We start from the raw sequence: 112,989 nt of genomic DNA, 5'->3' as shown, positions 1-112,989 counted from the left end.
GTACAAAACAACAATGTACCTGCGTTTTACTTTGCGATTCATCATCATGTACTGTAACTAACCTGTCCTCACACGTGTAGGTGAAGATTGCATAGCTACATACAAAATGCATATCTGCACATAAAACAAGCTCACATTGTGGTGCAGCCTTTTGATTTAAGTGAGCTGCCACTTGTGAGCAATAGATGCAACCAGAATACATTTGATTTTTATTTTTATGGGCTTACTAGGCAGAAAGTTGTTTTTTTATTGAAGTAAACTTTTTTTTTTATTTTTTTATTGAGTGGTGCTGAAATCGAAAAAAACGTAAAAACCGTTAAAATTTTACTAAACCCACAACAGTAAAATCAGTCTGTATATGCAGTAAAGCATGCTTGTTATACTCACTGTGGAACCTAAGGGGTTAATCCTTTGCATTGTGTATAAAGGCTGTTTGATCCTGTCTCTCTGATCCTCCTCTTCTTCCACTGTCTCCAAAAAACAACCTGATATTTACAGAGCCAGGGGACAGGCTGTACACGCTCAGTTTGGTGTGTATTGCTAGAGAGTTTTTTTTTTTCTTGGGAGAGTGCATGTGATCAGCACAGGGCCAATCAACACTGTCCAGACAGAGGATCAGGGGAGAATGAAAACTCCTCCCACAAGCTTTACTAGGAACTGATAGAAGTCACAAAGCTGCTACCTGTATTTATTGCTAATGAGAAAAGGTATTTATCAGTTTATATTTACTAAAAAAATTGTATTTCCATGTTCTGTGTACTGTGACCAGATATAGTGAATGCAGGATCTAGGTTTAGTAACACTTTAAGTGAACAAAAAACGTGCATGTGAACACACAATAGAAAGTGCACTTACAAGAGATGTATTTTTTTTGTTGATAAATACTTACCTAGGTGGATGCAGCATCATTCCAATGCTTCATCTGTCCCCCACTGGCTCTAACACTGAGAAGCGAGCAATCAAACACCACCAATCACTCGATTCTCAGAGCTCCCTGAGCGGAGAGCTGGGGACTGTCAGTCACCGGCTCTCTGCTCTGTCCCCCTCACTGGAGTGCTGGACTGTGGAGGGGCGGTAGAGGCCGACTCTAGCTCTCAGCGGCTTGCTGAGAGCCTAAACCGGGTGCCGGTCCAGGCATGTCGATGGATCCAGGACCAAATAGTTGCGATCCTTGCCAAACCTGTGATGACAACCAGCTTCAGCCAGCTGTCTGCTGAAAAAGGGTCACAGGAGTGAAAAATTATCTGCACTCCTGTAATCCACAGGGGAAGTACAGCCAAATAATGTAAGGGCAGAACTGAAGAGGAAAAGGGGATTAAAGAAGGTGTGTGTGTGTGGAAACCAACCGGCCCTTAGTTTGCTATACTTACCCACCAGTCTGCTGAAAAACCAAATAAACCTGTCTAACACAATAGGTTAAAAACAGGGGTTTAGTTAACACACATTTGAAAACGCATGTATAAGCTGCAGGCCACGCCAAAGCACCCTGTGTATCCTGCAGTCCTAAACACTACCTAACACTACTCAAACTGAGTGTCTACTGAGTGTCTCCAACATGGGAGCACATGAATGCTAATGGATGGATGGGAAACAGGTGAGCTTGGAGGTGGCCCAATCCTCCCCCAACCTGCTCCCAGCCATGACTGGTATTGAAAAACGAATGGCTATGTGAAAACCATAGGGTGCAAACTAAAAAATGACCAGCTGAGAGACACACACCCCCATCGCAGTAATATAGATGGTAAAGGCAAATTGGGACTTTAGATGAAACACCAGCCTGTAAAGCGAGCGTCTCCATCCCTGGCAACATGGAGAATTTGGGCAGTTTTGGGACTTTATATGAGACACCTGCGAGCACTGCTCAGCGTCTCCATCGGTGTATATAACAGAACTGAAGAGAAAAAGGGCATTAAAGAAGGTGTGTGTGTGTAGAAACCAACCTGCCCTTAGTTTGCTATACTTACCCACCAGTCTGCTGACAAACCAAATAAACCTGTCTAACACAATAGGTTAAAAACAGGGGTTTAGTTAACACACATTTGCAAACGCATGTATAAACTGCAGGCCACTCCAAGGCAACCTGTGTATCCTGCAGTCCTAAACACTACCTAACACTACTCAAACTGAGTGTCTACTGAGTGTCTCCAACATGGGAGTACATGAATGCTAATGAATGGATGGGAAACAGGTGAGCTTGGAGGTGGCCCAATCCTCCCCCAAGGTAAGGGCATGCTTTGTTCATCCCCCAAAAGGGTTGGACCTCTCCCTGATCCCCTAGGGCGCAAGGCTCCTGACAGGGACATAGGGTATGGCATTGTCCGTGTAGCCAGAAGGCCTGGCAGACCCCTCTCCTCATGGCCAGCCGAAGCCGACCCCGAGTACTAGATCGATGGGGCTATTTCGAAGAGAGACCTCCCCAGGGTCAGGGGAGGAAGAAACCTGAAGGCCACACATTCTCCCCCTAGATGTCAGGGCAGGCCTGAGTACTCACACCCTTCATCCTTGTGAGAAAAAAAAAAACACAAATACAGTAAGTGAAAGGTGACAAAATGTGAGGAGAAAAATAAATAAGTAATCATTCAATGTGCACTGGCCAGGCCCTGAGGGCTAGTACCAAAAGGTCATTTTAGGCAAATGAAACTATTGCGGTCTACCAAAGTAATTTTTAAATAGAAAAGGGGGATGATTGGATGACTTTTTGGTTGTTTGTGTCCCATTAGGGATAATCCCTCTCACTTCCTGTTCTAGAGACACAATAGGAAGTGAGGAGATTCCTGCAAAGTGAGTAGACACTTGTCATCGGAACAAGTGTCCCTATTAGAAGCATTCCCATCACCGAAATTTAGTCTTTGCTGCTTCCTCTCCCAATGACAAAGATCACCAGGGCGAATAGAGAAGATGAATCTCCCAAGCACAGAGGTTCTTATCTTTCTTTGAAAATGGATACAATTTGGGTCAGCTTGGCCCAGACAAACTAAAGTGGTACAAAACCTGAAGTTAGGCTTTAATCCTCCACTCTTCATGCTGTACTCTCAGATCTTGCTGCTAAGGGCACACCAAACACTTACATTGCAAGCACCAAGCGGAGCTCCTATAGAGTTGTCTGCTGTATATAAAGCGCAATCAGAGTAATGTTGGTGCTGTGTAACCTGCAGCATCAGATATAGAAAGTATACAGCGTATACAGCGCTGTGTTCTGGCAGAGCTCAGCCTGACTGTTTTGTTCTGGTAGCAGATGGGAAGCCCCAATATTGATCCTTTAATCTGGCAGTGTTTGGTGGAGTCCTGCCCCCCCCCCCCCCAATCTATAGACAGGTATAGTTTTTTTTTTTTTTTTTTTTGGTCCTTTCTGACCCTTGTACAAAAAAAAAAAAAAATGTATACAATTTAATCTGGCTAATGCTCCTCATTCTGTAAAATTACTGTACAGTACGATCACTGAACATTTTTGACACTGAAAGGCTTGTTACATCTTATATCCTATTCCTTTCTCCACACCCAATTATCCTGAGAAAAGCATCGATCTCATCGAGTGTAAAACTTTTGCAGTGATCATTGATTGTAAAGCTATTTTCAAAACTCAGCATTGCATGCAGCTCCATCTCTTCCAATGGTCTTCTAATAATCACCTGCTGATTTTCTGAAATAAATACCATGTCAATCCTCCTACACAAAGCTAAGTGACGAGGACTCAGTGGGGTGTAACCATTTCTGTCCCTTGATTGGTGTAGCCCTAGGGGTTCCCCCTTGCCACATGATTCTATGACAGCAGGTGTTTCCTATATGTCATTAAAAATAGAAAGGCTTTAAGAAGATAACCTATTGTATACATTCAGTCATTTACTCTGTGTTGTACTGCTTTCATAGGTTTGAGGTTTTTAGATTGAGAGAAGTGGAATAGCAGGTGTCATCAACGCTTCGCTGAAACCACCAAAGGCTGCTACACAGCATCTTATAACCTAAACATGATGAGGAAAGTGAAGAATTTGGGCCAGTCTCACACTGAAAGTTTCAGTGTGGATCGGAGTCACTCTCGAAACTTTTCAGTATTATAATAATTAAAAAATGTTCACAGGCCAAAAAAAAAAAAAAAACAGTTTCTTAACCACTTAAAGCGGTTGTAAACCACTGCACTTTCATTTTCTTTTTTTACTAACCTGCAAGGCAAAGCATAATGTGCTAGTATGCATCGCATACTAGCACATTATGTTAAACTTACCTGAAAATAAAGCGTTCCAGTAATGCGATGTCATCACTGGGGGGCAGCATCCATCTATACCTGGTCTTCCTTCTGGGTTCGCGGCTCTGGCTCTGTGACTGGTCGGAGCTGCGATGACGTCAGTCACAGCACACTGTTCTGAAGAAATGGGCACGGGCGGCCTTCACAGAGCATGCGCCAGTAACGTAACTGACTGCTAGGTCAGGAAATATCTTCTAAATGGTGCATGTTTAGGAGATGTATACACTACCTATAGGTAAGTCTTAGGCTCCATTCACAGCTAAGCGTATTGTTTTCAGGCATTTTTTCCGGCTTTTTTTCCAGCCGTTTTTGCAGGTGTTTGAAGGCAGGCATTGACATCTAACAAAAACGCTCTCAATTATCCAAGTGCAAATAACTCCCCACTCTGTGGAGACTTAAATATAAGTGAACAAACAAATACCAATAAAGGTTCAGTGCTGTAAACATAAATAGAGGCCTATATCAAGAAGAAATGACGTAAACCAAAATCTTCCAAAAACTTTCAACACCTCTGATTAAAGTGCATGTGCTAAGATATAAATAAAATACAAAGACTATATATCATAAATATATACATGAAGTATTCAAAAAATTATGGCACCACTAGGGGGCTTACTAAAGTGCATTGATACAAAAAAAAAGGGGGGGGGGGGGGTTTCTTGCGAAGTGGTGGGTAAATCTGTGCAGTCAAAAAATAAAAAGTCCAGATCTAAATAAACATTTGCAATATAGATGAGAGGAGTGGTATTAGTCCCAAAAAGAATGTTGATCGCTGTATCATACAAAAGATGGAAACCAGGGCCACCACGAGTGCTCAGGGGGTATGAGAAAACTCACCAGACGGTGTGGATCCTCTCTTGCCTTATGGCAAAGGGATCACAAAGGCTCAGGTGGTGTTAGGAACCTGTCAGGAAGGCTCTAGCAGAGGATGAGTTAAAACTCACAGGCTATTCCGGCTCCACCCCTCTCATCAAGAAAGAGCACTATTTAAGCTGGATCAGCACACAGGTTCAGGAGCTGTCTTGTCTTCAGTTCCTGAACCTGTGACCTGTTTGATGCTGATTTCCTGTTGACCTTTTGGCTTGTTCCTGACTCCGCTCGTCTGCTGCCCGTCCTGACTCCGGCTTGTTTGACCATTCTCTCGGATCTCCCTTGTCTGTTTACCCGCCTTCGGACCTTGATCGGTTCTCCCTTGGTGGGGCGACCCTGAGGACCGCGACCTGGTATCCACACGCAGCGAAGTCCATCCTCACCACCAGAGGCTCTGGCGAAAACCAGTGGATACTTAGACTCCGCACCTCAGGCTAGCCTGTGTCACTTACCTTGGGGGTTCCGTCCAAGCTCCGCCCTCTAGCGGACATCGGGGCCTATCTCTGTCGTCAGGTTACCACCAGCACCCTAACAGTACAAGACAGCCATGTCGGAACCTGCAAGAGAGGCTTCACCGTTAGAGGAGATCTGCCAACACCTAGCAGCCCTGTTTCAAGCCGTGAGGATGCTTCAGGATGGCTATACACAGTTAGAGGGACGATCGCGCTCTGTAACCTCCCGGCAGAATCCACTGCGCCATCTGCTCCCTCCTCCGCTGCCGCAGCCGCAGGACCAGCCTCCAGCCCCACAGTAGTGATGCTGCCACCGGAACCTCGGGTCCCTACCCCTGAAAAATATTCCGGAGATCGGGGTAAATTCCGAGCATTTCGCAATGCCTGCCAGCTATACTTCTCCCACCAAGGTGGGGTTTGTTATTTCATTGCTACTATGCGGACCCCAGTCCTGGGCCCATCGGCTCCTTGAAGAGGGTAGCCCCCATTTGAACTCTCTATTGTCATTTTTTGAGGCTATGGCCCAACTCTATGATGATCCACAGCTATCTTCCACCGCAGAAGCTGCGCTACACGTTCTCCAGCAGGGGCGCAGACCCGTAGAAGACTATGTCACGGACTTCCGTCGCCTGAGTTCCGACACTTCCTGGAACGAGGCTGCACTCCGGTACCAGTTCCGTCTAGGCTTGTCTGAAGCACTGAAGGACGAATTGGCCCGGGTGGGCATCCCTGACGCACTAGAGGATTTGATCTCCCAGGCCATTCAAATCGACCGTCGGCTCCGAGAACGCCGGGCGGAACAATCAACGCAGCAGTTTCGGCCAGCCTGGATGTTGCCACGAGTAGCACCTCCTGTACACTTCCCTTCCGCTGGGGCAGTCTCTCCCAGCCCTGCTCCCGCCGGAGCCATGCCTGATGCTCCTGAACCCACGCAACTTGGGGTCATGCGGCCTGTCTTGTCTCCGGAGGAGAGACGTCGCCGCCAGCTGGGTAATCTTTGCCTGTATTGCGGAGAAGCTGGCCATTATGCGCGCTTCTGCCTAGCGAAACACCATAAGTCTTTGCCAGTTTCACCCTCCAGTTGTGTGGCATCAGTTGCCTCTACCTCCCACTTAGCCTTTCCTGTGTCTTTCCAGCTCCCAGAAGGACCCGTCCAGGTTACAGCAATCATTGACTCGGGAGCCTGCAGTTGTTTCATTGACCGTTCCTTTGCGGGGCAGCAAGGCATACCTCTCCAGACTAAGACCCAGGACCTCACTATCTTCCTGGCCGATGGCTCCCACATCAAGTCTGGACCCGTGACCCAAGAAACCCTTCCTCTTCCAATGGTCTCTCCATCTGGCCATAAGGAATTGATACGTTTGGATGTCATCGCATCTCCCTTATTTCCCATTATCCTGGGATTGCCATGGTTGCAGGCACACAACCTGCAAATCAACTGGATCACAGGAGCCATCCAGTTCCAGTCTCCTTACTGCAGGAACTCCTGTCTACCCGCTCCATCCAAGTCCCCCCAAACTCTGTTCTGTCTCGAATCTGAGCCTGATTTACGTTCTGTTGTACCCAAGGCCTATCCCGACTTCCTGGATGTTTTCAGTAAGCGGGGAGCTGAGACCCTACCTCCTCACCGTTCATATGATTGCCCCATCGACTTGCTCCCGGGAGCCGAGATCCCATTTGGCCAAATTTACCCACTATCTGAACGTGAGCTGGACGTTTTAAAGGACTATGTGGACGAAAGTCTGAAGAAGGGGTTTATCCGTCCTTCCACCTTTCCGGCAGGGGCAGGTATCTTTTTTGTAGAAAAGAAGGATCACTCCCTTCGACCTTGTATCGATTACAGAGACTTGAATAAAGTTACCATTAAGAACCGCTACCCTCTCCCTCTGGTTCCTGAGCTCTTTCAGCGGCTCAGATCTGCTGTCCTGTTCACTAAGTTGGATCTCCGCGGGGCCTACAACTTAGTCCGTATTCGAGAAGGCGATGAGTGGAAGACAGCTTTTCGTACCAGGTTCGGGCATTTCGAATATCTTGTGATGCCTTTTGGCCTCTGCAACGCCCCAGCTATGTTCCAACACTTTGTGAACGATATTTTCCGGGATTGGCTGGATATCTTTGTCATAGTTTACCTAGATGACATCCTAATCTTCTCTACATCCCTGGAGCAACATCGCGAGCATGTTCGAAATGTCCTCGGCCGCCTCCGTCAGCATGGTCTCTATGTTAAGGCCGAGAAGTGTGAATTCGAGCGGAGCAGCATCCCGTTTCTGGGGTTAATAATTTCTACAGAGGGTATAGAGATGGATCCCCAGAAAGTCTCTGCCATCCTGGATTGGCCACCTCCATCTGACAAAAAGGGAATGCAGCGATTTGTTGGCTTCGCCAACTTCTATAGAAAGTTCATTAAGGGTTTCTATCATATCATCACTCCCATTACTCAGCTCACCAAGAAGAGTGTTCGCTTTCAATGGACCCCCGAAGCCCAGTCCGCCTTCTTGGTCCTTAAGAAGCTCTTCACGTCAGCCCCTGTGATGAGTCACCCGGATCCCACCTTACCCTACCTCCTCGAGGTTGACGCTTCTGAAGTTGCTGTCGGGGCAGTCCTCTCCCAAAGACAGGGAACCAAGGACTTGATACACCCGATAGCCTTCTTTTCCCGGAAACTCTCCTCGGCAGAGAGGAATTATGATGTTGGGGACCGGAACTTCTGGCGATCAAAGCCACACTTGAAGAGTGGCGGTATTTGCTTGAGGGGGCTGTACACTCTATTCTTATTTTTACGGATCACAAAAACCTTGAGTATCTGAGATCTGCAAAACGTTTGAGACCCCGTCAGGCACGGTGGGCACTTTTTTTTTCAAGGTTTTCATTTCATATCACCTATCGGCCTGGGTCTAAAAATGTTAAACCGGATGCCCTATCCTGGATGTTTGATAGCCCAAAGGAAACTTCAGTACCTGACACCATCCTATCCGAAAAGAACTTCCTACTTTTATTCACAAATCTGAAAGCCTGTCTTGAGCAAGCCTCTGCCCACATTCCTGGTCCACCCGGAATACCCGTGGTGCACAAGAATGGCTTGTTATGGGTTAAAGACAAGATCTTCGTCCCGGAAGAGGTCAGAACAGCAATTCTGGCTGCCTGTCATGATCACCCTCTGGCCGGTCATTTTGGCATCCATAGAACCCTTGACCTCCTGCAGCGTTCTTTTTGGTGGCCTGACATGGAAGAGAGCTGCAGGAGTTATGTACTCTCCTGTACCACCTGTTCCCGGTGTAAAACCGCCAGAAGTAAGGCGTGGGGCCTTCTCAGACCTCTTCCCATCCCTGATCGGCCCTGGCAAACAATTGCCATGGATTTCATCGTGGAACTTCCACCTTCTGTGGTGTAGATCGACTCTCTAAAATGGCCCATTTTTTGCCCCTCAAGGGTACTCCCTCTGCAAGGGAAACTGCAGAGATCTTCATTAGGGAGATCATAAGACTCCATGGGAGTTGTCTATGTCCTCAGCCTACCACCCACAGACCAACGGACAAACTGAGAGGACAAACCAAACCCTGGAGCAGTACCTGCGGTGCTTTACCACCTTTGTCCAGGACGACTGGGTAGCCCTGTTACCATTTGCAGAATTCTCCTACAACAATTCCAAGCACTCTGTTACTGGCCAATCTCCCTTCTTCGCTAATTACGGATTTCATCCCTCCTTCTTACCAGATATTCCTTGTGAATCCGGAGTTCCTGCAGTCCAAGACACAGTCAACTTCTTTTCCCGGAATAATAACCTTCTGCGGGAGTCCTTAGCCAAGGCCCAAACTGCGTCCAAAAGGATCTTCGACAAGAGAAAGAAGGGAGAGTTGATTCTTCAACCTGACGATCGGGTCTGGCTTTCCACGGCTAATCTCAGCCTGGCCTGCCCGTCCAAGAAACTGGCTCCCAGATTTATTGGTCCATTTCCAGTTAAAAGGAAACTCAATGATGTGTCCTATGAACTATCCCTACCTGATACCCTTCGGATCCATCCCATATTTCATGTTTCCTTACTGAAGCCTGTGATCCCCGATAACTTCCTGTAACGCTCTGGGGTTTGATTTAGTGAACTGGATTTGCAGCTGCAGAATTTCCACTCAGTAGTCTTGTAGAGATGTGTTGAATCACCTTATCCAACTCTCCTGACTCATCATAGTGGCTCAGCCAACTTCAGTATGCACATACACAAACACTCAGATAAGATGTTGCTGGAGTGATAGATATCTATGCAATAGTATTGAGGTGATATACTGAAGGAATAGGCTTGAGTAGTAATAGCAATTAATGATAGGCACTCAGGTAGTAATGTTGCAGGAGCGATAGCAGATGGTGATAGATAGTATGCAGGAGGGTTAGCAATCATGTACAAGTAACAGGTGGTAGGGGATACCAGATGAAGTGTACAGGAGATGCTAAGTTAATGCAAGGCTATAAGTTACAGGTGGTAGTAGGCTCAAGAGCTAGCAATCTAGGTAACGATGCAGGTGATAGATATTGTAGTGCATATATCCTAGAGTTTAGCAACAGTTCTTAATATGCAAGAATAGATAGCATGTGACTTGATAGGAAGGGATCCCCTGCGGGGTACTTATCACTAGCTGGTAAGCGAGGTAAAGGATCAGGTAGCGAGGTAAAGGATCAGGTAGCGAGGCTCCGGTCAATCCAGGTATAGGAAGATAGCTGGAGGATTCAGGAGCGTCAGACAGGGATGTATAACGAGCGGTTGCACGAACACCTTGTGAGTGCACAGCGTTGGTTGAAATAGCCGCTCAGAGCGGTGCCTAGTGATGACGTCATCAGATGTTAAAGAGACATGCAGCTATATGCGTTCCACCTACCTGAATGGTGGAACGCAATGCGGAAGTAAGAGGCTAGAAAGGTACTGAAAGTACCAGGATCTTACACTTCCCTGGTAGAAGTTCAGGTACCCCAGAACCTGTGATCGTGGATGGAGATGTGGAGCATGAGGTTGAGGCTGTGGTGGACTGTCGAAAGAGAGGCAACCAGCTACAGTTTCTCATCAAATGGAAGGGTTATGGTCCGGAAGAAAACTCCTGGGAGCCTGAACGGAACGTCCATGCTGCGGACCTAATCCAAGCATTTTTTCGTGCTCATCCACAAAAAAGGAGCTTGTTGGGCACCCGGAGGTTGCCCTTAAGGGGGGGGGCAATGTTAGGAACCTGTCAGGAAGGCTCTAGCAGAGGATGAGTTAAAACTCACAGACTATTCCGGCTCCACCCTTCTCATCAAGAAAGAGCACTATTTAAGCTGGATCAGCACACAGGTTCAGTGCTGTCTTGTCTTCAGCTCCTGACCTTGATCGGTTCTCCCTTGGTGGGGCAACCCTGAGGACCGCGACCTGGGATCCACACACAGCGAAGTCCATCCTCACCACCAGAGGCTCTGGCGAAAACCGGTGGATACTTAGACTCCGCACCTCAGGCTAGCCTGTGTCACTTACCTTGGGGGTTCCGTCCAAGCTCCGCCCTCTAGCGGACATCGGGGCCTATCTCTGTCATCAGGTTACCACCAGCACCCTAACAGGTGGTCCCCGTGACCAATTACGGAATACTCTTGGGTACGTCCTCACTCTTCTCCTTCTTCTCATGCTCCAGGTAAGCCAGTATAGGTTTAGATGTGGATGTAAATGGTAAAAGGGGTCCAAATAGTGAATTCTGTAAAAAGAAGCTCTTTATTATATTAAAAGTACAAGCAATAAAAAGTATCTCCTAAGCATCAGAACGGGGCACTAAGTTCAGATTGCAGTGCAGACCCACAGACTGTTATAAAACAGTATCCTGGGGACATAGGCAGGGAACAGCGCGCAAGCGTCATGGGTTAAATAGGGACGTATTTTAGAGACGTTGCAGAGGTTCAACGTCTAGGGTTACCCCTAGCACCCTGCCATGGGTGGAAGGACTGATATTTGTGCCATTGATCTTGACAGAGTAGTCAGAGGAAGGAACGTGTGGGGGAGGAAATATTATGAGCTCGGTTTTAGATAGATTCAGTTTGAGGAACTGGTGTGGCATCCAGACTGATATGTCTGTTAGTAAATCAGTGATGCGTGAGGAATTGAATGAACGCTGTTTTTTTTTCGTTTTTTTTTTGTCTGTATTGCCAGGAGCCGACAATACATTACAGCCGCGAGCAAGTTTAAATTAAATTTTTTCCTTTAGAAATGTCAGTATTGCTGCAGCAGGCTCCATACATCGTTCAGATGCGCCACTTTGCAAGCACATTAAGGGGACCCCCCCAGGCACGATATTTAAAGGCATTTTTCATTTTATTGTTTCATTTTAAGCATTAATAAAATCACTGCTCCCGTAAAAACTATTGTTTTAAAAAAAAAACAAAATTTGCATTGATACATGCCCCCCAGGACAGTACCAAGGTCCCCATACAATTTGTATGGCAATAACTTGCATATAAGCCCTTAAAATGAGGACTTGATTTTTCATGTTCGTGTCCCATAGACTTTAATAGAGTTTGCATGTTCGCTAGAACTTTTTCCCTGTTCAAGATGTTCTGGTGCGAACTGAACAGGGGGTTGTTCGGCCCATCACTACTTGCAGATATACATGTCTCATCAGCAAGTAGTTATACTAATTTCATGGCTGCAGATGAAACCGATCACTATTATGGTACTGTGAAGGGCCGCCCCCTCCCTTTGCTGCCCATGGTGGTTCCCAGGCTCGCCTGTTCCTCTAGGAAGCCCAGAACCACCACAGTAAATGACCAGAGTTGCTAAACACAGAGATGATGGAGGATCATTCCCTGATCTCCTCTGTGACTAATGAAGACAGAAGCAACAATGATTCTGTCACTTCCAGTTTCAGAGCTGTCATTCCCTAACAACTAGATCAATCATGATCTGCACCTGATTAGCTGCATTGGGGGGCAGAAGAGACGAGATGGTCTCCATAAAGAGTGCCTCCCACCTGCCCAAAGCTATCACATAGGGAACCCTTTGGCCCCCTTGTAATAGCAATAAAGTTACTGCACATGAAAAAAAAATTAAAAGGTGTAAAAAAATACATTTTAATAAAATAAATACTTTTTTTTCTTTAAATGTGAAAGCACCCCAGTCCCCCTCCAAAACGCATGAGCATACACGCAAAAACATGCATAGGTCCAGCACACATATGTAAACAGCAATTACACCATACATGTGAGCTATCACCACAAACATCAGAGTGAGAGAAATAATTTTATTGCCATCATTTATGATTAACTCTACACTGATAACCTGTAAGAGCTTTTAAATTGTCACCTATAAAAAAATATAGGTATAATAGTTTGTTGCCATTTTACTAGTGTGCACAATTTTTATTCTTAACATATTTTGCATCTATTTACTTGACATGACCCCATCTTTTAAATTTTAAAAAAATAGGTATTATATTGTGTTTGTGTGTACTTAAATATACTTTATTGTGTTTTGTCCCAAAAATATGTGTTTGATAAACGGCTGTGCAAAGATCATGTGACAATAAAATTGTAAAGGCCACCATTTTTTTCTCCAGGGTCTCCACTTATAGAAAATATGTACTTTTTGGGGGGTTTAAATTAATGTCCAGCAAAAAATGCTAATTTTAATATGTGTGCGTAAAATTCAAAACTTGTCCTGGTAGACAAGGGGTCAGTGGCGGCTGGTGTATTGGGCCCCCCCCCCCCCCATCCATTTTTTTTTTTTAGCAATGTGACTAGAGCCAGAGGCTCTTACAGGCTAAAAAAAAGGGTGGGCTCGGGGCGCAGAGCAGTGCGCCCCAAGCCCACCCACTTGTGTGACAATAGCGAATGAATATTCGCTATTGTCACATGAATCCGCCTCCTTGCCAATCAGGAAGCAGTTCCTTAGACCTGTTTTCTGATTGGCTGAAAGTAGAAGCCATGCCAATGAGCATGGGGGAGGAGACGCTTCTACTGAGGGGGAAGAACCCGAAGCTGCCGCCGCTGAGGTTGACTGAGCCATGGGGGGGGGTCGGGGGTCCGGGGTCCGTGGTCCTGGTGTGCGGCCTGCTGGGGGCCAGGGGGGTGTATGGTGCAGTCTGTCTGCCCATGGAGCACCAGCCGCTACTGCAAGGGGTAAACAGTAACTCCACATTTGCATAGATAAAAACATTCCCCTCTGAATGATCTATGTACATTGCAAGGATTTTAGCAGACGTTTGACGCAGATTCCTTTTGTTAGTCTGAAGAAATAGCTGTTTGTTTGTCTGTGTCCATATGCAGAGAAAATGAATAGGAGTGACTTTATAAATATCAATCAACAGGTACACTTGCAGTGTTCTAATGAGGAAAGTGTCAGTCTGAATCTCTTTAGATGTGAGTTATCTTTAAGAGTATCTCCCCAAAAACATATTTTCGTTGCAGGGGAGAGTCAGAGTTTCACAACTTTGCAGTGCTGTTTCACAGACTTGTGTAAACTTCATTTCCAGCATCATGTCACAAAGTTCACTACCATGTCACACAGGATGAATCATTTGTTTTAATATCAGACACAAGATATCACAGAAGATACATTGCAGTTGGGCTTTGTTAAAATGTTGTCAATCATTTCAAATTTCACTGATTCAGATATAGGCCTGGTTCACATTAGTGCAATGACTTTTGAATGCAATTTGAGGAGTGATTGTGCAGTGCAGATGCTGTGCGGTGTTTGTGCAATTTTTGTGGCCGGGGAACTAATACTACTACTACTCAGCAAAAAAGGCAACAAAATCACACAGAAAATGCATGTACATGCGTTTTTCATACGTTTCCATTCAAGTTTTTGGGACACCAAATCGCATTGCATCACACCAAAGTAGCAAAGGACCTTTCACCAAACTCGCATCACACTAGTACTGCATTAACCACTTAAGCCCCGGAAGATTTTACCCCCTTCCTGACCAGGGTTTTTTTGCGATTTTTTACTGCGTGACTTTAACGAACAATTGCACGGTCGTGCGATGCTGTACCTAAACGAATTTGACGTCCTTTTTTTCCCACAAACAGAGCTTTTTTTTGGTGGTATTTGATCACCTGTGCGATTTTTTGATCATGCGCTATAAACAAAAAAATAGCGACAATTTTGCAAAAATAACAATATTTTTCACTTTTTTTTTTATATGAAATTCCCCTCCAAAAAAATGTAAAAATCAAAATTTTTTTACATTTTTGGCCAATTTGTTTTATGCTACATATGTTTGGTAAAAAAAAAATCGCAAAAATCGTATTTTGATTGGTTTGCGCAAAAGTTATCGCGTTTACTAACAAAGGGAAAGATTTTTGTCATTTTTGGTGTTTTTTTTTTTTAACGAGTAATGGCAGCGATCTGTGATTTTTTTTGCGGTACTGCGACATTGCGGCGGACAGATCGGACCCTTGACTGACATTTTTGACACTTTTGGGGGTACCAGTGACATTACTGCAGTAATCAGTGCTATACATATGCACTGTTACTGTAAAAATGACACTGGCAGGGAAGGGGTTAACTGTATTGGAGAGGGAGGGGTTAAGTGTGTCCTAGGGGCGTGCTTCTAACTGATGGGACATGTCTCCTATTGTAAAAACAGAGATCTACGGTTCTACATAGTAGAACCGTCTGATCTCCATTTTTAAACAGGGGAGAATGACAGGCGGCTTGTTTACATAAGCCGCCCGCCTTTCTCCCGCTCTACCGACGATCGTAGTGCGACCGGCGGACATCGGGTCTGCCGGTCACACGCCCGGACTCCTCTGTGAACGAGCCGAGGCGGGCTCGCGCTCGCCCGCTATTGGCTCAAAACCCGGTGACAGGCTAGCGACGTAGATCTACGTCACTCTGCCTGGCCGGGGCTGACTGCCGCAGTAAATATACTGTGCGCAGTCGGCAAGCGGTTAATACATTTCCATTTAAGTTTTTGGGACACCAAATCACACTGCATCGCACCAAAGTAGCAAAGGACCCTTCCCCAAACTCGCATCACATTAGTACTGCATTAATATGAACCGCCACCGTTGAAAACAATGGTATCATGCAATTCTGTGTAACTCAAGTTCCATCAGAAATTTAATTTGTGTAAGCCAGGCCTTACTGGTCTATGCACCAGACAAAGTGGAAAAGATGGGAAAACTTTAAAAATTTAGCTAATTAAAAAAAGTAGAACAGTAAAATTAAGGCAACAATCTGACATAATTGAACATCACACATGTAAAATATAAGAATATGGCACTGAAAGCCTTGAAAAATAGATTTTACATTGCGCATTAGCTACAAAGGCCAATTACTTGTGTAGCGCTACCCCCACAGGAGCTGCTTGGTAGATTGGGCTCTCTGTTCTTCTGCCTCGATTCTGAGAGCAGCCTCAGCCCCATTGACACACAAGGTAAAGCAAATGGATACTGCACTGGGAGCACAAATATAGATACCCTGCACACAACTAAGGTTCAGTATTAAAAAGCAACAGACTGGTTAGTGGTAAATGAACCCAATATATTGACACAGATTGCAATAAATCATAGTATCCACATAAATTAGTCTGACGGAGCGGAGCAGTCCCCTAGGTCTTTAACATGGATCCTAGGCCTAGAGTCCCAGAGTCTGTGTGTCTTGAGGAGATGTGAACTTGAATCCAAAGTAACATTACTCCAAGGGTCCTCCCCCCCCCCCCCCCAACATACACCCCACAAAGAGCAGTGTTCCTTCACAAGCCAGGGCCCATATTCAGTAGGCAAGAGGCTAGCCTGAAGTCCCCTCCAAAAGCCCCTGTCCTGAGTAAGTTTGTCACACTAATGTTTTTGCTAATATGCCGGAAGAAGAACCAGGGGCTCATTCTCCCTTCTTCATTGCCAGGGCACTTTCTGATGGGGCTAGTGGTTTCCTTCAGCACACTTAGTACATAATGTGGCTCAAAATGCACAGTCTAATATGGTGCAGGAGGCACAGCCTTCTGGTGCTTTACAAGGGACACAAGCCATTGGTGCTTTACGGGATACACAGTTTTCTGGTGCTTTTTAGGACGCACAGTCTATAAATGCCCTATCTGGTGCTCAAATTCCTGATGCATTACAATCTATACAATTAGTTTGCTGGCAGACAGGTGCTCAGCATTTTGGTGGTTTTCAATGTCCTCAAAATAAAGTTCATATTGTTGCTACTCCACCTGCTGGTGTTTTACAGGTATTGCAGTCACAGTCTATTGTTTTTTTTTCCCAGAAAATCATATTGTTAATTTGTTACATCAAGCGATCTCTGGTGACGAACAAAAAATTGGTCCAGTTTGGAATGCTTTTAGAACTCAAGGAAATGTTTTATACCAGCAAATAGACCATTGCATACTACAAAAATTCAGACTCATAATCTCACTCCTATTTAGCCTAAGACTAATGCCTCGTACACACGCATCGATAGTTGGCCGTGAATTTTCGGCCAACGTCCGATCGGCTGATTTTCGGCTTGTTAGTATGATGCTTTCGACAAGCGACTCTGACTTTTCGGGCGAATAAAATCTGGTGTGCAGGCTATAAAATTTTTGTTTCCCGTCAACACAACGGCCGATTTTCCGTCAGTCAGTACAGATTTCGACAGACAAAAATCTGATGAGCAAGACTGGGCATGCTCAGAGAAGAAAAAACACACGGAAAGTAAACCAGCACATGACATCAATTCTGAAGTTGGTTTTTGTTGGCCGAGAAAATTTGTGTGCAGTCTAGAGCACATTTCAACCAACACAACAACACTGGACAAAAGACAGCCGATCGGTCGGCCGATAATCGTTGCGTGTGTACGAGGCATAAGTCCATTATTTCTGAGTCTTGTATGAAAAAAGCCCTCCCCTGTGAGATCTCACCTTTGGGCTTCCATTTATCTCCCTCAGTGAAATAAAACATTTGGAAAGAAGAATTTGTTGACATGTCGTCCCTGCTAACCTCCACTAAGGAATTTCTTTCCAAATTAGATAAGAAAGGTGAAGATCATTCAGAGAAGAATAGGAGAGCTATCCCTGCCAGTGTCATTATTTCAGTAACAGGGCATATTTTTAGCACTGATTACTGTAGTAATGTCACTGGTCCCCCCAAAAGTGTCAAAAACGTCAGTTAGGTGTCCAATCTGTCCTCCACAATGTCGCAGTCCCGCTAAAAAAACGCTGATCGCCGCCATTACTAGTAAAAATAAAAAAAATAAAAAAATTACATAAATCTTTCCACTAGTTTGTAGACGCGATAACTTTTGCGCAAACCAATCAAAATACGCTTATTGGGATTTTTTTTTACCAAAAATATGTAGCAGAATACAAATTGGCCTAAAATGATGAAAAAAATTAGATTTTTTAAAAAAATGTTTGGGAATGTTATATAGCAAAAAGTGAAAAATATTGGTTTTTTTTTTTTTTTTTCAGAATTGTCGCTGTTTTTTTGTTTATAGCACAAAAAATAAAAATTGCACAGGTGATCAAATACCACCAAAAGAAATCTCTATTTGTGGGGAAAAAAGGAAATACATTTTATTTGGGTACAGTGTCGCACGACTGTGCAATTGTCTGTTAAGGTAACGCAGTGCCGAATCTCAAAAAATGGCCTGGTCATTAAGGGGGAAAATCTTCCGGTCTAGAAGTGGTTAATGGAATAAAACCTTTCAGTCCAGAAGTGGTTAATAAGCCACAGAACCTGTGTAATTAATATGTGTTTGGGTTTAAAGGGATAATGTAGAAATCCTAGCCCACACACACCTTGCTTGTGGACTCATTTGCCTATACTAAAATGCATGGTAACTAGGTAGCATGCGTTTTGGTGCCGCACGATTTTTAAAAAAGGCTTTTTAGTGCATAGGACAGCACATAGAAATGAATGTGCTGCACAGAAACACACACATTTTGTCATAGCTGCAAAGGTGTGAATGAAGCTTGGGGTTACTTTACAATTGAAGTAGCCCTTTTGACAGTGGGATCGCTTTTCAGAGGGCATAGGTATGCTATGGTTTGATCCACCAAAGGATAAAGGGATCACAGGCTTGTGGGGTCTGTGTGACCCACCTGTATCCGGTCCCTGTGTTCTCCGGAGGTGAGAGGCTGGAGAGTTATCCCCCTGGGGTCCTATGTTTGCATACAGGCTAATGCTGGCCCGTCTGGGTCCCGTGTTGAGGTGAGAGGCTAATCTACCTGGTGGAGGGATTTGACACATATGGTGTTTGATATAATTTCTCACGGGATTACGTTTCCTTTACCAACACTGTGGACATTTGAGCACGGCATCATTTGGACTGTTTTGATGGACACTCAATATTATTAATTTGTGTATGTCTGGCGCATCTCTTTTTCTATATTAATTTACTTGATTCTGAGGTGTGGACACGATTGTAGTGTATGCTGCCGGTCCATATTATTTATGCACATTTTTTCATTTCTTTTTCAATGCCCACATTGCACTATATATAATTTACAGCACTGTTATTATTTGCATTGTATGTTGTATTATTACTACACGGCTTGCACTGATAGTTTTTGTTTTATAATTTTGAGGCTTTGGTTACCTTCTTTTGATGAAGCTTTAGTTCTGCTTAAGTGCTTTGGAAGAAACTCATTGATGGCCAAGACTGACATCAAGTCAGCATTTCGGTTACTATCTGTCCACCCCCAGAGCTTTAGTTCGCTGGGTTTTTATTTTAATTGCCAATTTTACTATGACAAATGTATGCCAATAGGATTTTCTCTATCTTGTTTTTACAAGGCCTTTTCTTCATTTCTCCAATGGGTGTTGTCCATGTCTTATTCATCTGCTGGATACATCCATCACCTAGATTTTCTTTTTATCCATCCAGCTTCTTCTTCTACTTGTTCTGATGCTCTGTCATCTTTTTTTAAAATCTGTGAAGATTTCGGTATTCCCCTGGCACAAGATAAAACATTTTTTCCTTCTACCAACATAGAGTTTCTGGGTATTGAAATTGACTCAGATATTATGGAATTCAGATCACCACTCTCTAAATTGTCCAAAATCAGGGCAGTAATATCCTCATTCTTATCTAAATGTAGAGCCCTGCTAATGAAAGTCCAAGCTTTACTTGGTTTATTTGCTTTTACCGCCAGAGTTATCCCTATAGCTAGGATTTTATCCCGCAGATTTTCCCTGGCAATAAAGGGTTTAAAGCAGAGTTCCGGCCACAAAAAAAATTTTCAATAAACATACCCCCGGGACAGTCAGGGCTAGTACATTCCACAATGGCTAGCCTTTGATCTGTCCCGGTTCGCACTTACCTGCAAGAAGAAATACTCACTTTTAAAATTTCTTCTCCAGCGTTGCCATCTCTGTTGTGGGCAGCTGAAGCCAGCGCGATCCTCTTCTGTGTCCTCTTCCGCGTCTTCTTCTCCCAGAATGCGCCTTCACCGGCCCCTCTCGTCACTTCCGGTGTGGCGCCGCATTCCTCCACAGCTTCTGGGCATGCCCAGAAGCTGTTTAGCAAGGAATGCAGCGTCGCACCGGAAGTGACGAGCGGGGCCGGTGCCGTCGCATTGATTCCTGGGAGCGATGACGTTCAGCTCCCAGGAATCATTGCAAACCGGAAGTGACGGAGCGGGCCGCGGCCGTCGAGGGAGGAAGTGGAAGACAGGTGAGTATTTCTTTCTACAATTACAAGGTAAGTAAAAAAAAATATCCTAACTATCCAATTCTGTTTAAGGTGGGGAAAAGCAAGCGGATGGCCACAAAATCGGTTATGTCGATTTTGTGGCCGGAACTCGGCTTTAAACAACCCCTATTCTCATGTTACTATTTCTAAGGCTATTAAAGAGGATTTAAAAGTCTGGAACAAGTTCTTGATTGGTTTTAATGGTTTGACTGTCTGGCAGCAAGAATTCACAGAAGACTTCGATCTGTGTCTCTTCACTGATGCTTCAGGTTCCATAGGCTTTGGGGCCTTTCTGTCTGGCCACTGGTGTGCAGAAAAAATGGCATCCATCCTGGAAAATTCCAGAAATTCTGGGGAACTTCGTTCTTTTAGAGTTGTTTCCAGTGGTGGTATCAGTAGTTATTTGGTGTGAGACTTTCCAAAACAAAAGAGTTATTATTCACACGGATAATAAAGGTGTTCTCTTCGCTGTTAGTTGTCTGTCCTCTAGGTCAGAATTTGTGGTTAAATTGCTTCATTTTCTAGTCCTGCAGTGCATGAAGTTTGATATATGGATTAAAGCTAAGCATTTACCACGTGTAAATAATGTGATTGCAGACTACCTCTCTCATTTTTAGTCTTCCAGATTCCAAGAATTGGCGCCAGAAGTAGATGTTGTGGGAGCCCGATACCTGGATTTCCTCTGGGGCTTGATTTGGGATTCATCACTGCTAATCTGAAGAACTCTGTCTTAAATAAAACATGGGAGGAATATCTCCAGGCCTGATATAAATGGTTACAGTCTACAGTGTTCAAGTGTCAATGCATATATAGCTCTGTCCTTTGCTTCTTTTTTAATGCCCTCCAAGCTGAGTGCTACATCTATTCATAAAATATTGGCTGGTGTGTCCTTTCTAAAATTCTTCAACCTTCCTTCTTTATTGACCTTCCTTCTTTTTTCAGGTTAGACAGGTCTTGAAAGGATTTAAGCATTTCCGCTTGGCTAAAGATGGTCGGAGACCTATTACCATTGATCTTTTAGTCAAATTGTTTTCCGCCTTGGAACATGTATGTTTTTCCCCCTATGAAATTTTGTTATTTAGGGCAGTTTTTTCTGTGGCCTTTTTCGGTGCCCTAAGAGTTGGTGAGTTTTCTGCCCATAACAAGTCCTCCAATTCTTTCTTGTTGGACAGCGATGTCTCAGTTTTAAATGACTCAGTATCTATTCAGATCCGCAGATCAAAAACTGATCAGTCTGGTAGGGGTCGCATAATCTCACTGCATAGGACTGTCCAGGCTGAGTTGTGTCCTGTTCAGAACATTTCAAATTTTCTGTCTATTAGACCATTTTTTTCTGGTTCTTTTTTCATTCATTTTGACTTATCTTCTATGACTAGACATTAATTTCCTTCCGTCCTAGCTTCCTGTTTCAAGCATCTTAGTCTTTCTGGCTTCCACTTTTCCTCCCACTCTTTTAGGATTAAGGCCGCCACCCTGCCAAGTTCTATAGGTTTCTTCCAGAGTTGTATAAAGTACTCGAAACCCATACTTGAGTAAAAGTACAAGTGCTCAATCAAAAAGTGACTTGAGTAGAAGTGGAAGTGCTCGATGAAAAAGTGACTTGAGTAGAAGTACTAAAGTATTCAACATTTTTTGTACTTAAGTATTGCAAGTAGTTTTTTTTTCCATTTTGCTACTCAAATACTGAAAGTAAAAGTACCAGTAGTTTTGAAAAAAAATGCTACTCAAGTACTGAAAGTAAAAGTACAAGTACTGTGTTATGGAGTTATTAAAGAAAGAAGTCAAAAGTTTGAACATCATATTGTTTTTTTATTATTTCAAATGCAGCTTTTATTTATACATACAGTAGCATTTATTTTCATATGCGCTGATAATACACATGTTTTGAGCTTCATGAAACCTGCCATCTACTGTTCTGGCAGTGGTCATTTTTATAATAGTAACGAGTAACTATGCAGCACAAAAAAAAATATTGGAGTAGAAGTATTGAAATCATCGAAAAAATGTAGTGAAGTAAAAGTGGAAGTAGGAGAAAAAAATTCTACTCTAGGAAAGTACAGATACCGCCTTTCGGTACTTAAGTACAGTAGTGAAGTAGTTCTACTTAGTTACTATACATCTCTGGTTTCTTCCCTGAAGAAGATATGAGGTTGGGACGGTGGTGTAGCAGTATATTTAGGAGCTATGTTCATCCTGATTAGCTATCAATTAATTCTCTTTTTCAGATGCTCCTAAATTCTTGGAGACTTTGGGCTTGTGTGCTAATAAGATTCAAATTTTCTGGAAAGGTACTAGGGGTTTAAGATGGAAGAACTTGAGACAGGAGCTGATTCATTTATCTGCAAGTTTGCCCAGCCCTGATTAAAATAATAATTCATGCTGGGGCCAATGACATTGGTAAGGTAAAAACTTTGGATCTTCTCTTTGAAATAGGAAGCAAGCCTTATCTTCCTTTAGAGTCCTGTTTCCGTATACCTCCATTGTCTTCTCTGAGATGGTTCCCATATTAATTTGGTCCCTTTCAGGTAAATTGTTCTATTTGGACAAAATTCGAAGACGTCTAAATAGTACAATTCATAACTTTATGGTTGCCTCCAATGGCTTTTCCTATCGTCACATTGACATGGAAGGTTTCATTCCAGGTCTTTATAGGTCAGATTCAGTACATTTGTCTAATATAGGCTTAGACATTTTTAATTTAAGTTTACAGAATAATATAGAACTGGCCACGGTTTGTGGGGGGCCTCAGCCAGCTGTTGCACACCTGGCATCGGCAGGTGGGGTTGATCTTCTAGTCTAAAGTCTGGAAGGACATGGTTATTGAGATCTGATATTTGATCAGTCTGTTGAGTCTAGCTCTCATGCTGAGAGCTTGATTTTCAGTATTTAAATGGTTAATTTTGGGTAACCCCTTAAATAAACACAGTGGTCATATTATGCCATTAAAATATATTATGGTGTCTGTTTCTTTGTTTACATTGATGCTTTGCGCTGTCTCGTGTATGGTCCCCGGCATTACCCAGGGTCCTGCATGGGACAGTAAAAAGGGTGGATTTAGCTACTTGCTCTTCTCCTTCTTTTTCAGGTTCCTATTGGAGAAATCTCCCCCAGCAACAAGCTGCTAATTGGGCTATTTTGGCGGTTTGGTTTTCGCGCTGTACGCCCATCTATAAAAGCCGGACTCTGCCTCATGCTGTAGCTGCCTGAAGAGGACCATGACCGTGCTCCCCCCCCCTCTTTTCTTGTTAATTGTTCGTAATGTCAAGGTGTTACTTAGAGGGGGCTGGTCTTCCAGTCTAAAGTCTTGAAGGACATGGTTATCGAGATCTGATATTTGATCAGTCTGTTGAGTTTAAATTTTGAGGTCATGCTGAGAGCTAGATTTTGATTATTTAAATTGTTAATTTTGGGTAATCCCCTAAATAAACACCATGGCCATATTATGCCATGAAAATATATTTTGGTGTTTCTTTATTTACATTGCTACTTTGTGCTTTCCCATGCATTAAGATAAAAAAAAACTTTACAACCACTTTAATGATACTTGGACAATATATGAGTGCTATAGGACCTTGAAGCAGCATCTTCTATAGCTAAGGTATTTCAGGGATTCCATTACCTTTTCTGTAGCAGAATTTACTTGAAGTCCACTTTTATTTTATCTATGGTGTATTTGCCAAAGGCTATTATTTCCTCACAATATACAGTATTTCCCTATTTAATGATTCATGCAGTGGTATTAGACACAGCAGCAGGTGAAGATACTGCTATAGTTCAAAGGTAAGCACACCTTTGCAATAAAAATAAGCATCTGGTCAGAGATGTATAGTAACTAAGTAGAACTACTTCACTACTGTACTTAAGTACCGAAAGTCGGTATCTGTACTTTCCTAGAGTAGAATTTTTTTCTCCTACTTCCACTTTTACTTCACAACATTTTTTCAATGATTTCAATACTTCTACTCCAATATTTTTTTTTTTGTGTTGCATAGTTACTCGTTACTATTATAAAAATGACCACTGCCAGAACAGTAGATGGCAGGTTTCATGAAGCTCAAAACCTGTGTATTATCAGCGCATACGAAAATAAATGCTACTGTATGTATAAATAAAAGCTGCATTTGAAATAATAAAAAACAATATGATGTTCAAACTTTTGACTTCTTTCTTTAATAACTACATAACACAGTACTTGTACTTTTACTTTCAGTACTTGAGTAGCAATTTTTTTTTCAAAACTACTGGTACTTTTACTTTCAGTACTTGAGTAGCAAATTTTTTTAAAAAAATTACTTGCAATACTTAAGTACAAAAAATGTTGAATACTTTAGTACTTCTACTCAAGTCCCTTTTTGATCGAGCACTTGTACTTTTACTGAAGTATGGGTTTCGAGTACTTTATACAACTCTGCATCTGGTCAATCCGAATTCCTCAACTCCAGGACACAACAAATGTTGATTTTATTACAGCACATGCTTTCATTCAGTGGCAGATTTATGAGGGGGAAAAACGGGCAATTGCCCCAGGCACCCCTGCCATAGGGGGCCCCTGACTTATATATAAAAAAATTAAATTTATTTTCCTTCAAGACTTCAGTAGTGCATTTGTTAAGGATATTGCCCAGTTTGCAGCCTTTGCCAAGCTCCAGTCATGTCTCACTCCATCACAGCATTTACTTCTATTACAGGATGAAGGGTTTGCTGATACCCTTGCTGATGTTATTGTAGCTCTTAGAATATATTTGAACAGGATGGTCACTAGTTGTTCATGAGAAAGGTAATTCAACAAATTGGCACTGATAAAGAATTATCTGAGAACCACAATGACCCATGAAAGAGTAGGTGCTCTGTGCATATACTACCCTGTTTCCCCGAAATTAAGACATCCCCCGAAAATAAGACCTACTTACAGTTTTGCCTCTCGCTGAAATATAAGGCATCCCCCCGAAAATAAGATCTCCCCGATAATAAGGCCTCCCCCGAACATAAGGTCTCCCCGATAATAAGGCCCCCCGAAGCTACCGTAACTCTGGACCGTAGGGGCGGGCGCCACCGCGCAGCTCACTGTTGGCCGCAGGGCAGCCGGAGCAGACAGGAAGTGCAAGGTCTATTTTAATCAGAGAGCCCGCGCCGCTGCCAGGACAAGCTGTCGCCTGCTGCACGCTCTGCCCTGACGGAGTCTGGCTGACTCACAATTAGACAGTGAGTCGTGCGAAGCAGGAGTCGGGCACATTGTGTGGACACACAGGGGTGACTGAGGTAGGGGGGAAATGTCTGATAAAGGGGTAAGGGGGATGTCTGGTGAAGGTGTAAACTGGCACAGGGGTGGGGGGAGTGGGATCACTTAAAATGACACAGGAGGATCAGAGGGGGCAATCAAAATGACACAGGAGGATCAGAAGGGGAGGGGAAATCAAAATGACACAGGAGGATCAGAAGGAGAGGGGGATCAAAATGACACAGGATGTAATTTGCTGGTTTGTGATGACAACTACTACTGTACCGTATACAGGTAATAAATTTCCTTTTTTTTTTGTTCAACAATAAATGTGTACCGTATTCTTCTGCATGGAAAAATAAGACATCCCCTGAAAATAAGACCTAGTGCATCTTTGGGAGCAAAAATTAATATAAGACACTGTCTTATTTTCGGGGAAACAGGGTAGCTGTCCCCAAGATGATACAGTTTGATGACTAAAGCAGCCCACAGGTTATGCGATTTTCTTTCCTTCCATCGCGGGTCAAAGGAAAGAAAATCGCTTGATTCCCCCATCAATATAGTCAGAATTGATGGGGGAATGTTTCCTGCAGCGCTATTGTGTTGTGCTGAGGTGGGGGGAGGGGGGGCGTAGGGTGCCTTCCTGGCCAGCAGAATACAATGATTACTGTTAGCAGCTATAGCTGCCGGCAGTAATTGCGTGTAAAAAATCCAACAGAATGAATGTACACAAGTCAATTGATGGATGGATACAACCAGCCTGGCCATAGATGGATTAAATCTTGATTGGTCCCTGCTGAAGTAAAAGATTTTGCAGATGCTAAGTACAGGAAGAAAAACCTTTACATTTATTTACAATATATAACCTGTGTAATGTGTAATCTTGCAATCAATAAAATTGAGAAAAAATCAGATAAATGTCTTCTTCTAACTTATATTTTCTCTATCGTCCATCGATAGACACAGCCTCATCCCCATGAGCTGAGTGGGTTATGCTGCCACCTGCAGGAGTAGTGTAGGCAGTACGTTAGTACAAAACTTTTAACCTATACACGCCCATGGGGCTGTCACTCCAGACATAACCTCCACTGCCACAGCCCAGCACATCAGTTTGTTTCTGCCTAGAGAAGGAGTAGGACCTAAGTTTCCTGCTGGGACTCCGATCTCAGTTTTTTTATTCTTTTCAGAATATTTATTTTTTTTTCTCTTTACTCACTTGCTAGCTAGTGTTCAGGGAAGAATTTTCCTGGTGATCTACAAGCAACGATGCCGGCTGGGGCTTCGCACTGGATAATCTAGATCCTTATGGTCCCCCCAGTCTGGCCTACGAGCGTGAGCAGGTTATATTCCCGACTCGGGCCTAGCCACGACAGTGCCCCCTTTTCCGGATGGGGGACGAGCCTGCGAGCGGATGCCTCGCTAGGACGCGATGACCTGGAATGCCCTGAGTCGTAGCGCACCCCTCTGCTGGCAGCACCCCCACTTTGGGTGGGAGGCAGTCTGCCCAGAGTGGAGCCTACCCGGTCCATGGTATGATGAGTAAATGTGTCCCCCTTGCCCCTGCTGGCCTTGGGGGGGGGGGTGTGGGCCTTCTCCTGGGTATAATGGGATTTTTGTCTCCCAAGAGATCCCCCTGGCCTGCCCGGTGCCCGGTCTGTGTGTCCTAACCCCCCCCCCTTCCTTGTCCCTGCGGTGGCTGTGTGTCTGGAGCACCTGGCGCCCTGGGGGGGGGGGGGGGTTACATTGTACCTTGGGCTTGCTGGTCCCTGTTGTGGTTCCTGAGGCCTTCATGTGTTGGTTTCTGACTGCATGGCTCGCGTGGGCGCCGCCATCTTAAGTGTGGGCAATGTAAATTTTTCCCCATAGACTTCTATGGGGCAGCCATTTTCCCTGAGGCTTCCTATTGATATGTATGGGCATACATCTTTGTGTAGTCCCTGTGCCATGCTGAACAGCGTGACCTTCCCCAGGCGACATCACTTCCTGTGCTTTTGTTTCTTGCTGCTAGCCAAGGTCACTTCCTGCCCTCTCTCCATGCTGCTGGAAGAATCAGGAGGACGGTGGTACAATACATGGGGTCCCTGCAGGCATATTCCAGCACATTCTTCTGTCAGTTTCATTTAAAGGGGTTCCCTGCAGACCGCTGAGCATAACGGACTCCGCCGGGCGGTGCGCCTGTGTGAAAGGAGCCTTACTCTGTATTCTGGGTGGTGGGTTCTCTTTAACGACTTGCCGACCTCCCCACACAGATTTACTGTGGTAGGGTGACTCGGCTGCGCATAATCACGTAAATCCACATGATTATGTGCACGTGGTTTTGGGACAGACCATGAGAGGAGCAGGCTCGATCTGCGCCGACCTCCTGCGATCTTCAGCTAAACTGACAGGAGAGCTGTCTGGTATGTAAACAATGCAAGACGGCTCTCCTGTCAGAGAGACAGGGAAAGATCGTGTGATTCAGCCGAATCACCGATTTCTCTCTGCCTCTGTTAAATCCATCCCCCCCACAGTTAATAAGCACAAATTGGGAACACATTTAACCCCTTGATCACCCCCAGTGTTAACACCTTCCCTGCCAGCGTCATTTATACAGTAACAGTGAATATTATTTAGCACTGATCACTGTATTAATGTCACTGGTCCCCAAAAAGTGTCATGAAGTGTTAGATTTGTTCGCCGCAATGTCGCAGTCACAATAAAAATCGCTGATTGCCACCATTACTAATAAAAAAAATAAAAAGACAAAAAGTCCATAAATCTATTCCTTAGTTTGTAAACGCTATAACTTTTGCGCAAAGCAATTTTTATACGCTTTTTGGGATTTTTTTTTTACCAAAAATATGTAGCAGAACACAAATTGGCCTAAACTGATAAAAACATTAGATTTTTAAAAAAATTTTATTGGGAATGTTTTATAGCAGAAAGTAGAAAATATTGGTGTTTTTTCAAAATGGACTCTCTTTTTTTGTTTATAGCGCAAAAACGAAAAACTGCAAAGGTGATCAATTACCACCAAAAGATAGCTCTATTTGTGGGAAAAAAAGGACATCAATTGTATTTGGGTACGGCGTCGCATGACCACGCAATTGTCAGTTAAAGCAATGCAGTGCCGGATCGCAAAAAATGGCCTGGTCATTAAGAGGGTAAAACCTTCCGGGGCTGAAGTGGTTAAAGTGTTACTAAACCCACAACAGTAAAATCAGTCTGTATATACAGTAAAGCATGCTTGTTATACTCACTGTGGAAGCTAAGGAGTTAATTTTGCGCATTGTGTAAAAGGGCTGTTTGATCCAGTCTTCCCTGATCCTCCCCTTCTTCCACAGTCCCCAATCCATCTGCTGATAGAACAGAGCCCTAGGAGGCACTCTGCACATGCTCAGTCTGGTGTTTTTTTTTTTCTCTTGGGAGGGTGCATGTGATTGGTACAGGGCCAATCACCACTGTCCAGACAGAGAGTCAGGGGTCCTGCAGCCTCACAGGACAATCAGAAGACAATGAAAACTCCTCCTCCTTACCAGACACTGATAAAAGTCACAAGACTGCCATATACTGCTGATGAGAAAAGGTATTTAGCAGTTTATATTTTCTAAAATAATTGCATGTCAATGTTCTGTGTATTGTGGGAGACCAGTAATAGCGAATGCAGGGTCCAGGGTTTAGTAATACTTTAATTCTACTTCTTTAAATGCCCCTTTTAATTTTCTAAAATGGTTTATTCTCCCATTAGTTGCTGATTTGTTATTATCCATTTTGTCATCATCATGCAGCCGTATCATACAGTGACTTGTTTTCTTTAGATTTTCTGCACAATTTCTAGAAAGGAATATACAGCCTACCAAATTAACTCTGGGTTATTTAATTTGCTCACACCCAGTTTCTGGGAAAATTATTAATCAGGTTGAACCTAAACAGAATAAGTAAATAGATTTACTTCTAGCCAGCTGCATATGGATTTAAAAAACTGGAGGAACTTGCTGTTGGTCAGGCATGACTGCTCTCCTCTGACTTCAGTTGAGATAAGAGCAACCAACTGTGGTTCCCAGATAAACAGTGTAACAAAAAGGTTCACAGCATCTAACACAATGTCCAATAGAAAACTACTAAAAGTATAACTAAAGGCAAGGTTTTTTTTTTTTCTGTGGGGATGGATTAAGTCATTAGGTTTTTAATTGTCGCCTGTCCCCCTGTTAGGGAGATTCACCCTCACTATTTGTCCTGCTTACCATTATCATTGAAAGTGAAAATAAAAGAAAATCTAAATTTTTAAACTGTGCCTACAAAAGTAATAGAGGGAAAATCTTTCAATGGGGACAGTAGCTCTGGTGACCTGGGGGTCTCCAAGGGATTCACTTCATTTGCAAGGACTTTCTCTCACTTCCTGTTATGGGACAGGAAGTGGAAGTAAATCTCCCCAATGGGACACAAATGGCAAAAAAGAAAAAAAAAACTGACAGGTGTTATAACCCTTCTTTACTCCATCCAAAATAGAACAAAAATGTTAGTTAAAAAGTTCTACTTTCAAGGAAACTTATTTTGGTTTATTTAAATTACTTTTTTTCAGTATGATTAAGGCCCCTTTCACACAGGGCCAGATTAACATAGGGGCTATTGGAGCTGCAGCTCCAGGCCCCTACCTTAATATAGGCCCCGGGTTGGCCATATTCACTGTTACCTCTCTTCTGTCACTTGTAAACACAGAAGTCTGGCTTCTATGCTCGCTTCCCCAGGCAGCTCCCTCAGAACCTCCCCACACAGCACGAAGGCCGGACAAGGAGGGACAGTTGCCGATGCATGGATGTGTTTATTGGCTTCAGAGACAGCATCCTATGTTGAATTAGGCATGCATGGCTGCACCCTTCCTCCTCTGGGTGCATGCCAAGGCACGGCCCTTAAGGCCCTTCAAAATCCTCAGCACCAAGCCCATGATGCTCTTAATCCGGCCCTGCTTTCACACATTCCGGTCTGTCGGCGGACTCCGTTTATCTCAGCGGGGGATCGATCCGCCGATTCTCCGCTGAGCAGGCGGATGGCAACTGTGTCTCCGCGCTGTATGCGGAGACAGAGCTGTCAGGTACCGCTGTTCTCTATGGGGGAATTGGATGGGAAAGGACCGTCTGTCTGTTTTTCCATCCGATCCCATCCGCTGGATGGATGGAAAATAGGGTTTCCATCCATCCAGATTTGACGGATCGGATGTCAGCGGACATGTCTCCGCTGACATCCGATGCCCCATAGAGATGCATGGGGCATCCGTTCAGGTCCGCCAAAAAAACGGACAGGCGGATCTGAACGGCCCGCCTGTGTGAAAGGGGCCTAAGATTTTAAAATATATTTGTTTTAGTTAGATAAACAGTGAATGTTGTATGTGAATGTTTTTTATTTTCACTTTCAGCCAGTTGATGGAGCTACAGATAATTTTTTTGTATGTTTCCCAGGCTACCCCTAACTGCTTTGCTGGGAAAAAATTCTGTTGCATACATGGCTCAGTAGCTTAACCACCTCTCGATCGATCATTGTAGTAAAATGGCTGTTCAAGAGTACTCTTGTTCTATGTGGATGTTTTCAAACATCAATCTGTTTACATTGGTCATTGGACAGCAGTGATCAGATATAGGCTATGGGTACAGAGCCAATCAAAGGGGCTCTGTGCAATGTGATCACTTTGAAGCCAGTCAAAGCGATCACAAATGTAAACAGGAGTATTGTAACCTGATAGAAGGTGCTAAAGAGAGAAGGTCTAAAGCAGAGGAAGTCTTCATTCAAAGGGAGGCTTTTTAAAGTGCCAACACCGACCACTGATGGGTGTGGAGGGTCTAAAGTGCCACTGACCACCAATAATTCTCAGATTGTTTTGGGAGATTTAAACTGATTTGGGTTTATGCATGACATCTAATCATTGCACACAATTTCATCCTCCAGGGAGCTTTCTTCAAATGATAAGGTAAGACTTAAACTTGGCTCCAAGGGGTGACTTTTAGAGGCTAAGTGCACTTTAACCACCTCAAAACCCGCATGTTTCTTCATTCCATAAAATTGCGACAAAAAAATGAGATCACCTCATTTTCTGGGGTGTTTGTACTGTCCTGGCATTTTGGTTTGATATTTTATATATCAGAAAATAAAATAAACAGTTTTATAATTGTTTACTTTTTTTTCTTTTATATAGCAAAAAATAAATATTGTACCGCCAAACGAAGGCTCTTTCTGTCTAAAAAAAGAATATTAAATTAATTTGGATACAATGTTACACAACTGAATTTTTGTTAGTTGAACAATCCCAGAACTGAAAAATGGCCTGGGTAGGAAGGGGGTGTAATATCTTTGTATTAAGGTGGTTAATATGAACCTGTACCCAGACTCTGCACAAGAAAGTTTTTATATATTCTCAACAAGCACCAAAAACCACTGTAGTATAATTCCTCACTCACTTGAGTCAATTCTGACAGGTTTTCCTGACACCAAGATAAAAATGGTGACAGGGGAGGGAGCTCCAGCTGATTGACAGCCTCAGCTCTGTTTCTGTGAGCTGTGTGGAGGGGAGTGTGTCCCTACTTTACAGAGCTGAGAGATCTTGTGTAAATTCTGAACTTTAAATGGATGTAGGGGAAAGACAGTTGTAGATAAACAGATGCAACTTATGTAGCATTTGTTTCATCTCTGTGTAGCACTGCCCCTGTAAGGACTGCCAGATTTCACTTTACAGGTCTCCCTGAGTTACCAGCATACATTAATGACAGTTTCAAGTTCTTACTTTCTCCGTCCTTGGCTCGCTCCAATAATCATGTGGTATTGGTTGTTGTTTTTGTTTTATTTTAAATAGGGGGATATGAGAAGGAATTATTGGGATACTCCAATCTGAGCTATAGACAATGTTTGAGGACTCATATCTTTCGATACAGTCAGGCTGTTGATTCACCCTGCCACTAAAATGACTTGGTGAACTGACAATTATCTTCAGGACATTCTCACCAGCATCCTCTTTCTTCTCCACTGCTGGCACCCGTCCATTGACTATTCTACACTTAGAGGTGGCCCCCATCAGGTCAGGCTCCTTGACACGAGTCCCTATACTCATGATACTGTGGTTCCAGGGTCTCCCGTGTCTCCCCTCTCAGTCAACTCTCCTGGACCTCTGGGTTCAGCTCCTCTCATCCATTCCTCAGGCCCACAGGACAACCTCCTGCGACTGCATGGCCATGGGCATCCGCAAATGCCCCCCCCCCCTAGAATCTCAAGTTCCCCTTTCAAGTGGTTGTTAATCCACTTTATACCATCCTGTCTGGTCTGTTTAATAATCCTGTTTGCCCCTGTGTCTGTGTTTTAAAAAAATAAGCCGTTCTTTAGAAGTTTTCAGAGGGCTGAGCGCCGCTCACATGACCCCTTCGCTCTCTCCTCTCTCTTAGACAGCTGCCTGCAGCAGACGGGGCAGAGGATTCCTCACTGATTTCAGTTGGGAGGGGAGGGGGAGAGGAGGAGAGAGGCGGTGGGTCTCAGCGCTCTGAAAATGTGTAAAGAATGGCTTATTTTTATAAAAGACAGACACAGGGGCACACAGGATGATGGAGGCACATAAACTGACCACAGTGTCAGGGCTCAGCCGCCATTGTATACCGTGTTCAGTTTACAGAGGGGAGGACATAGCCAGGCAGGATCAGCCAGGTATTTTAGGTTATACGTGGGAGGGGGGGGCAAATTCTGCGGATGCCCATGTACATGGCACCTCTTCAGAGGAGGAGGCAGCCGACCCCTCCCTCCGGGACTCTGCTCCCCAGCCAAAGACCCTGCAGCACATGTGCTTCTGGCTTTTATACAATATCGCAGAATGCACCGTGGCGACCTGGCCTCTGCCAATCACCAGGACTGTATCAAAGGCTATGCACTCATTCGTAGGGTTTCCTTCCACTGTCCAACATGCCTCCCTATTGGACCAGAGTGAAACACTCTGCACACCGAGCAGACCTCACTAAAAGATCCTGCTCCTTGATAGGCAGAAAGCAATATAGATTTACCTGCAACCCCTCTGGTAAGCAGACAGAGCTCAAAACTATACTTTCTCTCTAGCACCTACCTAGGAGGGCGCTACATCTGTGTATCACCTGAGGCCAGTCATTTCATTGGCTATATGTGAGGGTTTGCAACCACTTTAAAGTACAAGCAGCTAACAAGGTCAGCAATGGCTTGTATTAAGGCTCTTTTTAACGCTTGTTAAGAATGCTGAAAACGTAGGGCCAAAGCTCTTAACCTGTAGGTTGAAGGAGTGGACTTCGTTCTGCTCTGTGCTTGCAGATCTCATTATCAGTTGAAATTTAAATGCGCGCATTGTCTGTCCTAACAAAGGGTTAAAGATCTTAAGGCTTAGGTGGTACATTGTATGTACAGTATCTCACAAAAGTAGTCATTTCTAAAGTGTTGTCACCTGAAAAGATATAATCAAATATTTACAAAAATGTAAGGGGTGTACTCACTTTTGTGAGATACTGTATATACACTTTAAAACAATTGGCCCTCAGTATGTGCCCTAGCTGCACATTGCAAGCTATTTTTGAACAATACAAGCTGTGTAAAGAGTCCTGTGCTTAAACCTGCTCCAAACAAACAACTAGATGGGAAAGAAATATATATTTTTAATTATTTTTAGGTATGAATGACTGGGAACACATAACAAACATATAATGGGAGTTTTGTGTATAGAAAGGAGGCCTATGAAGATAGAGCAGGCTGAAATCTGATGAGGTTCCTTGGCTTTTCTATACTCCCACTGCAAAATGCAGACTTGAGTAGGCAAATATTCCCATGGCATTTTTACAAGCAAGTGCCATGTTTTCTCTGCAGTTGTACTGTAATGGGCGCGCTTCTCAAAACAACCGATAGACAGCTGAATAATCAAAAATAGAAAACCTCAAAAATTATAACACATTAGCCTAACCTTTCTCAAACCTTTTACCGCAGAGGAACCCTTGAAATAATTTGGAAAGCAAAAGCTCTGTTGGATAATGATTAATGAACGGATGTCATCGATCTTAAACGATAAAATGACAATGTTTGAGAAAATAAGGGAACCATGGGTCTGATACCTAATTGGTGATCCTCGATCTATAACCGGTTGACTGAGTTCCAGGACTGTGGGAAGCGGAGTGCAAGGTCCTGTTCAATTACCCCCTCTTAATCTTTACCCTTTTTTTCTTCTCTATTCTAAATTTCTGATGTCATCTTTTTCAGGTCTTCTTGATTGTCCTGAATAAACTTTAATAAGGAGGTATTCTCTTAAATAATAAATACAGTTTACTAAGAGATGAGGGGGGTGTCTCTCTCCTCCTTGAGGGGGGGTCCCCTTTAGATGCTAAAAACGAAAACGCACCTAAAAGGGGGTTATCGCGTTTACACACTTTTACATGCGTTTGAAATGCCGGTAAACTACAGTCCTAAATGCAATTTTTCTGCTTTCGATAAACACCAATAACCTCAACTGCCTCTAAATGACTTAGTGTACATGGACACATAAGATAACAGAGGAGAGTTCAGGGGCTACTTATAAAAAAAATGCCCAACTGCTCCTAAATGTGAGTTTAGCATCTACAGTGTACACGAGGCCTTGGGCAGCTCGTTTAAAACGAACGCACTGTAAAAAACCTCAACACACAAAAATGTAGTGTACATTGCCTTTTCACATTAGTGCGATGCGGGAATCCTGCGAATGAACTGCGGGTTCCCGCATCGCACCCGACTCGCAGGCAGTTCACACTGCCATATGCAAACTGCTGGGAGTGTCAATACAAAGGTAATAACACCCCAAGATCAGTTTGCATATTGCAGTGCGAACTGTCAGTTCGCACAGGAATCAGATCGCATGGGCAGTGCCAGGACAAGGTCATCCAGTGCCCAGGGCAAAGATGTCAAACTGCGCTCCCCTCCTCCATTCATGTTGTGCAAGCTCAGAGGATCCTATGCCCAGTAGTCGCTCGCTTGTCAACATCACTGCCGCTGTCCCTACTCCTGTCAGCCTTGTAACAGAAGGAAGGCGCCCCCATCCCTACAGTAAACCATTGTGCCCAGGGCACCCGTCCACCCCTTGTCCCACCCAAGCGATCCGATTCAGGTGTGGACCAAAAAAAGTGTCCTGCAGGAGTTTGGTCCGAATGCGATGGGAATTCAGCCATATAATCGGTATAGCTGAATTTGCATCTCACAGACATTGCATGTGATTTGTACAGCAGTGCGGTGTGAATCACATGCAATATCTGGCATCCCTACAGTGTGAACCGGCTCTTAACCACTTGCCGACTGCCTAACGCCGATCTACGTCGGCAGTCAGCCCCTCACAGGCAAAGTGACGTAGGGCTACGCCACTAGCTTGTGAGGGTCTAGGGAGCGAGCGCGCGCCCCCGGAGGCGCGCTCCCGCTCCCGCATGGTCACGGACCCCCCCGCGCGTGTGACCGGCGGACCCGATGTCCGCCGGCCACTCTGCGATCGGCGGGGGAGAGGGAGAAAGTCAGGCGGCTTGTGTAAACAAGCCATCTGTCATTCTCCTCGCTGTAAAAACACTGATCACACGGATCTACTATGTAGATCCGTTGATCAGTGTCCTTACAGCTCAAGCCACAGCCAATCACAGTAGAAAGCACGCCCCTAGGGACACACACAGCCCCTCCCTCCCAAATAAAGTTAACCCCTTCACTACCAGTGTATTTTTACAGTAACAGTGCATATATATAGCACTGATTACTGTAGAAATGTCACTGGTAACTCCAAAAGTGTCAAAAATGTCAGTCAAGGGTCCGATCTGTCCACCGCAATGTCGCAATACCGCAAAAAAAATCGCAGATCGCCGCCATTACGCGTTAAAAAAAAAACAACAAAAATGACAAAAATCTTTCCCTTTGTTAGTAAACGCGATAACTTTTGCGCAAACCAATCAAAATACGCTTTTTGCGATTTTTTTTACCAAACATAGGTAGCATAAAACAAATTGACCGAAAATGTTAAAAAATGTTGATTTTTACATTTTTTTGGGGGGGAATTTCATATAAAAAAATGTGAAAAATATTGCTATTTTTGCAAAATTGACGCTCTTTTTTTGTTTATAGCGCGTGATCAAAAAATCGCACAGGTGATCAAATATCACCAAAAGAAAGCTCTGTTTGTGGGGAAAAAAGGACGCCAAATTTGTTTAGGTACAGCGTCACACGACCGCGCAATTGTCCGTTAAAGTCACGCAGTGCCGAATCGCAAAATACCCCCTGGTCAGGAAGGGGGTAAAATCTTCCGGGGCTTAAGTGGTTAAACCACAGTTCCATAGTGCAATCACTTCCCTTGAAAGTGGCTGGAGAGAACTTAAAAAAAAAAAAAATCACGCCCTGTGTAAGTGAACGATGGAATACTAATTAATTAATTGATAGGAGACAGGTTTAGCCTGTTCAGCTGGGTGACGTGTTTCTTATGGACTCAGCGTGGCTGTGGTTGCCCAGGAGAGAAGGAAGTGATTACTGGCTGCTGCTGGAGCTCCAGGTAATTTGGATGTGTGTGATAGGGAATAATTGATAGCAGATTTGTAACTAACTGAACATTTCTATGATTGGAAGTTTGAATAAGTAAGGAGCTGAAAAGTCTGTTAATGTAACTCATTCACTGAGGGACTGACACACTTAGTTGCATTCGCTGTTTATAGGTAGGTTTAAGAGCTGGTTCACACTGCCACGACCATAAGTTGCCCCATGTCGGAGCGACTTTTTACCGCGACTTGTGAATTATTTTGCGCGACTTATATGACAGACGACTTTGTATTTGGCCAATCAGAATATGATGTGTTGTGACCTAATTCCCCTTTTCTGTGTTTTTTTTTCTCATTTCCTCAGTGTCCACCAGTGCCACGTATCAGTGTCCACCAGTGCCACGTATCAGTGCCACGAATCAGTGTCCACAAGTGCCATTCACACAGACCAAGCAGGGAAAATGGTGTGTGTGTGTGTGTGTGTATATATATATATATATATATATATATATATATATATATATATATATATATATATATATATATACCATTACTTACATACATGTATACCAAATAGGCATTGCTGCAATGTGGGGAATGCCTGGCTAATCTTTCTTCTTCCTGGAAAGTCTGATCACAAGTCGCTTCAATTAAGATATAAGGATCCGACTTGGAGGCGACTCCCATTAAAGTCTATTGATACAAGTCGTCTCAAAGTAGTACAGGACCCTTTTCTGAAGTCGGAGCAACTTCAGTAGTGCCAATTAAGACGGCTCTCATTCATTTACATTGCATTTGTTATGACAAGCGACTTGAGGGCACACAAGTCACCTGACAAGTCGTGCTAGTGTGAATGAATGGAGTCTTAATTATATTTCTTTTAGTTATTTACAGATACCAATGAAAGCATTTTTTTATCGGCCTCTTTCACACTTGTGTGACTTGTCCTGTGACTTGGGACTGCAAAGTTGCATGACAAGTCGTACTCCATGATTTCCAAAGCGTACCGTTCATATCTGTACAACTTCCATGTAGTCCCTGCACTACTTTGGGCTGGTTTTAATGCGTTGGTCCCTAGATCTAGGTATTGCTTAAAGTCCAGTCAAAATTGTGTGGCTTTTAAGTCGCATAAGTGTGAAAGGGGTCATAAAACAAACCAGTATTCTCTTTCAAATGAATACTCCTCATTTGAGTATAAAGCAATCTGCTCCTCCCAGCACAATAGAGCTGTGGCTAGAAGTTTTAAGAATGACACAAATCTTAATTTTTCACAAAGTCTGCTTTGTGTTTTTAGATGTTACTATAGTATACTGAAGTATAACTCCAAGCATTTCATAGGTGTGTGTGTGTGCAGCCTATTGCATTAGGGCGTGCACCCCAAAGCTCAAACACGCATGCCTCTCTCTCCAGCCTCAGCTGCACTGGACAGTTAATGAATGGGAAGTGCTCTGTGCTGAATGGCTTCCTGTTCATTCACAAACTGAAGCATAGTAAACACAGTTTACTATTCTTCAGTTATGAATTAACACCGTAAGTGTGTTCATTTGGAAATGGAAAGCGCAGGTAAATTACACACTCTCCATTCTGAAACATCCCCCACAGCAACCTGGGGGGAATCCAGCATCACGGGTGGGGGAAGCCTGGGCAGTAGGAGGAATCCACACGTATTGATTGGGGTGTGCCCAGGCACACCCCCTGTGCACACCTATGGTCAAAGGCTTTTATTGACCCTTACATGACGTTTATGTAAAGAGTCAATATTTGCAGTGTTGACTCTTCTTTTTCAAGACCTCTGCAATTCGCCCTGACATGATGCTGTCAATCAACTTCTACGCCACCTCATGACAAATAGTAGCCCATTCTTGCATAATTAATGCTTGCAATTTCTGTGGTGTTTTTTATTTTATTTTTTTTGTTTTTCTTTACGTGTTTTTGATGCATTTTGGGTTTTTGGCAGGTCTCTGTTGTCTTGCAGGAGAAATGATCAAAAACGCAGCAGAAATGCATAAAAAAATTCAAGCGCTGCATTTTTTTTTTTTTCCCATTGAAGTCTATAGAATCAAATGTAACCTGCTGTGGGGGGGAAAAAAAAGTCCATGACCCTTTTCAAAAAACACACAGATGTGAACAGGACCCATAGGAAGCCATGTTAAATGGACTGCAGTGTATTTCTGCACTGAATAATGCATAGGTCTGAACCAGGCCTTTAATGGTACCTGTTCACAATGCAACTCTCTAACTGCTACATCTGCAGGGCAGCATGTTCCGTTAAAAGCAACTAACCTACTGTCCAGGTCACCGAAAAAATAAAGAAAAGGGCCTACAAAAAAAGAAAACTAATGCAGCCATCACCAGGGCTGGTGCTAGACTTATTTTACGCCCTAAGCAAGACCAGCTATTTGCACCCCCCCCCCCCCAAAAAAAGGGAAGGGGTTAAAAACTCCTCTCATACCTAGTAACCCTGATCTTATGGTTCCTCCATATTATGCTGTCATACCCTGCTGCTAGAACAACAACACATAGCTGGGGTGAGAGCGACACTGTGTGGAACAAAATTAGAAAAAAAAAAAAAAAAAAAAAAGTTTATTTATTTTTTTAAAATGATTTACATTGTCCCTGATTAACAGGGACAGTATAAATTACCCGGGACAGGCTCCTATTTGCCGGGATTGTCCCGGGAAAAATGGGACAGTTGGCAGGTATGCTCCATGTAACACCCAGAATCCCCTGTTCTGGGGACACTCACTGGAGGGTATGAAGAGAGTGGCCCGCACTCTGCCCTCCCTCACAGTGATCCTGCCGATTCCTTCTCCCAGGACGCTCCTCTCCTGGACCACAGTGCTCACCACAGCTCCAACCGGCTCCTGGTGGAGGGAAAAGCAGCAGTCAGAGAGCTCTGCATGTCCTTCATCACCAACCTCCTCAGACCATTCCAGTGCCTCGTCGCCTCTGCCCCAGTAAAGGTTCCGCCCTACAGTGCTGAGCTCTGGCTCAGGTTCAGCTTTCTTCTGCTCCCTGCTTAATACCGACCCAGGAAAATGAACGGCTGCCCACCAACTTAGTGCAGAGAGTCTCTTCCTGCCTGGGGCTAAGGCCGCTCAGCTCCAGCCAGAGGATCATCATGCAGGCACCACTCTGGTGGGCTCCCTTCTTGCCTCTTGGGGCCTCTCCAACAGTGGTGGAAAGCCAGGACCTGGTAGTTCCGCCACTGCCCAAGAGACCTGGCATCTTCCTCTGTCCCTTCTTCCTCCCCCACCACCACCCCTCCCATCAGCTCGCAATAATCATTCATGATGGAGAGAGAGTGCCGACTCGTGGCTGCGCCCCTAAGTGGCAATGTGCCCTAGGCAGCTGCCTAGTTTGCCTTGTGGAAGCACCGGCCCTGGCCATCGCATCTAAGAATTGGTAAGCTGCACTATAATTTTCACTTTTGGGTTTAATAATGCTTAAAGCTGAGCTCAGAGGACAAAAACACTTCTCCTTGTAGTTGGTCCCCCCTCCTTACTGCAAGCGGTAGAAGGGGGTACCACTGGTCCTCTTGTAGGGGGCCCAGGCACACAGGGGGGCCCAGACAGCAGGGGGATCAGTGGGACGGGAGGACATTTACAGCATAATACATCATCTCTCCCTGGGCGGGGGGGTTGCTGTCAAGTAGAATGTACAGCTCCCCATGATTTCTGACAGCAGCCCTGCCTAAGGTGATGTACTTGCCTTATCCGTTGCTCCCACAGGCTGTCCCCTGAATCAGCCAGTGTAACACACACACCCCACCCTTCCTTGCCATGTTACTCTGTAGAGAGCAAATCCAGATTTTTAGGCTTTTACCAGAAAGCAGAGGGAGAGAGAATCTTTCTTTGGGGACACTTGTTTCAGGGATATCGCAGGAAGTGAAATCCCCAATGAGACCCAGATGTAAAGAATCCAAAAAGGATTTTATTCAACCAATCTGTACTTGGAAATGGGATGGGGAAACTATTTTAGCTTTAGATAACACTGGGATTGATTTATTAAAACTGGAGAGTGTAAAATCTGGTGCAGCTGTGCATGGTAGCCAATCTGCTTCTAACTTCAGCTTGTTTATGTGTTGTGAATTTTTGTTAACTAATGAGAATGCTTTTTCCTTTTAGTGGCAATATGAGGGAATGTGCTTCCTGGTAATTGAGTTTAGCAAACAAAGCTGATTTTACACCTCTGTTTGCAGCTGCAGCACCAACTGTCTTCATTGTGGGTAAGCCTATGGCAGGTAACCTATATAAACTGCAGCTTGTAACCATAGGATGGTAAGCTGCCATGTGCTTGCCCACAAGTTGAAACAGTATTTGTAGCTGCTCACTTTTTTTTTTTTTTATTTTTTTTTTTTTTGACTGAAGAAACGATTTAAGCTTTTTATGTCAACAGCATTCTAGATGTACTGTTGCATTTTTTTAATTTTGAATAATTCAGTTTACCACTAGATGGCAGTGTGGTTCTTTCTGATGATTCTGACCTAAATACATTTTCAGTAATTTACTGTATAGATGGGCTTCTCAACTGTGCAGAAAAATGCAGTGTATGAAAATAAACTGCAGACAAATGACGTGTTTGAAAAAGAAAAATGGCCACACAAAAAAAACCTGCACTTGAGTATGCACAAATTACAATATTTTATCGCTTCTAAAAATGATACAGAATGTAATGTGTTTTTTTTTTTTTTTTTTTTGTTTCAAAAATGGAGATGTTTTCTGTTCTCACTAGTGCGATGAGCAGCTGTCATACAACAGTCACATGCTAACCTATAACTACTAAGGCCCCTTTCACATGGGCTTTCCGATCAGGTCCGCCTGTAAAAAAAAAAAAACTTTGACAGGCGGACCTGATCGGATGCTCCATGCAGCCCTATGGAGCAGCAGGTGTCAGCAGCAGTGACCTGTCCGCTGGCACCTGTTGCTATCCGACCCGGATGGGATGGAAACCCTATTTTCCATCCGTCTGGAGCAGGGATCCTCAATTACGGCCCTCCAGCTGTTGCGGAACTACACATCCCATGAGGCATTGTAAAACTCTGACATGCCCAGACATGACTAGGTATGATGGGAATTGTGGTTCCTGAACAACTGGAGGGCCATAGTTTGAAGACCCCCCCCCCCCCCCCTGGTCTGGAGGATCTAATGAAAATGGACAGGCGGTCCATTTTCATCCGATCTGACAGCTCTGTCTCTGCTGTCAGATGGAAACAGACAAGCGGTCTGTTTTTTTTTATCTCATAGCCTCATAGAGCATAGCGGGATGGGTTTGTGTCTGCTCTGGATACTGGAGCAGACAGACTGGTCATCTGCCTGCTGAGGAGGGAACCCCTGCTGAGCATGTGGATGCCCATTACATGGACTTCCTGTGTGAAACCAGCCTTGGAGCACTTACACTCTGGATGAAGGAGCACAGGGGGCACCTTTTGAACTGCAGCATGGTCAGTCTGGGGAGAGGGGAGTGTTGGATGTACTAGCAGATTTACTGTAGATACACTAACAAATTGAACCCCCCCCCCCCCCAAAAAAAGTTATATTGTTCCTCGCTTGCCTAATTTTTCAAGTTTTGAAAAGTTAGTCTGCTGCTAAAAGAAAAAGGGGGGGGGGGTGTAGTTCCACTCTGTCTGCCAGGTAATTCGGCTCCCAGCAGGTGTACATAAAAGTAGGTCAGTGGCCTAAAGGTACCAATTGACAAGATAAGGAACCTCCATTCTCTGAGCTTCCACACTAGTAGAGAAGACCTTCTCACAGGAGGGAGCCCTGGTTGGGGACTACACAGCAAGGGAGTGCTAGGAAGAAGGCCCAGGATGACTGAGGGGTCCCTAAAGACATCTTCATGAAACTCTAGGGGCAATCTAAAGCCCTGTACACACTATGAGAAAATCGGAAGAAAATTTCCATGCGAGGCACAATTGTTAGATTTTCGTATACTATTTGGCAGCTTTTGACATCGGATTCCAACTTTGCAAACAAAATATTTCAGAGACCAACTCCATAATGTTTCTCATGTGATTTTTGTTTTATTGTGTTCTGTTTTCGTATGAGAAATATCAGATATGAAAACCTGCGTATGATCAGAAACCACATATAGCAAAAAGCCTTTGACGTATGAGAATTTTTGTACATTCTTTCTATTCTCAGTTCTGACTTGTTGTGAAACTTCGAGAAAAACCAGCTGATTGTTTGCCCAATTTTTTTTTTTTTTTTTAGTGTGTACCCTGCTCAAGGTTCCATTCACACCTATGCAGTTTGCTTTTGGGAGTTTCTGCAGTGCTTTTTGTGGGTGTTTTTGCCACGATTCTTTTTTTTTTTTTTTTTTTTTTTGTTGGGGTGGGGGCAAATTGTGTTGGGCAGGTTATAAAAATGCACTACATGCTTTCCTGCAGCTTCTCCTCCATTGCAGTCTATTGAACCAAAAAAAAGCACACTTTTGCGTTAAGTCCATGACCCTTTCCAAAAACGCAGAGGCGCAAAAATGCATTGATGTGAATGTGTTCCATAGGAACCCATGTTGAAAATATCGTTCTGCGTTTCTGAAAAAAAAAAAAAAACTCCATTGGAGTCAATAATTCCTGATGGATTTTCAATAACCTAAAATAACTGAAAAAAACCAACAGGGAGTGAAAAGACCTTTTGCAATGACTGGGGTGGGGTGTTTGGGGTTGGAACTCTGCAGCTTAGTTCCTAAACCATTTAGGCCCCTTTCACACGGGCTTTCCGATCAGATCCACCTGTCAGTTTTTCAGGCAGGCCTGATGGAATGCTCAATGCACCCCCTAGGGAGCAGCAGATGTCAGCGGTGACATCTCCGCTGACACCCGCTGCTATCCGATCCGACTCGGTCCGTGAAATCCAGACAGATGGTAACCCTATTTTCCATCCGTCTGAAGGATCAGATTGGATAAGAAAGACAGGCGGTCTGTTTTCATCCGATCTCCCATAGAGGGGAGCAGGACTCTGGTAGGTCTGTCTCAGCACAGTGAGTGGAGATGAACCTGCCATCCACCTGCTCAGCGGATGGATCCCCGCTGAGCAAAATGGAGTCCGCCGGGCGAAAGCCAATGTGAAAGGACTCTTGGTGCCGGTTCACACTAGTGCGCTGCGGGAACCCTGCAAATCCCCTGTGGATTCCCACCCACATTGCACCCAACTCGCAGCCAGTTCACACTGCCATATGTGAACTGCTGGGAGTGTCAATACTAAGTTAATGACCCCTCCCCATTAGTTCGCATATCGCAGTGCAATCAATTCGGACAGGAATTGGATTGCATAAGTGTGAACACCCATGCGATCTGATTCTGGTGCGGACCAAAAAAGGGTCCTGTGCGATGTTGTCCAAATGCAATGCGAATTCAGCCATACAATCTGCACATCAAATGCGATGCAATATCTGATATTGCTATAATGTGAACCGGCACTTAATGTAATGAGTTATTTCCAGCATCTACCCAAAAAAGTGGAAACCTTTTCTGGATAGTCTTTAAAGCATCTAAATATAATGCAGCTTACCAGTCCTTAGATCCGGTGGCTGCATTTTAGATTTTTTTTTTTTTTTTCCCCCCTTTACCTGGTGACCTTGCCAGTAACACTCTGTCCTACGGTGTTGACAACTCTAACTGACTAGAAAAAAGATAATATAATAACCCCAAGCTACTACATATGCACAATAAAACTCTAAAAAGAAAAAAACTTTTTTCTTAATCAAAAGCAGCTGCCACCTTAATTTGTTATCACTACACCTGTATATAGCAAATAATAGTGAAGCGCTTTCAACTTAATTGCTCATAAAGTGACGTGCAAAAAATAATTAAAAATCTAATATATGCATCAATCAAATATTAAATCCATATAATAAACATACGTGTTGAATCACATATGTAGCACCTTCCTAGGTAGGTGCTAGTCTAGGTGTATATCGTCTTTTGATTTCTCTGCTTAACCGGGAGACAGCCAGGAAAATCTAGGAGCTGTCTGCTTAACCGTTTGCCTTCCAGCCACCGTAGTCTTACTGCAGTGGGTTGGCTCTGTCCTGCAAAACATGACTGTACGTCACTTCGCAGGACCACTAGTGGGCCACAGGTAGAGCCAATCAGCGGGTCTGGCGGCCGCGATTGCCTCTGGGCACCCGCGATGGCTCCTAGTGGAAACAGAACCGCCGTCTGCCATTGTAAACACAGCAGGCTGCTGTTCAGTCAGTAATGAACACAGCAATCCTGTGTTCCTCTTATTTAGAAACACAGGTCTCTGTGTTTATTCAGTGAATACAACCCCCACAGTGTTAGAAAAGCACCCCCTAGGGACACATTTATTCTTTTGTTTGCCCCTGGTGTTAACCCCTTCCCTGCCAGTGTGATTTGTCCAGTAACAGTAAATATTTAGCATTTTTTACCAAAAAGTGTAAAAAAAAAAAAAATCAGTTCGGTGTCCGATCTGTCCGCCACAATGTCGCAGTCCCGCTGAAAAAAAAAACAGATCGCTGCTATTACTAGTACAATAAATAAAATTTACAAATCCTTCCCCTAGTTTGTAGATGTGCTAACGTTTGCGCAAACCAATCAATATACATTTTTTTGGGATTTGTTTTACCAGAAATATGTAGCCGAATACATATTGGCCTAAAATGATAAAAATTAGATTTTTATTTTTTTTTTTTTTTTTTCATTGGGAATGTTGCATGGCAGAAAGTACTTTTTTTTAAATTTATTTTTGTTTATTTTAGATTTGTCGCTCTTAAGCCCCGTTCACATAGCGACGCTATTTCCGGGGGCGACCTCCGAGGTTGCGGCGCGCTGCTCGCCCCACGACCTCGGAGCGGCCAGCACGGACTTCATAACATTGAAGTCTATGACGGTCGCTCCGGGTCGCCCCAAAGAAGCTCCGGACCCTTTTTCTAAGTCGGAGCGACTTGTGTCGCTCCTATTAGAACGGGTCCGCAGCTTCCCTATGGAAGGCGACCTGTGAGGCGACCAGGTCGCCTCACAGGTCGCCCCAGTGTGAACGGGGACTCAAAATTTTTTTTCTTTTCTGTATAGCGCAAAAAATAAAAAACGCAGAGGTGATCAAATACCACCAAAAGAGAGCTTTATTTGTGGGAAAAAAAGAACCTCAATTTATTTGGGTACAGCGTCAAACGACAACGCAATTGTCAGTTAAAGTAACACAGTGCCATACCGCAAAAAATGACCTGGTCATTAAGGGGGTAAAACCTTCCAGTCCAGAAGTGGTTAATAGAGAGCTGTGATTGTTAGAACCTACCCAGTGTACTCTGATGCTGCTCATCCTGGCTTATGTTTCACACTGCTCCAATGGTGACATCGGGAGGAAACGATGCAGGGGAGATCTGTTACGCCCTGCCCAATAGGCATGGGAGGGTCCCCGATGCATGCTGGGTGACTGTACTTGCAGTATATCTAAGGTGCACATGTCCTTGGGGTTGCCAGCTCTATCCCTTCAAACTAGGACACACAATAATTACACAGGTTCTGTGCCTGATTAAGGTGGTAATTTAAACTTGGTGCCTTATGTGCATTATATTAGCATCAGAACCTGTGTAATTAATGTGTCCTGGTTTAAAGGGATGAGGTGGCAAACCTAATGTGGCTCCTGGTCTTTGGCTGCAAAGCGGGGTCCAGGTAGGGAAAGGGCTGTCGCCTCTCCCCAGCACAGGCTGCCATGCAGCCTCAGGTGGTCGACCTGTGGGCCAGAAACGGAGATGCTGAAACCCATGAAATCTTTCGAGGGAGGATGTCCAATGATCTTGCAGACAGGGCCTTGTGAATACAGACTTCCCACAAGGATCCTAGAGTCTGTTGCTGTTAGAACCCCCTCTTGCTGCTGGAAAGGCAGCAGGCTGGGCGTAAGCTAGAGGGGCTACTGGTTAGTGTTTTGAAGATGCAGAGTTCATTGAGTCTGCTGCTAACACAAGCAGGGCAGCCATCAGAAATTTTGGGGCCCCTTACACCGCTTTAGGCCTGGGCCCCTCCAGGCCTGACCACCAACATTTTGCAGGACTTCTTCACATGCAAGTGCTGTATGGTTCAGCAGAAGAGCTGCTATTCAGTTCCGCTAAGTGAGGCCAAATGAGAGTTGTCCTCGCTCACTTGGAGTAATCCACTAATCCCTTTTCCTATTAAGTTCTCCAAATCCCCCTAGACCAGAGATTCACAAACTACGGCCCTGCAGTTGTTCAGGAACTACAATTCCCATCAGGCCTAGTCATGTGGGTGATTCAGTTTTACAATGCCTCATGGGATGTGTAGTTCTGCAACAGCTGCAGGGCCGTAGTTTGGGAATCCCTGCCCTAGACTGTGTCAGCTGACACGTGCCTGGCATCTGAGCCGACAAGATCTGCTGAAAACAGACGTATGGTGATACGTTCACCATCTGTCCAGCGGGTCGGGACTGATGAAAAGGACCGCCTGTCTGTTTTCATCCAATCTCCCCATAGCGGGACTCTTTGACAGGTCCGTCTCTGCATATTGAGTAGAGACGGACCTATTCCCTGCCTGCTCAGCAGGGATCAACAGTGAGATTCCCCACTGACCAAGCAGAGTCTGTCCAAAATGGATCTGTCCCGTGTGAAAGGGGCCTCAGGGAGGAGGAGACTGACAATATTTTAGGATTTTAGCTCAGAAAAGAGGCTATAAGGACTCCAGACTTCTGCAGGCATTTTCTGTACTTGCAGAAAATGCAATCAAAAACAAATGCAGCTGCTGTATTTGGGAACTAGTAAGCGGCAATATATTGACTTTTTCTGTTTGGTTTATGTAGCACTGCTCCCTAGGGAGCCGGTGAGAATTACACATTCATGGGTCCCCTGGGTTACCATTAGCTACTGATAGCAGATACAGGACATTAAGGCCCCTTTCACTCATGCTGTCTGTTTGTCCGTTTTTCATCCATCCGTTGACGGATGAAAAACGGACATCAATGCATCTGTAAAAACGGATGATCTTCCATTAACATCCGTTTTCATCTGCTTCCATCAATGTCCGTTTTTTTTTTGAACGGATGAATGCCCTATTTTTCATCCGTCAAAAAAACTGATCGGACGAAAAATGGATGACAACGGATGAAAAACAGATAACTGATGCAAAACGGGTGAAAAACTGATGGAAAACTGATGCATTTTGATGTGATTGAACTGTGTGAAAGGGGCCTTACAGTTCTTTGCTCAGACAATGAACAGTCCAGGGGATTTGTTTTTTTTTGTATTTTATTTTAGAACTTGGATGGGAGAAGGGATGAGTGGGATACTCCCAACTTGAACTATGCACAATTCCCAAGGACAACTGAATGTGGCAAGGCCGCTGCTTCACCTTACCATGAAAGTGACGATAAAGAATATGGATTCGCACTTTAATTACTCTTCAGGGTCTAACTTGGCACCCCCTTTCTCACTGACTGTGTGTGCTGTCCTCCTGGAGTGGTCCCTGTCCTGGGCAGACCCCTGGCAAACTCCCTGGTACTCACGGACACGGTTTTTCCTCAGGTCACTCTGCCACTTGCTCCATTGTTAGTATCCACAGGACCTCTTGGCTCAGCACCACACTTCTGGTCCACAAGGCCAACCGCCTGTGACCACCTTCCTCGGCAGCAGGAGGGGAGACAGCCATCACCCTCATGAGACCTGGCTTCCTGCCCGAAGACCCCCTGTCACATGTGCCCCTGGCCTTTATAACATATCCCAGGATGCACCTCTGTTTGTGCCAACCCACTGGGATAGTTACAAAAGCCTGTGTCACTGGCTGGGTTTCCTCTACTGTCCAACAGGCTCCCCTATTCAATACAGTGGGGACACTCCCTCAGACCAGATGAATCACTCATGGACACATGTAACAGGCCTAACTGTAAATCCTGCTCCCTGATAAGCAGGAAGCACATAACTTTAGCCTGCAATTCTGCTGATAAGCAGCCAGAATAAAAACTATGCTACCTATCTAGCACCTGACTAGGAGGGTGCTACATCTAGATATACTCTAATTTGCTACCTGTTGCTAGGATTTATTGTGCACCTATCCAACACACTGAAGTAAATGGGAGTGCCTTTATCTAAATGTGTTCTTGTCTCTGTACACAGTGAATCAGATACACTGTTGGCAGCAGAGCAGCTTGTGACGGCTCCTCGCCATAGTTCTCGGATATCCTAGTGACAGTGTTGGTTTATACACTTTCTGTATAAAGTATCCGTCTGTTTGCTAATGAAAGGTCCCAGGGCAGTAGCCTTTGGCCTACTGTGCTAGTCCCATCAGGTCTCCTGGCTGTGTGTGTACACTCTGCACTTGTCCAAACACATTTAAATGCAGCTAGGATTAGAGGGGGAAGGGATGTTTAAAGGAAGCCCTGTTTAATTTGAAAGGGTATCGGAAACAAGACCATCATTACACCAGGTTGTAGCAAGTGCCAGTATTGTTACTAATAGGCAGATTATCCTTGTGCTTTGCTATCTCTATGCAAACGTTTTAAAGCCTAACTTCATGTTTCTGCTGCTTTTTAAAACTTCGTTTTGGGCCAAGCTAGCACAAAAACTATTTCCTTTTAATCCTGAATCGCACAGGGACGCAGCCCACATTTGTGCTACTCGTGCGATTTGCAGCCCATTAGAATGGTCTGAAATTGCACCAGATCATCCAAAAAGTAGTGCATGCTCTACATTTCAAAAAGCGCAGCGCACCAAATTGTATGGTACTACAACACTATGCAATATGGTGCAGGTTAGCAATCTGCATTTGGTATGTCGTTAAGACACCTGCAGCAGATTGCACATAGGGTTGCCACCTCATCCCTTTAAGGCCCCTTTCACACTTGCAGACCGTTCAGATCCGCCTGTCAGTTTTTCAGGCGGATCTAAACGGATGCCCCATGCATCTCTATAAGGCATTGTATGTCAGCAGAGACATATCCACTGACATCCGATCCCTTCCGTCAAATCCGGACGGATGGAAACCCTATTTTCCATCCATCTGGTGTATCGGATGAGAATGGACAGGTGGTCCGTTCTCATCTGATTCCCCCATAGAGAAGAGCAGGGACCTGACAGCTCTGTCTCTGCACACAGCGCGGAGACAGAGCTGCCATCTGCCTGCTCAGCGAGGGATCGGCGGATCGATCCCCCGCTGAGAAAAACTGAGTCCGCTGACGGAGCGGCAAGTGTGGAAAGGGGCCTTAACCAGGACACCCATCAATTACACAGGTTCTGAGGCTAATGCCCCGTACACACGTGCAGATTATCTGCAGACTTTTGTCTGCAGACTTACCTTTTCTATGTAGTGCAAGGGCCTGCCGGATTGCATACAAATTGAAAGTGTTTAGGTTTGACCTCATATTATATGGTTTTGGTAAGTCTGCAGACAAAAGTCTGCAGATAATCTGCACGTGTGTATGGGGCATAAGATAAGGCACTAAGTGAGTTCAATTACCACCTTAATCAGCCACAGAACATGTGTAATACATGTGTTTCCCGTTTAAAGGGATGAGGTGGCAACCCTAATTGCGCACCTGGTGCACTTCAAATGTGGTGCTCGCATGCTGGTGTGAACCAGCCCTTATGAATAAATGCGCCTGTAAGAGTTGTATAGGGCTAGGTTCACAGTGTTGCAGGCAGGGGCGTAACTACAGGGGTTGCAATTGCAACCGGGCCCCATGCTCCAGGGGGCCTCTGCGGCTTCCCTGTACACCTGGATAGGAGGGGCGGCGGGGGCAGCATGTAGAGATATCACGGTCCTCCTTTTTCCTTCTGTAGCTGCAGGAGGAAAATGGAGGCGATTGGTTCCTCCGTATGCTGCCCCCGCCACTCCTATCCAGTTCACTTGTGTTCTGCTGTCTCTGGGCCCCTGTGTGCTCCCTCCCCTCTTCCGCCGGCTGCTGCAGGGGATGTGTCACAATAGAGAACCAGGAAGGGGTCGGTAAGAATGTAATTTACCAGCTCCTTTCTTTTCTGAATGACAGAGGCTTAGTCAGTGACATTGTAAAAAAAAATACAAATAAAACACCAAAAAATAAAAAAACTAACACCAGTGGGTGAACTTCCAGGATCCCAAAGGTCACACTTGCAACCAGGCCCTGGCATTCCACCACTGCAGGGAGGCCCCAAGATAGCAGGCCAGGATCAGAGGGAAGAGCCCCAGGCTTGAAGGGAAGGGCCCGGGGTCGGGGGGCCCTTCATGGTTTCTTGCACAGGGCCCTGAAGGTTCTAGTTACGCCTCTGGCAGGTGTGGAAAATGCACCTATTCCTGAACCCACAACCAGGGCTGCTAAGGCAGTACAGCTGGCCCTTCTGTAGTGGGCACCTGCCAATCAGGAGGGTCGTCTGTACTGCCTTATTGCTGACAATGTGGATCCCCTGCAGTGCTTCCAACTTTTACTCCGCTTTCTCTCTGGTTGCGGTTCAGGGAGATCCGTTCTAGAATTTCACTGTTACCTGCTATTTGGGGGGAGGGTGGGGGTGGCATGGGCAACAAATGTCATATTTAGTGGCCCCATCCTTCCCTGAATGATTGGTATGGATTTCTCCTGTGTGCATTCATCCTTGATGCATAGTAAATGGTTTTCTATGCTTCAGTTTGTGAATCTCCCCCCCCCCCCCAAACAGGGTAGGTTAAAAAAAAAAAAAACTTGTTCAAAAGTGCTTTGCCCTCTGAAGAGCAGTCAGCATTTAAATGGCTCTTCACTGAGCATTTGACAGGCAGTAAGGAGGCAAGATGTCTCCTCATTGCCTGCTTAACCCCCGCACTAGCACTGTTCAATTGAATGGGTCTTGATCAAAGCGAGTGTATATTTCTTGCAATGCATTTTTGTGAAAAAAGGCATTTGATACTCTTTTGAGAGTTTGGGGAGGCTTGTCGGGAAGGCTTTTGCATTTCCTGTGATTTGTAGCAGCAGCCCTGCTCGCAACCAATTTGTTCTTAATGGCACCCTAATGCATCTGAAAACGCAGTGCATTTCTTGGTGCAGGAAATCGTAGATTACAAAAGCACCATGCGATTTCTCTGCAGCTGTGTGTTTTTTTTTTTTTTTTTTTTTAAAGGTGCAGGGACCTTTTTTCTGCTTTTTCCGCAGGTACAGCAGCCCATTCAAATAGGCTGGTGTGCCCACACACGTGTGAGCCGCAGCAAACACTTAGGTGTGAACCTAGTGTAAGATGCATGTACTACCAGCTGTAGAGAGAATAGTGTTGAGTTCCAGCAGTAGTACAGGAACTTCCTGTTACTGGAACAAAATGGAGCCATTCAGAGGATATTTTTCAAATGAATAAATGGCTTCCTCTGAGAGGCTGATGGATGTCCTAATCTCCACTTCAGCCAATCTCCACTTCAGCCAATCAGAGGAGGAAGCCTTGTATTCATAAGGTAGTTTTGAATGGATTCAATTTTGTCCTGGAAACCAGATGAGTCCCTGTACTCCTGCTGAAACGCAATGCTGTATCCTGAGTGTAGATGATGCTACATACAATTATAGGCCAGATTCTCATATGTGCGAATTGGATGCGTTTTTCACCGCATCCAATTCTCATGACATGTGAATGTGACCGGCTCTCCAGGAAGGCTGCGGTGAGAATTTGAAAAAGGGTCCTGTGTGTTTTCTGGCCCCGGTTCAGGTGCACATTCAGGCACAATTTCAGACCTGAATCGCACCTGAACCAGTGAAGAGGTACGCACCAGACCCCTGGCTGGAAACCACAGCCGCATATATGTGAACCCGGGCATAAAAAGCTGACCATAGGCGCATATATTAGTAAAGGAAATGGTTCATTTGGACCAGCTTGAACCAAACAAGTGGCCGAAAACATTAAGTTAGGCTTTAAATTTGATTAAGCATCGGATATTTTTTTCACACTAAGAATTGTTGGCTATGCAGACTTTTCATTCAGCCTGCGGGCTAAATGAAAGCAAAGTCTAACCAATTCCTTCATCCATGCTACATCTGGCCATACACTAATTAAATTCAGCTGCTTTCGGCAGGGACTAGCTGAATTTGGACCCATGTAAGGCTAGACTGGTTGAGTAGAAGTCACTCTACTGAGACTTCTGCTCAATTGCCTTGTCGGTATATTCTCGCCTGTTCAGCACCCCAGGCAATAAGCTGCAGCACTGATCCATGTATTTTGACAGCAAGGGAGTCTTCCCTCTGTCAGAATACAATGATACAGTGGGGACGATTAAACATCGAAAGTTTGGATGGGGAAATCAGGGCAGTTAACCAAAAAATGTACCTATGTATTGCCAGCTTAAGCAGCGCAGATGGATAAATATCTCACTGTGTCTATTGTATTCTGACATCGGCACCAGTGGCTTCAGAATGGATGCATCTGCAGTTTGGCTGACTGTTTTCTGCCCAGCTAATTTGCTTTTTTTTTTTTTTTTTTTTTTTCAAAGCAAGAGTAAAAAAGCACTTACTATCACAACTAGTACCCAACTGTGGTGTTGCAAGTGCACTGATATGGCTACAATGACCCTAGGCATACATAGAATACAAATGTGGAAAGTGCATACAGTTGCATAGTATGATAATACTCCAGCAATACTAAAAAAATTCAAGTTAGACTTACCGGTAACTTGTTTTCCAATAGTCTTTCAGGACAGCACCTTAGAGAGATGGCTCCTCCCTCTCCTCATCAGGAAACACCCCATCCACCAGATTTTAAAAGGAGGCTTCTCCCACCATTCATCAGTTTGTAGAAGAGTACCTCCGGCCCATGCTGGAACACATAAACAGATATGGTTAATCACAGCAATACATTTTATACAATAGGGCGGGATCCTCCTGCTGTCCTGAAAGACTATTGGAAAACAAGTTACCGGTAAGTCTAACTTGAATTTTCCCTAAAACGTCTTTCAGGACAGCACCTTAGAGAGGATTATCGAGACTTACTCAATTTAGGGAGGGACCACAGCTTGCAGGACCTTTCTGCCAAAAGCCTGATCTTCAGCTGCCAAAAGGTCCAACCTATAGTGTCTTGCAAATGTAAAGTAGCTTGACCACGTAGCCGCTTTGCAGATCTGATCTGGAGTGGCACCAGCTTTCTCTGCCCATGTAGTGGCTAACGCTCTAGTAGAGTGAGCTCTGATCCCCTGTGGGGGGAGACAATTTCATTTGGGAGTAAGCCTCTGAAATAGCGGATCTGAGCCATCTGGCTATTGATCCTTTTGATGCCTGGCGACCTTTTTTGTTGCCAGAGAAAAGAACAAAAAGAGTTTGATGATCTAAACTCTTTAGTAACCTCCAAGTAGTGTATAAGAACCCTTCTTACATCTAGGTAGTGAAAGCTTTCTTCCTTATCTCCTGATGGATTAGGGCAGAAGGTAGGTAACACAATTTCTTGTGAGCGGTTTCTCGTTGAAGCTACTTTTGGGAGAAACCCTGGATCCGTCTTGAGAATTATCCTGTCTGGATATATGGACAAGAAAGGTTCGATAGCTGATAAAGCATGTAATTCACTGATTCTTCTTGCTGATGTTATTGCCACCAAGAAGACCGTCTTGAGGGTAAGGTTTTTTAGTGTAACCGTTTCTAGTGGTTCAAAAGGTTCCTTTGTGAAGGCCTGAAGGACCACCGACAAGTCCCATTTGGGGAAGCTTCTGACAGGCACTGGTCTGGAGCGGGTAAGGGCCCTGAAGAATCTGATGATTAAAGATTCTGAAGAAATGGGCCTTTCCAAGAATACCCCCAGGGCTGTAACTTGTACCTTGAGGGTACTTACTGCCAAACCTTTTCCTGCGCCCTCCTGTAGGAACTCCAAAATTGAAGTAATACTGTTCAATTTTTGATCTTTCGATTCACACCAGGTATTATATGTCTTCCAAACTTTTGCATATATATTCCTTGTGACTTTTTTCCTACTGGAAAGTAGAGTAGCAATTAATGCGTCTGAAAATCCTTTCCTTTTCAGCAGTTGCTCCTCAGATACCAGGCGGTGAGCTTTAGCTTTCCCACTTCTGGATGATAGACTGGACCTTGAAGCAGTAGGTCTTGACGAAGGGGGAGCTGAAAAGCAGGTTTGACTGATAGTTGAAGGACAGTCGAAAACCAAACCCTTTTGGGCCAATAAGGTGTGATCAGGATCACTGAGGCTCTTTCCATTTGGATTTTTCTCAATACCAACGGAATGAGCTGGAAGGGGGGGAAGGCATACCCCAACCTGAACCTCCAGGGATGTGCCAGGGAATCTACTCCCAGAGAGTTGTCGTTTCTGTGGAGTGAGAAGTAAAGTGGAAGTTTTGCGTTTTCTTTCGTTGCAAACAGATCCACCTCTGGCTTTCCCCAAGTCTTGGTTATCAACATGAAGACTTCTGGGTTCAAGCTCCATTCTGCTTCTCGGATCTTCTGCCTGCTTAAATAATCCGCCACACTGTTTAGTGTACCTTTTAGGTGGATTGCTGACAAGGAAAGTAACTGCCTTTCCGCCCATTGCAGAATTTCCGTTGCCAAAAGCTGTAGGGTTTTGCTTCTTGTGCCCCCTTGCTTGTTTAGATATGCCACTGTAGTGGCGTTGTCTGAAAGGACTTGAACATGAGTCCCCTGAAGATTTTGAGAGAAGGCAGTTAGGGCTAGGCCGACTGCCTTTAATTCCTTCCAATTTGAGGATTTTCTTGTCTCGGTCTGAGACCAAACCCCCTGTGCCAGGTTTTGGTTCCAGTGGGCTCCCCACCCCCACCTGCTGGCATCCGTTGTTAACCTCTGGTCTGCCGGGAAGGACCAGGCCAAACCCTGAGACAAGGTTATCCGATTTCTCCACCACCAAAGGGACCTCTTGACCTTGGTGGGGATTTTTACCTTTAAGTCCAAAGTCTCTGGATTGTGATCCCAGATTCTGAGGAGGAAATATTGGAGTGGTCGAAAATGCAGCCTTGCCCATTGGACAGCTGGAATTGATGCAGTCAGGTTTCCAAGGACTGACATGATCTCTCTGATCGACCACCACTGATTTGTTTGTAGCCTTGCTACCAAATTCTGTATTTTGACCTGTTTGTCTTCTGGTAGGAAGATTCTTTGTTCCACAGAGCATAACTGAAACCCTAGGAACTGAACCCGCTGAGCCGGTGTGAGATTCGATTTCTTGATGTTCACTATCCATCCCAGAGCTTCTAGATGACCTCTTGCCTTGTGCAGGTCCTCTTGAAGTTTTTCCTTTGACGGGGCAAAGAAAAGCAGGTCGTCCAGGTAAGGCACCACAGAGATTCCCTGAAGGCGGAGGGGAGCTAGACACTCTGCCATTACCTTCGTAAAAATACGAGGGGAGGATGATAGCCCGAAAGGGAGTGCTTTGAATTGGATATGGAGCATTTCCTTTCCCAGATTTACTGCCAACCTTAGGAATCTCTGTGAGTGAGGGGCAATAGGGATATGTAGGTAAGCATCCCTTAAGTCGATTGATGCCATGAAGCATCCTTTTGTTAACAGGGTTCTGACTGTAAGAATTGAGTCCATTCGAAACTTTTTGTACAGAACTGACCTGTTTAATGGTTTCAGATTCAGTATAAGACGAAAATCCCCCGATGGTTTCTTTATCAAAAATATGTGGGAATAAAATCCCTGATGTTGTTCCTCCACTGGAACTGGACAGACAACTCCCTGTCGCCTCAGGTCCTTTAACAGGTCCATCATAGCCAGGGCTTTTTCTGCATCTCTTGGGAGGTTTGTGACAAAGAACCTTTCGGGTGGCGTCTCTGAAAACTCTATGTTGTAGCCTTGGGACAGCATACCCAGAATGTATTGATTTTCTGTTATGGCTGCCCAATAGGGGAGGAATTCCCTCAATCTTCCTCCCACCGGCAATGTCTTGTCATTGTGTTTTGTTGGTTGACACAGGAGGATGGAAGAGAACACCTCCTTTCCCTTTGGGTTTTTGTGTCGACCAGTTTCTTCTCTTCTCCTGGGGCCTGCTATTTTGCTGAGCTTTTTGAGGTCGAAAAAGCTTCTTTGCTGCCTGTTTCTTCTTCACAGGAAAAGACTTCTTTTTGTCTGCTGTTCTATCTAGAACAGAGTCTAGCCCAGGCCCGAATAGTAGATCCCCTTGAAAAGGAAGTCCACACAGCTTATTTTTAGAAGCTGTATCTCCAGGCCATGTCTTTAACCAAAGAGCCCTTCTGGCTGAGATGGATAAAGCTGCAGATCTTGCTGTCATCTTCACTGACTCTGCTGAAGCGTCAGCAATGAAGGCTATGGCCGTGGAGAGCGTGGAAAAGGAATCCAAAATTTCCTGTTTAGGTGAGTCTGCTGTGATGTGTGCTTTTAGCTGGCTAAGCCAGTATTCCAAATTCCTGGACACACAGGTTACTGCCATGGCAGGTTTCAGACTCCCCATGATGGATTGCCAGGATCTCTTAAGTTGCTGGTCCATCTTCTTATCCATGGGATCCCTCAGTATTCCCATGTCTTCAAATGCTAGGTCTGTTGACCTAGAAACCTGGGAGAAGGCTGCATCAATCTTTGGCATCTTATTCCAGGGAGCTCCTGGGTCCTCATCAAAAGGAAATCGCCTTTTAAAGGCTTTAGGGAAGAAGGTTTTCTTTTCCGGATCAGTCCACTCATGTTTAATTGCATCTGAGATGGTCTGATGCACTGGGAAGATACGGCCCTTAGGCTCTTCCAAGCCTGCATACATTTTGTCATGTAGGGACAGTTCCTTCTTTTCCTCCTCTAGACCCAGGGTGATGTAAACTGCCCTCAGGAGACCATCCACTTGCTCTAAGGATAGTTTGTATTTAGTGGGCCTGTGTGCCCCTCCCTCCTCTTCTTCCTCTGAATCCTCCTTGGAATGTGAGGGGGAATTATCTCCTTGGGTGGAAGGAACCCCTTCTGTCCCCACCGAAGGAAGCAATTGTGAACCCTGAGAGGACAGTGAGGCTGATGGCTGACTCAGGGCAGGGTCCTGTAGGGATGACCGAAAAGATTGGATGGTAGCATCCAATTCCTTCCTTACAGATGCGACTAAATCGCCACAAACTGTAGATGCTTCTTCCTTTACTAGTGCATCAATACATCCCTGGCAAAGTGTCTTTTTCCAACTTTCCGACAACTTTGCTTTGCATGAAGGACACTTTCTCTTGAAAACAGTTTCAGAGCTTTTAGCCTGGAAGACATGAATGGGAAAACATACACATGCTTCTTAAAAGTCAGCCTGATTCTCAGGGCCACCAAAGGTGCACAGAAAGACATTTAAAGGGAAGTCCCATGTGCCCTGACAGGCCCCCAGCCACCGGGGGGAAAGATAAAAGGGATGGAGAGAGACCCCACAGTAAGATAGGCCATATAAAGATACCCCTTACCTGGGCCTTACTGGTGCCTGTGCCTGTCCCACTCGCTGAAGAAGCTTCCATCGCTTGGCAGCGGTATCACCCGTGGCTTCGGTACCGGTTCCAGAGACCAAAGCGCACCTGCACTGGACCGGATCCGGAATAAGGCACCAGCTTGCTCCTCCCTTCTTTCTCTGCGTCCGGCGGAAATGACGCCATACGCCCCCTGCAGAACGCTGCCCTTTCCGGAACCTCCCTTCCGGTCCGGACGAGCGTCACTCGATCCGGAGAAATGGCGGCAAATTTGAAAAAAAAAAAAGGCGGCGGACCTAAGAAAAATCGTTGCGCTCCTCCAAGATGCCTTCCCAGGGCTGTGCTCTGCGGGGTCTTGACTCAGCCTAGAGCACTGAAGAGGAAGAAGGAGCCCATGCACTGCAGTCGGTCGCGTGAATGGGAGAAGCAATCGTCTCCAAAAAAGGGTAGGTGGACGTAGGAAGCCCGGTCTCTCAGGATAGCACCTTAAGAGCCCAGCTCCCCACAGAGGTGTTCCTCGGCCGGAGGAAACACAAAAACTGATGAATGGTGGGAGAAGCCTCCTTTTAAAATCTGGTGGATGGGGTGTTTCCTGATGAGGAGAGGGAGGAGCCATCTCTCTAAGGTGCTGTCCTGAAAGACGTTTTAGGGAAAGAGTAGAAGAAGGATCCACCCTGTATATACAGGGAGTGCAGAATTATTTGGCAAATTAGTATTTTTGAGGATTAATTTTATTATTGAACAACCATGTTCTCAATGAACCCAAAAAACGCATTAATATCAAAGCTGACTATTTTTGGAAGTAGTTTTTAGTTTGTTTTTAGTTTTAGCTATTTTAGGGGGATATCTGTGTGTGCAGGTGACTATTACTGTGCATAATTATTAAGTAACTTAACAAAAATCAAACATACAGTATACCGATTTCAATTATTTATTTTTTACCAGTGAAACCAATATAACATCTCAACATTCACAAATATACATTTCTGACATTCAAAAACAAAACAAAAACAAATCAGTGACCAATATAGCCACCTTTCTTTGCAAGGGCACTCAAAAGCCTGCCATCCATGGATTCTGTCAGTGTTTTTATCTGTTCACCATCAACATTGCGTGCAGCAGCAACCACAGCCTCCCAGACACTGTTCAGAGAGGTGTACTGTTTTCCCTCCTTGTAAATCTCACATTTGACCACAGGTTCTCAATGGGGTTCAGATCAGGTGAACAAGGAGGCCATGTCATTAGCTTTTCTTCTTTTATACCCTTTCTTGCCAGCCACGCTGTGGAGTACTTGGACGCGTGTGATGGAGCATTGTCCTGCATGAAAATCATGTTTTTCTTGAACGATGCAGACTTCTTCCTGTACCACTGCTTGAAGAAGGTGTCTTCCAGAAACTGGCAGTAGGACTGGGAGTTGAGCTTGACTCCATCCTCAACCCGAAAAGGCCCCACAAGCTCATCTTTGATGATACCAGCCCAAACCAGTACTCCACCTCCACCTTGCTGGCATCTGAGTCGGACTGGAGCTCTCTGCCCTTTACCAATCCAGCCACGGGCCCATCCATCTGGCCCATTAAGACTCACTCTCATTTCATCAGTCCATAAAACCTTTGAAAAATCAGTCTTGAGATATTTCTTGGCCCAGTCTTGACGTTTCAGCTTGTGTGTCTTGTTCAGTGGTGGTCGTCTTTCAGCCTTTCTTACCTTGGCCATGTCTCTGAGTATTGCACACCTTGTGCTTTTGGGCACTCCAGTGATGTTGCAGCTCTGAAATATGGCCAAACTGGTGGCAAGTGGCATCGTGGCAGCTGCACGCTTGACTTTTCTCAGTTCATGGGCTGTTATTTTGCTCCTTGGTTTTTCCACACGCTTCTTGCGACCCTGTTGACTATTTTGAATGAAATGCTTGATTGTTCGATGATCACGCTTCAGAAGCTTTGCAATTTTAGAGTGCTGCATCCCTCTGCAAGATATCTCACTATTTTTGACTTTTCTGAGCCTGTCAAGTCCTTCTTTTGACCCATTTTGCCCAAGGAAAGGAAGTTGCCTAATAATTATGCACACCTGATATAGGGTGTTGATGTCATTAGACCACACCCCTTCTCATTACAGAGATGCACATCACCTAATATGCTTAATTGGTAGTAGGCTTTCGAGCCTATACAGCTTGGAGTAAGACAACATGCATAAAGAGGATGATGTGGTCAAAATACTCATTTGCCTAATAATTCTGCACTCCCTGTAGTTTAGAACAGTGTTCTCTAAGCTCTGGCCCACAGGCTGGATGCGGCCCTTTGCTTCCTTTCATCTAGCCCTTGGGACACTACTCCTTACTGATATGAGGCACTATCCCCCCCAACCCCACTGACACCAATGATGGGGCATAATTCCACCAGCTAATACCAATGATTGGGCACTTTTCATCCTCCTCCTGACCACAGGGGTGCTATGCATATATCTTCCATAATAATATATATATTTTTTAACACTTTCTTTGAAATTTCAAAATGCAACAATTTAGAAACTGAATGAAAGGTTTAGCCCTTTTTTGAAAGCTAAAAAGTGCATTTTATATAAAAGTATACAGATCAGACCAAAAAGAGGGACTTTGTTCCAAATCAGGGACAGTTGGGAGCTATGGTAAACTGGTCCTTTGCCTAGCAAGTTTGGAGACCTCAGCCTAGGAGGATAAGGGCTAGAGAGATGGCTGCAGCTTTATCTGCAATGCCTCCGCTATCTTTACAGACTCCTTTTCCTCCCCTTTAAGCTTCCACCTCCAGAATGGCATAAAACGCCTATAGCTGTGTCCTTTGTTAACATAGCGATTGTTAACATAGCGATTCTCCCTGCTACAAGGGGAAGACACTAAATATATTAGTCATTACCTCTGTCAAAAGGTGACCATTTTAAAACCGCTCTTCTTCTCACTGGGAAAAGCCTTTTCACAAGAGTAACATGTGGAGTTTTTTTTTTTGCCTTCCTTTGCTCTCTATAGGTCGCTTTGCTGTAGTCAGTGGCAAAGCTACAGGAGTTCAACGCTTGAAACAATTCCTAAAGATTTTGCATCTCAACAGCTTTGCCCTGAAAAGTGTGTGCTGGAATAATTTAACATAAAACTGAATACAAAAAAAGTAACTCTTCACTTCCCCCGTCACATTTTTTACTAGGGTCTATGAATTCTTAAGGGCCACTCTAGGTAGGCAGCTACAGGGAACTAATGGTTACATTTATATTGCCTCCCTGCGTGTGCGTGTGTGTGTGTATATACATACATACATAAACAGAGTTGTATAAAGTACTCAAAACCCATACTTGAGTAAAAGTACAAGTGCTCGATCAAAAAGTGACTTGAGTAGAAGTACTAAAGTATTCAACATTTTTTGTACTTAACCACTTCCCGCCCGCCCTATAACCGATTGACGGCGGGAATGTGGTTGTATTATCCTGACCGGACGTCATATGACGGCGGCAGGATAATACAGCTCTGGGCGCCCCCCGGGGGCGCGCAGAGCGGTGATGTGAGGTGTCAGCCTGACACCCTGCATCTCCGATCTCGGTAAAGAGCCTCTGACGTAGGCTCTTTACCATGTGATCAGCCGTGTCCAATCACCGCTGGTCACATAAACAGGAACAGCCGTTGATCGGCTTTCCTTAGTTCGTGCCTGACAGGCACGAGTAAAGGAGCGCTGATCGGCGGCTCCCCTGACAGGGGGGTAGGCACTGGTAATCAGATCATTGATTACCAGTGCAGACCCTGGGGGGGGGGATGCCACTAGAACCACCAGGGATGCCCACCAATGACCCCAGGGATGCCCACTATGGCCACCAGGGATGGCAATCAGGGCTCAGGGAGCCCCCCATTGCCCTCCCTATCAGTGCTGCCCACAAGTGCCCATCATTGCCAGATTTCAGTGCCCGTCAGTGCCACCCCATCAGTGCCTCCCCATCAGTGCCTGTCAGTGCAATCTCATCAGTGCTCATCAGTGCAGGAAAAAGCGTATTTATTTACAAAATTGTATAACATAAACAAAACTTTTTTTTTTTTTTTTCAAACTTTTCGGTCTTTTTTATTTGTTTAGCAAAAAGGAAAAAACCCAGAGGTGATCAAATACCACCAAAAGAAAGCTCTATTTGTGGGGGGAAAATGACATAAATTTGGTGTAGGTACAGTGTTGCATGACCGCGCAATTGTCATTCAAAATGCAACAGCGCTAAAAGGGGAAAATTGGCCTGGGCAGGAAGGGAGCAAAGTGCCCTGTATTGAAGTGGGTTAAGTATTGCAAGTAGTGTTTTTTTTTTTTTTTTTAATTTTGCTACTCAAGTACTGAAAGTAAAAGTACCAGTAGTTTTGAAAAAAAAAATTGCTACTCAAGTACTGAAAGTAAAGTACAAGTACTGTGTTATATAGTTATTAAAGAAAGAAGTCAAAAGTTTGAACATAGTGTTTTTTTTATTATTTCAAATGCAGCTTTTATTTATACATACAGTAGCATTTATTTTCGTATGCGCTGATAATACACATGTTTTGAGCTTCATGAAACCTGCCATCTACTGTTCTGGCAGTGGTAATTTTTATAGTTGTAACGAGTAACTATGCAGCACAAAAAAAAATATTGGAGTAGAAGTATTGAAATCCTTGAAAAAATGTAGTGGAGTAAAAGTGGAAGTAGGAGAAAAAAAAATTCTACTCTAGGAAAGTACAGATACCGCCTTTCGGTACTTAAGTACAGTAGTGAAGTAGTTCTACTTAGTTACTATACATCTGTGTGTGTGTGTGTATATATATATATATATATATATCACAGTGGGTACGGAAAGTATTCAGACCCCCCTTAAATTTTTCACTTTGTTATATTGCAGCCATTTGCTAAAATCATTTAAGTTCATTCTTCTTTCTCATGAATGTACACATAGCACCCCATACTGACAGAAAAACACAGAATTGTTGCCATTGTTGCAGATTTATTAAAAAAGAAAAACTGAAATATCACATGGTCCTAAGTATTCAGACCCTTTGCTCAGTATTTAGTAGAAGCCCCCTTTTGATCTAATACAGCCAGGAGTCTTTTTGGGAAAGATGCAACAAGTCTTTCACACCTTGATTTGGGGATCCTCTGCCATTCCTCCTTGCAGATCCTCTCCAGTTCTGTCAGGTTGGATGGTAAACGTTGGTGGACAGCCATTTTTAGGTCTCTCCAGAGATGCTCAATCGGGTTTAAGTCAGGGCTCTGGCTGGGCCATTCAAGAACAGTCAGAGTTGTTGTGAAGCCACTCCTTCGTTATTTTAGCTGTGTGCTTAGGGTCATTGTCTTGTTGGAAGGCAAACCTTCGGCCCAGTCTGAGGTCCAGAGCACTCTGGAGAAAGTTTTTGTCCAGGATATCCCTGTACTTGGCCGCATTCATCTTTCCCTGGATTGCAACCAGTTGTCCTGTCCCTGCAGCTGAAAAACACCCCCACAGCATGATGCTGCCACCACCATGCTTCACTGTTGGGACTGTATTGGACAGGTGATGAGCAGTGCCTGGTTTTCTCCACACATACCGCTTAGAATTAAGGCCAAAAAGTTCTATTTTGGTCTCATCAGACCAGAGAATCTTATTTCTCACCATCTTGGAGTCCTTCAGGTGTTTTTTAGCAAACTCCATGCGGGCTTTCATGTGTCTTACACTGAGGAGAGGCTTCCGTCGGGCCACTCTGCCATAAAGCCCCGACTGGTGGAGGGCTGCAGTGATGGTTGACTTTCTACAAATTTCTCCCATCTCCTGACTGCATCTCTGGAGCTCAGCCACAGTGATCTTTGGGTTCTTCTTTACCTCTCTCACCAAGGCTCTTCTCCCCCGATAGCTCAGTTTGGCCGGACGGCCAGCTCTAGGAAGGGTTCTGGTCGTCCCAAACGTCTTCCATTTGAGGATTATGGAGGCCACTGTGCTCTTAGGAACCTTAAGTGCAGCAGAAATCTTTTTTGTAACCTTGGCCAGATCTGTGCCTTGCCACAATTCTGTCTCTGAGCTCTTCAGGCAGTTCCTTTGACCTCATGATTCTCATTTGTTCTGACATGCATTGTGATCTGGAAGGTCTTATATAGACAGGTGTGTGGCTTTCCTAATCAAGTCCAATCAGTATAATCAAACACAGCTGGACTCAAATGAAGGTGTAGAACCATCTCAAGGATGATCAGAAGAAATGGAAAGCACCCGAATTAAATATATGCGTGTCTCACAGCAAAGGGTCTGAATACTTGGGACCATGTGATATTTCAGTTTTTCTTTTTTAATAAATCTGCAACAATGTCAACAATTCTGTGTTTTTCTGTCAGTATGGGGTGCTATGTGTACATTCATGAGGAAGAAAAATGAACTTAAATGATTTTAGCAAATGGCTGCAATATAACAAAGAGTGAAAAATTTAAGGGGGTCTGAATACTTTCCGTACCCACTGTGTGTGTATGTATGTATGTATGTATATTTTTGTCCACATTTTAGGTTTTTAAAAAAATGTTTGACTGTTTTTATGTATACCAGGGAACTTTGCCTTAGCAGCTATTTATTAAAAGGAGTAGTAATCATAATGGTGCCCTAAATAAAAAAAAAAAAAAAAAAAAAAAAAAAGTAAGAGCAAGTGATCTTATCCAACAAACCATTTCTCTATTGCTCAAACGAACAATCTCCAGTCCAGGACATATGCACAGTCTATAACCCCAGGGCAAATACTTTAGAGGTGCAGCCCTCCTCAGACAGGGATATCCAACCAAAAAGCTGTAAAAGAACACACAGGGGGCTCAAACACCTAGTGCATTACCCAGGGTTTATTGGAGAAACCAAATGGCCACATTAATACTCACAAATAACAGAAGTAATATGCAAGACACTCTCCGATGGTCAATTAACGTGTTGGTGAATGACCACACAATTGACAAGGTCAGAAGGCTAACGTGTTTTGGGGATGCATCCCCCTTCCTCCTAGCTCAACTGATAAAGGGGATGCATCCCCAAAACACATTAGCTTGCTGACATCGTCAATTGTGTGGTCATCCATCGCCACGTTGTTTGACCATCAGAGTGTGTCTTATTTCTGTTTTGTGAGTATTAATAATTTTGGCTATTTGGTTTCTCCAATAAACCTTATGTAATGCACTAGTCGTTTGGGCCCATTGTGTGTTGTTTTGCAAGTGATATCCCCCTAAAAGGAGCTGTTATCACTGAACTGCATCACCACACAAACAAAGAAATTCTGTATGTCTGTCGCTCCCCTTCAGATCAAATAAGTGAAATTGAACTATCTGTTTAGAAAAACATGCATGAATAGATACTGTGCATAAATATCACATAAACTCCATTATCCGTGACAACAACTCTTGGTGAACAATGTGTCCATATAATCAAACCCCTTTGCTTTACTGAGCATGCCTAAACCCAATACATGATCCAATCCTTCATGAAGAGATTGTCAAAAACGGCCCAATCATTCCAATATCCAGATATTGTAACCACTCCGATAATATGCCACTGTGCATCAATCTTCCCAACGTTATGCCCAAATGGGTATCTCCTCACATGTCAAGATGGCCTCTGCAATGCAAAGGGAGGTCAAATAGTGCTAAAGCATAAATAATGCCCACTTTGGTTCAATCCACAACGTCCTCATGCTGGGCGGTGAACGGGCACCATTTTACTTGTGGTTTGGATGAATGTACAGCGTTTGCTGTATATGGAGATTTTGCTGAAATATGTATGTATGTATGACCAGTGGTCCTCAACTCGGGGCCCACTGACAGGCCAGGTTTGCAAGAGAACTAAATTGCATCACAGGTGACCTCATTTGCTGCTCAGTGATTGCAGTATTCTAGTCTGCTTCTACCAAAGGTAATACTTAAAATCTGGCCTGTTAGTGGACCCCAAGGACCGGAGTTGAGGACCACTGGTATACACTATAAGGCTTTTTTTTTTTTTCCATCTTAAATTTGAGCTATCTAGCGTTAACCAAAGTGAGCATTATTTATGATTAAGAGCTATTTAACCTCCTTTTGCTTAGCAGGGGTCCATCTTGCCTGTTAAGGAGATACTCGGGGGGGGTGGCAGTGACCCACAGTGGACACAATATTTGAATATTTGAGTGATTCTTGGGCATTTTTCCACAATCTCTTTACAAAGAATTGGATAATGTATGGTGTTTATGCATGCTCAGACTAAAGGGAATTGGACTGATTATATGGACACTGTTGACCAAGAGTTGTTCACTGAATACTTGTTTTGAATATGGATATATTTCTTCACATCGTCTTAGAGTATACAAGGCATTGCAAACAGGCTTTTTACAACTGGAAGTAAGGAGACAGGTAAAAATGTGCTGCTCTTCAGATTCTGTACCCTTACCCCGCCTCATTGAGTTTGTTTGCATGCCTGTCCTGACAACTTTCTCTTTTGAAAGTCTGCCGGTTTTTACATAGCCGCTAGCAATGATCACGGTCTTCTCCCAGAGAAGAGTCTCTCTATCTTTCTTTGCTTGCCAGGAGGGGTCCCACTTAAAGGCACATGGACACATTGGACATCCAGCAATGGCAGGTGAATGCATCCAAAGTGCCCCACACCATATCTGCTCTTAAGAGTGTAGCAGGATTCCCAGCCGTTTTGCTGGATATGGGTCCGCCAAGTGTAAGCACTGAGACAATGTCCAGTCCAGTATCTTTGGGTTTTTGTATTCATTGAGAACTTCGATGGGAGAAGGGAATGGGTGGGATACTCCTTTGGCTCAACTATGCACAAATTGCTAGGGACAACTGAAAAATGCAGAGTGGTGCTGGCTAGATGCTGGTTAATGCTGGCTTGCTGCCTGTTAACTTCCAAACTGACTTTGGACTGCTTTCTTGCGTTAAAGTCCTCTTTGAGCTCCCTTAAGAACTCCTGCTGAGGTAGCTACTTGTACTACTGCTGAACACTTCAGGGCCCACACCGGCGTCCCCTTTCACTCACTTGTCTTCAGGGCTTAGACACTCGCACCCCCTTTTTCTAAGCCTTCCTCTACTGGTTAGCTGGCTCCCGGAGCCCTCTGACCTTCTGGAGTGGTCCCCTCTCCTAGGCAGACCCCCTGGGCGGTTTCAAGTACTCACGACACTGTTTCTCCGAAACTTCTGCCCAGCAGCTCCACTCGGTCCACAGCACTCTGGATACCTCTCTGCAGCCCAGCTCAACCTTTGTCCTCTAGGCCAACTGCCCAGGACACCCTCACTAGTGCTGACAGGAGAGACAGCCGTCACCCTCCTCCTGGGACTCTGCTTTCCACCAAAGACGCCCTGTCACATGCTCCCCTCAGACTTCTAACTCATCCCAGGGTGCATTGTGGTAAACTCCGCCCACTGAGATAGCCGTAAGCCCTGGTGTGCAATTGGCTAGGTTTCCTCCACTGTCCAGTAAGAGCCCTCATTGGCAACAGTGGGGAGACTCCCCGGCCTAACGGGTCACACCTGAAAACATGTGACAGCCTAACTAAATGATCAGGCCCCCCTGATATGCAGACAGAGCCACCTATATGCTTTTTCCTATCACCCTCCTAGGTAGGTGCTACAAGAGCATGATGCAAACAATAAAAAAAAAAAAAAAAGTTTCGCTTTGGTCAGTATTGCTCCTTTTTGGTATTGCAGAGTGTGGTTGCAGATATCTGGCCACCTGTTCAGCACGATGATTTCATAAACCAGTTCTCTTATAATAAGTTTTGGACTAACATATAGTACATCATTTTTATTTATTTTTTAACCAGTATCCAAGGCTATGAAAAGTTCTGCATCTGTTCTCCAGTCACCAAAAATGGCTACAGAGTATATCGACAAATGGAATAAGCCGGTAAAACCTTCAACTTCCTCTTCTGGTTCAGTCAAGTCTAGCAGGCAAAAATCCACAACCTCAAAAACTCCAGTTAATCCTATTTTTCCGCCAGAGGACATCTTAACAAGTATTAATCGGCTTTCTGTGGCTGATAAGCAAGGTCACACCAGGTAAGGTAGACAACATATTTTTTTTTTTTTTTTTATGGGGATGGGTAGAAATGTTTTACAGACTGGGGTGTGCGTAATCTATTGCTGCAGACTTGTATGGTTTGATTTCTGAGAGACCTCCACTATTCACCATCAAACCATGGCAATTACAATTTTTGTAAAGGAATATGGACAAGGTTATGCTTATGGGCCATACACACTATACAATTGTCTTTTTAGATTTTTTTTCCTTTTAGATTTACCAAAACCATATAATGAGATCCAATCTAAACACTTTCGATTTGTATGCAATCAGGCAGGCCCTTGCACTACATAATTGAAGGTAAATATAATAAACAAAAATTGTATAGTGTGTATCCAGGTTTAATGGCAGCCTTTTTAATGGAAAAGGAAACTATTCAGCGCTCTAATCCTTGAAATGGTAAATAAGCAGCTGAACACCGGTAAAGGACAAAACTAACAAATCCCAATATGAACATATATATATACAAAGAGGGTGCAGCGCTAAATTGCATACAATAAATCGCATAAGTTGCTGAAGGTATACAAAAAATGTCCATGAGAGTAAAAACAGTTCTTTTAAAACTTCACACGGCTAAGCACAAAGATGGGAAATTAGGAGACCCGTGCTGTAAAGGATGAATATCATGCACCACTTCAATCGTGATCCTTCACCAAAGTTAGTACAAGTCTCTCACCTCCATTACTCGACCATTAAAGGCCATTGCGCTTAAAATCAGGGTGAATATCAGATGGACTTCTGCTAAACCCAATCTCCTATGCTTTGCAGCCAACTCCAGAACTCTCAGCAGTTTTGCATCCCAAAAAAAAGATGATAAAAGACATCTAGTGCTCTCCGTTTTAAATGACATTTATTGTAAAGTTAAAATAAACCTACTCACAATGATGGCACTTTCCTAGTGCCTGAGGAACAGCAGACAAACATAATGCACGGTGTGCTCGGATGTCTCGATCCTATCGGAGCGTCGCGGGTGACGTCACAGCTCCTCCCCCGTATGCGTTGCGTCAATGGGCGTGACTTCTTCAGCGGGTTACGGAGAGGGCGGCACCCGCACGCTTTTTAACAGCACTGCCTAGCAACCGGACGCTTCTCCCTGGGCGGAAGTGCAGACACTTCCGTCTCCATCTTAGAAGTGGGGACCCGCCCAACTTCCGGGAGGCACTGGAACGAGCAAGGCTGATTAATGTAGATTCGGGACACTGGAGGCTTTGACCACGGAGCAAAGCACCCCAGATCCACCAAAAGTTATGCTGGAAATACATTATAATTATTGCACATGTTCCATGACACTGCATAAAAACCTGCAACAAGCAGGAGAAACGTATAACCATATAAAATGTATAAAAATATGTATTTAAAAGCAATTGCTCCTAAAAAGGAGATAAATAATTCTCATTTCCAATCTCATTATTATAAATGTATAAATAAGGACGCACACCCGCAAAACTCCGTATGGATCTCAACAAGTACAGGAAGTTCGAGAATATTGTTGCAAAGTATTGGCCTATTTTGCAACATGACAGGATATTAGGCCCAGCTCTCCCTGCAAAACCGAGGTTTGTTTATCGTAGAGCTCCAACGCTTAGAGATCGATTAGCCCCAGGGGAAATCTGACAATAGGCTTTTCCCGTCCCTAAAAGGATTCTATGCCTGCGGTAGGTGTGCTGCCTGTAAAACCTCCAAAGGTAATATTAAAAGAAAAGAGTTCTTGGCCACAGCTACACAAGAAGTACATGTCCTCAAAGATTTAATTACATGTGAAACAAAGGGTGTAGTGTATATGCTCGAATGTAAATGCGGATACCAATATGTGGGTAGAACCACGAGAGCATTACATGTACGTGTTGGGGAACATATGAATAAGATTATAGACAGGGTAAAGATAAGCATAACGTCCCCAAACACTTCAAGAGGTATCATCATTGTGACCCTACCGGATTGAAGTTTTGGGGTATAGAGAAAACAACTCGTCATTGGAGGGGAGGAAACTTTGTAAGACAATTAAGTTGCAGAGAATCTTTCTGGATATATCAGACTAGAGTTTTGGTTCCAGGGGGTCTCAACGTGGATTTTGATTTAAATTGTTTTATTTCTAATAGATTTTTTTTTTTTGTGTTTTTAGATTGGCATTAATATGTTATGTATTTTTATATTTATTCTATTTATGCATTGGTGCTGGTAAATGTTGAGATCCATACGGAGTTTCGTGGGTGTGCGTCCTTATTTATATATTTATAATAATGAGATTGGAAATGAGAATTATTTATCTCCTTTTTAGGAGCAATTGCTTTTTAAATACATATTTTTATACATTTTATATGGTTATGTTTCTCCTGCTTGTTGCAGGTTTTTATGCAGTGTCATGGAACATGTGCAATAATTATAATGTATTTCCAGCATAATTTTTGGTGGATCTGGGGTGCTTTGCTCCGTGGTCAAAGCCTCCAGTGTCCCGAATCTACATTAATCAGCCTTGCTCGTTCCGGTGCCTCCCGGAAGTTGGGCGGGTTCCCACTTCTAAGATGGAGACGGAAGTGTCTGCACTTCTGCCCAGGGAGAAGCGTCCGGTTGCTAGGCAGCGCTGTTAAAAAGCGTGCGGGTGCCGCCCTCTCCGTACCCCGCTGAAGAAGTCACGCCCATTGACGCAACGCGTACGGGAGAGGAACTGTGACGTCACCCGAGACGCTCCGATAGGATCGAGACATCCGAGCACACCGTGCATTATGTTTGTCTGCTGTTCCTCAGGCACTAGGAAAGTGCCATCATTGTGAGTAGGTTTATTTTAACTTTACAATAAATGTCATTTAAAACGGAGAGCACTAGATGTCTTTTAACCTAATGTTTACGTTCAGCTATTGCCCTCTTCCTGGATCTCTGTTGGCTGTTGTGGTGCTCTGATACATTTGGTAAAATCCATGAAACCCAAAGGTGGGAATGTAGCCTTGGCGTCTCCTCAAGAACACAAAGGGGGCTTGGCTCAGAAGGTGCGTGCAAATAATACGATTTGCAGAAGTTTGTGGACCCTCACCCAGATAAGGGTAAGGTTAATGATGCAGCATATAGTGCAAAGATATTATATAAAATTGTGGGCTCCCATACTTGTGGCAACAGTCTAGGAAGGCTGTCTTCTGTTTCGGCAGAACTGTGCCCCTGTACACAAATCCAGTTCCACGGTACGGAGGAACTTGTCTGCACAGATTCTTGACCTCAATCCTATTGAGAGCTTCTGGGATGAACTAAAACACTTTGATTGCAAACCATCCATCAGTAACTGATGTATAGCACCCTACAGGTAGGTGCTAGGTAAATCCATGGTGGGCCTTGTCTGCCTAACAGCAGGGCCATGATTGCTTTTTGGTTAGGATGTCATGGCTTCCAGGTGTGTCTGCTGAGAAGGGAGTCTCCCCACTGGCTCTGTGAGAGGCTTCTCATAGGGCAGTGGAGGAAACCCAATCGGGGACACATTCAGGCTTGTAACTACCCCAGAAGGCAGATTTTGCTGCAATGGATTCTGGAGTGTGTATAAGCCTGAGGGGAGTGCGTGGCTCAGTGTCTTTGGTGGGAGCAGAGTCCCAGGAGGGAGAGAACAGCTGTCTCTCCTCCTGTTTGAGGAAGTGGATGTCTCTAAGTGCTGTCTGAGAATCCAGAGGATGCTGGAATGAGCTGCGGGGATCCGGTGTGCCGAGAACCAGTGGAGGGAAAGAGGGGTTCAGTCCCAGGAAAGCCTATACAGGTCGTGAGTACTGAGGATTGCCCCTGGGGGTCTGCCTAGTGTCAGTGGGGACCACTCTGGAGAAGGTTCTAGGATCCAAGTGTCGGCTAGCTCTAAAGGGGGTACCTACCCACATGGAAGAAAAATATATTTTAAAAAAAATTCATTTTTTTTCCCCCAAATATATTGGAAATATATTTGAAATGCTACAATTTTGGCCATATTCAATATATTTCTAAAAAATTTTCCCCTAAATATATTGGAAATATATTTTTCTTCCATATGGGTAGGTAGAGGACCCTGAAGTGACAGAGGGGGTACCTAGTCAGGGGACCCTGAAGAGTTAAAGGGGGGCGCCTGCAGTTTGGGCCCTGAAGAGTCAGTGCACAGTGTGTAGAGCCTCAGTTAAGAGTTGCAGCCATACAGGAATTCGCAACAAGCTACCTCAAGTCAGTGCAAGGCTGGAGGGAGTAGTCAGTGACTTGTGAGTGCCAGCAGTGTCAGAAGTTCATTATTCTACAGTCCTGGATCATCTAGACTTAAGTCGGAGTTCCAGCACCGCTTTCAGAGATACAGTGTGTTCAAAGCGCCAGTAAGCATTGGCTAGTGTGGACTGGCGTCAAGACAGCGCTAACGGGCATTTTTGCTATGAATGTCCCAGAATTGTACATAGTCGAGCCAAAGGAGTATCCCACTCATTTCCTTCTCCTCCTATCCCCTAAAAATGCAATAAAACAACCAAACAAAGATGCCGGAGTTGTCAATGTGTCAGTTCTCACACCCAGGGTCGCAGCTCACACGGACTGGAGAGATAACCGATAACAATGGCAAACCCACATCAGGCCCAATGCCTGGAAAACCTGCTACAGATGTTATAATTTTTTTTTTTTTTTTGGCCAAATGTGCATCAATTCCCTTACACACTAGAATCTTGTGGAAAGTCTACCCAGAATATTAGAAGCTGTTAATAGCCACAAAGGGGAGGGCGGCTCCTTTATTAAAGGATACGTTGACCTTTTTAAAAATACAATTAACGCACATTCTTTTACAAGTTAAAAAAAAAAAAAGCATTTTACTATAATTTTTTGTTTTAGGAGCCTGGAAAGCATTAGACCTGTGATCAGCAGATTGCTGGTGTCATGCAGACTTGTCAGTGTAAGCTGTCTGCCTGTACATCTTACACTAACTGGAAGAATCAAGGCACTATCACAGCGCCGTGGTTGTTCATTGAGATCTATAAGCCCAACAGCCGCAAAGGTTCTCAGTACTTGTAGTTCGTTCATTCATAAAAACGGGTGGAACACCTAACAGGTTCCTGAAGCTTATTCTTTTAATGCTGTGGCTTTGGAATGGGATGCCCAACATGATTGTATAGGTTACTTTGTGGTGCTTTCTGTGCTGGACTGTAGTTATTGAATTAGACAGTGAATGGTGTCAGGTCTACTTTGACAGGTTACCTATTGAATTGGGGAGTGACTAGTTTCAGGTCTGCGTTGACAAGACCTCCCCTAATTTAACCCCTTCACGTACACAGAACGCAAATATGTGGCCTCAGCTTGAAGGGGTTGTATCTGCAGCTAGAGGCATCACCCCAGTGCTGTTTAGAGCTGACGGTCAGCTTTCTTGTAATGCCAGCTGATGCGGCTTAGCAGCCACTCAGCTGTCATTTCAAGGAGTGTGAGGGGATGTCCCACAGCTCGCCCGGCTCTCCCATCCCACCGGGCCGAAGACCCGAACAAAGTTGAATTTGTTTGATCAGGTCTCTGATGCAAAAACTCGGAAGCAATGTCATGACATTACTTTGAGTACTGGAGCCTTGAAGGCGCCAGATAAAATTGGCGTTTTTTGAATGCTTTAAAGTGCAAAGGACTTGGATTTGGGGTCTTTTGGACCCCAGATCCCTCCATAAAGAGTACCTGTCACTGCCTATTACTGTCACAAGGGATGTTTGCATTCTTTGTGACCGCAATAAAAGTGATCAAAAGAGGATTTTTAAATAGACAGTGTAAGAATAAAATAAGGAAAAAGAAGAAAAAACGCTCTGTGCTCATGCATAGAAGGGAACGCATATGCAAGTTGCACCCGAATATGTAAACTGTGTTTTAAACCACACATGAGCGGTATCCCCACGATCGTTAGAGCGAGAGCAATAGTTCTAGCACTAGACCTCCTCCTCTAACTCTAAACAGGTAACGGTTAACCTTTTTAATGGAAATTTTAAGTATGGACGTTGCCATTCCACAAGTGTGTGCAATTTTAAAGCATGACATGTTTGGTATCAATTTACTCAGTGTAACATCTTTCACGTTCTACAAAACAAAAATTGCGCTAACTTTACTCTGTGTGGTTTTTTTTTTTTGTTTTTTTTTTTTCCCCATTCATGAAAGTGTATTTCTTAACAAAAAAATCACATTTGAAAGACTGCCATCTATCCTAGGGGGTTGAACCAAGATTAGGATTTAATTTGTTTTTCTAAACATTGTTCTAAATTGTGTGTGGGGTTTTTTTTTTTTCTTTTGAAATATGAGAGGCTCTGCTTATACTGACCTTGTTTGGTGCTAAATGACTATGCACTATTGGATGATGAAGCCACAGCCAATGAGTTTTGTATTAGGAATACCTAGATCTGAAAACAAGTGCTTCTGTTCTAACCAGTTTTATTTTTCCCTAGAACACCTCAACTAAGCAAGACAACCCTAAAAAAGAAAAACCCTGAAACAAAAGGTGTGCCATCTTCTCTAAAATGCAAGACTTTGATAGATGTTGCTGATCTAATTTTGAAGAAGGTTTGTAAGAAAATAATTGTTATGGCTGGAGCTGGAATAAGTACGCCAAGTGGCATTCCGGATTTTAGGTGGGTTATGTGGCAAATTTTCTGTAATGTAAAATTTCTGTTCTAAGCTCCTTTCTACATCTGAAATTACACATGGGATTCAACCTGCTGTAGCCCCGCAGCCATGGTTCCAACGAACTATGGGCACAAAATCTGAATTTCCATCACTGATGTATTTTGAAACCCTGACACTAGGATCACACCTATGCACTTTTGCAGGCCCCGAATGCGTGGGCACAGCAGTCTATTCAAATGAATGGGCTGCTGTGCTTGGCGTTTTTCCCAAAAAAAGTGCATGCACCTTTTCAAAAAAACGGCCGCAGGGACATTTTCATGGTCTTTTTGAACATGTATTTTTTTTTTTTTTTTTTCCCCTGCAGTTCCCACACATTCACTGTGATTAAATGCACGAGGGTGCCATTCATTCGTTTTCAGTGTGTGGTTGAGAGGGTGGGAATCACTGTGATTTGCAGAGATTTCACTTTCTGTCCCATAGCCAAAGGAAGTGGGAGGAAATCTTGCAAATTAAGGCAATTCCTTGGGGGGACCCCTAGGTCACCAGTACTATTGTCCCCTTAGGAAGATTTCCCCTCTAATTCTCTTCTGGGGACAACCTAAAATTTGGGATTTTCTTTTACTTTCATTTTTGATGATGGTAAACCGGGCATATACAGAGGGTGAATTTCGGGCACAGACAGCAATACAAACTGACAAGCTTTCTAATCCCTCTGCACTCAATACAAAACTAATACCTTATACTTTAATACTTAAACCTTATACTTTAAGGGTGATTCCTTTTTTGTCTCACAACATTCTATGGAACCATCATTAATGCAGTGACTAGAGTTGTCTCCCTATGCTGTGTCCATCAATAAACCTTACGATTACACAAGTTACAATCCATGTTGACGACCAAAAAGAAAAAAATCCTCCTAAGATTCTATGTGCATTTTAATGTATTTTTATGCATGCTTTTTACCTGTAATAATTCTACATTGTTTAGATATCCAACAGTCCTGAAACTGCTGCTGGACACCGCCATCTTGGATGTGTTGTCTGCAGCATGGCAGACTCGGAGCTGTCACCAAGTGACCACTGGTGTGCGCAGGCTGTTAGATTTAGGGTGTGCACCCCAGAGCACAAACGCATATGCATGTATATCAGCAGAGCAATGATTGGTTTCAGTAGCGGTGTCAGTAGGGTTTTTTTTTTTTTTTTTTTATTTATGGGGGCTTTGCTGAAATATCAAGGGTCTAAACAGAGAAAGGGACTAAGGGCAGAGCTTCCCCAGTCCCTTTATTCTGCAACCTCAGTTGCACTGGACAGTGAATGAATTGGAGTGTTGTGTTGAGTGGCTTCCTGTACACAAACTGAAGCATAGTAAATAGTTATGCTTCAGTAAGAGTGAACACGTGAGTGATCTGTACCGATCACTCACTGTGTGTATATTCATCCACCCTGAAACATCACCCACAGCAGTGGGTGGGAAAGGAGCGGAGGGAAGCTGGCAGCAATGCTGGGGAGAGACGAGTGCCAGGAAATAGGGGGAATCGGCATCGCACAGGGTGATTAGGCGTGCCATGTGTGCCCAGGCTCACCCTAATGTAAGTGACACTATTAATCCCCTTTGATGCTCCATTGGCAGTTTAAAAGGGGATGTAGAGAGAGAAAGTGGTGGAGTTTGCTGGGCAAAAAGTATTTCAACTGCCCCAGAAAAGGCGGGAGTCGCACAGTAAGTATTAAAACCAGTTGCCCCAGTAGTAAAACTAGTCACTCAGTAAGTAAACGAATACATAACTATGATAACCAGGAAACTTGCTTTTTCAGAATAAACTTTTAAAATACATTGTATGTAATTTCTCTAAAAACTGGGTTTCTCTAGCTAGCACAGCTCTGAATTTTAGCTAAAACTATGCCAAAAAGTGGGTGTGTGTGGGGGGGGGGGGGGTTAATTTTATTGGTGAGATATAAACTTGGTGAAGACTCTGCCACCAAAGACCACTACTGAAAACTGAGGAAGGATTAGAAAATTGTGCCTGTAACTTGTAACATGTAACTGATTTTATCCTGTATTGCAGGACACCAGGCTCGGGCTTGTATGACAATCTTAAGAAGTACAAAGTGCCGTACCCAGAAGCCATTTTTGACATTGATTTTTTCACGTACAATCCAACACCTTTCTTTGCCCTTGCCAAAGAGTTGTATCCTGGGAAATACAAGCCTAATTATATCCACTACTTTGTGCGGCTACTACATGAGAAGGGTTTGCTGCTAAGGTGCTATACGCAGAACATTGATGGCCTTGAAAGAAGTAAGCTTCTGTTGGGGAGGGGGGGGGGGGGAGAGAGAAACTACAACCGGCATAAATTGACCTTGCAATTTTTTTTTTTTTTTTTTACCTGAATTTAGGCTTGTGGTAAAAACTTTTGCTATGTGGGGGTAAGGAGAAATTGCCTGGATGAACCTATGTGAAGGAGATAACCCTGGGTGGGTGTCACCACAGTTGCCAGTTGAACGGCAGGCAGAAAGTCTGGCTGTAGCCCAAATGCTAGGGATTTGCCATTAAGGTGTTGTCCTTTTATCATAGTCTTCCTCTTTGTAGACTGTAAAAAAAACTCCTTGTACAAACCACCCAGAAAATTTATTCCAGGCTGTGTAACCCTGGGAAGGCTTTTTTTGGTGTACCTTCTGCAGCCTTTCTTCTGAGCCATCCATAGGCTTTTATAGAGGTAAATGTAGCTTAATGCATGCATAGTACTGCATAATGTTAAAAAAAAAAAATACTGTTCATTGTTGTATTAAAATAAAAATATCCATAAATACATTGTTGCACTAAAAAAAAAAAAAAAATATATATATATATATATATATATATATATATATATATATATATATATATATATATATATATATATATATATATATATATATATATTTAGGTTGCATTAAAAAAATAAATAAATAAAAATGCGTACATTTGTTGCATTTTGCCTATTTTTTTTTTTTTTTTCTAGTGGCTGGCATTCCTCCAAAAAAACTAGTTGAAGCTCATGGAACATTCTCCTCTGCCTCATGTCATCTGTGTTACACCTCATTCCCTGCAAAAAAGGCTCAGGTAGGGCTAGCTTCTCTGCCTCTCAGTATTACATAAAATAAAAAAGTTATCCTGCAGTATATTTGTATTATCTGCTGTAAATCTGTGAAAAACCTGATATTGCTGTTGCCATACATGTAAGTACAGCACTGTTTTTTTGTTTAACCACTGCCAGTTAAAAAAAAATATCTAGCCTTAATCCTAAATGATTTTTCTGTAGTATTCAGTGCCTGGTTTTGCCTACAGGTGTCACTGTTGTGAGATTAGCAAAGCCACCACCACCAAACCTGACCAGAGTGGAAAAGAGTTGCAATGCGCACAGTGGTGGCGGCTTTAAAGGGTAAAACAGGCCCTGAGGGGACCAAATTCTTCCAAATAGATGTCGCATGTATACATTTAACCCTTAGAGTAAAGTGGAACTAGAAGGTTCCAGCAGTCCTTGCGGACCCCCCCCCCCCCAAGATCTGATTACAACTTCAGCTGACTGAATCTCTCTCTGAATCCACTGACCATTTTGACATGCATTTTTCATTCAACAAAATCTGCCCATGCATTCCCCAGCTTTTGAGAAGTTTAAAGCAGAACTTCACCTGAATAGGTAAGTACTGGTGTGTGTGTGGGGGGGGGGGGGAGATCTGGCATGGTACCTGCTCTGATTGCCTAAGCCCCCACCCACAACATCCTGGGACACTCACAGGGCTGAGTGTGACTTGCGGCGGGGGGGGGGGGGGGGCTGTTAAGCTGCCGGAAGTTACAGCCGGATTCCCACATCCAAAATGGTGGTGCCACGAACTTGAGGATCAGTGAGGACTGCGCTGGATCATTGGAATGGCAAGTGTATGTGTTTTAAACTTTAAAATTACTTCCTTTTTTTTTTTTCTTCTTTTTTCTTTTTTCTTTTTTCCTTTTTCAGTTTTCAAGACAAGTATACATCAAAAAAAAGTATGGGTATTGCAGGAGAATGATCTAGATGTCTTCCAACACTCACACCTGACATAATATTTCTCTCCATAAACCACCTCAATATAAGTAATAACATGTAAATGGAAGAATATGTATATTTTGGACTTCCTTCCTGGGGGGGGGGGGGGGGGGGGTTGACTGAAGGTTCTCATTAAGTTAATACCTGTTGCTAAGCTGCGTTCCTTGTACTTTCTTCTTTCTAAAGGATTGTATAATGAATGACAAGTCTCCTCGTTGTAATCTGTGTTATGGAGTTGTCAAACCTGACATCGTATTCTTTGGTGAAGACCTTCCAAAAACATTTGACCAATTTTCAAAAGACTTTCCAGAGGCAGATCTACTGATTGTAATGGGAACTTCTTTAGAGGTACCTTTTTTACTTTTTGCTCTATTTTGTCTTATCCAGAAAATGTTCTAGGAGTGCAATCATACGTGCAAGGTCTTTTATTTAAACTCTGAATTAAGAGGGTGCAGTGTGCTGAACTTGTTCAAGGTTCTGAATGAATCGTATGATTACTAATGTGTGGCATCTTTTAAATGCCTGGTGTATCTCCAATGACCAACTGTGAAAGTTATCCATAAAAGGTATGTATAGGTATAGTGGTCCAAGATTCTCTTGTTGTAAGCTTATTGGATAACCCCAGGAGAATAAATCTATGTCCACAGATGCATATACCATTAAACAACTGGTAAATGGCAACACTAGATTTGTGGTGTATGTAAGAACATACAATTTTTATGTAAAATTCAGTATATGGGTTGGACGATGAGGGGGATAGAACAAGGATCTCCAAACTTTCTAAACAAAAGGGTCAGCTTACTGTCCTTTTAGACTTGTAAGGCCAGACTGGCCATTGGAGTAGAAATTGTCTTGGCCAGACTGGCCATTGGAGTAGAAATTGTCTTGGCGACAGTGGAAGTAAATGGTGCATCTTTGGCATTAGTGGGAGGAGTATTGCATCATTGGTACAACAGGGGGACTAGTGCCTCATCCTTGGTGTCGGTGGGAGGACTAGTGCCTCATCCTTGGGGGTCGGTGGGAGGACTAGTGCCTCATCCTTGGGGGTCGGTGGGAGGACTAGTGCCTCATCCTTGGGGGTCGGTGGGAGGACTAGTGCCTCATCCTTGGGGGTCGGTGGGAGGACTAGTGCCTCATCCTTGGGGGTCGGTGGGAGGACTAGTGCCTCATCCTTGGGGGTCGGTGGGAGGACTAGTGCCTCATCCTTGGGAATCGGTGGGAGGACTAGTGCCTCATCCTTGGGAATCGGTGGGAGGACTAGTGCCTCATCCTTGGGGGTCGGTGGGAGGACTAGTGCCTCATCCTTGGGGGTCGGTGGGAGGACTAGTGCCTCATCCTTGGGGGTCGGTGGGAGGACTAGTGCCTCATCCTTGGGGGTCGGTGGGAGGACTAGTGCCTCATCCTTGGGGGTCGGTGGGAGGACTAGTGCCTCATCCTTGGGGGTCGGTGGGAGGACTAGTGCCTCATCCTTGGGGTCGGTGGGAGGACTAGTGCCTCATCCTTGGGGTCGGTGGGAGGACTAGTGCCTCATCCTTGGGGTCGGTGGGAGGGAAAGTTGGTCGGATGTAGCCCTTTGCTTGCCTTCAATTTGAAATCGATTATCTGATCACTATAGCAGCCACAAGTTTATATGTTAGAAAAGACTTGAACTGAATATGAGCTTGCACACTCATTTGATGTGTATGCCGTTGTGCTGCTGTGCACAACAATGGCATTCACATTATCCTCTATATTGCCAGGTCGCTTCAAATTTTTGAAAAGGTGCATGTGCTTCTTCTGGCGCAATTGTTAACATGCCTTTTTTTTTTGTACTGTATAATTGCAGCTGTGATGGTCTGAACTGTGTATAAAAGAGAACCTCCCCACCTGTTGGTGTCTCAATACAAGTGAAATGGTTGTAAACCCTTAAATATATTCAGTGAAAAGCCTGCCCTCAAGTGATACGCAGAGGTGAATTAAATCCTCCTATAAGTTGTAACTGTTTATCTGCAGTCTTCTCTGCAGCTGTTCAAGTCTAACATTTATAAAGCTTGTCTGAACTTTCAGAATACATGGGGTGTGGAGCAGAAGTTGCTCAGTAGGGCTCATTGAGAGCTGACTGGAGGGAAGGACCACACCACCTTTCACACAGCACACGGGAATAGAACCGAGTCAATCACAGGTTGTGTGCTGTCCAGAAGTGACTCTTGCTGATGGCAGAGGAATGAAGCAGCAGACAGAAATTACGTTTTGTGCTCCTATTGGAGATAAATGCACACTATAGAGGAATATGCATTGCTCATATTTCAGGTCTAAGGTTTTTTTTTGGAGTGCAACTGCCTTCTCTTTTGTACGAACACTGAAACATGGTAAGTAGGGTCAAAATGAAGTCGGGACTATGATTTACATGCATTTTCTAAGTCAGTGATTTGAAAATCGAAGTCCCAACAGCTAGACGCACAAAAAAAAAAAAAAAAAAAAAACTTTCAGAAGCATAGGTCGGCAAACACTGTCTGTCCTTCAGCTTGTCTTATGGAGGATTCAAACAGACTGGTTAGTTTAGGTAGGCTCCTATTGTATGTTTGATTTCGACCTATATTGCCAGCATATGACTCCTGTTTTTAAACCCTCAGGTTGAACCTTTTGCCAACATTGTCAATGCGGTGCGACCCAGAGTCCCCCGCCTTCTGATCAACCGTGATCTAGTAGGTCCTTTTAAAATTCAAACAAGGAATAGCAGAGATGTGGCAGAATTGGGAGATCTTTGTGACATCACCAGGAAGTTTGTCAGTGCACTCAACTGGCAGGAGGACATGGAGGAGGTGATGAGAACCCACAAATCATAGGCAAGTATTAACAGTGTCAGTTTCCATTACAGTTGTACTTTACTGTTTAAACTTGGGGGGGGGGGGGAAATTCCCTTCAGGCCCACCAAGAATTGTGCAGGGAAAATGTCCTAGCATCATGGGAAGCATTTTCCTCCCCCCCCCCCCCCCCCAATATCGCTATATTGATGATATTTTCATCATATGGACAGAAGGTGAGGAAAATCTCAAACAATTTTTTTTATTGATCAACACCTTTCACCCATCTATCAAACTTAAAATGGATTATTCTAGCAGGCATGTCAACTTCCCAGACACCACAGTATACATCAGGGATGACAAGCTTCATACTTCAATATACAGGAAACCGACTGACCGATGCAGCTATCTCCACAGTTCCAGTTTTCACCCCCCAACACACTAAACGGGCCATCATACACAGCCAGGCCATCAGATACCACCGAATCTGTTCAGACCCAAAAGACAGAGATAAACATCTCAGAACACTAGCAAACTCCTTCCGTAAGAAAGGTTACAAAGACAAAACCATCAACACCGGCATAAACACAGCCTTGAAAACCCAAAGGGAAAATCTTCTCCAATACAAAGAGAAAAAAACAAATAACCGTGTGCCTCTAGTCACCACATACAATCCAGGACTAGAAGGGATAAGAAAGATAATCAAAGATTTACAACCCATCATAACAGAAGATGAAACTCTGAAAGGAATATTCCAACAACCTCCAATACTGGCTTTCAGACAACCACCCAACCTCAGACATAAACTAATCAGCAGAAAACTTCATTCTGATTATGAAGTCACAAATAATGGGAGCAAACCCTGCCATAAAAAACGCTGCAAACTGTGCAACCAGATAAATCTGTCTAAAAGTGTCACACGCACAAATGGGACCTTTAATATTATGGGATCATACAACTGCACCTCCAGTAATGTTGTGTACCTCATCCAATGCAAAAGATGTAGCAAAGGATCTTATGTAGGAGAAACAGGACAGAAGTTGCAAGCGAGGATGAATTTGCACAGACACACCATCAAGGAACATAAAGAAGATAGTTTCTGCACACCTGTGGGACATCATTTTTCACAACCGGACCACACTATAGAAGACCTCAATGTTTTAGTTCTTAAAGGGAATTTCAGAACCATGCAGGAAAGGAAAACTTTTGAATTAAGAATACTTCTTTTTGACACAAAAAAATAACGGCTTAAACTTAGATATGGGTTTCCTTACTCATTATCCTACAGTTTTACGACCCCCCTCCGTGACTTTTTTCCCCTGTCTTCAACTCTCCCTCTATCTTATCTCACTAATCAAGTTAGTTTTATTACCAACCCAGTTAAACTTATGTTTGTTTTGGTTTTTTCCTTCTTTTTTTTTTCCTTTTGGCTTAGAGATTTTGTGTTTCTTTACCACGCTGCTAACATTTTGTGGATCCGTACTGCTTGGATCTTGATGAAGGGGACATACCCGAAAGCTTGTCCTGAAAAATTTGTATGTTAGTGCAAATAAAAAAAGTATCACGGACAGTACTCAATTGCCCCTTCCCCCCCCAAAAAAAGAAAAGTGTGGAGTGCATTTGTATTAAGCCCCCCTGAGTCCATACTTCATAGAACCACCTTTCACTGCAATTACAGCTACAAGTCTTTTTTTTGGAGATGTCTCTACCAACTTTGCCCATTCTTTGCAAAATAGCTCAAGCTCTGTCAGATTGAATGGAGAGCATCTATGAACAGCAATTTTCAAGGCTTGCCTCAATTAGATTTAGACTTACCTGGGCCATTCAAACACATGAATATACTTTGATCCAAACCATTGTGGCTCCAGCTGTATGTTTAGGGCCGTTGTCCTGCTGGAAGGTGAACCTCTGCCCCAGTCAAGTCTTTTGCAGACTCTTACAGGTTTTCTTTTAAGATTGCCCTGTATCTAGCTCCATCCAACTTCCCATCAACTCTGACCAGCTTCCCTGTCCCTGCTGAAGAAAAGCATCCCCCCTACATGAAGCTGCCACGACCACCATTTTTCACGGTGGGGGATGGTGTGTTCAGGGTGATGTGCAGTGTTTAATGGATTGAACAGTGCTCTGTGAGATGTTAAAGCTTGGGATATTTTTTTTTTTTTTTTTTAATAACCTAACCCTGCTTTAAACTTCTCCAACTGTATCCCTGACCTGTCTGGTGTGTTCCTTGGTCATGATGCTGTTTGTTCACTAAAGCCCCGTACACATGTACCGATCGTCGGCGAACGATCGGCCGTCTTTTGTCCCCGGGCTGTCGGTGTCGGTTGAAAAGTGCAAAGACAGCACAAGAATTTTGTCCGCCGACTGCAGAAGTGATGTCATGTAATGGTTAACTTTCCCTGTGTTTTTTCTTTTCTGAGCATGCCCAGTCTTGCAAATCTGCGGTCTGTCGGCCGAATTCTGTACTGACTGGCGAACAATCGGCCGCTCTGGTGTCGGCATACAAAAATTTTAATGCTTGCAAGACAGATTCTTGTCGGCAGAATGTGCGCTGACGGCTGTCGGAGGCACCATACTAACAAGCGTACAATCGGCAGATCTTTCGTCCACCGACGCTTGTCTGCCGACGATCGGTACGTGTGTACGGGCCTTAAGACTTTCTAACAAATCTCCTGAAGGCTTCACAGAACAGCTGTATTTATACTGGGATTAAATTACACACAGGTGGACTCTATTTACTACAGTAATTAGGTGACTTCTGAAGGCAATTGGATCCACTAGGTTTTAGTTAGGGGTATCTGAGTAAAGGAGGCTGAATACAAATGCACGCCACACTTTTCAGATGTTTGATTTGTAAAATATTTTGAAAACCATTTTGAAAACAATTTACCATTTTCCCTCCACTTCACAATTATGTGCCACTTTTGTGTTTGGTCTACCACAAAAAATTTACGATTTTGGTTGTAACCTAAAATGTAGAAAATTGCCAGGGGTATGGATACTTTTTCAAGGCACTGTACTTAAATCTTTTGCTGCATGGTGTTTCTGCAATGTGACTCAAAAGGTGAAGTTTCCATCTTTGTATGTCCTCATGTCGGAGCCTTTAGCAAGGAGAACTGTGAGCAGCACAGTAGTGACCTCACCAAGTAGTATAAATCTCATGAGAATAGAAGTCGGGGGCATCAGTACTTCAGATCTCACACTGCAGATATACACTATAATGCCTCGTACACACCTTCAGATAATCGTACGACTTATCGTTTGCATTTTTGTTGCATGATACTAATATCGAATTCAACAATGCGTACTTGGTGTATGATATATTTTTTTTTTTTTTTTTACGATTCTGGAAAAGCTTCCTGGTTGCGTAGCTATGTATCGGATAATGCAAAACAAACAATGGCAGCCAGGCTTTTTAGGGTTATTTTTGTGTTTCTGATCATGCGTGGTCTTTTGTCTGTGTGGTTTTTTTTTTTTTTTTTTTTCGGATGCATACTGTACTGATTAAACAATTGTCGTTCGCTAGGCTATCGTACGACACAAGTTTTTGTGTTTTGTGCCTTCGGATTTTGTTGGACAAACTGTCGTGATCGGCTGTCAAAAGCTGTGTACTAACGATCAGATTATCGTGCGAGCTAGTTGAAAGCTATTTCTTTTTTCTCGTACGATTATCTGAACGTGTATACGAGGCATTAGGCTACAGTACACAACTGTTGCTAGGCACACTTTCATTTAAGGAAGATTCCCCCCCCCCCTTACTGTTTTCAGGAGGAATTCCAGACACAATGTACCCCCCCGATTTAATTTTTTCCCTACAATATGACAAATCTTTATTTTGTAGGTTCAGTTTAAATTTTAACGATTTTTGCATTTTTTTTCTACTTTGTAATTTGTCATTCCTGATCTTTTCAGAGGCTCAGAAAGATGTTGGAGACTGAAATCTATCCTTTTGAACACAGGCGAGACCTTCAACTTTTTTACTGTAAATATTTAACTTTTAAATAACTTATGTGTGATTTTGTAATTATTTACATTTCAGAAAGGTGTATTGTAACTTGTTTTTATTATGAATGTATATCTGAATAAAACAATTTGTCTTTTTTAATGTGTATCATTTAAATGATTCTTATTTGTTGACCATCTTTATCCAATTTCAATTTGAAGCACAAGACAAGTATAACATATAAAAAGATTAAACAGCTATACGTGCATTTTAAAATAAAGCCAGTACATCTGTAAGACATTTAGTTTTACATTTTCCCCACTACTATAGCCCAGCATTGCTGCCAAACCTGTTTTTAGGCACTGGGAGCTGAAGGAGGTGGTTTTTGGGCTGCTTAGGAGGGAGGACCTGAGGACCATAACACTCCAAAGAGCAGACCAGCACCTCCAGTGGCATGTAGTCAGATTTTTTTTTTTTTTTTTTTTTTCCTGGCTAGTTCCTCAATGGCTGCAGCAGGTGTAAGGCTTAGTATAGATTGGTGGCTTGGGCAGAGGTACACTGCTGATTTGTCTTCCTCACACTCTTCCTCCCCTGCACTGTGGCTGTAAGGAGGAGTTTTAGCTGCCTGTCAATAGAGGGACTTATTCCTGGCAGTAGGGATGTAATTCTGCACCATTGACACGTAACAAGAAAAAAAAAAAGGGGGGGGGGTGGGATTTATATGGCATCTTTAGGTCTGCTTTAATTTAAATTTGGGTTATAAAGATAATCACCGATTCACTGACTGCAAGTATGTGAACTGTATTCTGTTATAATATTTATAATAATCCTGATCGGCAAGTCTTGTGATTTGCCGAACTCCCTCATGCTATATAAAGCGAAGGGGAGAACACTGTTCAATGCCAGTAGCTTCCAATTACCTCCCCACTTCTAGCTAGATTATGAAACTATATAGATAAGCATCTCTACACTAATGGGATCCTTCCTGTGTTCTTATGAGACAAGCTGCCGAACCACCTCCCCCTTTTAATGGGAGAAATCCGCGCAAAAAAGCCCATTGCTAGTCTAATCGGCAGAGGCACCCAAAGTGGTTAGATTTTAGGGCAGTAAAGTACAGTAAAGTAATCTGGGTGGATCTCGTGGAGCTGTGTGATCCATCCAGATGACATCACTGGACTAAGCTCTAATAACCATTTTGGGTGCCACTACCTATGGGCTCTTTTGCACGAATTGCTTGTGTGTGTGTGTGTGTGTGTGTGTATAATATATATATATATATATATATATATATACAGTATACCCTGGGAAACCAAGATTACCCAGGATGGGAAACCTCTGTGGCATAGAGAGCAACCACACTCTCCCTGCATGGACAGGTTTTCTCCACCCATGCACTTGAAAGGCCACATGTTCCCCATCCTGCTGGTTGACTGCAGCCTCAACAGTCTACTTTGATATTTTTCTCTTACTGCAGTTTTTCCCCTTTTTCTCCTCCCTTTTTTTTTTTTTGGGGGGGGGGTTAAAGGGGAAGTTCCGCTTCAAGGCCTCCTCCCCTGCTCCTCTTTGACATTTGGGAGTGGGTGCCTGGTTTTGACCTGCACCACTTTCGCTTAGATAGCCTAGGTGACCTGAGGGGAAGTTCTCCTCCCTACAGTCTTCTGGGACACCTTGCAAGCCCCAGAAGACACTGGGACCTTTCACAATGCGCAGTGGGCACCCGACTGAAGTTGCAAGCTGTCACAGCTGGGTGCCCACAGATCAAATCCCCAGGATTGAAGACTTTGAAGAATTTCCCTGGCGCCCCCTTGGGTGAGCACCATTCTAGATCCTGGAACAGGCAAGTGTCTGTTAAGTTAGCAGCTACAGTTTTTTTTTTGTAGATGCTGCCTTTTAATTTTCAGAAAACCGTCGAACACCTCCTTTTGTTCCAGTGGCATCTTGTGCTTGTTAAATTACTCTCGTACAGAGAATAAATGTAATCCTAATAGGTGTTTAGACACTTGCTGTTTTACATGTTTGTTCTAAATCAGTCAAGCCAATGCCTGGAATTTGTACCTTGATAAACAAAAAGGCAACAGTGGCTCCATTTTTGTCTTTAATTGGGGGTTTGATTTTACTTATAGGAGAAGTGTGGGATAGCAAAAAACCTACATGCTCATCGATCTAGCTGCAGCCTCTCTCTGACGTTGCAGCTGTCCCCTGCCGGTTCTAAGACAGAGCTGAGCGATCGCATGACCAATGATCACTCAGTTCGAAGTCTTTACTAATGGGCCATACACACTATAAGATTTTCTGAAGACTTTTTCCTTCAGTTTTACCTTTTCTATGTAGTGCAAGGGCCTGCCATATTGCATACAAATTGAAAGTGTTTAGGTTTGACCTCATATTGTATGGTTTTGTTGAGCCTGAAGGAAAAAGTCTTCAGAAAATCTTATAGTGTGTATGGCCCTTAAGCAGAGAGCCGTGTTTGCCAACTGAATCTGGGTCACAGGACTTCAGAAATAAGTACATTCCTTTTGACCCTGAGAAGTATGGCCAAAAATGCTTTGGCCATACTTTAATGTAGAACTACAGCCTCCCAGGTGATTAAAAATAGGCTGCAGCACTTTATACGTGCATATGCTCCTACAGCTTTCATTTCCCTGCAAAGTCACACAAATACCGGATGATCGGATCAGTGAAATCCACTGAATACAGCTTCCTTTAATAGGTAGGCAACAATGCTGCACTGCTCCTGAATTTGAAACAGAATTGGCACTACAGTCGGATGAGAAGATGTTGCACAGAGCAAGGCCATTGGCATTGCCACTGCTGATCCATATGGCTGTAGCTTCTTAGTCAGCACCTGCACGCATCTAGTCCTGCCCACTGCTTTCTGAATTTACATCTCTGCTTTTATTGCTGAAACCTTCCCACTGTAGGCTGCAGTCTAGAAGGGGGGAGTGTGTGGGACTCAAAGGAGGCTTTTTTGGCTTCTGCCTAGGACACAAGATAAGAAAATTGGACGAAAATTACCAAGTTTGGAGCCATCTCGTCCAATCATCTATTCATTAGTACACCGCTTTCAAGAGCCGGTTACGACAATTTATGCAAAATATCAAAATTTTCATGTGTTTAGTATGGTATTTGTACGAAAATAATTGTGTGACCAAGATCACACATGCTCGGAAATGAAAGAATACATTTATATCACTTCCGAAGTTGTGTTCTGTCGTATGAGAATTTTCGTAACTTTAGTAACCTCTATTTTCCATATAAGACTAGCATGCAAAAGAAAAAAAACTGACCATGAATCTTCTGATATTCTTATCGTGTGTACAAGGCTTAATATGATAATAGTCCTTCTCCCTTTTTTTTTTTTTTAACCAATTCCCGCCTGCACTTTGAGTGGGTATATTCATATACAGGCATCATTCAGATATTGTCTTTTACATCAGGCGATTAGTTGCACTGCAAAATCAATCGCGGCTCTTCAGCCGCTTGATTGTTTACAGGCGGCGGAAGGGGAAATCCTGCCGCCCTCTGGTGCTTCTACCGGTTTACCTGTGCAGACTGCGACCCGGAGAAGGAATCTGCCATTGCCGGAAGTGCACCATATAGAATATCGCGGGCCAAATGGTTCCCAGCAGTCTCTATGACCTTTTCGGAGGCCAGGTGCGGTGTTATGACTTCATGCCTGGCCTCTACAGTTATAAACCCTGCCGGTTCCACGGCTGGGAAGCTGAAATCGTGGAATTTTTTTTTTTTTTGGATTTCTATCATAGAGGTGAGATCTGGGGAATTAAGAACCCCCTGATCTTGCTGTAAAGAGGACCTGTCATTTTCTATTACAAGGGATGTTGACATTCCTTGTAATGGGAATAAAAGTGATGTAAATTGTTTGTTTTTTTTTGTAAAGGAAGTGTTAAAATAGAAAAATAAAACAATTTTTTTTTTTATTTATTTTTTTTTTTAAGCCCCCGTCCCCACTTGCAGAAGTGAATGCATATGTAGGTCATACCCGCATGGGAGGTAAAGAAGGCTGCAGGAAAGAACATTGCTTGTTTTCCGCCAACCCAGTCAGTTGATGGGGGAATCCCACAGTATTCTCAACGAAAGCAGTAATCATTGGCAGCTATAGTCGCTGGCAACAATCGCATCCAACATGCTTGTTGTACGCAAGTCTTTCAGCTTGCCCATAGTGTGTTGTATGTTTTTTTTTTTTTTTGCGGACAGGTTCTTTATTGAACTTTAAGCGAACAGATACAATCCTGTGGCTTTAACTTACATTGCACCACAATGAGACACAACAGCCTTTAGTACATAAAAAGTAAAATATGGGGAATTCCACATAGGAAAACACAAGTATATAAATGTCACAACCGTTATATAAATGTCACAACCGTTGATGACTAAGAAAATTGGCAAACTTCAAAATCATACTTGACCAATTTTTTTTAACCACTATGGCTATCAGAGGTTATGATGTTCTAGCAGTGCATTGCAGAAACTGCATTTGAACAAGTTCATGTGGGCCAAGGACTGGGATATCCAGCAATCGTGCTCACATCCTATCAAACTTTCCTAAGCATCCCATCCTCTGTTGGTATACATATTTCTCAAAATAAGGGTATTGCCCATGTGGGTCACCCACATGCGGTGAGTAGGGTGATTTCCAGAGAAGAAGGCCTGGAAGAGAGCTTGATTAAATGCTACCCAACGGGCTCTTCCGGTATGAGATCAGATAAAATGCCTGGCAAGCAAAATCTAGGGTCCAGCGCTTATTTAGATTGTAATACCCTATTAAGAGTATCCAGAACATCTATCCAATAGTGGTGGAGCCTAGGACATCTCCAAAGAACATGAATAAGGTAACCTTCTAGCTCATTTTTGTATTTAGAGTAAAAAGGATCTGTGAGTATACCCATATTATAGAACCTAACAGGAGTGTAGCGTGATCTCAATACTATACATAATTGAGACCATTTTTGTGAGGAAATGAAAGAGCTGGACACCACAGCCTGCAGCGCCTCTCCCTGCCGGTTACCTGATAAAAAAAAAAACCCAACTCCCCTTCCCATTTTTTATGGGCCTTATTGGGTTAGCCAAGTACGTACATAGTAGCATGCGGTAGCACCGAGAAGTAAGGACTTTAGCATAGTTACTGAAAAAATTAATTTAAAAATGAGGGTTAGTGATAAAGTCCATGAAGTCTCCTCCCCCTGGGCTCTGACAGCTTGTTGCAACTGCATGCAGTAAAAATGCAAGTGTTGAGGGAGATTAAATTTCTCCATGAGGACTGTAAAAGGGAGCAAATTCCCGTTCTGGAAAATATGCATCAAACGGGTCACACCGTGTGCCTTCCATCCACCCCCCTGTTGTAATTTGGCCTGTTCCCGATAGGATTTATTTCTGCAGATTAGACTGTATGATGTACAGTGGGTACGGAAAGTATTCAGACCCCCTTAAATTTTTCACTCTTTGTTAAATTGCAGCCATTTGCTAAAATCATTTAAGTTCATTCTTCTTCCTCATGAATGTACACATAGCACCCCATACTGACAGAAAAACACAGAATTGTTGACATTGTTGCAGATTTATTAAAAAAGAAAAACTGAAATATCACATGGTCCTAAGTATTCAGACCCTTTGCTGTGACACTCATATATTTAACTCAGGTGCTTTCCATTTCTTCTGATCATCCTTGAGATGGTTCTACACCTTCATTTGAGTCCAGCTGTGTTTGATTATACTGATTGGACTTGATTAGGAAAGCCACACACCTGTCTATATAAGACCTTCCAGATCACAATGCATGTCAGAGCAAATTAGAATCATGAGGTCAAAGGAACTTCCTGAAGAGCTCAGAGACAGAATTGTGGCAAGGCACAGATCTGGCCAAGGTTACAAAAAGATTTCTGCTGCACTTAAGGTTCCTAAGAGCACAGTGGCCTCCATAATCCTCAAATGGAAGACGTTTGGGACGACCAGAACCCTTCCTAGAGCTGGCCGTCCGGCCAAACTGAGCTATCGGGGGAGAAGAGCCTTGGTGAGAGAGGTAAAGAAGAACCCAAAGATCACTGTGGCTGAGCTCCAGAGATGCAGTCAGGAGATGGGAGAAATTTGTAGAAAGTCAACCATCACTGCAGCCCTCCACCAGTCGGGGCTTTATGGCAGAGTGGCCCGACGGAAGCCTCTCCTCAGTGTAAGACACATGAAAGCCCACATGGAGTTTGCTAAAAAAAACACCTGAAGGACTCCAAGATGGTGAGAAATAAGATTCTCTGGTCTGATGAGACCAAAATAGAACTTTTTGGCCTTAATTCTAAGCGGTATGTGTGGAGAAAACCAGGCACTGCTCATCACCTGTCCAATACAGTCCCAACAGTGAAGCATGGTGGTGGCAGCATCATGCTGTGGGGGTGTTTTTCAGCTGCAGGGACAGGACGACTGGTTGCAATTGAGGGAAAGATGAATGCGGCCAAGTACAGGGATATCCTGGACAAAAACCTTCTCCAGAGTGCTCTGGACCTCAGACTGGGCTGAAGGTTTACCTTCCAACAAGACAATGACCCTAAGCACACAGCTAAAATAACGAAGGAGTGGCTTCACAACAACTCCGTGACTGTTCTTGAATGGCCCAGCCAGAGCCCTGACTTAAACCCAATTGAGCATCTCTGGAGAGACCTAAAAATGGCTGTCCACCAACGTTTACCATCCAACCTGACAGAACTGGAGAGGATCTGCAAGGAGGAATGGCAGAGGATCCCCAAATCCAGGTGTGAAAGACTTGTTGCATCTTTCCCAAAAAGACTCCTGGCTGTATTAGATTAAAAGGGGGCTTCTACTAAATACTGAGCAAAGGGTCTGAATACTTAGGACCATGTGATATTTCAGTTTTTCTTTTTTATTAAATCTGCAACAATGTCAAGAATTCTGTGTTTTTCTGTCAGTATGGGGTGCTATGTGTACATTCATGAGGAAGAAGAATGAACTTAAATGATTTTAGTAAATGGCTGCAATATAACAAAGAGTGAAAAATGTAAGGGGGTCTGAATACTTTCCGTACCCACTGTAAATCCCTCCACCCCCTGTAACTGCTTTGCCTTAGTACAAATTTTTTGTATAAGGCTATAAGTGGGGAAAGTTTTGTGTTTAGCAAACAACCCCGCTTCCAGGCCCATCAGGACAGAGTCTGCACCCATGCATCTTAACATAATGCATGTCGCTACTTAAGGAAAGTTAGCGGGAGTAGATGAAGGGGAGGGGAACGTACCTGTAAGATACTGCAGCTGGGCTGCAACATAGTACAACCAGGGGTTAGGGAGTGCCAAACCGCCCTCATCTTTGAGATTTTGTAATTTTAATTCCAGGGGGGCGGTTATTCCAAATCAGGGACCTGAAGATAGATTGAACCATTCCGAAGGTTAAAGGAATCACCACTGGTAAATTATGCAATGGATATAGCAACTGGGGCATCAAAATAATATTAATTAAATTTGTTCTGCCTGCAACCGACAACCGTAACTTGCTCCAGGTATTGACCTCATCTCTGAATCTAGACAATAAGGGATGTATGTTTAAAGCGGAGTTCCGGGCACAGATGTAATTTTTTACTAAACATACCCCCGGGACAGTCAGGGCTAGCACATTCCACAATGGCTAGCCTCTGATCTGTCCCGGTTCGCACTTACCTTTTAGAAGAAATACTTACTTATAAAATTTCCTCCACAGCGTTTCCATCTCTCTTGTGGGCAGCTGAAGCCGGCGCGGTCCTCTTCTGTGTCTTCTTCCGCGTCTTCTTGTCCCAGAATGCGCCGCACCGGCCCCTCTCGTCACTTCCGGTGCGGCGCTGCATTCCTCCACAGCTTCTGGGCATGCCCAGAAGCTGTTTAGCAGGGGAATGCGGCGTCGCCCGGAAATGACGTGCGGGGCCGGGGCCGTCGCATTGATTCCTGGGAGCTATGACGTTCAGCTCCCAGGAATCATAGCGAGACAGGAAGTGACGGGGTGAGCCGCGGCTCCGAGGGAGGAAGTACTCTGAGGTGAGTATCTTCGATCTTCAATTACAAGGTGAGTAAACAAAAAAAAAAAACCTAACTATCCAATTCCTTTTCAGGTGAGGTCTACCTAGCGGAGGGGCACAAAAAAAAAAAATCTTTTTTGTGCCCGGAACTCCGCTTTAAGTGGCAGTAATCCAATATTGGAGGTTATGTGAACTCCTAAATATTTAAATGAGGATATGGTGGGTATAGGAAAAACCGCAGCAACTGACTGACCCGATTCCCCATCCAGTAACAGTAAAGCGTATTTTGTTCAGTTAATGGTTAGGCCTGAAAAGTGCCCAAACTGGGGATCGTGTCCATGACAGCCTCCAGAGAAGAGGTAGTGTCTCCCAAAAGTAGCAGCATGTCAGCATACAACATAATTTTTTCAAGCAGGTCACCATAACGGAACCCAATATGTGGATTGGCACAAATCAAGGCAGCCAGTGGCTCAAGGGCAACCACAAACAACAGCAGGGAGAGAGGGCAACCCTGCCTAGTCTCTCGGCCAAGCTCAAAGGAGGGAGATACCCTATCTGCATACCTAATGGCAACTTTAGGGGCATAATACAGAAAATTAACCCATTTGATAAACCTTTTGCCAATGCCGAATTTGATCAGCACTGCCCACAAATACTGCCTCTATACTGTCGAACGCTTTGTTAGCATCCAGGGATAGTAGCGCTCAGTGCCCTTTATTGTGGCCATCCTTAGGCACACATGTGCAATAATCATGCTGTCTAATCAGCATCTTGATATGCCATACCTTTTGAGGTGGATGGATTATCTCGGCAAAGGAGAAGTGCACACTAACACAGATTTAGCCAGACTTGTGAGTAATATTTGAGAGAAATAGGCCTCTTGTGTACATAGTAATAGTCTTAGATCTTTGAATTTAGCTCATGAAAAATGGGGGCAAAAACAAAAGTGTTGCATTTCTACTTTTGTTCAGTGTATGTGGCCTTCAGAGGCACATATTTTCTCCTAGAGCAGGGGAGGACTGATGAGATCTAGGAAACCTAGCAAGTAACCTCCCTGTCTTCTCACCCTCCTTGTAGAATGCCATTTTAGAAAAAAATAGTTTACGGTCTGCAGCGGAGGTCCTCAGCCAATCCAGGGGATTCTGGGCCGACAACCACGTCTCCCTCGTGGAATCCAATGAAGAAGTGATATATTGTGATTCCAACTGTCGCACCTGGCCTTCGATCTGCAGGATAAACTCTGAGGAGGATTTTTTAATTGCATTCATTTCTGCAATAAAGATACCCCGCAAGTGGGCCTTAAAAGCCTTCACATAATAATTTCTCTCCCAAGCATATGATTATTGGCTAAAAAGGTCTGTATTTGAGCCTCTATGCGGTCATAAGAGGGGAATCATTTCAGCCAAAAGGCATTCAATTTCCAGGGGAACCTGTGGCATGATGAAGGTGGTTGGGCTTGAAGCCAGACCACCAGAGGAGAGTGATCAGACACCCCACGCAGTAGGTATTTTAGATGGGACACCATATTGGAGCTGGCAGTATTACTGATGCAGAGATCAATTCTAGAGAGGGACCCATAGGATTTAGAGAAACAGAACTATTTGTTCAATGGATATTTGAATCTCCATAGCTCAATCCAACCCACCTCTGAAATTAGTTTGCCTAGAGCTGTAGTTCTGCTCCCATTAGGCTGAAGGACAGGTGGGTGCCTATCTAACAATGGATCAAGGTAAAAGTTGAAATCCCCAAGGATAAGCAATGGAGTATCTGGTTTATCAGACAGGTACGACAGCAGCTCCCTTAACACCTCCCAGGAGAAAGGATCAGTACATATACAAAAGCAAGTATGATAGTAACAGCATATAATTTGCAATATAAAAAAAAAAAAAATGGCCACCAGAGTTCACCTTAGAACCCAATTCCCAGTAGGCAAGGGCCCTATGAATCAGGACACTGACCCCACGGGAATATGTCGTGTGTGCGGAGTGATAGCTCCCCATTAACCAAGAATAATTTAGGCATGAAACAGTCCTGAGTGACGTGAGTTTCCTGGAAACATACTATCGCTGGCTGGAATCATCTGATACAGGTGGAGACCATAGTCCTCTTCAATGGATCATGTATACCCCGGACATTCCAGGACACCAACAGGCTATCAGCCATGGCAAAGTGCAGGTATAAATGTGGGAAAGTAGGAGCTCGCATGGGTAGTTCCCAACCTGTAAGCCCAAGTCAAGTCAGTTCTGGAGGTAAGCACATAGGTGTATCTTGCTCAACAGGCAGCTGTCTGGGGATAGGGCAGTTACTCTGGCATTCCAAGGGGTAGGGGGTAAAGAATCTCCGAAAAAAGGAAAAAAGTAAGGATCAACATCCAAGCCCTGTGTCCCCCTTATGAGGATCACCCTCCTCACATGCAGCACCCCAGCATGAGTCACAGGCTCCTGCACAGGTGGAATCTTAAATCTTTCCCATTAGACTGACCCGAGACAGCAGACAGCTTCTGGGTGTAATAAAGCATGTCCCGTAGGGGGTCCTTCCCCTAGAGTTTAGGGGGTTTGGGAATGCTACTCATGTTCCCCTTATTCCCTAGTTTGTCCCTTCCACGAAGGAGTCATTGCAGTAAGGGCTGCTGGGCGCCATCTTGGATTGCTGAGGCTGCGACGTCTTCTCGGCCCTTGCTGGTCATCATTTAAGCAGCCAGTGCAAGAAAACACTGCTCTCGGGACTTCCAGGGACACAGGGCAGCAGGCAGGACCGATATGGAGGCGATTAATGTAGGAGGGAAGGATCACCGCAGAATTAGAAGCAGGAGCTGCAGCCCCTCACATGCCTGTGCAGGCCACGCTCCCTCAGCCTGCCCATAGTTGGATCGAGGCTCAGGCGGTCCCTGGTGAACTGGCCAAAATTCGATCCATTTATGGCTGGCTTAAGAATTATTTTAAGAAAAGCTGGAGGATTGAGAACTTTTGATTCTTTAAACTTGTATAATGCAGTGGCTCCAAAAATTACTTATACAGAGCAACAGCAAATCCTAAACTAATCTTAGATTTGCATTTTATAGAAGAAACCAAGAGGTAGTAAAAAGAGACTGACATGCTTTTATTCTGACAAGTGAGCAAGAACAATTCATAAACAATTCATAAAACAAATTCATGCCTTTATTAAATAAAGCATTTTAACATAATTTCCAGCATTTTTCTGGTTTCCCCTCTGCCCCCCAGAAAATTTCAACTAATAATTCATAATTGGGTTTTGAAGTATGTTTACCAAAGATGTATAGTTTAGTTTTTTGAGGTGAATGTTGCTATGTTTTATCACTAACAGGTTTTATGTGACATTAGGGATACCAGTGAGAAAACCTTCATCAGTTCCCTGCTGCAGTCTTGCTCAGACAACATATGTAATAAGGCCGTCTCCTGCTAATTCTGCATATATTAAATCAAACTCTACAATGCCTTTTACAGTGGTGACTGCCATATGTGTTATCTGGGATAGATAGAAGGTAATGATGAATTGTCGCGCTGCAAAAATTTTAAATGCATTGGAATGGATGAAGAGAAAATTTTAAGGCGATTTAAAGCTGAACTCCAGGTAAACCACTAAAAGCATTGATAAAATGCATATTTTAGCCATTTTCCTGTCAATATTGTATACCCAGAGTATATAATCAGAGCTGCAATACTTTGTTATTTAGGTTTTCTGCTTTGTTAAGGGCTCCACAGACTTTGACTGGCTCCTTAAATATTTTACAAGTTAAGGTGGCCATACAAGGGTAAAATTCCAGAAGAATTCTCTTTTGAAAATCTTATCTAAGAACTTTCGGTTGAATTTCGCACCATTAGTGGGCCGCAGCAATGGCTGATATTTGTGCGGCCATCGAATTTAAGTGATCAGGCATGTTGAAACGATTTTCTAATCAATCATGAGAGAATCGTGTAAGAAAAAGGAATGAGCATGAGCACAAGAAAAGAAACATTCCCAGGAAAGGATCCCAAAAGTTCTGATTTTCAAAAGAACATTTGTTTGAAATTGACACATATGTTCCACTGTGCTGCATGTACTCTGAGCAAAGCTTCATTGGTGGGTGACAGAAGATACATAATGATCACTTATGGTGTCCTTAAAAATTGGATTCTTGACTTGCCGTAAAATCCATTTCTCTGATGTTCATTGACGGGCACAGCTCCTGATCTTCTTAACCATTGAGTTATACTGCCCCCTACAGGAGTCGGACACTAGGCAGAAAAAAAGTCTGGCTACGCCTATGGGCAGTCTCAGGGGGTATACTCCCTCTCTCTGCTATAGCTACTCAGTTTTGTTACAAGCAGTGTCAGAAGAATTACAACTCCACAGAGGGGTGTGTGCGGTGTCTGTCAATGAACATCAGAGAAATGGATTTTTCGGTAAATCAAAAATCACATTTTCTCTTTCGTTCATTGACGGACACAGCTTCTGTACTTCTTAACCATTGGGGCGTCCCACAGCAGTGTTTAACATGAGGGGTGGGAACAGCGAAAATAAACTCCCAAGGCTAAACTATAGCCATCCAGGTAAACAGGAGCTCAACCAAAACAACTGGAGCCCACGTGAAAAAAAAAAAAGCACCCTCTTAGGTCCTCTAAACAGCAGCCTGCAAAATCTTGCGGCCAAAGGAAGCATTTGCAGCTGCGAACACATCCACTTTATAGAACTTTGTGAAAGTGTGCACCGACGACCAGATGGCCGCATTGCAAACCTGCGTCACTGATGCCTGATGACGGAAGGCCCAGAAGGCACTGAACACCTGAGTAGAGTGCACCTTGACAGGGGAAGGAGGAACCTGACCCCTGATGGAATAGGCCTGAATCACGGTCTGTCTGATCCATCTGGAAATAGTCACAGAGGAAATGGACAACCCTTTCTGAACCCCATCTGTGAGCACAAATAGTCAGTCTGACTTCCTAAAAGACTCCGTAGCTGCCAGGTACACCCTAATTGCCAGGACCACATCCAAGGCATGCAAAACAATTTCCTGCAGATGTGTTGGCCTGGGACACAGGGAAGGCAACACAATGTCTTCATTCAAATGAAAATCAGAGACCCCCTTTGGAAGGAATGATAGGCAGGGGCGAAGAACCATCTTATCTCTGTGAACCACGAAGTAAGGCGAACGACAGGATAAAGCCGCCAATTCTGACACTCTGCACGCAGAGGTGATGGCCACCAAAAAGGCCACAGTTTGGGACAGCGTAAGCAGGGAAATCTCCATAAGATTCTTAAAAGGAGGCTTCTGGAGGACTGAGAGCACCAAATTGAAGTCCCAAGGTGGTAACAGGGACTGCACTGGAGGAGACAAGTGCCAAACTCCCTGACGAAAAGTACGCACTAGGGAGTGTGTGGCCAAGGGCCATTGAAAGAAGACAGCTAAGGCCGACACCTAGCCCTTGATAGTACTCAAGGCCCCATTGCAGGAAGGTCAAGATCCGAGCCACCGAAAAAGAATGGAGGATGAACCCCAAGAGACTCACACCACACAATGCATGTCTTCCACTTATGATGGTAGATCTTTCTAGAAGTAGATTTCCTAGCTTTAAACAGCGTTGGAATCAACGACTCAGACAAATCTCGATCCATCAGCACCTGGCCTTCAACAGCCAAGCCGTCAAAGCCAGCGACTGTAGAGCAGGATGGAAGATTGGTTCTTGGGACAACAGATCCTCCCTAAGAGGAAGTTTCCAAGGAACGTCAGCGACCAGCCACACCAGATCGGCATATCAAGCTCAGCGAGGCCAGTCCAGGGCCACTAAGATGACCAGAATCCCTTCTGCCTCGATTCTGCATAGAAGTCTTGGAAAAGCTTGAGAGAAGGGAAGGTGTAAATCAAAATCTACTGACCCCCATAGGGCAATCAGCACATCTGTGGTGTCCGCCAGAGGATCCTGTGACCAAGCCACAAACCTCTGCACCTTTCTGTTGAGCCAGGACGCTAACAGATCCATCTCAGGGATGCCCCACCGGAGACACAACTGATGAAACGCCTCTGGATGAAGGGACCACTCCCTTTGGTCCAATGCCGGCCGACTGAGGTAATTTACCTGCCAGTTTTCCACCCTGTGAATGTGTAAACAGGTTTGAGTAAAACCCCTGAAACCGTTCCGAAGTCAGAACCGGGACCATCACCCTTTAAAAGTAAAAGGTCTTGCACTGCCCCAAAAAGAGACTGTAAGCTGACTGGGGACAGTCACACATTGGAAGGAAAAACCTTACAGGAGGGTAGGAACGAAACTCAATCTTGTAGCCAGACCAAATGACCTCATTGACCCACTTGTTCTTGTACCAGGGGAGTCCACGGGTCCGGGAACAAGCGAAGACGCCCCCCAGATACGGGTAAGGGCCTTGTCCACAGATCTGGAGAAACCCACAATTGACTTGCCAGACCAAGTTCGCTTGTTTCCTCCAGAAGAGGCCCCCGAAGGGCTCCGATCCCTTGTTAGTCGACTCTGAGAAATGAAACGTCGTCTTATGAGCCGAGAAGGGGGGCCCACATCTACGACAAGGGTTCTTGCCTTTAGTAGCCTGTGGAAGAAAGGTACTCTTCCCCCTGTGAGACCTTTAATTAAGTCATTCAGGGTAGCACAAAACAGACGATCACCTTTAAAGGAAAGATCAGTCAAGGCCTTTTTAGAAGTCTAGTCCGCAGACTAGCATTTGAGCCAAAAGACACGCCACAGGACCACTGTCAAAACAGAGAGCCGAGCCACTAGGGGAGCCGCATCCAAAGAGGCATCACAGATAAACTTCAGCCCCTGGACCAGCTGGTCCGCCAGCTCAGCAAAGGCGGCGGGGGGGGGGGGGGGAGGGGTATCGACTACTCCCCTCCAGGTCTTGGCGCAAAAGCTTAGCTAATTCGGTCAGAGTCTGCAACACCAGGGCAATGGTGATATTGGCCTCAGTGCCGAACCAGCCAGGGTGTACATAATGCGGGCCACAGCCTCCGCCGCCTTATCAGCCGGGTCCTCAAAGGCCTGGGACACTTTAACCGGAATCGCTTGGGGACCCCAAGGGGACACTTTGGTCATCCCCACTCTTTAGTGACAATTCTGTCAAAACAGGAGGGGAAAGGGAACACACCTTTTCCGCTCCGGATGGCTTGTGAATGCCTAAGGGAATCTGTGCCTAGGTCGCAGCTGCGTCCTCCATTATTAAGGTCTCATGCACAGCATTAGTGTGTCCACCAGCGCCTTTTTGCACTCTGTTGCAGAAGAGAAGGAATTCTCCTAAGTATCTGAGGATTCAGGGAGCGTGGTCACAGACCCAGCAGGGTGAACCACATCCACGGTGGCCAAATCAGATTCAGAATCTGGTGAGACAGATGAGGCAGGGGAATATGGGGGGCGCATGTTGCCAACCCGTCGTCCAAAAACCACCGGACACAAAGGACTCCAGAACCGCCATCAGTGGATCGATGGATGGATGGGACCCAGAGGGCCCCGCAGCCTCAGTGAGGGGATCAGGTGGGGAGATGTGCTCCAAAGACTCCATAAGTCATCAGGGGGACCTCACAAAAAAGTGAAAAACACAGCTAAGGGACACCCCCACCGCTCCGGCAGCACCAACCGTCCGCCATTAACAGAACACCTAATCGATCCTCAACAGAAACCAGGCACTGCAGCCACCAGGAGAATCTGCACTGCACGTGCGGTGATCATGAAATCAAATAATCCAGGAGTCAGCACCAGGGGATGAGGAGGGGCTCCCACCACAGAAATCACCACCCCGAGGGCTCCACTGTTATGGCAGCTGCCATTTTCAATGATAAACCACCGCAAAATGGCCACCGGACTACACAAACATGGCCGCTGTGCATTGAGCACAGAGGCTACAAGAAAACGGCGGCACTACGAGGCTCCCAGGAGGGATCCCTGGGCCTCAGAAAAATGGCACAGGCAGGAAAGGGGGGCCCCTGGCAGGAGCCCCCACCAGGTACAGTCCCCCCCACAGCTGATTGCCGGGTTGTCGTCAGCACACCCCACCCCCACCACAGGCGGTGGATCAGGCCACCTCACAGCCCCAGCGAAGGAGGGGTCGGATGGGGGGTGAAAACAGGAAGGAGGAGAACCCAGGAGTCCGACCGTCCCATGGAAGGGCCCACGTCCACCCCAAAACCCTCCAGGTGGAGAGGGGGGACAGTTACTTATAACAGGAACCAGGCAGGTACTGCTCTTGACAGAACCCCTTTCCATCTAAATGGGTGGGCATCAGCTAGGAGGATCGCTGCGACTCGAGCCGAGACCCCATTGTATGCGACCTCATGAGGCATTTAACTCACAGGCCAGCCCCCGTCCGGTGGGGCACTATCATGGCGGAGCTGAGCTTAGGTCTGCGCATGCGCGCTCGCTGGCCAGACTGGGGTGACCACTGGATCTAGATTATCCAGCCCGTCGCCCAGTCCGGCAGTTGATTGTAGATCTCACAGGAAAAAAACAGGAGAAAAAAAAATCGATCTAAAAAGAAAAAAAATGCCAGGACCAGAGATCCCAGCAAGGAACTAGGTCCTTACTCTTGACTAGATAGAAAAAAACCTGAGTACCTATAGCAGAGAGGGAGAATACCCCCTGGGACTGCCAATAGGCGTAGCCAGACTTTTTTTTGCCTAGTGTCCTACTCCTGCAGGGGGCAGTACAACCCAATGGTTAAGATCTGGAGCTGCATCCATAAATGAACAAAAGAAAAAGTATATTTCAACTTTTGCAGCCCCGTTAGGATAACACCTTCTTTTATATTTTTTACATGTTCCTATTACCATAGCATAACAAGAAAGTAACCAGTAATGTTTAAATATTTTAAGTGTGTTTTTTTTTTTTTTTACTTAAAAATCATGTTCTTCCTACTTTGATGTTTGAAAACTTTACTTTTCCTACTTTGTGATGTTTGGGCGTGGAGGGTTGCTGTCTCCTGTCTGTACTGCGTTGGCAATTCTTCATTATCAGCCGTAAACTAGAATTTAACATTCTCTATCATAACAAAGTTGGAAACCACCCTGAGCTATAACTTTTCAGTGTGGAGACAGACTACCCAGAATTTTTTTAAATCCGCCATGACACCACCACCTTAAACATCTAAAAAGGTAAGAAATATATAATTTTTGAAATTTTTCTTATGCTGAGTTTATGGGAACACATAACATAGTGTGGTTTTCCCAAATTTGACTGCAAAAGTGGAAATGTACTTGAGGATCGGTTCAAACTAGCCCAACTACAAAGTCGTGTGACTTTCAGTGCAACTTTGGAGTCTGACTTTGGTCCGACTTTAATGCCACAGAGTGTAAAAAGTCACATCAAAGTAGTGCAGAAATCTTTTCTAAAGTTGGACAGACTTGCGTAGTATCAGTTAAGACAGCTCTCACAGGGAAACATTGAATTTCATATGTTATCTGACTTGAGGTCTCACAAGTCGGATCCTATGTTGTATCGGTGTGAACTGGGCCTTAAGGTAAACTTGTCAGTATCCTGGCCTTAATAAGTGCACCTAAGAAGTCCCCTCCTGAACCTGGCTATACTCTGGCCTTGCCATAGCCTGCTGAGGTCCCAGCAAAATATGGAGGGGAAGGTTGGATAGGTTTCACTTGCGTGCTTTACTTTTTACACATTCAAAAATTACATATAAAGTAAATCCTGCAAGCTCGGTCTAAAAAGATTATGCAGGTTTTATTGATGCAGTTTACAAACCACTCCCAGAGACCCAGGAGACAGCAAATATTATAAAGAAAACAGATTGGTCCGCTAGAAGACTGCACATAAATGCAGTGTACCAGATTTTACAATCAAAATGGGTTCTACCTTGCTACACAGATAATAAAGGTATAATATGACTTACAAGCTAAAGCTATAGTCCTGTTTAAATAATAACTTACACAGGTAATCCGTTAATAGTCAGTCGAGCAAACTTCACATTGCCGTAAAACGACAAAGCTGGGTTGCTGCAATCATCCTGCAACTGGAACAGATCACAGTCAGTAACAGCAACTAATGTCCATTAATAGGGCCATTGTGTGGTTAAAGGGGCTGACCATGGCAAGATTGTCTAGTGGTTAGTTGAGTTGTGTCAAGTAGAAAATGTAACATGAACATTTCCATGCTGCTTGAAAGCACTGCACCTATTATATTGAATTTTTTTTTTTTTTTTTTTAAAGCCCAGCCATCCTGATGCCCATCCTGCTGTAATTTTAAATTTTTTTATTCTCAAATCCTTCCAAAAACCCTTCAGGGTGATCACATTAAACACAGGGCCTCCTAGTACTGGGTAGTCAAGTATGCAGACAGAAAACTTACAGTTCTGCATCATTTAAACTGAGAAGCTGAGTGTAGGATGCCATAGCAACACACCCTCAGACGGCAGATCCATGAAACCCTGCACGCACAGTATGTCCTTATTTTCTTTGGGTTAAACAGTGTTTTCTAGTTTAAAAAATTACCTCGTGGGGCAGTGCCTCAAATTATTTTAGCCGAAATATTAACACTATAGGCACCAACTGCTTCTAGTCAGTAAGCAGATACAACCCTTGTCTCACCTGTGTTACAGCACTCCAGCCCTATTTAGGTACAAGAGGGGCAAGCCCAAGACTAAGCAAACAGCGACTTTCTGTAGCCTGGAGCATTGACAAGGGGGTCTCAAATAGTAACGTTTACGATCTGTGTAATATTTAGAAGACTTTAGCTTAATCTTAAGCAACATGACAAGTGTCTTCATATTCTGCATGCACAACCTGCTCTAATCAGGTGGCCATATCTATGTCAGCTATATAAAAGATGGCACAAGTGTATAATGCAATCCTGGTCCCACTGATATGTACTATGCATGTAGAAACTAATAAGGCATGTTTCTAAATGTAATACGTTAAAATGAGGTAAATGTGCCATGCATTTTGGGTATGTTCTTTCAAGACCAAATGGTTTGAAAATAGATCTAAACCCCAACTGGATGACCAATATTTTGCACTGTGTATCATAAAGTGAATGTAAAAGTGTTTTTTTTTTTTTTTAATAACCAATATGTTATACCTACAATAGGTTTGTACAGAACGGCACTGCTCTTCCTGTTAGCCATATGCCACCATAGGAAGCCACTTCCTGTGGTGGCACATGTGCAGGTTTGTTCCCTATCCACATTGTGAGCCAATGCCTCCTGCTGCTCTTAACCACTTAAGCCCCGGAGGATTTGGCTGCTAAACGACCAGAGGGTATTTTGCGATTCGGCACTGCGTGACTTTAACGGACAATTGCGCGGTCGTGCAACGCTGTACCTAAACGAATTTGGCGTCCTTTTTTCCCACAAACAGAGCTTTCTTTTGGCGGTATTTGATCACCTGTGCGATTTTTTGATCACGCGCTATAAACAAAAAAAGAGCGTAAATTTTGCAAAAATAGCAATATTTTTCCCTTTTTTTTATATGAAATTCCCCCCCAAAAAAATGTAAAAATCAAAATTTTTTTATATTTTCGGCCAATTTGTTTTATGCTACCTATGTTTGGTAAAAAAAAATCGCAAAAAGCGTATTTTGATTGGTTTGCGCAAAAGTTATTGCGTTTACTAACAAAGGGAAAGATTTTTGTCATTTTTGTTGTTTTTTTTTTTTAACGCGTAATGGCGGCGATCTGCGATTTTTTTTGCGGTACTGCGACATTGCGGCGGAAAGATCGGACCCTTGACTGACATTTTTGACACTTTTGGGGTTACCAGTGACATTTCTACAGTAATCAGTGCTATATATATGCACTGTTACTGTAAAAATACACTGGTAGTGAAGGGGTTAACTTTATTTGAGAGGGAGGGGCTGTGTGTGTCCCTAGGGGCGTGATTCTAACTGTGATTGGCTGTGGCTTCAACTGTATGCAGAGTGATCAATGGATCTACATAGTAGATCCATGTGATCAGCTCTCATACAGAGAGGAGAATGACAGGCAGCTTGTTTACACAAGCTGCCTGACTTTCTCCCTCTCCCCCGCCGATCGCAGAGTGGCCGGCGGCAATCGGGTCCGCCGGTCACACGCGCGGGGGGGTCCGTGACCACGCGGGAGCGCGCCTCCGGCGGCGCGCGCTCGCTCCCTAAACCCTCACAGGCGAGCGACGTAGACCTACGTCACTTTGCCTGTGAGGGGCTGACCGCCGCCGTAGATAGTCGTGCGGCGGTCGGCAAGTGGTTAATGAGTCCAGGGGAGTAAAAGTTGCCCAATAAAATATAATTTTTGTAAGAACTTACTGTAAAATTATTTTCTCTGAGTCCTCTGACAGTCACCGCCCATCCATTTAGCCTTCACTATTGGGTAATGGAGCCCTCTTCAGGAGTAAGCTAGACAGTTAGAAATGTTATAAAAAACTTTTCTATACTTAGACACACCTCTAGGGGGCCAACCCCAGCCATTATCCTGATCCAGTTACAACTGGTCCTCCATTTGTAGCAAGCAGTACCCGAAGGCAGTAACGCCCAGATCCAAAAAAACAGAGGGGCGGGGGCGGCGACTGTCAGAGGACTCAGAGAAAATAATTTTACGGTACGTTCTTACAAAAATTCCATTTTCTCTTGCGTCCTCTGACAGTCGCCGCCCATCCATTTAGCCTTCACTATTGGGATGTCCCAAAGCAGTGCAGATGTGAGGGGTGGGAAGACGCAACCAACCTTAAAAGGCAACGAAAAAACACCCCAATGATGAAAAACACATAGATTGGTGAAAAAAAAAAAAAACATAGAAAACCGAGAAGCTAGGTCCCGGCAAGGAAAAAGCTAGCCTACTTCTGACGCTAGGCAGCATAAAACTGAGGACCAGGGGTAACTGGATCAGGATAATGGCTGGGGTTGGCCCCCTAGAGGTGTGTCTAAGTATAGAAAAGTTTTTTATAACATTTCTAACTGCCTAGCTTACTCCTGAAGAGGGCGCCATTACCCAATAGTGAAGGCTAAATGGATGGGCGGCGACTGTCAGAGGACGTAAGAGAAAAAGGGTTTTGTTTTTGCCTTGATGTAGAGCATACATTAGGATAAAAAAAACCTGAAGCCTTTACAACCAACCACTTGAGCAATTGCTATGTTTTTCAAACCTTTTTACATTTCAGTATTGCTTCTTTCATTCAGCCACCCCCTTCTATATGCACTCGCTCTGGCAACAGCTGAACATCATTGCCCTGGACTGGCTCTCCCAAAGTTGCAATAGTGGACCATGGAGAACCATGCCTGAGCAATGTGTTAGCATGACGACTTGTAGGCTCTGCCAGGGGAGCGTGTGACGTGGTGGCAACACAGACTACAGATGGTAGACCATTGTCACCCCATAACAGGAAGTGCTTGAGGAAGGACCTTGATGGCAGGAACAGCAGGTTTTACTTTCTACAGATTTAAATACTGCAAAAAACTTTTGAATTTAAACTGATCTGTTAAAGCTTATATGAGATTTGGGCAAATACCTTTAGATCTACTTCAAAGTTTAGTGGTTCTTAATTACTTTACTGTGTGAGTGGAGGTTGAGCCATTGTGTAAGGGCTACAAAGGGTTCTTTAAAGCTACCAAGTATAAAGTGTAGGCACTATACACCCATCTCCCACACAGTCCTATTGGCCAGTGAAGCAGCCTATCATAATGATGGACCAATACTAAATTGTCTAGGAGGTGGCAAGCTTCAAGTAGGAAGTATTGAAGCTTTACCCATCAGTCCAACCTGTTATCCATGGGTGGCAACAGGGCTTGGAGGCTGTTGCAGTTATGAGATACCTACATTTTATAATGGACAATTTTTCTGTCCAGATGCCACTTTTTACTCTTTAGGCCCCTTTCACACTAACAATCTGATCAGATCCGCCCGTCAGTTTTTCAGGCAGACCTGATCGGATGCCCCATGCATCCCTATGGGGCAGCGGATGTCAGCGGAGACATCTCCGCTGACACCCACTGCCATCCGATCCAATCCTGTCCGTCAAATCCAGAAGGATAGAAAACCTATTTTCCATCTGTTTGGCGGATCGGATGAGAACGGACAGGCGGTCCATTCTCATCCGATTCCCCCATAGAGGACAGCGGAGGATCTGACAGCTCCATCCCCGCACATAGAGCGGAGACGGAGTTGTCATCCGCCTGCTCAGCGGGGATCAGCGTTTCGATCCCCCGCTGAGCAGAACAGATTTCGTTGACGGAACGGACAGTGTGAAAGGACCCTTAGGGGCCAGAATATCCGCTTCATTGCACTTTTGGGAGCGTCTGATGGCTGGTCCCCAACTGTGATCTGATTTCATATATCCTCTGCTACATCGCAACAAGATACAGTACCGATTAAGTAACATAAGAGATTGTAGATAAAACTGCAATGCACATCAGAGGAGCAAGGATCGGATACTTCCAGAAGTCTCATATGCAAAAGTGTTTTGTTTTTTTTTCCCACCAATATAGCTCTTTAAAAACAAAGATCAATCACTCAGGTGGTAGGACAGTGAATACTAACTTTTTTGTTTGTAAGCTAGGCTTTTGTTAACATTTTAATCTAGTGCCAGAGCTGTTTTAATACTGATTTAAAAAAAAGTCCAAAATAAAGCCATTTTCAGTCTACTGCCTGATTTTGTAACCTAATCTAAAGCCTCGTACACAGGCGTCGAAAATCGGCAGGGAATTTTCGTCCGACGACCGATCTGCCGATTTTCGGCTTGTTACCGACTCCGACTTTGCGGCCGAAAAAAAATCTGGTGTGCAGGCTATAAAATTTTTGTCTGCCATCAAAACACGGCCGATTTTTGTGCAGTCAGTACAGATTTCGACAGGGAAAAATCTAATGAGCAAGTCTGGCCATGCTAAGTGAAGAAAGAACACAAAGAAAGCAAACCAACACATGACATCACTTCTGAAGTAGAATTTTGTCGGGCGAGAAAATTCGTGTGCAGTCTAGGCACATTACAACCAACAAAACACCACTCTGGACAAAAGACGGACGATTGGTCGGCCGATAATCGTTGCGTGTGTACTAGGCTTTAGACAACATCAGGAGTAAGCAACCATTTTTCTCAGAGACAAGAGTCTTATTATTTACTTGGAGGATTATCGATGGGTACTTTTGCATTGCACTGTTTTCCTTCATTATAAAGAAAAAAATAAAAACTGTAAAACTCTGAATCATGTCAATGTGGAAATCTATTAAGAAATACTGCTTAATCAACGTGTGTATTTTGCTACTCCACACACAACAATGCATGTCAGACAGTCCAACATTTCTTTCTCCATATTAAAAAACACTGTGATGCAAATCGAATGATACTGGCCTTACAGCCAAAAGTTCTGCAGTCAGCCCCACTCAACAAAATTTGATCTGAAAATCAAAGACACTGGGTAGAAAATTCTCACCCAAATAGTGACTGCAGTCACTGTCAACTTATTTTGAACAGTAGAAATCTTAATGTGCATGGCTAGCCTTACTTGACTATACCTGTATGCCTGGTATTATAACATCTGTACTTGATGAATATAAGCACATGATGAGGATAATGATATATAATGATTATAGTCATACCATGGTACTAATTTCAGTATGTAAACAGATTTTCCTTATGTAGAATAAGGACTGCATGACAAGGGCTGCTTTTGTGGCAACAGGATGTGTCACTGCTTTAACCCAGGTAAAGCTGGCCACAGATAGGTCAGTTCAACCAGTGAGTTGAACAAAAAACGTGGTTCCCCCATCCACGCACTTGATGTGGATGGGGGAATCCTCCCACTGTGTCATTGTATTATGACAACAGAGAGACTTCCCCGCTATCAGAATACATAGATCGCTGCTGCAGGCGGGAGCAAGTTTTTCAGAAGGGCGGTTGTACAGAATTCAGTCAGTAGATGGACTTCTTAACAGCCTCAGTGCTCATACATGGGTCAAAATTCAGCTGGTCCCTGCTGAACCAGCTGAATTTTGATCCATCTATGGGCAGCTTAAGTTTACTGTGCCCAGAGTTGGGCTTTAAATTGCTGTTAGGGTTATTATTTCTGGCTGTGACCCCATTGGAGATTTTCCCTTGCATCCTGTCCATATGCTGCAAGAAATGGGAATGAGATTGGCACTGGATCAAGAAGGCACAGACAGTAATAAAAACAATGGCCAAGATAAACTGTTGAATGTATTAAAAATCTAGCGGATGGAACACTGATTTTATGAATGCACCAGATAATAGTTCAAGTTGAGAGGTTTAAACAAATGATTAAAAAAAAAATCCCATGGGCAACATGTCTCAAAAAAGTATAAGGATCTGCACCTAATTTTCCAAAAATTAGTTCGGCAATGAAGGTGTGCAGTAAGGCACCAAGAGAGGATGATATGCGAGTCACTTTGCATTCCTCTACAACTACCATTCACAGTTTAACTGGCTCATTGTCTGAAGTTCAAACCTTTCCCCTCTCTACCAAAAACATGTTTTTTTTTTTTTTTATCCCTTTGGGGAAATTTCCCATCACTTCCTGTCCTGGCGAAATTAGAGAATATTCTCCCCAGCAGGGACACAAACAGCAATACAAAGTTGACAAAGACTCTAACCCTTTTTCAAAATATCCGATACAAAATTCTTGTCTGAAAGTCCACCAGATATTGATTGTATTTTGTATGGTTGTACTGCAACTGTTTTATGGCCAGGGCAGGGAACAGCGCTACCTGTAAGGCGACCTAGGCAGCTACCTAGAGTGCAACGTAGCAGGGGGCACCGGTGGAGCCTGACCCAGCGCCGAGGTAAGTCACTAGTGCCGGCCTGTCCATTAGGGGCGCCGCCCCCCCATCCATGCGTCCGGCCCCCTAATCTACATGCAGGATGCATGGATTCCAATGAGGGTTTTTTTTGTTTTTTTAACCCTCCTCTTATGTTAGAATTCAGTTACTATCCATGATGTTAGGGTCAGTTTTGACCCGTGTTTTAAATCAGCCATAAAATACCCTCTGAATAATTATTTATCATCAAATTTGTTTCTTACCTCTTGGTTACCTTGTTAGGCTTCTTTATCCTTGAAAAGATTGGTTTTAATATTTTTGGTGTGACCCCTAGACCTTTCTTTTGATAGCATACCTCTCATTGTCAAATTGAAAAAATGGTAAAATAAAGTCAGCAACTCTGAAATGAATTTGTCCTATGTTTCTTCACTTTATTTAGAGAAGCAGACAAGCAGGAAAAGAGATAGGCCCCTCCCTAACTACAGCTCACAGGGTTGAGAGGGGATTGGCTGTCACTGTTACTAAGCAGAGAGAGTGTTTATGTTTTCAGTTTTGGCACTTATTAGTGTCCTAAAATCCTATATTATAACTGGGTCAGAATTGACCCTAACACCATGAACGTCTTAATTTTCACCACAGTATTTTATAATTTAGTGAAAAGGATTATTTTTCTATTACATTGTCTAAATAGAGGTTCCTGACAAAGTAAAAAAATCTTGATGCAATAAACAAATTTATGTGATACTTATAGACATTCAAAACCTGAAAACGGGTCAGTTTTGACCCTGACACAAGAGGAGGGTTAAGCACGGGATTAGAGTCAGAAGCTCCAATATGCTTCAAAAAAGGGTGGGTTCGGGGAGCAGAGCACTGCACCCTGAGCCCACCCAGTTGTGTGACAATAGTGAATGAATATTTACTACCGCCACACTGATTCTCCTCCCGGCCAATCAGGAAGCTGGTCCTGAGACCTGTTTCCTAATTGGCCAAGGGAGAAGGCATCCTATTGGCGGAGGAGACGGCCGCCGAGAGGGGACATGGAGGAGACTGAGGGGGAAGCCCTCGCCGCCTGTCAGTCCGAAGGAACAAGGTAAGTGAACTGGCGCTGGGGGGGGGGGGCAATATGGTAAGGACTGGACTCTTAAACGACGGGGGGGGGGGGTCATTGGCCAGGTCCATCTGCTGCCCCCCCAACCGATGGAACACCAGCAGCCACTGGTTTGAACCCCTTCAGCAACTTGGGACGGGGGGTGGGAGAGCATGTGTGGGGGCGGCAATTTTTATTTTGCCTAGGGTGGCTAAAATCCTTGCACTGGCCCTGCAGGGCATTCTCTTTCTTCCGGAAGTCATTGTTTAATATGGTGGATACAGTTCGGCCTTGACTGTTGATCCTGATATTTACTTGCATTTGCACTTATTACGCACTCTTATTTTAAATTTCAATAAAAACATTGAAAGAAAAAATAATTATTGGCTGCAGCTGTGCTTTACTTTTTGTTTGTAAAAGCTAGTGTCACTTTAAAATGTCTCAATTTTTAGCTTAGCAAGGGTGAATCACGTCCTAAGTTTTCTTTTAAATATTCACAGTAATGGGTGAAGCACACCATTGGGTTTTTATTTAAAATATTCACAGCTTGCAGAAACACCCATCTGCCATCACCCCTACAATAGCTATTTCTGTTTATTATAAACCATTTATAAATGTAATGGGACAGTACTTTGTTGGTGAAAAGGTAACAGAAAAAAAAAGTATATACCTTATTTTTACTTCTTAAAGACAAAATATGTTCTGACTTATCAAGAGTATAAATAGATATCAAAAACAAAAAGTAAAAAACCACAGGAGATTTTTGTTAGTCTGAATCGGAGTTCTCTGGCTCAGGCACCCGCGTACCATGTATAACTTCTTCCAATGGTGCCATCGTCCCATCTGCTCTCACACCCATTGGTTTAATAATATCTTCCCTGGAAGACAAAAAAATAGTAATAATTATTTGCAGCTTTCAGAATGTGTTAGGCACTCAGACAGGGACAGCATACAAATATTTTCCCTTTTTATTAATCCAAGCTCCATGTTTAACAAATAAAGTTGACCCTAAAGGGCCAAAATAATGTGAAGAATAGATGCAGCTTGTTCTGTTGCTGTCTGCCAATTAAAGGGAAAGCACCGAAGTCCACATTTAATGAGTCCTGAACAAGGACGCAAGACTGCTGCGTTGTGTATACAAGTTCGCTTTTGTCTGTTTGTGATTTTATTCCAGTGTTAAAAAAAAAAACTGAATTGCCAGAGACACTCAGCACCAGTTCAGCAAATAGCTCCTATTCAGTTAGAAGACGGTGCGTTTTTATTTAATTAACAAAAAGAAAATAACGTAGGTGAGGTTCCGCCTGCACGTCCTCTAGTGGTGCTTGAGACCTGCTCGATTCACTAAGAATTAGTCAACCTTCTTTCTGTAGCTTTTTGTCCATGACAGTTTAATTACAGAGCTGACAATCATTTTAATCCTTTTAAAGCCTCCAACGGCCCTCCATCATCAATCCAATTATATCTAGCCCCCAAGCCACTACCTCATTTGGTAGTCCTTAATTATTGATTTAAAGCTAATAAACGAGCACAATAAATTAATTTTCAATGTTACTGAATTATAGGAGTGCCAGCCCTAAAAATCGGTAAAGCCATGTACAACTTGGATTCGCTGAGTGCATTTGCATGCATTGAAGGTGACCGTCCAATGTATTCAGTCACAGGATGGCTTTGGATCTCTGTTAGGCAGA

The 112,989-nt window shown here is 44.0% G+C and overlaps 2 protein-coding genes across 2 annotated transcripts in view; one reads left to right on the top strand and one right to left on the bottom strand.

Moving 5' to 3' along the window:
* Window positions 1-17,467: 17,467 nt before the first annotated feature.
* Window positions 17,468-81,611, top strand: LOC309554629 (NAD-dependent protein deacetylase sirtuin-3-like; the record flags this gene model as incomplete). The annotated part of the gene is made up of 8 exons (XM_082256348.1): window positions 17,468-17,522; window positions 22,405-22,467; window positions 67,909-68,143; window positions 74,549-74,731; window positions 76,789-77,021; window positions 77,725-77,825; window positions 78,973-79,134; window positions 81,399-81,611. 8 exons carry the CDS (start codon window positions 17,468-17,470, stop codon window positions 81,609-81,611), a joined length of 1,245 nt encoding a protein of 414 aa, XP_082112474.1.
* Window positions 81,612-111,961: 30,350 nt separating this feature from the next.
* The window catches only part of RIC8B (RIC8 guanine nucleotide exchange factor B), a 103,032-nt gene continuing 102,004 nt past the window's right edge, over window positions 111,962-112,989 (bottom strand). Inside the window, exon 10 of the mRNA XM_082254774.1 lies at window positions 111,962-112,179. Coding sequence (XP_082110900.1) covers window positions 112,068-112,179 — 112 coding nt within the window. The 3' untranslated portion in view covers window positions 111,962-112,067. The remainder of the gene's footprint in view (window positions 112,180-112,989) is intronic.

The sequence above is a fragment of the Pelophylax lessonae genome, assembly GCF_965119305.1.
Source record: "Pelophylax lessonae genome assembly, chromosome: 4".
Lineage (NCBI taxonomy): Eukaryota > Metazoa > Chordata > Amphibia > Anura > Ranidae > Pelophylax > Pelophylax lessonae.
Note: the sequence above shows the minus strand (reverse complement) of the source record. Positions and strands in the feature narration are given on the sequence as shown.